Source organism: Carassius auratus, chromosome 43 (genome assembly GCF_003368295.1).
Source record: "Carassius auratus strain Wakin chromosome 43, ASM336829v1, whole genome shotgun sequence".
NCBI lineage: Eukaryota > Metazoa > Chordata > Actinopteri > Cypriniformes > Cyprinidae > Carassius > Carassius auratus.
The window spans coordinates 16,956,189-17,100,367 of record NC_039285.1 but is presented as its reverse complement, the minus strand read 5'-3'; the positions used below and the strand labels follow the sequence as shown (position 1 = coordinate 17,100,367).

The 144,179-nt window shown below is 38.6% G+C and overlaps 1 protein-coding gene and 4 long non-coding RNA genes across 14 annotated transcripts; 2 read left to right on the top strand and 3 right to left on the bottom strand.

Annotated features, from left to right (window-relative positions):
* The first annotated feature begins 37,219 nt into the window (after positions 1-37,219).
* On the top strand, positions 37,220-79,855 carry LOC113061811 (synaptotagmin-9-like). Its single transcript, XM_026231253.1, has 7 exons — positions 37,220-37,790; positions 46,633-47,095; positions 48,128-48,680; positions 72,128-72,248; positions 73,928-74,099; positions 75,308-75,437; positions 79,220-79,855. The coding sequence occupies exons 1-7, from the start codon at positions 37,643-37,645 to the stop codon at positions 79,286-79,288; spliced, it is 1,656 nt and encodes a 551-aa protein (XP_026087038.1). The 5' UTR covers positions 37,220-37,642; the 3' UTR covers positions 79,289-79,855.
* A 12,821-nt stretch (positions 79,856-92,676) lies between these two features.
* On the bottom strand, positions 92,677-98,631 carry LOC113061812 (uncharacterized). 3 transcript variants are annotated; one of them, XR_003278441.1, is made up of 4 exons: positions 98,577-98,631; positions 96,577-96,670; positions 94,186-94,266; positions 92,677-92,922 (listed from the first exon to the last, which is right to left on the bottom strand). It is a non-coding gene; the product is annotated as an uncharacterized LOC113061812 (long non-coding RNA). The 3 variants fall into 3 exon arrangements; XR_003278443.1 differs by having other exon boundaries at positions 96,577-96,635; positions 98,577-98,626; XR_003278442.1 differs by having other exon boundaries at positions 96,588-96,670; positions 98,577-98,621.
* Positions 98,632-98,966: 335 nt separating this feature from the next.
* LOC113061813 (uncharacterized) lies at positions 98,967-100,802 on the bottom strand. Of its 2 annotated transcripts, XR_003278445.1 has the most exons (5): positions 100,346-100,802; positions 100,011-100,275; positions 99,669-99,699; positions 99,423-99,571; positions 98,967-99,016 (listed from the first exon to the last, which is right to left on the bottom strand). It is a non-coding gene; the product is annotated as an uncharacterized LOC113061813 (long non-coding RNA). The 2 variants fall into 2 exon arrangements; XR_003278444.1 differs by having other exon boundaries at positions 99,423-99,699.
* Positions 100,803-100,951: 149 nt separating this feature from the next.
* Positions 100,952-104,068, bottom strand: LOC113061810 (uncharacterized). Of its 7 annotated transcripts, none has more exons than XR_003278438.1 (7): positions 103,984-104,068; positions 103,762-103,814; positions 102,481-102,767; positions 102,043-102,281; positions 101,768-101,950; positions 101,557-101,657; positions 100,952-101,063 (listed from the first exon to the last, which is right to left on the bottom strand). It is a non-coding gene; the product is annotated as an uncharacterized LOC113061810 (long non-coding RNA). The 7 variants fall into 7 exon arrangements; XR_003278440.1 differs by having other exon boundaries at positions 102,043-102,124; positions 102,459-102,767; positions 103,984-104,060; XR_003278436.1 differs by having other exon boundaries at positions 102,043-102,124; positions 103,984-104,057.
* A 21,438-nt stretch (positions 104,069-125,506) lies between these two features.
* On the top strand, positions 125,507-133,209 carry LOC113061280 (uncharacterized). The gene is made up of 6 exons (XR_003278340.1): positions 125,507-125,651; positions 129,738-130,528; positions 130,679-130,833; positions 131,138-131,299; positions 131,382-131,768; positions 132,327-133,209. It is a non-coding gene; the product is annotated as an uncharacterized LOC113061280 (long non-coding RNA).
* The last annotated feature ends 10,970 nt before the right edge of the window (positions 133,210-144,179 follow it).

Here is a 144,179-nt window from a genome sequence, read left to right as displayed (position 1 = left end):
GAAGGAAATGTAACAAAGTGCATAAGTCATTTTCTGATAAGTTGTGCAAATGGTATCATCATATAACTCCACATACAGTATTGTTCAAAATAATAGCAGTACAATGTGACTAACCAGAATAATCAAGGTTTTTAGTATATTTTTTATTGCTACGTGGCAAACAAGTTACCAGTAGGTTCAGTAGATTGTCAGAAAACAAACAAGACCCAGCATTCATGATATGCACGCTCTTAAGGCTGTGCAATTGGGCAATTAGTTGAAAGGGGTGTGTTCAAAAAAATAGCAGTGTCTACCTTTGACTGTACAAACTCAAAACTATTTTGTACAAACATTTTTTTTTTCTGGGATTTAGCAATCCTGTGAATCACTAAACTAATATTTAGTTGTATGACCACAGTTTTTTAAAACTGCTTGACATCTGTGTGGCATGGAGTCAAACAACTTGTGGCACCTCTCAGCTGTTATTCCACTCCATGATTCTTTAACAACATTCCACAATTCATTCACATTTCTTGGTTTTGCTTCAGAAACAGCATTTTTGATATCACCCCACAAGTTCTCAATTGGATTAAGGTCTGGAGATTGGGCTGGCCACTCCATAACATTAATTTTGTTGGTTTGGAACCAAGACTTTGCCCGTTTACTAGTGTGTTTTGGGTCATTGTCTTGTTGAAACAACCATTTCAAGGGCATGTCCTCTTCAGCATAGGGCAACATGACCTCTTCAAGTATTTTAACATATGCAAACTGATCCATGATCCCTGGTATGCGATAAATAGGCCCAACACCATAGTAGGAGAAACATGCCCATATCATGATGCTTGCACCTCCATGCTTCACTGTCTTCACTGTGTACTGTGGCTTGAATTCAGAGTTTGGGGGTCGTCTCACAAACTGCCTGTGGCCCTTGGACCCAAAAAGAACAATTTTACTCTCATCAGTCCACAAAATGTTCCTCCATTTCTCTTTAGGCCAGTTGATGTGTTCTTTGGCAAATTTTAACCTCTTCTGCACATGCCTTTTTTTTTTAACAGAGGGAATTTGCGGGGGATTCTTGAAAATAGATTAGCTTCACACAGACGTCTTCTAACTGTCACAGTACTTACAGGTAACTCCAGACTGTCTTTGATCATCCTGGAGGTGATCATTGGCTGAGCCTTTGCCATTCTGGTTATTCTTCTATCCATTTTGATGGTTGTCTTCCGTTTTCTTCCACGTCTCTCTGGTTTTGCTCTCCATTTTAAGGCATTGGAGATCATTTTAGCTGAACAGCCTATCATTTTTTGCACCTCTTTATAGGTTTTCCCCTCTCTAATCAACTTTTTAATCAAAGTACGCTGTTCTTCTGAACAATGTCTTGAACGACCCATTTTCCTCAGCTTTCAAATGCATGTTCAACAAGTGTTGGCTTCATCCTTAAATAGGGGCCACCTGATTCACACCTGTTTCTTCACAAAATTTATGACCTCAGTGATTGAATGCCACACTGCTATTTTTTTGAACACACCCCTTTCAACTAATTCAACTAATTGCCCAATTGCACAGCCTTAAGAGCATGCATATCATGAATGCTGGGTCTCATTTGTTTTCTGAGAATCTACTGAACCTACTGGTAACTTGTTTGCCACGTAGCAATAAAAAAATATACGAAAAACCTTGATTATTCTGGTTAGTCACATTGTACTGCTATTATTTTGAACAATACTGTATGATAACATTACAAATGCATGCAAATTAGTTACTGCTAAGACTACACACTTTTTGATGCCCATTTTGTGTGTGTGCAATATTTATACATCAGTTAGCAAACACATTATTACTATTAATTATTATTATTAATAATTAAATATTATAATTATAAAAGTTTATACAAGTCTTGCAATGTTCTTTTTTTTTTTTTTAGATTATAGGATGCTGTTTTGGTTACTGCTTTGAAATGACTACTGAAACTAAGATCTGTCTCCAGAATCACACCAAGATTCCTGACTTGATTTTTAGTTGTTAGACCCCTAGAGTCAAGGTTTGCATTCACCTTGAGAACTTCATCTTTGTTTCCAAATTCAATGATTTTCCTTGTTTCCTTGTTTAACTGAAGAAAGTTCTGGCACATCCATTATTAACAATATTTAATGATAATAATAATAATAATAATAATAATAATAATAATAATAATAATAATAATAATAATAATAATAATAATAATAATAATACAATCCTAAATTCAGTTGTTTTTCCTATAAACACAGCTGTGTCTCTTGTGTTTGGCCACTAGAGGGAGGTATCAATAAATGAAAAGTTAACTGTTTGGCCCAAATACATTTTGGGAAGGTACACATCTGTTTCTCTGTTTATGCATGCACTCTGTATATAATTTAAGCTCTCTGTTTGAGCTCTGTATTAACCTTAACCACACTGATTGTGATTAACTCTCTGATCCAGCTCTGCCCATCTGATATAACGGGACGTGCTATAATGTTCATGTAAAATTTCATGCTCAGACATGCATGCAAGCTATGTGTGATTTTGCAATTGCTTAGATTCAATTTGCTAATTCCATACTTCTTTTCAGACTGAGAAACAGCGTTCATGAGAAGTTTATATAGGTAATGTGTGTGACACCGAGTATGGATGGGCCTCAAACCTGCAAAATGTGTGAAAAGCAATTCTGACTGAGTGAATTGGTTGTAGTCACACTTCAAAATTAGCAAGTCACTAGAATTTTGGGTGTGGAATAACTGAAGTCGCAAAATATGGGTACATGGAGAAACATAGGGGGTATTTTAAGTTTAACATTTAGAATGATTTATCAAATTTAGTTATCATTAACAAATTTACCTATCATTGAACGTGTTAATTTTGTTATATTTCCTTGCTGCATTTATATATGCTTCAATTTCTAACAACGTTTTCAGGATTTCTCAGAAGGCAGGCTTCAAGTATACCTTGTTTGAAGTAGTGGTGCTTCATATAAACATTATCCAGAGAAACAAATGTTAATGATAAATCCCCTGTTATGTTTGTACTGGCTACTTTATACAGGCCACCGGGGCACCATACAGACTTTATTAAAGAGTTTGATGATTTTACATCTGAGTTATTTCTGGCTGCAGATAAAGTTTTAATAGTTGGTGATTTTAAAATCCATGTTGATAATGAAAAAGATTAATTGGGATCAGCATTTGTAGACATTCTGAACTCTATTGAGGTTAGACAACACCTTTCGGGACCTACTCATAGTCGAAATCATACTCTAGATGTAATACTGTCACATGGAATTGGTGTTGACAGTGTTGAAATTATGCAGCCAAGTGATGATATCTCAGATCATTATTTAGTTTTGTGCAAACTTCATATAGACAAAATTGTTAATTCTACTTCTTGTTACAAGTCTGGTAGAACCATCCCTTCTACCACAAAAGAAACTTTAACTTTTTTTAAGTTATCTTCCTGATGTATCCGAATTCCTTAGCATATCCAAAACTTCGTAACAACTTGGTGATGTAACAGAAACTATGGACTCTCTCTTTTCTAGCATTTTAAATACAGTTGCTCCTTTACACTTAAGGAGGGTTAAGGAAACCAGTATGACACCATGGTACAATAAGCACATTCGCATCCCTAAAGAGAGCAGCACAAAAAATGTAGCACAGCTGGAGGAAAACAAAACTAGAGGTATTTCGTATTGCTTAGCAGGAAAATAACCTATCCTACAGAAAAGCATTAAAAACTGCTAGATCTAATTACTTTTCTTCTCTTTTAGAAGAAAACAAACATAACCCCAGGTATTTATTCAATACAGTGGCTAAATTAACGAAAAACAAAGCCTCAACAAGTGCTGACATTTCCTAACATCACAGCAGTAATGACTTTATGAGCTACTTTTTACTTCTAAAATTGATACTATTAGAGATAAAATTGTAACCATTCAGCTGTCAGCTACAGTATCACATCAGACAGTGCACTATACTGAGACCCACTGAGGAACAGTTCCACTCATTCTCTACTATATGAGAGGAAAAATTGTATAAGCATGTTAAATCATCTAAACCAACAACATGTATGTTAGACCCTATACCATCTAAGCTCCTAAAAGAGGTGCTTTCAGAAGTCATAAATCCTCTTCTGACTATTATTAATTCCTCCTTGTCATTAGGGTATGTCCAAAAAACCTTTAAACTGGCTGTTATTAAGCCGCTCATAAGAAAAAAAAACAAAAAAAAAAAACACACAACTTGACCCCAAAGAACTAGTTAACTATAGACCAATCTCAAATCTCCCTTTTCTGTCAAAGATACTAGAAAAGGTGGTATCCTTACAATTATATTCCTTCTTAGAGAAAAAAAATGGCATATGTGAGGATTTTCAGTCAGGATTTAGACAGCTTTCCTTAGAGTTACAATTGACCTGCTCTTATCATCTGATTGTGGTTGTATCTCTCTATTAGTTTAGTATCTTAGTGCTGCATTTGACACAGTTGACCACAACATTCTTTTGCATAGACTTGAACACTTTGTTGGCATTAATGGAAGTGCATTAGCATGGTTTAAACAGTATATGACCGCCATCAATTCGTAGCAATGAATGAAGAGGTATGCAATATGAAGAAGTGCAGTATGGAGTACCTCAAGGCTCAGTACTAGGGCCGCTACTCTTAACTCTTTATATGTTACCCTTGGGAGATATCATCAGGAAACATAGTGTTAGCTTTCACTGTTATGCTGATGATACTCAGATCTATATTTCTTTGCGCCCCGGTGAAACACGCCAATTTGAAAAACGAATGGAATGCATAGTCGATATAAAAAACTGGATGAAGAGTAATTTCTTAATGCTAAATTCTGAAAAAAAAAAAAAAAAAAAAAAAAAAAAACAGAGGTGTTAATTATAGGACCTAAAAACTCTGCATGTAATAACCTAGAACACTGTCTGAGACTTGATGGCTGCTCTGTCAATTCTTTGTCATCATTTAGGAACCTAGGTGTGCTATTTGATCGCAACGTCACGTTTCTAGCATTTGTAAAACTGCATTTTTACATCTCAAAAACATATCTAAATTACGGCCTATGCTCTCAATGTCAAATGCAGAAATGTTAATCCATGCATTTATGACCTCAAGGTTAGATTATTGTAATGCTTTATTGGGTGGTTATTCTGCACGCTCAGTAAACATACTACAGCTAGTCCAAAATGCAGCAGCAAGATTTCTTACTAGAACCAGGAAGTATGACCATATTAGACCAGTCCTGTCAACACTGCACTGGCTCCCTATCAAACATTGTATAGATTACTTATAAAGCCCTGAATAGTTTAGCACCTTTAGTATTTGAATGAGCTCCTTTTATATTATAATCCTCTATGTCCGCTACATTTTCAAAACTCAGGCAATTTAATAATACCTAGAATTTCAAAATCAACTGCGGGCGGCAGATCCTTTTCTTATTTGGCACCTAAATCTAGATTAAAGACCCATCTCTTTAACCTGGCTTACACATAACATACTAATATGCTTTTAATATCCAAATCCGTTAAAGAATTTTTTGCCTGCTCGGAACCGGGAACACTTCCCATAACAACTAATGTACTTGCTACATCATTTGAAGAATGGCATCTACGCTAATATTAGTCTGTTTCTCTCTCATTCCGAGGTCACCATAGCCACCAGATCCAGTCTGTATCCAGATCAGAGGGTCACTGCAGTCACCGATGTCACCGATGGAGTTTCAGTTCTTTGCCGCTGTTGCCTCTGGCTTGCTTAGTTGGGGTCACTTCATCTTCAGCATTATCGTTGACTTGATTGCAAATAAATGCGCAGACATTATTTAAATTGAACAGATATGACATCACCGAATTCAATTATGAACTGCCTTTAACTGTCATTTTGCATTATTGACACACTATTTTCCTAATGAATGATGTTCAGATGCTTTAAATAAATCAACTTTTTGATGATATTCTAATTATATGACCAGCACCTGTATATCAAGTCAAGTCACCTTTATTCATATAGCGCTTTAAACAAAATACATTGTGTCAATTAATTCCAATCAAAAAGTGAAACTTGTATATTATATTCATTCATTAAACACAGACTGATAAATTTCAAATGTTTATTTCTTTTAATTTTTATGATTATAACTGACATCTAAGGAAAATCCCAAATTTAGTATCTCAGAAAAGGTTCAATACTGAAGACACCGAGTGCCACACTCTAATCAGCTAATTAACTCAAAACACCTGCAAAGGCCTTTAAATTGTCTCTCAGTCTTTTTCTGTAGGCTACACAATCATGGGGAAGACTACTGACTTGACAGTTGTCCAAAAGACGACCATTGACACCTTCACAAGGAGGGCAAGACTTCCACAGTCAGTGATGGTTTGGGGTGCCATGTTGTCTGCTGGTGTTGGTCCACTGTGTTTTCTGAGGTCCAAGGTCAACGCAGCAGTATACCAGGAAGTTTTAGAGCACTTCATGCTTCCTGCTGCTGACCAGCTTTATGGAGATGCAGATTTAATTTTCCAACATATATATATATATATATATATATATATTAGGGGTGTAACGGTTCACAAAATTCACGGTTCGGTTCGATACGATACACTGATGTCACGGTTCGGTTCGGTTCGATACGTTTTAGATACAGCAAAATGTAAAAACATCTCAACTTTTCAGAATGCCGCAAGCGCACCGCGGGTCATGTGACAAGAACCAACCAATCAGCTTCATCCTTTCCCGTAACAACGTTGAGAGCTCAGCCAAGATGAAGGATCAGCTGATCATAGTTGTATATGGATTGCAATTTTGAAATAAATTCAGTAGCAGAGCTACTGCAAGCGATTTTTAGAGCTGCAAATCCATTTATCCTTCGCTGAAATTTCCGCGTCTCATGGAGAGAGCACGTCATTGTTGCTTAGCAAAGACAGATGCCTCATGAGCGCTTCTGCCCGAGCGCTTTGGAAAGGAGGAGAAAGACGCGCTTAGCGTTTTCCACGCGTTTTTAGGAGCGATATGTGAACGGCCCCTAAGGCGCTCGCTCACTCAGCACGCGCTGAAGGCTCGTTGCAAAATGTCTAATGCATTTAACAGACCAGAAATATAAGATCCTAAAATAACCAACAGGTCTGGTGTTTGGGTTGGATTCCCTGTAAGCTATAGTTTCTAAATGCTGCAGGGATAGTTTGCTGCGTGCATGTTTCTCCTTTTTTTCGTCTTTTCCCAGATAGTACTGACGCATATATCCCAGATATTCCCGCTGTTTTTTTTTTGTTTTTTTTTTTTGTAATCCCGCTGGTGTACCCTGTCATGTTGCAGATGCGACATACCGTTGTTTTTTTATCCACCACTCTCTTGCCATCACCATTATAGCTTAAAGGGAATCCAAAGTGCACCCAAACACCAGACCTGTTGGTTATTGGAGGATCTTCTCATTTCTAGTCTGTTAAACGCATTGGCTATTTTGCAACGAGCCTTCAGCGCGTACTGAGTGAGCGAGCGCCTGCTGAGCCTAACATAAACATATAAGATGGTGTTTTTTTCTTCTTCGGGAGTGTCAGGTGCGTTGCCTGTTACGTTGTTTGGGTTATTGGGCTACCTTGTTGAACGCATATCATTATATTTCTTTCTCTCTCTTTTTTTTTTTTTTTTTCAAATATAATTAATTACTCCAACGAACCGTTCGGTATACATAATGCATACCGCGTACCGAACCGAAAGCGTCGTACCGAACGGTTCAATACGAATACGCGTATCGTTACACCCCTAATATATATATATATATATATATATATATATATATATAGTAAGACTTTATAATAACGTTCTGTTATAAATCATTTATAAGTTATTAGTTAATGATGAACTACATTTTAGTAATGTTTTATTAATTCAGTTATAAGTCACTTATAATAATTATAATAACTCATTACATTTATATAGCGCTTTTCTAGGCACTCAAAGTGCTTTACATAGTCAGGGAGTATCTCCTCATCCACCACCAGTGTGCAGCATCCACCTGGATGATGCGACAGCAGCCATAGTGCGCCAGAACACCCACCATACACCAGCCTACTGGTGGAGAGGAGACAGAGTGATGAAGCCAATCGGCGGATATGGGGATTGTTAGGAGGCCATGATGGTCAGAGGCCAATGGGCGAATTTAGCCAGGATGCCGAGGTCACACCTCTACCCTTTTATGAAAGACATGGGAATTTTGATGACCACAGAGAGTCAGGACCTCGGTTTAATGTCTCATCCGAAGGACGGTGCTTGTTGACAGTATAGTGTCCCCATCACTATACTACACTACACTACACAATTATAATTTATTAGTTAATGATGAATGAATCATTTACAAAACATGACTATGTTCATAAATGATTGAGTATGCTAACAATTTACAAATGTAAGTTATATTAAAAAAGTTCAAATCATGAAATAAATCAAACTGATCATTAGTAGATATTAGTTGATACATAATTTATCACTTATAAATCATTTTAGTATTTATGTCAAAAGTGTTTTGTATAATTGTCTCAATAAACAATTGTAAATCATGAACAAATGATGAATGAACCATTAGTAAATGATCAGTATATTATTTATTGTCGAATATGTTAGCTGGTCCGTGTTAAAAAGCACAAACATACAGGTATGCTAAAGCACTATTTTTAAGAAGAGTAATTCATTTGTTTTGAAGTGGATAAACATTTATAAATGCCTTAGTCAGGTGATTCCAGTGAGTTGTGTTAAATCCTTTCACTCATCAGCACAGACTTGTGTTCTGTCTGGAGTGTGTGGACCTAGTGATGAAGTGAACCTCTCAACCGCTTTTATCTTCCACTGGAGCTCACTCAGGTGCACAGAGTTAGAGGATCCATGTGTGTCAGAGAAGACAGCTGTCTATACCCTCACCAGTCAGTACTTAGTACACACTACAAAGTGTTCAACACCTGTTATAGATGATGTGTAAACGCATGAATAAATCATTTACAAAGCTTTCTGCATCCCCTAATCTAACAAAGTAAGATATTGGAAACTCTAAAGTTGGAGACGGTTCCATCAAGATGAGTTATTAAGGTGACTGAACCTCGATATGCCCTAAGAGATATTTTCTTGGCTGACATTTCCAACTACTACTACAGATCGATTGGTCATCTATAAAGAGTAAGTATCTGGGCTGCTAGTTGGTGTTCCTCTTCTATAATACAGCACATGGGTGTCACCATTGTTGGCTCGTAAGGCTCACAATGATGGTCATGAAGGAGTGGCTGTGACTAATGAAGATGAGGAAGAAAGTGGGGGTCATCACAGGAGGAAGAATTGACCAAAAAGTTGTTGATAACTGCACATTGCGCAAGAAAGCAAGAGCCAGAAGATGTCAGCAAGTAATGGACAACTTACCTCCAGAGAGAACTAGACCTGCTGCCCCATTTGAGTTCACAGCTGTTGACCTGTTTGGACCATATCAAGTCAAAGATGTTGAAGAAACGGGTTGCAGTGAAAGTGTGGGGAGTCATATTCTGCTGCATTGCAAGTAGGGCTATCTACACAAAGTTGACCAACACAATGTCAATTGAAAGCATCGACATGGTGCTGCGGAATCTGCTGCTAGTATTGTGAAGATGGTATTTCAGAGTCTGGGGAAAGAAAATCAGGGCTCAGTGAGCTCGTGCTACAGTGAACTCTAGACAACCCTTCAGATTGCTGCCAACCTTGCCAACAAACGTGCAATAGATGCCAGGGTGCAGAGCCATGAAGACAGCGTTCAGTACATCACACCCAATATGCTTTTACTGGGATTAGCATCTTCAAGTGGTGACTTTAAAACAATTTGACTTTACGATCTACTCCTACAAGAGACCCTGGGAAAAGCAGTGCCAGGTCAAAAGGTTCTGGAGGTCTTGGAGCCAGCTTGCCAGTCCCAACCTGTTTGTTAGAAGCAAATGACATGGTTTACAAAGGAACTTTGCTGTTGAAGATATTGTTTGGTTGTGTGACCAGAATGCATTGAGGGGCCAGTTTAAGTTTGGAAGAGTTGTAAATGTTAATCAAGGCTCCAGAGGTGTTGCGTGGAATGTGAATGTCAAGATTATTCCAAGCTACTTTGTCTCTGTGATAAAACCTGTGACAAAACCTGAGGTGAGACCTGTGAAATCTGCAGCATCCAAGCATCCAACCTCTAAGGTCCAGAAGGACTTTCAGCGTGTCCACCAGTGCCACAATATAAACATAGTCCCTGGGTTAGCTTGGGTAAGCCAAGTCACTCTGCCTGCATGATGTTCCTCCATGCAATTCTTTATCTGCTGGACGATTTGAATAGATAGCTGGATGAATCACTGAGATTCACTCACAAAGCCAATTCCAACCACTGGCAGTAGGTGGTGAGGAGTGAATACTCATAACATCCACTTGATGCTGCTAGGGTTTAATACTTCAGACTGGAGGCACAACAAAGTGAGTTGATGAATGTATCGGGCCTATTAGTTTCATGGTGGTGCTGGTCTGGCCTTCTGTCAGGGAATACCAGACTCTGAGACAGAGATATTTGAACCCACACAGACAGTTTTCTAACACAGATAATGGAAATGCAGGTAAGTAATGCAAAGTCAGATACTACAGTGCAGCTTATGATTATAAATAATTGGATGTTTGCTTGATGAGATGTAGAAAGTAGGATGATGGAGTTGGACAATTTATTATATCATGTTATAATAAAATGAAGTGACAACAAATTACAGTATTTGCTTAAATATCATTCTAATATTGAAATGCAATTTTCAAAAATATGAAATTTTAAAGAATATAATGGGATCACAGAAATGTAGACTGTCACTAAATCTTTCAAGAAATTGAATTGTTATCTATATAGTGTATCTCTTGGTCTACTTTATTTAAAATGCTAGCAAGACAGTGTCAGATGAAACCCAATGTGAATACTAATAACAAATCACCAATAAATTGCAGAACAAAAGTTACAATCTACATATTATACAGTATGCAACCTCTCTGGGAATGTGAATAATCTTTATATTTATAATCATTTGCATTATCCATTAAAACTCAAAAGGACATAGAGACACATGTACCCTTAAAGTCACTGTGAGGATAAACAGTGTCAAAGTCCAGTTAACATTGAAATTAGCACATGCAGGTGGTCACTAATATGTGCATGTCTTATCAGATAATCTCATTTTAAATCAGTGAGCCACAAGTAAAAACTATTTTTCATTTATTTTTGTAACAATTTTCACCAAACAGCATCAAGCATTAAAAGATTAGTTCGCCATAGAATGACTCATTTACTCATCCTTTTGTCCTTCCAAACTTGAATGATACTTTCTTCATTGCAATACAAACAATGTCATGACAAAAAGGGTCTGACAAAGCTTGATCCACAAAAAAAGTCAGACAAAATTGAATTGACTGACAGTTTTCATTTTTAAGTGAGTAGTCTCTTTAAAAAATAAACCAAGTCAAGTCAAATCTGCTTTATTGTCAAATTCTTCGACATGTACAGCACATACATACAGATAATTTAAATCGTGTTACTCTCAAACCCTTGGTGCATACAGATAACATACACTAACAGTAGAACATAAAAATACAGATGGATACAAATTAAAGAAAAAACTACTATATAAATATATACTTAAAAATAAAAACAGTTAAAGCAGCAAAAGTCACATGGCAGATAGCGTGCAAACCAGTGAAGTAAACAAACTACGAAGATTGTAGTGCAAAAGAGATTACTTGGATTGAAGGGACAAAAAAAAGCTCAAAAGAGGCAAAAGAGGCGAGGGGGTTCAGAGTTCAATGGTGCCTGGGGCAAAAGAGAGGAATTGGGGCAAGGTCGGGAGGGAGTTCAGTTTCCTGTCAGCCTTTGTCATCTCCACATTCAGAGAGAGATTGTTCTCACTGCAACACCCGGCCAGACGGTTCACCTCTCTCCTGTAGTTTGTCTCATCTCTGTTGCTAATGAGACCCACTACAGTTGTGTCATCCGCAAGCTTAAAGAAAATTTTGGAGTTGTGTGATGGTGTGCAGTCGAGTGTCAGCAGTGGAGAGGAGGGGGCCCAGCACATATCCTTCGGGGTCCCCAGTGTTCAGTGTGATGGTGCTGGATGTGTTGCTGTCGACCTGTACTGCCTTAGGTCTTCCAGTCAGAAAGTCCAACAGCCAGTTGCACAGCGACTTGATATGGCGCATGACTAGCCACTCAAATCATTTCATGAGAATAGGTGTAAGTGCAACTGGACGGTAGTCACTGAAGGAGTATGGAGACAGCTTCTTCGGGTATGATAGTGGTAACTTTGAAGCCTGTGGGGACAAAAGCCTGACTTCTTGAGATGTTGAAAATAGTGGGATGTTGAAAATGCATACAGTAGTGCTTCTGTACATTACAGAAATGTGCCATGTCAGACAGTGAATTAAAAATATATTGCCTGACCTGTGGAAGTAGTAACAGCAATATGATAAAATAGCCTAATGCCTGTTTCACACTGCAAATGTCAGAGGCACACAACAGTGCATATTTTCTTAGCACCCATGTTAACAGGTGCATAAGCATTGCATCAAGCACAATCTGCTTGTTAAGTCTGACATCACACATTATCGTTTTGGGGTCCAAATGCTTTATCAAATCCCAGTGTTATTTGCACTCATGGTGTGTTGTAGTACTAATGAAAAGTCATGATTCTAACTTAAGTCTCCATACTGAAATCTCAGAAGGGAAGACAGTAATTAGCCTTTCCTACATTGTTCAAATATTGGTGTCTGGGAACGTAGAGGCGTGTATATATATATATATATATATATATATATATATATATATACACACACACACACACACACACACATATACACACACACACACACACAAACCTATTCCTTATTAGTTGCTGTTTCTATGGGCCAATACACGTAAGACGTCCGCCATATTGGATGGGCCAAAGCCAGACTGTAGATCCCAGGCTTGTGAATCAGTGTACACAAATTCGGACACTGGTAAGTTCCCTGGCTCATTGCACATTGGGACATTGATTACCTAATTTCCGGTGACATGACACATGGTAAAATGTTAACGGACAACATTATAGAACATAACTGCTGTTAATCAACAACAAGCAGGACAAATCTATTTTGGCAGAATATGAATTATAAATTCTAACTAGATCTGATCATTACTCGTCTAGCGATGTGTGTTCATGTTGAAATATACAAAAAAATATATATTTTTGTCTTTTTAAATCTTCTATCGCGTATCATTTTTATCGAGTTGGCTCATGTTTATGTTTCACACTTCAGAAATGTGACTTAATTTCCAGTAAGTGAGCATAGTGAGCACGGATGTTCTCTAGATTTTACGGTGCATTGGGGGATTTTTCAGGGAGCGAACGTTCTAGATGGCAAATGCATGGACATGTCTGGAGACGTTGACTGTGGATCTATATCTATGTGTACACATATCTATGTCTGGGATACCATGAGCCCAAAAAATGCAATGTGCACTGTAAGTTTTTAAAAAGCTTAGATTGAATGTTTCTTATAAATTAAAAATGCTGATAAATAGTGCTTGAAATAGTTTTCTCAACTAAAATGTTGTGGAGGCTTGAACCCAGAAATGGTATTTGATATGTCTTGACTGAACAAGCAGAAGTTGCAGTTTTGCTGCCTTACAGTTCAAACTGTGTTCCGCTTTCAGGGTAAATCAGACATATTATTCAATAAATAATTACATTTATTAATTAAAACTGTTCCTCCGGCAAGTTTTATAGTTACCTACCAATTTTATGCTAACATGAAGATAAAACGAAATTTTTTTTAGATGTATGTACATGTACAGATAATGTGTAGATTGTGTGAAAATGTACAAATAAGATTGTACAAATTCATATGTATCAGCCACCAGTTTCTTAAAATGTAAAATAGTAATGAATTGCTATGAGAGTGTATTTTTATCTGGTGTTTTATTTATTTATATATATATATTTTTTATGTTATTTTAAATTCACATTTTTATATTTAGTTAAATAAGCCAGTTTTAAGCCAGTTAAAAAGTTCTGCATTGCATTATTTCAGACCACATAACTGCTAGGGCTCCATCTCCCACCCCTACAATCTACATCACCCACATTGAATTCCCAAACACAGGCATGCCGACAGCACTACATATCACCCATAATGCCCATATTACTGATCAGTGTTCCCAGTTCCAATATAAACTACCATCCTCCACTTTTGTCAAAATATGGATCTATGTGTTACTCCTTCATGCCTATGTATGAGCTTTTGCCAACATCTTACAGCTGATAACTGTGATGTGTGTGACATTCTAAGCATGTAAAGTACCACAAAAAGATCCAAAAAAGTTTGACTCATTGCTAGACAACACTATTCAATATATCAATGATTCCTTTGCAATTTTACATCTGCCTTGTTTTGACAATATTCTGATGAAGTCAAAATGAGTAAAAATAAGACACATTCAAAGCACATTGAAAATGACACTCTTCCTGCTGCCAGTTGGTGGCGCTATAACTGACGCCTAAGAGTCACATCTATGCCATCAGACTTTATACAACAAACAAACAGCTGAGGTTTGATCAAAATCAAACGAGATAAAAATCCAATGAGATATCAAAAATCCCTTTGCAATTTTGGATCCTAAATGTCTTTAGATTATGTTGACCGCACTGAACGCTCTTTGTCAGGTCAAGTCAAGCCTGCTTTTTTGTCAATTCTTCCACATGTACAGTACATACTGTACATACAGAGAATTGAAATTGCGTTACTCTCAGACCCCCGGTGCATACAGATAACATTAGAGCTTAAAAATCTAGATCAAATATAAAATGCAGATACAACTATACAATAAGGGAATGTAAAAAAGACATATAATAAAATAAAAAAAATAAAGTTAAATAAAGCAGCACAAGGCACATGGCAGATAGAGTGCAAATCAATGAAGCGAACAACAGTGCAGATAATTGTTTACATGCTACCATTTTGAATAGATTAAATGAAAAGGGACAAAATTAATCTTGACAAACTATATATCATTCTTGAGATTTTAGCCTCAAGCATCAATGATAGATCACATTTTTTTCAATTGAAATCTTATAAGGAATGTATTTGCTAAATTTGTGTAAGCAGCACACATTAAAGCATGCATAATAAAAATGCAGTACAGTTCGTACGAGATTCATCATAACAAGTCAGAAACACGTCCATTGCTGTAAATACCGGTTTTGTCAGAAAGGTAAGGGTCCACTGAACAACATCCCATAGAACACTTTTAGTGCAATGAAACAATAACATTGTAATATGGATGGATGTACCTTTGTTTACGTCTCATTTCTTCGGTGAGTTATTATTTGTATCCATTATGGAATAAATTGTGCTCAAAAAACTGCATCTTGGTAGTAAAAAACTGTTTCACAAACAAATGAGAGCATCCACAAAAAGTCAAAAGATATGCAGAATCTTGTTTATTTTAATTCTGGCACTCTCTTGTGATGACTTGTGATGCATGCTGTGACTCACCTGTCATCTGTTGGGGGCAATCAGCTTACCATTGTTCTAGGTTTGTGACAGCTCTGCTCCATTCAGTGCAGCACTGTACAGCAGGAACGGCACTGTTTCTTAGTTCTGAATAGTGTGCTGTCTGGTACAGTGCTGCTGCAACAGTATGGATGGGAGTCCTTTGAATCTATATGTAAAGATAATTACATTGGGTTACATATTGAATTGATCTTAGATGTGTAGCACCCTCTGCCCTCTTAGGCTGGCCTGACCTAAGCTCTGTAGGTTGGAGCAATGGCCCAGCCAACATTCTATCATGGGGCCCATGTGGGCCCCATATGGGCTGTAAATATGGGGCCTACATGGGTTTGTCCATGGGTTCCATGTGGGCCCTATCTGAATGAACCCATATGAATCCCATATGGGGCCAGACTGGGGTTTATGTGGGGCCCAAATGGGCAACACATATAAGACCCATATTGGTCCCACTTATGACCCATACAACAAATTAAAGGTGGGGCCTGACTGGGGCTAATGTGGGGCCCAAATGGGCAACACATATAAGACCCATATTGGTCCCACTTATGACCCATACAACAAAATAAAGGTGGGGCCTGACTGGGGCTAATGTGGGGCCCAAATGGGAAACACATATAAGACCCATATTTGTCCCACATATGACCCAGCCAACACAACAACTGTGGGGCCAATGTGAGCCCCATATGACTTTAAACATGGGACCTAGATGGGTTTTTCCATGGGCTCCATGTGGGCCCTGTATGAATTAGCCCATTTAAACGTCATATAGAACCTAAGTGGGGCCCAACTGGGCAACATTCATAATCATACATCTGATTGACTATTCCACTGGTCATTCATCTACAAAAAATAAATAAAATAATTATATGAAAGCAGCAATTTAAAAGTTCAGTATATCAAGTACTTTATTATAATTCAGACATTTTCAATAAGTTTTTGTAAAGTGTTAAACACCATTACCAGTTTATTTTAAACAGGATGATACTATCCCAACCGCTGGTTTTACATAACCAAACGTATGTAACATTTAAAAAAAAAAAAAATATATATATATATATATATATATATATATATATATATATATATATATATATATATATATATATACATACACACAGTATAGACCAAAGGTTTGGACACACCTTCTCATTCAAAGAGTTTTCTTTATTTTCATGACTATGAAAATTGTAGAGTCACACTGAAGGCATCAAGGGCTATTTGACCAAGAAGGAGAGTGATGGGGTGCTGCGCCAGATGACCTGGCCTCCACAGTCACCGGACCTGAACCCAGTCCAGATGGTTTAGGGGTGAGCTGGACCACAGACAGAAGGCAAAAGGGCCAACAAGTGCTAGCATCTCTCGGGGAACTCCTTCAAGACTGTTGGAAGACCATTTCAGGTGACTACCTCTTGAAGCTCATCAAGAGAATGCCAAGAGTGTGCAAAGCAGGAATCAAAGCAAAAGGTGGCTACTTCGAAGAACCTAGAATATGACATATTTTCAGTTGTTTCACACTTTTTTTTTATGTATATAATTCCATATATAATTCCACATGTGTTAATTCATAGTTTTTATGCCTTCAGTGTGAATCTACAATTTTCATAGTCATGGAAATAAAGAAAACTCTTTGAATGAGAAGGTGTGTCCAAACTTTTGGTCTATACTGTATATATATATATATATATATATATATATATATATATATATATATATTTTTTTTTTTTTTTTTTTTTTTTTTTAAGTCTGTTCACCCAAACTTCTGATTCTTCCAAACAGTAATAACATTTAAAAAGAGAGATTTTTCTGAAAATTCATGAATAGACTCTATATGGAGAGACAGAAATATCTTAATTTCATTAATAACATCACTTGTGTTTCAAAAATCAAAGAAAGTCTTATGGGGTTTAAAGCAGTGGTTTCAACCCCCTGGAGGGCCACAGCCCTGCGTATTTTAGTTACAACCCTGTTCCAACACACATTACATCTAGTTTTAAAATAATCCTGAAGGGTTTGTTTAGCTGGATCAGGTACTTTTAATTAGGGTTGGAGCCAAGTTCTGCAGGGCTGTAAGCCCTCCAGAATCAGAGTTTGACACCGCTGGTTTAAATCAATAGAAGAGAGAGAAAATATTTTTATATTTTGGGTGAACAATCCCTTTAAACACTTAATACCTCAACGACAACATAAACCACAAAAACTGTTACTTAACTTAAAATACAGTATTAAAATACTTGGTCTCAACAATTTGTATGGATGGACACAAAACTGATCACAGTGTTGTGACCTGATTGCTCTCTTTACGCCCGTGTCTAGCCCCCTTAAAACCATTTTGAGAGTCCCTTTTTTGAGAGTCTTTCTGGTTCACAGTCTGGGTCACTGCGCTCTTCTTCAGTCCACCTATAAAAACAAAAGTTTACACATTTAATCATATGAAATGTCCAGCTTCAAACTTGGTTGACATTTTATTTTATAGTGTCCTTGTCACAGTATAGGTGTACATATAACTACTTAGTAATGTTAATTAACAACATTTTACTTACTACAGCATTAAAATGTTAGTTCTCTCCTAAATGAAAATTTTAATTTACTCTCTCTCATGTTGCCCCAAACCCATAAAACTTGTTTGTCTTCTAAACCATATTGATTCATCTTCCGTCCCTCCACTGAAATTCATTTTTTGTAGGTTTGCACTGACAGGAGGCTAAGTATATGATGAATTAACTAAATGAACTAAATTAATGTGCAGTTTATTTCAAAAATATGTCAAATGTAACAAACACTGTAAAATAGTGTTACCCATATGTTACTATTTACTGCTGTAGATAAGAGAATGACTAAGCCAAATAGTAAAAAACTCATGCTTTACATACATTACAAGCTTTATCAAGATATAACTTTGATGATCCAATCAAGATTTTTAGACATGTATAGAGGGCCTGAAATTAATTACTCTCTTAGGTGACTCTTGTGAGAGGTATGAGGGGGCATTTTATTTTTTTGACATTTTAAAATATATACATTTATCTCACCTAAATGTTTAATCATGCACTGCATTTTTGTTTTGACATTCATGAAATTGTTGCACAATAGCTTACAGACAGCATAAGCCTGATTTCATAAGCTGTATGTGAGGCAGTATTACACCAGGTTCACACATACTCCATTTGCAGTGTGTACGCAGACTATGTGCAGTATGTAATTGTGCAGAAGCAGCACAGAATCTCCTTGTGATTTCGCACAGGAGTCTGCAACTGATCCGTGGCTGTTATTACAGACAGTACATTTATCCATTACCTTGATTTCAAATCCAAACATTGTTCCTGAAAATGCTTTTTCAGCTTTGTGATTTTTTATTATTATTATTTGTACAGTACAGCAATACAATCTTTCATAGATGTGTTTAAATGAAATAAAAGAAACACATTATTGAATGCTTTTTACTTTTGCATTTACTTCTAGATTGATATATTAAAGGGATAGTTCACCCAAAAATGAAAATTATGTCATTCAATTACATTAAATAACATTAAAAACACATTTACCACATATGACGTCAAAGAGGCATAGATCTCGAAATCTCCTCTTTTGCTTAGACGGCCAAAGAGATTGTACTGGATCGCCAATTCATTTGAAATCAGGAATCTCATCCTCCTCGTAGCATCATCCAGTGAAGAACCACCAATATCTGCTACATTTGTAGATGACATGCATAAATCAGTTCATCTGCAGAGTAATCTCAGAACATGAAGTTCATTTTAGATTTTCTCTTTTTTATAGTGTTGGAAATAGTACCTATTTCGGTACTGATATTCTTTTAAATAATAGTAATCATTTTAATAATTATAATTTTTATTTATATAGCGCATTTCCAATACCCAAAATGTGGCGATACCAGCATTTCCAGCACTTGAGTTCATGCATTTAACAGATATGTCTGATTAACTACATTCATCGCTTCACCCTCCTCACTGAGCACTTACACCGATATACACAGGAGAATTTGAAAGCCGCATCTCAGAGCATCTGTCTATGAGCAGATATATTTGGGGTCCGCTGACAGATCTGCTGATAGATGTGGCTTTCATATGCTCCCGTGTGTCTGTGTAAGTGCTCAGTGAATAACATTAATCGGTGATCATTGTACCCAATCACAGAGCACATGAAAACAATGGCCAATCACAAATGCTTTAATCTGCTCAAAAGTGCACAAAATGCTTGCAGGATATTGCTGGTATAGTAATATTTTTTTATATTTCTATAACAACTGATACCGAAGTCCCTCGCCATTGTAAGCATGAGCACATTACTGCGCAGTAGCAGTAGGGGGCCATCAACATGGCGGCCACGCTACGTAAGACGTCACGACGCCCAAGCTACACCTGAATCTGGCAACAAGGAGGCTGCACAGCGCGCACAGAAAAGCCTAAAGAATGGTGGTCTCAAAACTGTTTGAAATCCACCCTACCTGCCGTTTTTAGGAGCAAGTTACTTCAAATGTATTTAAAAACTAAGTATTTTGTCATTCAAACGCGGTTAATACTATAAATTGTGTGGAAATTCAGTTTCCACTCAGGTGGAAAATGGCGGCAAGACGACCACAAAATGCACAGGTGAAGCATAAATGAACAACAACCGAGAATCCTACTTCATTAATGGAAGGCAAGAACAAAACTACACCTTTAAGTAAACAAAAACGACATGCTTAAAGCCTTTATAGACATTTTTAACAATAACGTACGCGGTCAGAAAAAAAATACATCACAATTTTAAAGGCTACATTATGTTAACGGTAATTTAATCGTTCAAAACAATGTTCCCAATACTTGAAACCGTGGATAATTAATCAATTTCTTGAAAATATGGATTTTACCTACTTATTTCCGATCCGTGTCGACCGCTGATGCTGACTGTTAAAAGTAACTCCTGCCCTCTGTGCTGCCGCACCACTGCGCTTAGAAGAGACTGTAACCGCGCGCAGCGAGGGAATTCCTTTTATTCTAATATCAAAATCTTTACCGCTATAAATTTAAACGTACGCTTATTTTCAGCCAAGATCATTGACATATGATATTATATGATATAATATTATGTGAAATAAAAACGAACTCAAATTTTAATACAACAGGACTACTTTGTCAAGCGGAAGGTTGTGAGAACATTTGAGAGTGTAGAGGAAAGTCCCATGTGAGACCGATGTAATTCTACTCTAGACTCTAGAGTTAAAATAAAAATACAAATAATTTCAAAAGGGTTGTCCCTGTTAACATGTGTGCAGTAAAAGGAAAATGTACTTTTGCATAGGCAGGGTAACATTTTAATATTGATAATTTTAAAATACATTTTTAAAAACATTCTCTTTATTCTTTTTTTTTTTACTTTGGCACAAAAACAAAAAACATTACAATACAATTTTTTTACACTTTCATACAAATCCTGATTTAGCACTAGATTTAATATCATAATATACCGGTATGGAAAAAGAAAAGGAAAAAGAAAATAAGTGTTTGGGGGGTACTTGTATTAGAATTCAACTACTGCTTTCTAATTAAAACAATTGATAAAAGGCTTGGATGCTGCATTTTTTTTTTTTTTGCTTTATTTTATCACTGACACCAAAAACAGCTAAAATTGTGTCTGGATCCAACTGCTTTCCCAACACTTCTGACAGCAACTGAAAAACTGAAATCCAATAATTACCAATCTTAGGACAACTCCAAAATATATGATGCTGGTGTTTGACCACACCCATCACATAGTGGGTCTACAGAGGAAAATATATTAGAGAGCTTTAGTTTAGACAGGTGGAGTCGATGTAGGTTTTATACACATGGAAGAAGAATTAACTTGTTCTTGTGCTTCATCCCATTGCCAATCTATATTTATTCCTAAAAAGTGGCTTTTAACCAATAAAGTTTAAAGGTGTAAAGATGTATTTAAGTCTAAAAAAAATTGCCCACAAAGGTCTCATATCTATATGGGACCCACGTAAATTGCCCATCTTCAGTCCATGCCCACATAAATGCCATGAAGGTCCCGTATGTTCAAACCTAAATGGGACCCACATTGTGAATCACACATGGGACCCACTTAAATTGCCCATCTTCAGCCCATGCCCACATCTATCCCGTGAAGGTCCCATATGTTCAAACCTAAATGGGACCCACATTGTGAATCACACATGAGACCCACATAAATTGCCCATCTTCAGCCTATGCCCACATCTATCCCGTGAAGGTCCCATATGTTCAGACCTAAATGGGACCCACATTGTGAAACACACATGGGACCCACATAAATTGCCCAATTGCAGCCCATGCCCACATAGATCCCATGAAGGTCCCATATGGTAAAACCTGTATGGGACCCACATTGTGAAAAACACATAGGACCCACAAAAATTGCCCGTCTCCATCCCATGCCCACATAGAACCCATGCTGCCCAGGTATAACCCATATGGGGCCCACATATCAATGTTGGCTGGGGAGTTCCTTTAATTAGTGTCTCTCGACTAGGTCTGGGCAATATATCTAACCATATGATCATGCGCACCTAGTCAGTAAATCCAGTTCTGCGATTACTGCTAAATCGCTATCACCTGCTTTTAAATGGAGAGGCATTAAATAGACAGAGCTGCAGATGACTGCAGATCCAAGATCTTCGATAATGAATGCAATATTGCGTTCATTATCGCAGATGAATCGCCTTCGATAATGAACGCAATATTGCGTAGCTTGGCAAAGCAGCGTTTTTTTTAAGCAGTCCCAATACTCTCCCGTGTCCGGCTACACAATCTTCCCCAAACACCCAACAGTTCCCCGAGGTCGGAGGAACACCAAACACTCCTGGTAGCTGGCTGGGTGCAGGGCCGTGCAGAGATCTTTGGAGGGGCAGGTGCTCAAATTATAAAAGGGGCACATGGAACAAGGTTTAAATAGCGTGGTTCAAAATATCAATACAGCAATATATTGTGATGCATTCCTTGTCGATTCACGTGTCGATATGGATGATTATGTATTGATACGGCAGCAAATGCTGTGATGCAGTTTTGAAAAAGAAACAGATTAGAAGAGACAATTTTAAGTTTAAGAGTAAAAAAAAAATAATAATAATAATTCTTTCCACCTAATAATAACTCTGGGATTAGAAACTGAAATGTATTAAATTGTCCCAACCTGATACCTTTTTCTTCTCTGTTCCACAGAATAATTAAGAAAAACGGTTATAGTAAAAACTATAAAAAACACTTGTGCCTCTACATTTTCCTCTTTCTCACCAGCCTCTGTCTCCTGGCTTTTTGTTACCTGATCTCTTTCTGGCACTTGTGCCTCTACATTTCCCTCTTTTTCTTCCTCCAACTCCATATCCACATTTGATCTATTACTTTCCACTCTCTGTCAATCTAGGAACAAGGCTCAATTTACTATTTCAGCATTAATCTATTATTTTAACCATCACTACTACTCTTGCACCTAATCAATAAGTCCACCTTAAATATTGATACAAAACATTAAACAACTGATACACTGGAATATAGTGATTCATATTTTTATTACTGTTGTAGTTCTTGTTGTCTAAAATGTAACACCTTTGCAATGTTAACAAATGACAGGCTACATGTGTTATTCATCTACTTGACACTGCACTTTGATGGCAGGTCAGGTATATTATTCATTTTATATTGACATTGATATTTGTAAATTTATTTCCAGTAATGTAATGCATTCATGATTTTTGAGGGGGCACATTGGGGGGTATAAGTCATGCTACGAAAGCACTGTATAACTGATATAGGATTATGTTTTATTTATTTTTTCTTTTTATTCAAAACAATTCTAAACATGCTTAATATATCAGGAAATATCTCGATTCTCAAATGTGTAAGTAAACCCGTTTTGCACCTTTATAGATTGTTATTTAATCAATATATGGAAAAGTAGTGTAATCTATTAACTACACATAACACCCCGACTTTTTACTTAAGTGCCATATAATATTTTCAATATGACTGAATTTGCATTTAATGTAAATTTTAATAACAATATTGTAAGTTACTTATTTTAACACTTTCATTTTACAGAGAGTAAAGAAAATTTATATTATCAAAGAACATTTTCATTCAGTCTAGCCAGAGTTCAGGCACTCTCAAAAACTCTCATTAAAATCACTGAAGCACTTTACATTACATTATGCACATCTGCAATTTTGTTGTTTCTTATGAGAGAATTCGCTAAATAATTTAGTCAGCGAGCAAGTGAACAAAACACCGCGTTTCAGTGACGACTCTTCTGCACGTCTCTGATTGGCCATTGCATTTATAAGCGCAACATAATCGTTTCTGATTGGTTATCATGAAGCGTTATATGAACGCGTCTGTCCCTGGCTCAGCGCCAGCCAGCGAGCACAGATTTGAATTTAGCATTGAATTTGGAAGCTTCATTTAAAATCCACTTTGCTCACAAATCTTTGAATGGGCATGACGCCTCTGCCCTCGATGCCTGTGAAACGATTCTCCCTCAAACAGCACGCTAACGTTACTTCTACACTACAGCTACACATTGCAGTTTAAACAACATATCTGCATGTTCTCACATCTCATCGTTCTTGTAAAATAATAATAAGTAAATAAATATCAAAATCACTTCGCTGAGAATGAAACACCACTTACCAGCTTCCGCGGTGTTGTAAATATACTAATTAATTAAAAAATGATGAATCTTCCCGGTCGTCGTCAGGTGAAAGGTCATCATGTGGGTCATCTTATTGATGGCTAAATTATTATTCAGAAATTTTACTAATATTTAGACTGGGCATTGGCAGGCATTCACAAAAGGGTACGCTATGACAAAAAAAAAAAAAAAATGGAGAAAATTTTGCTTTGACAAAAGGGCACTTTGGGCACCAAGGGGCAAAGGGGCAGGTGCTCAAGCACCCATCGCCAAAAATTATTCAACCCCCTTGACTTGCAAGACAATTTGCTGTGGAGGATAACATTTTATGAAATCAATTTAACAAAGGTCTCAGTAAAGTATTATAGAAAGTTTGTCAATACACTTTTGAGTGATTCTGAGAATGTAACATTGATGAATCATGATAAAATTTGAATTCGCTCTAAACATTCATGCTCAAAAATATTCAACCTTCTTTGTGGAGAATCTCTTATTCTTTAAACTCACCAATAAATGCTGTCTGTAAGTGTTTAGAAGCTTCTGTCACCTCTCTACTACAGCTTTGACCCATTCCACACCTGAAAAAGCTTCCAGATCACTGATAATCTTTGGTTTTCACAAATTCCACTGCTTTCTTCAAATTCAACCAGATATTTGAAATGAGAATTAAGCCTGGAGACTGAACAGGTCACTCAAGTACATTCTGTGACTGATCCCTGAACCAAGCAGTAGTATATTTGGATGTGTACTTTGGTATGACTGGCCTGCAGGAAAGTCCATTGATCATCAGCTTCAGTCTTTGCACCAAAGGCATCACAATTCTTGTCAAAATGGCCTGAAACCTCAAAGAATCCATGATGTCCTTCATACAGTCATGATATCCACTTTCTTCTACAGTAAAGAAACCCCATAACAGGACTGATCCACCTCCAAGGTTGAGGATGGAGATGGTGTTCTTCTGCTTATGAGCTTTGGCTTTTTTGCAGCAGACATACTGCTGATCCATGGGTCCAAAAAGTTCCAGTTTGGTCACATCACTCCATATAACATTCCTCCAGAGCTCCACAAGTCTACACAAGTGAATTTTATCAAGTTCAAGTTGTCCTTTGTTCTTCTTGATCAAGAGTGGTATTCTACAAGATGTCTCAACATAAAGGCAATAGTTGTCTAGTGATCTTCTTACACACTGCTTTGAAATGGTTTTCCTCCTTTCATCGGGTCATCTTGCAAGTCTTTGGCTTAACATTGCAGATTTTTCTGATTAAACATTTTATGATATTGTGATTTTTCTTCCACAACCTCAAAGATTTTCTGGTAAAACACACTTTAAGCTAAGGAATAAGGCTGAGAGCTGTGTCTCTAGGAACTTTCAATGTCTTGGAAATCTTCATATAGCCTTAGCCTTTCTAAAGTACTACGATATTTATTCTCTTTAGCTTTTGTGAGATCTCTGTTGATATTTTTGCTACTCAACTTCAACACATGCATGGGCTAACTGTATGTGTAACGGCTCAAGCTTATTCTGTTTTTAATAGAGTTTCTAAAAGCTTAATTGTGTTTTGAGATTGTTTTATTCCCCACCATGCAAATAAGTGATTTAAAAACAGCAATGTTGAATAGGGGTTGAATAATTATGACATAGCAGTATTATTAAAAAATCTTATAACTCAAAAGTATTACATTATATATTGACAATATCAATTTTAATATGCCAGCGAACTGTTATAGATAAAAAATTTATTTTATCCTGGATCTTCAGAAAAGCTTGTATTTGTAAAGTACTGCAGTCTCTAGGGGGTTGAGTAATTTCGATTGCAACTGTAAATGTTAGATTTTATCAGAACTGAACTCTTTAGCCACCCATATCTATTGCCTGCTGCTTGTCTTCTCTTTCCCTGAACTCTACACCTATGAGAGGGTGGGTCTAAACGAATATACATGCAATCAGTTAAAATAAATTAAACTTGATAGCAAAAACCATGTTCCCTTTGATAGGTCACTTCGATGCTGTGGTGACGTCACCGTATGGGAACACCTTTCGGTGTGTCGAATGTCTGAAGCCCTATACCATCTCGCCAATCCTATTGGCCAAATAGCGCTTGGCACCGCCCTACACATGCGTACGCATAGTATACCTGAGTGCCGCACGCTATTTTGCTCAGATTTCAATTCCTTCAGGAAAGCAAATCATCTGTGCCCTAGGAAACCATCTTGCATTCTCTGCAGTTTTTCTTCGAGCAGTGTTAACTCCTCTTCTATGGGTGTTACGTATAATTGTTAAGGATACGCCATTCAGTTCAAAAAGGCCCGCCTCCTTGCCGCGGAAATCTCCCATGGTTGTTAAACCAAGGAAATCGCGGTGCTGCAGCAGATGTCATCTCTGAGATGGAGTCAGGTTTTTACAATCGCTATTTTGTTGTTAAAAAAAAGTGGCTGTTTACCACCGATATGGACAATTGGCTGGATTTAGCACAATCGCAGACTCAAGCATACTCACATCGGGATCTTGTGCTGAATCATCTAAACAGCCTGAGCATATGCACAAATTTCCAGAAAGGGGTTTAATACCCTCTAAACCTTTCTGGGAATAGTCTTGGACTCTCAAGCGATGACAGCTACACTATCTCTCCCGCGTGTTCGGTCTCTCACGTCATGCCTGGGTCATTTCAAAGCAGGTCGTGCAGTGATGGTTAGTTTGTGCCTCAGACTTTTGGTCTAATGGCAGGGGCACCCCCTGTAATCCGTCTGGGCTTACTTCACATGCGCCCACTTCTGTGGTGGAGGGAAAGCCAAACATTTCACCCTGTTGTTTTCTACATCTATCAATTTCGGTGACACGGAGTTGTGTTATGTCAATAAAAACCGTGGATGTCGGCCAAATTCCTTTAACTGTAGTTCAGCTGGGGTTTTGTGTTTCCAGTGAGATTGTCATGACAGACGTTTCTTTGACCAGTTGGGGAGCTGTTGTCAAGGATGCCCAGCCCATGGAGTATGGATGGCGACACAACGCGGCTGGTATATTATAAAATTGGAATTGCTAACAGTTTTTCTAGCTCTCTGATATTTCTCGAATCTGCTGATCGGCCGTCATGTACTAGTCAGGTCAGACAACATTGTGGTTGTGTCGTATTTGATTTATCAATGAAGATTACGCTCTCGCCCCCTGTGTAGGCTGGCGACGAATATTCTTCTTTGGTCTCAGAACAGATTCTGTCGATCCGAGTGGTTCATGTCCTTGGACATTTGAACTTCAGAGCAGATTTGCTCTCAGAACCTAGAGCAAGGGGAATGGAGGTGACACCCCCAAACGGTGAGCCTTATGTGGCGAGCATTTGGAGAAGGGAAGTGGGAAAGCATGACTGTAGTTCTCCCTGTACCCTCCATCGCCCCTAGGCTTGGATGCGTTAACTCACGATTGGCCCATGACCAGCTATATGCTTTTCCTCCAATTCGACTAATTCCAGCAGTGCTATCCAGGATACGGCTGGACAGAGTGGAGCAGCTGCTGTTGGTGACTCCATGGTGGCCCACACAGCCGTGGTTTGCAGATCTGGTCAATCTGCTCATTACATAAAAACAAGTTAATATAGTAGATCACTATCTGTCTGGCTACACACTCTACATGTCACTCTACATAAAGATTAAATTAACATATGGGTCAAAAATAAAGTTCCTGCATGTGATCCTTAAATTGTGAAAATTAAACTAGTATCCCTGAAACTAAGAATAGAATAGATGAAAATAAAGCCACATTTACAGGTGTGACTACCAGTGAATCGTAGCTAAATATGTGAATGTTCATGCATGTTTAGCTGAACACTATTAGAAAGAAGTGGCTGTCTGAGAGGAAAATATGCTTCATCATTTTATAATGAATTGGAGCTCATGGAATGAAGACAGAGAGAGACATACTAGGTTCTTTCGCAATAAACAAATTAAAAATAAGAGCTCACAATTGCGCTGCCATTCATCAAGCCTTACATCACCATGACAACAACACTCAGCTCCAGCGGCTCATGTGTGTTCCACAGAGACATGGAAAAGGTACCAATTTTGTATATTAGAGTGAAATCAGAAATGCACCACCTTTGACAGCTTGGCAATGCTACCTGTAATGTGTCATGAATGGAATAACAAATTACATGCAGGAGATCAAAACCAATCCAAAAATTAGCAGTTAGGTGAAATTGCTCCTCCAAGATGACAGTAGAATTCGCCACACATATCAAGACTCTGGAAATCTATTTCTGGCTGTATAAAGAGTGGGCAAGCATCAGTTTTCCAGACTTCGGCTGCATTGTTGCTTCGCAGGATAAAACATTCTCGCCTGTGGCTCGCATCAGCATGTGTTTCTGTGGCAACAGCTTCCCTCAAAATGTAAAAGTGTTTGTTGGTCTGTTATAAATGTGTGTGTATTAAGCATGAAGTTGAAATCCCACACACAAGAGGAGGAGGCGACCATCGATCTATTCTTCCAGAGCTGAGCTTAGAGCTGGGAGGTGCAGTGGGGATTTCTCAGCATAGCTAACATCCCATCAGGTGACTCCCTTACGCTTATCAGGATTTGAATAGCATCTCAGCTCCCTAACAAGCCTCTACGGTCTCTGCTGCATATGTTAAGAGAACTGAATGTAATAGTTCTGCTCTACTGGAGAGTCACCCAGGCTGCCCTATAAATATGTTGGAGTGCATTGCGTCCACATAATCATTTTATGCACTATTATGCTACTATGCTATTATATCATATTACCATACAGCTTGTTCTTAAAAAGCATAAGGACTTTTCATAATTTTCATAATTAAGTTGCACTGTAAAACACAAGGAAAGAAACAAATAAAACCAAATTCTTTACCCATAGGAAAGAAAAAATAATAATAACCAAAGATCTCTTAAATACTCCCCATAGAAAACAATGAGATTAAATGGAAAACAAAAGAGTGATGTTTGCCTCTTTCCTCTCATACTGCATGTGTTATCTAATCTCACATTTCTCTTCTGGAGTTACAGACAAGATCTCAAGATTTCAATGAGAAATGTTTCCTTAAACAGTATTTAAATTACTTTAAATAAATATAGGTTGTGTACTGTATGTACGGTATGTACTCTGTATGTCGGCATGCATTTTGGTCCATATTTTATTTAATTTTTTTTTAATAAATCTAATTAGGTATATCATGATATGAGTTTGTTGCTTGAATGTCATAGATTTTTTTTTTTTTTTTTTCTTGGAGTGTAGTTTTGCCACAGTCCTTAGGACATTTGTCCCATGTTAGTCATTGTGTTGCTGAATAAATGTAGATATGTGCGTTTTGGTCTCTCACATATTAACAGATTCTTACTGGTCATTTAGAGATGAAATATTCATGAGTTGAAATGGAAGCGAGTTTTTACTGTCCTTCATCCTTAATTCCATTCAGTTTTTTTCTGTTCAGGCAGTGTACTTAAGCTCCCCCGGAATGAGCAGCCGATGAGAAGAGGCGGTCAAACAGAGGAGTGTGGGAATGATAAATTGACCCAGGTTAATTGCTGCCTTCTGCTGTTCAAAGCCACCTAATGGGTTTACTAGTGCTCACTTGGCAGAACACACACACACACACACACACATATACATACACACAAACATTGCATCATTGCAAGCTTATTCAGTAAACAAAAGAAGAACAGTTTACTGTTATCTACTGTTATTGTATATGTTAAATTATTAATTTCTAAAGATAAGGTTGTACAAATTTCTGCTCATTTTATGTTTTATTATTGTTTTTGTCACTCTGAGAGTGCAGGGAGACTCAGAGGGTGTTTTAGTGAATTCATTATTTTACAACCTCTTCCTCAGGACATTTGGGGCCTACATCATAAGGGCTAGTTTATGTATAGTTCACTACATCTGCCAAGGAAATGAAAATTATTATAACACCACAGTCAGGATGTTCAGCATGCTATTGCCTTTAATATATTCACAATAAAGTTGATACCTTTCTCATTTGTTTATCTTGAATTAAACTTTAGCATTTTAGCATTATATATATATATATATATATATATATATATATATATATATATATATATATATATATATATATATATATATATATTAATATTGAACACTGTTTCACTCATCTGCCATAAATAACTACTTACATGCCCTTGAACACATTTATCTACTGTGTATTTATACAGGTATGTGTTGTGTTTTTAAGTTAATTTGAAGTCCACAAGGCCAAAAGTGGCCATAAAAAACTTAAGTAAAAAAATATTTTGAAAAATTTGCACATCAATTTGTTCTGGTGGCATTTCATTAATGGGCCTGATATGTGAAATAGGCCTAATATAAAGATACACATGAATACTAATGGAAATATGATCGATCTTGTTTCAGAACAAGGTTTTTGGATACTGCACATAGAGTATGAGGGAAATAAAGCAGCTCACTCTCACTGTGAGCAGTCAATCATCTGTTCAGCATGGCCCTTTAGATATGAAAGTTTAACACAACATTAATTGAAGATAATAAAGACTGCTGATGTCACGGCACATTGTATGTGACCTGCATCCCCTTAATATTCACAGACAAAACTGTTTTATTCATCAAGGTGCCCTGATACAGCTGCAAGCTAATATATAAAACAAACTCAATTAAAGACCTTTACATGCATATCAGTCCTGTACAGTGTTTAATAAATACATAAATAAATAAAGCAGAAAATACCTCTGCAAAAAATAATATGGCTTTCTATATTGCTGTGTACAGAAACTAAGGAAGTTTTCTTGCCCAGTGATTCAATGATGTTACTTAACGTTAGATTCATACATTCCTTGTTGCCTTCCTACCTACATAGCCTGTCTATGAAAATATAAATTTTCATCTCTCTGGACTCTGCAGTAAAACATAAGTGTGACAGTCAAGGACTGTAGTCATTTCTGAATACAAGTTCAGTCATTACATGTATACATATATACTTAGCATACAACATGACACAATAGCAGTTCTGCACTGAAAACCTACAGCATTTCAGCCATTTTTCTTTCTTTCTTTCTTTCATTTTATAAGCATCCATCCTGCCATGTCATGGGTACAACAGTGAGTACAACAAGAGTTTTTAATAAGTGATGAACTATTTATGAATTATTAATTTGGAAACATGGATCTCCCTTCCACACTGTTTGCACTTTCAGTTTTCAGGATATCAGCTCAAAGAATAGAGACAATCTAGGTTGTTTGGAATGTTGGTCGTTTCAATATGGTATTGTCCAGTACTTCAGTTTCACTTTGTACTGACTCACCTATGGCATCTAAATGATCTAAATTGTTAGTTAAAGAAAACTATTATGTCCTCTGAAATCAAATTCTATATACAATATTCTATAAATAATCTACATACATTTTTGCAAAACTCAAAAAAAATAAAAAAATAAATTGCCTACACACAAATCACTGCAGTTTCCAGCTTAAAAGAATGCCGGTGGCAGTAAAACACCAACTGCTTTTATTCATATTTACATAAATATTGACTACTGGGGCATATCAGTGATGAATTATGTAGTTTTATTTATTTATTTATTTATTTTTACAGTTCTTTGCACAATGCTGAGTCATTAACTCAAAACATTTTCCCATAGTACATGATTTGTAAACGAGTATGTTTTCACATTCGCATCACATTACTAGCAACATATATATGGCTTGAAGCAGGAAATATACTCAGTAGCTCACCTGGTAAATTATTTTGTCTGTGTTTGGGTATGAGTCACTCATGAATCACAAGTCAAAAAATGAAAAATAAAAACCCTAATAAAACCATGCCAGATTCACATCTGTTTCGGATAAAACTGAAATCACTTTTAACATCGCTCACTGGACATCTCCCTTTGAAATTGTTGCAAAATGTACAAGAAGAATGTCCACACTGGCAAGTTTGAAAAATGAGCCTGAAATTTTGAATATATGTAAATGCATATATAAATAAATGCATAAAATCATAATACAGCAATAATACAATATCATCCCTTTTTTGTCAGTTTTTGAGCACAGCAGCCCATTTACCAATGCAAGTATGGAAAAGAGCAACTTAGACACTCTGCAGTTGTCTTTGTTCATATTCCACCAAAGAAATAATGACACAAGAATAAATAAATGGTGATAATATGTGGATGAAATGTCTTTAATGACATAAATCTCTTCTGCATATTATTTGGTCAGTGAACACTATGTCTGCAGAACTGCCACAGGACAGACTCGTCTTTTTCCCCATACATCACCATGCTACGAGTCCTTGCAGGGTCCTTTGAGGGCTTTTATCAGTGGCTGGATTTAGTTTTTATCTGATTCAGTACATATATTTACTTAGACACTTACACGAAAATGCTCAATAAATTATATCAGTGACCAACAGAGTGCTCAAGTATTTGAATGAAATCCATTTCAGTGGTTCAATAGAGGCTGGTAGCTCTTCCTTATGTTTTTCTTTAGGACTTTGTCGAGACTATCTTTGCTTGGCTGAATAGCTCCAGACAGATCTTATACTTTTGAGCATAATGTTTTTGTGAAAAAAAGGACAAACTGCAATTCAGTAAACGTAATGATGTGGCATTTTGTGACTCTTGAGAGCTGCTTGCATCATGAAAGACAGCATTGCACAAACAGATTTGATGTAACAAGCTATATGTCAAGGCTAGGGATATCTGTATAGAAAAAAGCCTATGCAAGTATTCATCAAGGCTGCAGTGATTGTTGCTATGAAACAAGCTGTCAGAGCCACTGACACTGTCACATCACACACACACAACCAGATGTGTGAACATTATCCCCAAAGAGTGAGCAGCAAGGTTAACAGGTGCAGTAACCTACAACACTCATGAGGAACCTACCACTGACAGGGTTGGCAGCTTCACTTCTGTCAGCCCTCAGCTGGGGGTCTGATCATGGTGTTGACAGGCCTTGGGGAGGGTTAGGCTGCACTCCACTGAAGAGAAAGCAGCAATTTTCAAGAAAGGGTCCATTTTCAAAATGTGTTTAATAGGCAGATACGTATAGCCAGATTCTTAAATAAATACTTAACTATACAGTGATCTGCCATAATTATAATAATTATAAAAATTGAGCACCGAACACTAGATAACCTTAAGACTAACATATTGATACTAACACCCAAAAAACTTTAAATTTTTATTAAATGGGGACTTATATTTATTATATTTATATATTTATTGATTTCACAATGTAAAAATGTTCTCTTATTCATTTTTTTTTTCAAAGCAACACTCTAATTTAGATAAATCTTGATATGAATTTGGGTTATTTTAATGTATGGTTTTATATTGTGAAATATTAGTCCATTCTATTGTCTCGGCCATAGACAGGGAAGCACAGTGGACACATAACTAGTCCATTGTGTATGATTCATTATTTGAGTTGACTGACATTCCTGAATATCTCTCAAGGTTTATACACTACACCTTATGAATGAGACTACAATCCTTCATCAGGGAAATGTGTTCTCTGCAATCTTGCTTTTATTGTGCATCTGAGTCTCAGTGTTTATTAAACATCTCTTTAAAATCTCTTACATATTAAACAACATCTAGACAACATCACCATACCAATTAAGAATATATTAAATTCTATACATAGTCATAAGATACAGTAACCTGGGATTTATCCCGGAGTGACATTCTGTGAAGCAATATTACACTGTTAAAATACCTTTGGTTTCTTTAGTAGTAGTAGCCTGAATAGATAGATGGTGGGAGTATATTATATCCTATGGCATTAATGCTGTTTATGAACCAAATAAACAAATAATAGTTGCAATACTAATTACCATAATATATTGTTGATATTTGTAAAATAATAATAATAATAATAATAATAATAATAATAATAATAATAATAATAATAATAATAATAATAAATACAAATCTATTTATAATCAGTTTAGTTTGCAATACTGTTTTTATGAATACAATGATTTATTAAAGCTAAACTGTCTTCTTTATTGAACGCATATGGTATTTTCTTGCCATTAACATGGGTTATTGGGTTCCTTCACTGAGATTCTCAGCTTTCCATTTGTGTAATTTTTAACCAACCATTTCAAAGCTAAATGCTTTGACAAACAAAGATGTCCTCTATTTCATATTTTATCATATCCTATGTGTACAGTATATCAACTAACTTGAATTATATATTATGGAAATATAGTGGGGTGTAATTAAATAAAAGACCACTTGACAATCGCCATTATGGATTTTGGTGTTCACTTGTACGGTGGCTCTGAACTGTCAAAACTGTATTTGACCCAGTGTCATCGGTGCTGTTTATGAATGGGATAAATAGTTGCAATACTCATAAGAATAATATCTGATATTAAAACCTGAAGTATGCATCAGGTGATTGCAATTAATAGTAAAAACAGCATTTACTTTAAAGTATATTATTTTGTTTCAAAGGTTAGTCCAAACATTCACAGGCTTTTGGCTAGTTTTGAATTTTCAAATGAGGCTTGCGTTCACTTGTATTTATAACATATTCCTCACACAAAGCTATCGTATGACACTGGAGTCAGCAACATACAATTTATAATTTGTTCTCTTGTAGGTTTATTGTTTTTTATTCCAAAATTTGCATCTGTAAAGATGACCTCAGTATAACTATATATTATGTATTCTCTTTTAAATGGAGCATGTAATGAAGGCTCAGACGTTACTCTCCAACAAGGTACATGTATCTTCATTATTGGTCCTGGACAAGATCTGTGCACTTCTGTACATACTGGGCTTATACAACCCACTGTCACTTCAAGAAAGTATTTTGGAAAATGCAGACTGCGGGTGACAAGAAGAAAAAGAGGTTTGACTTTGGCACAGTATTTTAATCGATGTTGTCTTAAATATACTGGGACTGAGAATTTTATAGTTTTCTTTGTTTCTACACATAAATCAAAAGCTAGCTGAATGTTAAATCTATAAACTGAAACACACACACACACACACACACACACACACACACATGCACACAAACACACAATTATATCAAACTTGTTTAAATATTTAAAAAGCCCAGCTTCTAGAGTTTAAGTGGTTAGTTCATAATTTGCATTGCCTTATACGATTCTAGAAAATGCTGATAAACTATATCTGTGTCAATTATCTGCAAAATTAATCCGTTAAATAAGTGAAATGTTTAATTTATTTTACATTGTTTTACATCCGTGTGGCCACTCATATTGATATTTAATACATTCCCAGACCGTCAACCAAGAGTTTCTCATTAATTAATGCAAATCACCACAACATCCTGCCAGATGAAGGCAAACACCACCAAGATAGAACATATTGCCAAGCAGGGGCGATTCTAAGATTTTGATTTTAGGGGGGCTCAGCCCCCAATAAGGGTATGATTAAAAAATATTATTTGACTATTAGGGTAGGGTTGTATACTACTAACCTTATTGCAATCCACTATTCCATTGTATTTCCTGTATTTCATATATGGGAGTAGGAGTACTGACTGAGCCATATATAACACTGTAAAAAAAAACTAATACAGTTTTTTACATGTGACCAGTCACTGGAAAATTTTGAATTGGGAATGTAGATTTATTTATTTTTTTTACAATAAAGACTAACTGATTCAGTATTAGGACATTCATGTTTATCCTTTGATGATACCACTGCTTTTTCTTATGAAATGTACGTGGAAATCGGCAGAATATTAAAACAACATAAGGGTTCAATGACTGCAATGAATCTTGGGAACACAGTGGTATTGTGTGTGTGTGTGTGAGGCTGTCTGTTCTATTCTCACCTGACTGTTGCTCATTTGCAGACCTACTCCCGCACAACAAAAAAATGTTGTATATCCATCTACAATGAAATATAAAATTATATTTTATTATTATTATTATTATTATTATAAATTTTTAGCTTTTTAGCCTTTATAATCAACAATATGGTTGGTTATACTGTACATCAAGTCAGCCCCTGAAAATGTATTTCATTTCAAATCATTTAACTAACCAGCTAATATTCATTAAGAATATAGACAAAACATGTATTAATGTAATTGTCTATTGGCAATATGTTTAATCTGTTCTATATTTATTTCAATTTATTAAAAATAACACCATTATCAATTTGCCACTTCTATAAATCAATTACTTAAAAAAAAAAAAAATCACAGATCCCTTTACTCTTACTCTAATATATGTATCATGATACACTAATGATTCATTATTACCTAATACAAAATTATGTTTAATAATAGAAAACAAAATATCTCCACATGATGTTTCTCTCTTTGTGCCATTCAGTACTTTCAGACAATGATGTGTGTCGTTAATAATTTCTTTTGCATGGCTGCATAATGTAATGCCGAAATACACAATAATATGTTTTCAATTTTAAAAAGTAAATTAAAATAAATCATGATCGTTTTCTAAAGTATGTTTTCATGGGTGTTAATCGCTTCATTTTTGTTGGAAGAAAAAACAACTGTCACACTGTGATAAAGGCTGAAGGTGAAAGCAGCGAAGACGTATTGGTATTGGATGCGAGAACACACACACGCACACACACACACACACACACACACACACACACACACCTTGTACTCTCTGATGTTCGCTCTGCTCGGCGCCCCTGTGGATTGAAAAACGCGCTGAATCCGTGCAGACTCAGATCAGGGGAGGAGCCGGAACTTGATGCAGCTTGCCACCGTTTCAAATGAGTTTTTAAAGGGGACTGAAGCGATCACTAATTAATTAATCAAATAATTTTTTAGGGGGGCTGAAGCCCCCCTAAAAAGGGCCTAGCGACGCCCCTGTTGCCAAGCTTTTCACTAGCTTTGAGAAAATGTTCTATAAATAAACAAACATGACAGCCACGCTCTATGTACTTCACACCTCATAGTACCTCCAGTAATTATTACTACTGTAAAAAAAATAAAATAAATAATAATAATAATAATAAATACAAAATTGGTTACACCACAGATTTATGTGTGAAAACTGTAGTTCCTGGCTTCGTTATATAAATTGATTCTTAACCGTTGTTTAAATAAGTAAGCGTGATCAGTAATTACGTGACTTTAAGGCTGTGAGCATGCGCACTTTCTTCAGCACCACGTCGAGCGTGGACAGCGACACACTTTAGTTCACGCGTGTGTGTGAAGACTCAACCGGTGGCTTTTGATTGCTGACTCCACTCGCGTCGCGACTTGGCTTGCCATCACGCAAGAACTTCACCGTGTCCAAACTGCGAATAATAATAATACCACTAATTATAAAAAAAGACGGAGGCATCTCCACGTTAAATAAAGTCAGATTTGTCCGTGAGAGTGGGATACTGTCCGCGAGATGATGTTTCTCTGTGGGGGAATTGCGCTTTAGAAGCTCCACAATCCAGAAGGATGCTGGTGGGAAATGCCTGTCGACAGAGAGGACGAGATTTGTCAAAAAGCGCTAGAACTCTTATCGGATCTTTGTTCTAAGGGGGAGGTTCAGAATGAAAACTGTTTGGATTTCATTTATTATTTCCGAGACCTTGCAAGGCCGAGGAATTCGGACTCAGGTAGGCGACACTCCTGCACGAAACGGTTGCATGCGCTTTTTTCCCCATCAGGATCAGGAACTATGTGAAAATAATAAAGTACTATCGCAACTTCGTTTGTATTTTTACATAGTCGATTCTTTTTAATTTGATTCAGTATTGACTTGTTGCTCAACAATGTATTCAATTTTATCCTCAAGATGTGAGGAATGTCGATTGCATTCACTGTGATATACTTTACTTGTGATATTTGGTGTTGATTCAGTTTGGTGTATAGACTCAAATACTGTTATATATATATCATGTGACTAATTAAATTAACAAAAATATAATAAGATTAATAAATAAACCGTTTGTAATAGGCCTATTTATTTATTTATTAACAGTTGCAATATACTGTATGCATCAGAACCATATTTCATTCTTGCATGATCCTTAGAGGAACTCTGTGATATGGAAATTCCAGATTTTCTGACGAATATATGTCATCATTAGTCTGGATTTCCAAACCTTCTTAACTGCATTGCCCTCTGCATAGGACAATACTACTATTTTGAAACATGTCTTAACTGTATGACGGGGTAAGTTAGATCAGATCTAACAGTCATCAAGCTAATATGTAAGCCAAAATGGAATCCCCTCCCCCAATAGAAGCACACCAGCTCAAGATTAGAAGCTATATCGGCATCTCACTTGCACTTTCACAACCCATGCCTCCATGGCTGCATTGACAGCTATTCTTTTCTTTGTTTTTGTTTTTTTTTACTATTTTTCTTTTTTTTCATACATTCATGCACACATTTGCAATTTGTTTGGTGGTTGAACAGTTGGTCAATATATTATCACACCCAATGACACAGTACTGTACAACCTCTGCCACATGTAGATATGATGTAACCAGCCAAATGGCAAGTTTCTTCAGTATTTATTTATTTTTCACTTTTGTTTATAGGTCAGCATAGTGCAGAGAGGAAAGTAGGATAGAGAAAGGAGGATTGGGCATCATTATCTTGGCTAGACAACAGCTTTTATATGCCCTGAGTATGTTCATGTGCCACAGCTCTGGCAAGATGCTAAGGTTATCTGACAAACAATTATTTTTCAGTTTTAGATGGTTCCCTTCATATTTTCAGCAGAAATTCAACAGTAATGTATTTTATGCTTCTCAAATACCTTGGATGTGATTAAATAAGCAAATAGATGCACTTGACCAGTTATACGCCAATATGGGAGCTCCATGGGAAATCAAGACATTCAGACCAAGTGGCTGTGTAAACTATAATTAGAAAATCGGCCGGAGTGAAAAAAAAAGAAGCAAAACAATCATTATCCAGTGTCTCACTGTGCCGAAATGGTCACCTTTCTTTGAATGCCATGAAAACGTTTTTTTTTTTTTTGGAGGAGAGATGATCAACTTATTATAATTTATTTTTTTTTAAGAGTGGGCTTGATTACACAAGGGAAAATATTGAGTAACAAGAGCAGTGCTTCTAAAAAAAAAAAATAGAATTACATATACATACATAAATACATATTTCAGGTCTTTTATTGTTTTAATACTGATGATTTTGGCATACAACTCATGAAAACCCAAAATTCCTATCTCAAAAAATTAGCATATTTCATCCGACCAATAAAACAAAAGCGTTTTTAATACAAAAAAAGTCAACCTTCAAATAATTATGTTCAGTTATGCACTCAATACTTGGTCGGGAATCCTTTTGCAGAAATGACTGCTTCAATGCAGCGTGGCATGGAGGCAATCAGCCTGTGGCACTGCTGAGGTGTTATGGAGGCCCAGGATGCTTCGATGTGTGAAAAAGGGTGAAGCAGACATTGGGTCTCATTCATGAAACATTCGTAAATATACGAGTAAATATCTGAGTGATTTGCGCGTAAAGAGAACTTCCCGAAAACTCTTCTCCTGATTCACAAAAACTTCGTAAACGTCAGATGTGATAGTGAAATGTGTGTGTGTGTTAATGAATTCCAATCAGTCGTAAATGGGACGCGCGTGCACGCTCACTCTCAATTGCCATAAATCACGCCCATTAAATCCGACTGACAACTATATATGAGCATCATATTATGACACCAAACGAAGGATTTCAACATGTCTTCTCAAAAGCGACTGAAAAAGAAACATTTCTCAGCTGCAAAAATTGAAGTTTTATTATCAGAAGTTCATTCAAAACGCCACATTTAATTTTCAAGCGGCGTATGAGGTCCTAAAAAAGGAAGTTTGGAAGCATATTACAGATCCTATTACTGGCTCTCATAATAAAAGTTAAAAGAAAAACCGTATGTAATTAATATATATAGCCTAATATTTTTTTTCAAAATGCTGTGTAAATATGTACCCGATTAAGGTGAATTAAAATGCAGCCGTATTAATGAGCAAAACATTCAGAAGTTAAACGCACTATTTACGCGTGGCTGGGAGCAGGTGTAGATTTCTTTCGTACCAACTAACATTTGGAAAATACGAACGTTTTAATGAATCCGAAAATTTACGCCAAAACCACTTTACACGCGATTTACACAAAAATTCGTTCTGCTCGTGTTTCATGAATGAGACCCATTGTGTGTAATGTTGTGCAAATCTGTGGAGGTGTTTTGCTCATTGGAGTAGAATTTTGCAAATGGTGAGGAAATTTTTATTTTAGTGTATAAACAATCGTACAGCCTTATGACAGAGCCCCAATCCAATCCCCCACATTCCCATTCTGTTGTTGGATTTGGGTCATGAGATCCCATTGAATGAGTGCTACAGAGACTTGAAAGGACATAATGGCCTCAGGATTAGCAGGGGTTAAATCCTCCTCAAACTGTTGGTATTCTTTTAACCAGGATGATAGGTGACAGTGAAGGTGAAGCAAGTGAAGAAGAGTGACCATCTTGCCTGTCTGGGATTGAGTCTCTTTGCTGTGCGAAGATATTCGAGGTTCTTGTGATCAGTTAGTACTGTAAAGGGGTAGTTTGCACCCTCAAGCCAATGTCTTCTATCCTCAAATGCAGCTTTCATCGCCAACAATTCTCTGTCCCCAACATCATAGTTACGTTCAGCAGCATTCAGTTTTCTGGAATAGAAAGCACATGGGTACAAATTAGACATTGTACCCTGGCACTGTGATAGAATCGCACCCAACCTGGTACCAGCACCTGTGTATATATATATATATATATATATATATATATATATATATATATATATATATATACATACAGGTGCTAGTCATATAATTAGAATATCATCAAAAAGTTGATGTATTTCTCTAATACCATTCAAATAGTGCAACTTGTATATTTTATTCAACTATTACAAACCGACTGATACATTTCAAATGTTTATATATTTTAATGTTGATGGTTAAAACTGACAACTAAGAAAAATCCCAAATTTAGTATCTTTCAAAATTAAAATATAACTTAAGACCAATACAAAGAAATATTTTTTTTAAATATTGGCCAACTGAAAAGTATGAAAATGAAAAGTATGAGCATGTACAGCCCTCAATACTTAGTTGGGGCTCCATTTACCTAAATTACTGCAGCAATGTGGCGTGGCCATGGAGGCAATCAGTATGTGGCACTGCTCAGGTGTTATGAGAGCCCAGGTTGCTCTGACACTGGCCTTTAGCTCTGCTTGTACACTTTTTTTCTACCACATCTTTTCCTTCCCTTCACCTCTCTATTAATGTGCTTGGACAAAGAGCTCTGTGAACAGCAAGCCTCTTTTGCAATAACATTGTTTGTTCGAGATAATGAATTTGGGATTTTCCTTAGATTTAAGTTATAAACATCAAAATTAAAGAAATAAACATTTGAAATATATCAGTCTGTGTGTAATGTATGAATATAATATATAAGTTTCACTTTATATATATATATTCTTTCTTACTGTGTAATTCATCAGTTGTGTACTGTGAATAAATTGATATATTTTTTTATTATTATTCATAACTCTACTTTTATTAAAATGGGGTAAAAAAAAAAAAAAAAAAAAAAAAAAAACAATAAGGGTGTTTGGACTGATCCCTGACTTCCTGAGAAAATTATTAAAGGGGCTTGCATGTCATGGTTATGTCGTGGTTGCATGGACTACCCATTTTGTCCATCCTAAGTGAACATATCACCTGCTTTGAGTGAACTGTGTGAGGGTTCCCTTTATACTGCTTACTCATACTGTAATTAACTTAAATTCCTGGTTTTAATTAAAGATCAGCGATTTCATTAGAGTGACTGGTGGTTAAGGCCAATCATTACAGGGACAATAGCAGTGTTTCTAACTGCAGTGGCTTAGAATATGCATTCAGTTAGGGGTCAGTGCAATACAGTGTGCTCAATAGGGGCTGTATTAATGAAGGAAGCAAGGCAGATGATATCTGGAAATCGGAACAGGACACTTTATAAATGGAAAGGAAGTGGTTATCAAAGTAAAACAGGTGAAGATACTACTATAATGTCTATATGAGAGATTTGAGTAAAAGGTAGTATTTGACAGGAGATTTATAGCCTCTTTCTTCATTCAAGAACATTAAATGACTCTTTAATTTTTGAGTGGCTGCTCAAACATGTTCATACTAAATGGCTGTGAATGAATGGAGTGAATATACCATTCTTGTGATGAAAGTCTTAAGCAATATTTTCGTGATCAGCTTACTAGGAAACTCCTGGACATCAGAAATAGCACACCAAAAAAAAAAAAAAAAAAAAAAAAAAAAAAACTTTCTGCCGACATTTGAGCATTTTGATTTTTTCATTGGACATTTTTACAGATTTTAACAGTTTTAAACAAGATGGGTTGCCCAAATTTGGAAGCTCTCTTCATTAACTGTAAACCTTTTAAAGACACCGACAGCAGAGCTAGTAAATTAGGCGCGGTCACTTTAAGAGACAATGCATCCATTATAATGATACACATCCGATTTCTTTCCAACTCTTTACTTTCACTTAAGACATAACCACAGACTTTTCGAACACACTTTCCAAAACGGTATTTTGACATATTTAGTATGTAGGCCTATTTGTTGGTACAAAATCAAGAAGACTTTGAGACGTGTCTCTGAATGCACCTTGAACACTGTAGTGCTGAATTAAGCTCTTTCCCATCCTTTTCTGTTTGTTTAAACTTGTTTAAGAGCGCGCGAGTAACCAGCTTACTCAGTTCAGTTTTCCCGCATCGCGGGGCTGAAGCCAACTTGATGTGTTGAATGCTCAGAGTACGTTATAAAACGTATTTTTAAAATACACATTTCTGTTTTAATAAATGCTCATAGTAAATCATAGCATATTGCCTAAAACATAAGATAGGTACAAAAATTATCAGTGATACATTTGCGACCTCATAAAAATTAAGGTTGCAATGTAACTTCAACAGGTCGCAGTGTAGTTCCCTGTCTAAGAGTATCGTTATTTGCAAGACTTTGAAGATTTTGGCAGTCACAAAATTTCAACAGATCATTTTGAGTTCTGGATGACAAGAATGCTAGCAGTGTGTTGGAGAAGGTAAGTTCAAGCCATGGTGAAAAATCAAGCAACCTGAATTTGTTCAGACAAGAGCTGAGTTGGTCCATCCCACAATTTTCTAATGGGATGCTTTTGCGAAGCTTAGACACGCTCCTTACTCTTTCTCTTTGTTCATTGATTAAACATCATGCAACATTGTCATTTTGCCTGATTGAATCGAACTATCCAAAATAACTACTGGTGATCCGAAAACCGATGAGTCAATCTTTTGTTCATTATCTTGCTTGGCTCGGTGTTCATCTTCAGTTCTCTCTTCACAGCAGTTCAGTCAGTGTTTGAGTAAATAAATTACTCCGGGATATTGGTTTATTGGTTTATTTTAACTCAGAGGGAGTTTCAGCCACATTATTAAAATTTAACAGCTTAAGTCATTTGTGGATTAATGCATATTGGAGACGCGAACCGTTTAAAACGATTCAGTTCAATTTGGTGGTGGGGCGTTGGCTGAAGGTGCAGTTGTGTGGCTGGTTAAAGTTGAACGGTCAGGCGTTGGAGGCTCGACGTTACAAAACTTAACTCAGAACACGAAACTCTCAAACGGAAAAGAAAAGAAATAAAGTTTGATGAGACAAGGTTGTGTTCCTTCTCATCGTGGCTAAGTAGCAGCAGGCATGCAGTCTGAAGCACGCTGCAACCGCGCTCAAAGAATAGTGATGACAAAAAACATGGCTAATAGCAGAAACACAGCTAGAGACTAAAAGCAAAGATTTAATGGTGTCCTAAGTATATAAACTCAGTTTTCCTCATGTATTCTGGTGAGTCTGTACATTCCTCCTGATGTGTGAGAGAGCACCACACTAGAACTGTTGGCCGATCAGATCACACACACATAACAACAAAGCCAATCTCACCTGTGAACTGCTTAAATGTAGACAGAACATCACATGCCCCACCATTTACAGCAATATACTGGACCACTACACTGTTTTAAAGGCTGCATACCACATGGCACTAGCCTACTGGCAGAAACTCAAATCTGCTAAGCCTGTAGTAAAAACTATAAAGAGATGGACTGCTGAAGCAGAGCAAGATTTACAAGCCTGCTTTGGACTTACTGATTGGAGTGTTTTTTGAGGCTGCAGCTACTGACCTGGATGAGCTTACTGACACTGTGACATCCTACATCATTTTCTGTGAGGACATGTGTGTTCCCACCAAAATTCAAACAGCTTCGCCAGGCCAAAGAGGACACCTACAGGAGTGGGAACAAAGACTTGTACAAACAGGCCAAAAACACACTGAATAGGGAGATACGAGTGGGAAAGTTAATCTACTCTGAAAATCTAAATAGCTTTCAAGTAATGACTCTACATCAGTGTAGTCAGTGACCCCATCCTCCAGCACTGAGGCCAGTCAACAACTGGATGAATTTTTTTATTGCTGTTTTAAAAGCAAAAGCCTGGTCTGTCAACCCACACCTGCTCTGACCATCTCACAGCACAACCATCAACACCATCCCCCTCCCTCCCCCTACTGTTTCTCAGCCTGTACTCAAGATCTATGAAGAAGATGTGTGCAAAGTCTTCAGGAAGCAGAAGATAAGGAAAGCCAAAGGCCCAGATGGTGTCTCTCCAGCTTAAAAAGCCTTTACTGTCCAGCTATCATCCATCTTCTCATTGATCTGCAACAGATCCATGGAGCTGTGTGAAGTCCCCTCCTGCTTCAAATGTTCCACTATTATCCCTGCACCAAATAACCCAAAAATAATAGGACTTAATGACTAGAGACCTGTTGCTTTAACATGCATGGTCATGACGTCATTTAAGAGATGTTGGCACTACTTGAAAGACAAACCTGCAGTTTGCTTACAGAATAAACTCACACAACTCTCTGTGCCCACCTCCATCTCTCAGTGGATCATCAGCTTCCTGACATACAGGCAGCAGCTAGTGAGGCTGGGGAAACTCACATCCAACACACACACTATCAGCACTAGAGCTGATCAGGTTCAGGTTCCTGGGCACAACCATCTCTCAGTACCTGAAGTGGGATATTCACATTGACTCTATTGTGAAAAAGGCCCAACAGAGGTTGAACTTCCTTCATCAGCTGTAAATGTTTCATCAGCTTGCCACAGGCACAGAGGCACAGAGGATACAGTTTTAAGTAGGGATGCACCGGTACCACTTTTTCCAGTACTCACTCGATTATGATACATTAATTTTGGTTCCTGATTCCCCTGTTAAGCCCAGGGAGGGCTCCAGTCCCCGAGTTCAGCCCCATAATTGTCCCCAAATATTCGGGTAGGGGGATGAAGGTGTTCCAGCTGTAGGGACGGGGGATGGGGCCACGGCCTCAGAGGCTGCTTTGCCTTGGCCTCCTGAACTACCTGCTCCGGCTTGGCAACCTGGGTTGCCAGATCCGCCATTGCTCTTCGAGCCTCCTGATCCGCCATGGCCTCCCAAGTCTCCTGATCCTCCATGGCTCCCGAATGGCCAAATCCACCATGGCGCACCAAACTGCCAGATCTGCCATGGTCTCCTGGGTGTCTTGATCTACCATAGCACCGTGAACGGGTATCGCTCTGGAAACCTGCCATACCATGTATGTCTTGGGAGACCTCAAGAGCACACACCCACCCTTCCCGTTGGATGTTGTGTGGCACGAGGATGCACCTTCTGGGAGGGGGGAGTAATGTCTGACTTTGTTCCATGTTTTGTGTGTGTTTTGCTCCCCATGTGTCTTCCTTCTCTATTTGATAAGTTTCCTGATCCTGTCTTAATTTTGTTGATTTTTTTTTCCAGGTGTTCCCCATTTATTTTCCATTGATCCCAGCTGTGTCTCATAATTTCCTGATCCTGTCACAATTTTATATAGAGTTCCCTGTAATTCAGTTCGGCATCCAGTATTGTTATGTCTACATGTGCTCTGTGAGTTTTCCTTGTTCCTTGTGATCATTAAACTTCTGTGGATTGATGTACTCCTCGTCTACCTCCATTCCTGGCTCCTCACTCCACAGTAGTGGACCCGTGGCACTGTGTGATATTATATACAGTTTTATTTATAAGAAAATTTAAACGTACCTAACGTCATATGTATTATGTATAGTATAGATAGCTCGATAGATTACTTGTAAGGCATTGTTACATTTATTTATTTATTTATTTATTTTTTACTTGTCACTTTGAAACAAAATGCATATGTTCCATTGTGTACACACAGACTTGTTTATGACAGGAACAACTGCATTTTTACAAACAATTCTTCCTTTTTTTTTTTTTTTTCTTGGTAGTGACAACCAGATATTCATCAAATCTGAATAGTTTGTACAGGACTGAAAGGCCTATATTTTTGTCTCACTCTCTTTTTGTATGCACTCAATCCTTTCTCTTAGAAATATCCATTAGTCTGCTGTCATTGGTGGTGACTGCTTGTGGCCTGGCCCTGTTTGGTGTCTCTATCTTCGTTTCATGGAAACTGTGCTGGATCCCATGGCGCGAGCAAGGCCTCTCTCCAGGCACCAAGGAGGGTCATGCCGACTCCCCTCATCAACATCCTCATCCTCCTCCTCCGCCCCTTCTACCCCGTCCCATCTATACCAAGGTGGACGCCACCCTCGACCGCCGGAGTATTACTCAAAGTTCAGTGATAAAAGAGACTACTTTGCTGGCCACTCCAGTCTCGCCGGAAGTTCCAGGATCTCCTCCTGCAATGCCAGTGCCCGAGGCAGCTCTCAAAATAAGCCACACTTCACCTGATATTCCGCTGGAGGTGGAGTCTAAGACTCAAGAAAATGGTGTCCATGGCAACTTACGAACGCAGAGGCAAATCACAGAACTCTCCTCGACATGTGTCAGGTAAGTCAACCTTCTATAATTTAGTATGTTCTGGTAAAATGTTAGTCTCTCAACAGTAGGACTGGCTGAGAGGTCAGTTTGATGTCTAATCAGAGTTTATCACAAAGTGCATCTGCAGTACAGGACAATGATCTCATGAAGCAACTTTTTCATTTTAATGTTGGGCAATTTTAATTCCATAGACTTGCAGCGTTTTCTTGCACATTTTAAAATTACAACATAAAATGTCAAGAACATTCCTGGATAAGGAAGATATCCATTCTTTTGAAACAACCTACAGCTGTTTATATGAACCTTTTTATAAAAAAAAATTGTTACTAGTTCCATTTTTGTCTTTTATATTATTGCTTTTGAAAGTGGAAGTGAAGTGAAAGTGACGTGACATTCAGTCAGGTATGGTGATCCATACTCAGAATTCGTGCTCTGCATTTAAACCATCCAAAGTGCACACACACACACACTGTGAACACACTCGGAGCAGTGGGCGGCCATTTATGTTGCGGCGCCCAGAGAGCAGTTGGGGGTTCAGTGCCTTGTTCAAGGGCACCTAAGTCGTGGTATTGAAGGTGGAGAGAGAACTGTACATGCACTCCCCCCACCTATAATTCCTGCCAGCCCGAGACTCAAACTCACAACCCTTCGATTGTGAGTCCGAATTTCTAACCATTGGGCCATGACTTCCCATGCCATCTTGTTAACGAATTAAAGGGGCAGTTCACCTAAAATGCAAATTCTGTCATAATTTACTCACCCTTCACTTGATCCAAACCTGGATGAGTTTATTTATTATGAAACACAAAATAAGATGATAATTAATACCTTTTACATTGGCAAAGTGTCACTATAAAACAGATTTCAATTCTGGTTCTGATCTGTTAGAGGATTATTTTATTCCTTTATCCTTAATTTGGCTTTTTTATGATGGTGTATCAAAGGTTTGCCTGAAAGGATTTATTTGGTAAGAGATTGTTTTTAATTTTATTTTACTCATATCCAGTATTATTGTCTTTAACTCCCACTATATGTCAACAGGCAAAGTTCCATTCGTCGTCAGATGAATCAGTCAAACCCTGACTTCACAGTAACCCAGTTCCAGAGGCAGGACTCTTTGACTGGCACGAGTCTGGGCCAGCTAAAACCAGAACTCTACAAACAACGATCTCTAGATGATGAGGACAACCGAAGCAGTCATGTGGGCAGCTGTGGACGCCTCCACTTTATTCTTAAATATGACTGTGACCTAGAGCAGCTCATTGTCAAAATGCACCGAGCACAAGACCTCCCTGCCAAGGACTTTTCCGGAACCTCTGACCCATATGTAAAAATCTACCTTCTCCCAGACCGCAAAACAAAGCACCAGACCAAGGTGCATCGTAAGACTTTAAACCCTGTATTTGATGAGGTCTTCCTCTTCCCTGTGGCGTATGCAGACCTGCCAACAAGGAAGTTGCACTTCAGCGTCTATGACTTTGATCGTTTTTCACGGCACGATATTATTGGGCAGGTGGTGGTTGACAATTTTCTGGATCTAGTAGACTTTCCTAGGGAGACAAAACTCTGCAGGGATATCCAGTATGTGTCTTCGGTGAGTAGATTTTTTATATTTCTGTTTAAAGGTAAATTCTATAATAAGAATAAGATCAGAATGAGTCTGAATGCAAATAGACCTCAAAACATTTAAGAGTCAATTGAGAGATTCAAAACTGTAATGTCATCATCCAGGCCAGATCAGGTCTTATCTTAATGGTGTCAGTGCAGTCCAGTCAGTAATATTGCTGAATATTAAGTCTCCCCAACCAAGCAAGCCAAAGGTAGCAATGGCAAGGAATGTCTCAGGTTGCACATGTAACCATGGTTCACTGAGAATAGGGAAAGAGAAACTGCTTCCTCTAGAGGCCGCTATGGGAATGGTGTCAGTGTGGCTGGTGTCTGAAGCATGAATTAAATAACGACAATGAACTTGACATTGGCAGATGGAAGCCTATGACATAAGCAAATGAGTGACTGCGGATATAAAAGGTAACATGTAGAACACATCATCCTCTTTTTTTTTAAGAGACACAGTAATGGTACCGAAGCATGGCACAGAGATGCAGCGTCTCGTACCCTATTCTCAGGGAACCATGGTTACATGCGTAACCTTACACGCTCCCTTTCAAAAGAAAACTCCACGTTGTGTCCTCTAGAGGTCGCTTTGGGAACGATATACCAATGCCACCATGCTTTTCGGTGGGCTCAAGCTTCAATCATCAAAGACTAAATCACCCCCAGAGTCTGGAGCTCTAAGAGTGGAGTTCTCAGCATAGCGACTCTCTGGGCGGTAAACCACTTCATACTGAATACCGGTGTATTTTTTCATTACAATATAATTTTTTATATACTGCTATACTGATGTATTTGATTACTCGACGTTCGGAACGAACATTATGCTGTGCCTCTGCCTCGCGACACTGTTTCAAAAATTAACATGGATTGACATGGATATGCAGTCATTTCACAATAAATGTATACTAATTAAAGCCTACTGTGTTTCACATGCGACACATGCGTTTTTGGCTAGGTTTAAAACAAAAAAAGTGCACTTTTAGATAAACAAGGATAACAATATATATATATATATATATATATATATATATATATATATATATATATATATATATATATATATATATATATATACAGGGGCGATTCTAAGATTTTGATTTTAGGGGGGCTCAGCCCCCAATAAGGGTATGATTAAAAAATATTATTTGACTATTAGGGTAGGGTTGTATACTACTAACCTTATTGCAATCCACTATTCCATTGTATTTCCTGTATTTCATATATGGGAGTAGGAGTACTGACTGAGCCATATATAACACTGTAAAAAAAAACTAATACAGTTTTTTACATGTGACCAGTCACTGGAAAATTTTGAATTGGGAATGTAGATTTATTTATTTTTTTTACAATAAAGACTAACTGATTCAGTATTAGGACATTCATGTTTATCCTTTGATGATACCACTGCTTTTTCTTATGAAATGTACGTGGAAATCGGCAGAATATTAAAACAACATAAGGGTTCAATGACTGCAATGAATCTTGGGAACACAGTGGTATTGTGTGTGTGTGTGTGTGAGGCTGTCTGTTCTATTCTCACCTGACTGTTGCTCATTTGCAGACCTACTCCCGCACAACAAAAAAATGTTGTATATCCATCTACAATGAAATATAAAATTATCTTTTATTATTATTATTATTATTATAAATTTTTAGCTTTTTAGCCTTTATAATCAACAATATGGTTGGTTATACTGTACATCAAGTCAGCCCCTGAAAATGTATTTAATTTCAAATCATTTAACTAACCAGCTAATATTCATTAAGAATATAGACAAAACATGTATTAATGTAATTGTCTATTGGCAATATGTTTAATCTGTTCTATATTTATTTCAATTTATTAAAAATAACACCATTATCAATTTGCCACTTCTATAAATCAATTACTTAAAAAAAAAAAAAATCACAGATCCCTTTACTCTTACTCTAATATATGTATCATGATACACTAATGATTCATTATTACTTAATACAAAATTATGTTTAATAATAGAAAACAAAATATCTCCACATGATGTTTCTCTCTTTGTGCCATTCAGTACTTTCAGACAATGATGTGTGTCGTTTATAATTTCTTTTGCATGGCTGCATAATGTAATGCCGAAATACACAATAATATGTTTTCAATTTTAAAAAGTAAATTAAAATAAATCATGATCGTTTTCTAAAGTTTGTTTTCATGGGTGTTAATCGCTTCATTTTTGTTGGAAGAAAAAACAACTGTCACACTGTGATAAAGGCTGAAGGTGAAAGCAGCGAAGACGTATTGGTATTGGATGCGAGAACACACACACGCACACACACACACACACACACACACACACACACACACACCTTGTACTCTCTGATGTTCGCTCTGCTCGGCGCCCCTGTGGACAGTGTTGCCAACTTCTTTCAATGGAAAGTAGCTAAACCCTGCCTAAAAAAAGTCGCTAAATGTCGCTAGATGACGTCATATGCTAATTAGCATATTCATGACGTAAGTGCGTCATATTATCTCGCCCTTTCTATGCTCATGTACTACGTTTTAAGGCAGCCAAAATTCTCAATAAAAGTTTTTTATTATTATATTTTAATGTTTTTGTTGTCCGACAACGGAATTAATATTATAATGACTGAAACGCGGTCCATTAAGAATACATAACCAGCTCTCAAAGATGTTAATCTCTGCACTAAAATCCTATTCACGACATTGTCTAATTAAATCACATACACATAAGATTAAGATAATGATTGTACTGTGATTTCGGCTATACTTGTATGTAAAATAGAGTTAGAAGCAACAGAATATATTTTTTTAACAGAAAGTGCTGCTCCTTTCTGCCCGCTGAACATAGCAGAAGCAATTGCAGAGAGAGAGGGGCGTGTGCGCACGCTGGGAGAGAGAGAGAGAGAGAGAGAGATTTCATACACCTTTATTATACATAGATATTAAAAAAAACATTACAAAACAACTTGACCAAAACAAATCAAACCATATACCCCAAGCTCAAATTAACAACATATCAAAAATTAATACTCCATCAACTACAACACAAATAATATTACTAAAACACCACTGTAATTCAAAAGACTCCAAATCATTCATTAGTTGGTAATACTTAAATTCAACACCCACTCGAGCCCTTAAAAAAACTTTAAAAAGAGTTACAGCATCTTGATTTGATCTGTTTTCAATTCTGTTTCTCCTTGTGACATATATTGCAAATTTTGCTTGTCCAACAATAAAGTTGATCAGCTGCCACTTTATTCTCTGCTTCTGACAATATCTCAATCCTAAAATAAAGGCATTAGGAGAGAAGTTTTCCTGAAATCTTAAAAATAAGCCCTTTAACAAGGCAAAGATCGGTCCCAATCGAAAACATTCTGTAAAGCAATGAAAAACAGTCTCTCTTATCCCACAAAACACACATTTATCAACAACATCTGAGTTAATAACAGAGACAAAGGTGTTCACCGCTATAGCCCCATGTAAGATACGCCACTGCAGGTCACCAGACTGCTTATTCAATGGTGGTTTGTATAGCACCCTCCAAACCGGCTTGTCTTCCTCTCGTAAACCAATTTTTTCTCGCCAAATAGTGTCTTTTTTCTGGTTTAATGCCACTTTATTCAAAATTTTAACAAAACACCTATAAAGCTCTTTTCCTCCAGCAAAACTCAGATCCAGATCTTTTAGACCTTCTATATCTAGCAGTATGCTAGACATACCTCTCATATCAGGAGATATGGCAACTTTGGGAAAAGGATCTTTTATATCTGGAACCAAACTTCCATCAGCAAAGCTTTGTAACATAGTTAATTCTTCCTCTGTTAATCTTTTTTTCCAGAGTTTTAAAATAAATTCAGTTTGGCGTACGGATCTCTGACCTAAAATGGCGGCCAGTGCAAAAGCATCGCTTAAATGAGGCCCACCCACATCAATTAAGTTCCTTAACTTTACTAAACCAGAGCCACAAAGTCTTAATGATAGACCTGGCAAACACTCATTTGACAAGTCAAAACGAGATCCTTTAACCAAAGGCTCCTCAAGTAACCAAAACAATGACTCTGTTTTACAAACCCTGATAATACTGAAAAGTCCCCACATTTTAAATAGTCCATGATAAAATGAAGGAAGTCCTTTGAAATTCAGTTGTTTGTGATCCGTAAATACCAGAGTACTGTCAAGTCCAAGTCCATCAATCCTCTGTAATATGTTCTGAGCCACTTTCCTCCAGACGAGATCTTCAGGCCCAGTTAGCAGTCTCTGGATAAACTGCAGGCGAAAAGTTGCAAGTCTACTGAACAGATGCACCAGACCTTGACCTCCTTCATCCAAAGGCAGGAAAAGTATGCTTTGAGGGACCCAGTGAAGCCGATCCCAAAAAAAGTCTACCAGCATTGCTTGTAATCTTGAAAGCAGACCGGAAGGAGGGTCTACACATACCAGTCTGTGCCACAATGTTGAAGCAGCCAAGTTGTTAGTTATTAAAACACGTCCTCTAAAAGAAAGTTGTGGATGAATCCACTTCCATGTTTTTAACCTACCCTCTATTTTTTTGATCACCCCAAACCAGTTCTTTTCTTGTGTGACAGCATCTCCAATAAACACACCTAGATATTTAAGACCTCCTTTTTTCCAAGTTAACCCACCCGGTAATAAAGGTGGCCCCTTCTCCCATTTTCCAACAATTAAGGCATCACTCTTACTCCAATTTATTTTAGCAGCAGATACATTCCCAAACTCTTGAATTATTTTTACCAGAGTATTTATGTCATTCTGCCCATTGACCATTATCATCACGTCGTCAGCATAAGCTGATATCTGGTGTTGCAGATTAACGTTAGGTAACAGTAAACCTTCTATATTAGACCGTAATTTGTTTAATAATGGTTCAATTGCTAAGGAGTACAGCATTCCAGAGAGTGCACAACCTTGTCTGATGCCCCTGTTAACATTAAAAGGGGCGGACAAACCACCATTGATTTTTAGCATACTTTCAATGTCTTTATATAACACTTTGATTACTCCAATAAAACCTGGACCAAACCCAAAAACATCAAGGGTGTTCCAAAGATACTGGTGCTCAACCCTATCGAAAGCTTTTTCTTGATCAATGGAGATGAGTCCTAAATTAATGCCCAAAAGGCCTGCAACCTCCATTACATCTCGAACAAGAAAAATGTTATCAGAAATACACCTACCCGGCACACAATATGTCTGGTCAGGATGTATAATGTCCCCCATCACTTCTCTTAATCTATTTGCCAGAGTTTTAGAAAAAATTTTCAAATCGGAGCACAACAAGCTCACTGGTCTCCAGTTCTTAATTTCCTGAAGGTCACCTTTCTTGGGTAGGAGAGTGATCACAGCTCTCCTACAGCTCACTGGTAAGAGACCTTCAGCTATGCTCTCATTGAGAACATCCAAAAAATCCTCACCCAACACCTCCCAAAAAGCTTTATAAAACTCAATCGGGAGCCCATCAATTCCTGGAGCTTTTCCACTCTCCATAGTCTGCAGTGCTTTCCAAAGCTCTTGTGCACACAAAGGCTTCTCTAGTGCCTCCTTTGACTTTTTTGGGAGCTTCGGTAAACCTTGATAAAAACTGGAAGACATTTCTTCATCATGTTTATATTCACTCCCATACAGATCCTTATAGAACCTTACAGCCCTTTGTCTTATTTCAGACAGCACTGTAAGCTCTTGCCCGTTCTCCGATCGCAAGGAGTGAATGTATCTACTCTGGCCATTCTTTCTTTCCAAATTAAAAAAGAATTTGGATGGGGCATCCATTTGTGTTAAATTTTGGTAGCGTGACCTAACCAATGCACCTTTTGCTTTCACGCCTAGCAGGTTTGCAAGAACCATCCTTTTGGACTTGAGAACATCAACACCATTTTGTCCTCCAGTGGACTCCAATATTGTTTGCACCTCTACAATTTCCTCTTCAAGTTCTTTCATTTTTTGTGTGATATTTTTAGAGACATTGAAAGTATACTGTTGACATAATAACTTGGTTTCAACTTTTCCAACATCCCACCATTGTTTTAAACTGATAAAACATTTTTTCTTTAATTTAAATTCCTTCCAAAAAAAGCGAAAAACCTCTTTAAATTTTGCATCACTCAACAAAGATACATTAAAATGCCAGTAGGCACTCTTTGACCTTATATTTGATATAAACACTTTACAAATAACAATAGCATGATCAGAAAACCCAGAAGGACTAATTACACAGCTTTTGACAATATTGAAATGATGTTTAAAACAGTAGAGTCTATCTAATCTGGCCAAAGAAATAAAATTCTCCCGAGTATGCAACCATGTATATTGTTTATCATTTCCGTTTAAACGTCTCCATATGTCACACAGTTTATGGGTTTCAATCAAGGTGCGCATGGTACGACTGGAAGCTGTATGGGGTTCAGCATGATTTCGGTCTAGTACACAATTCTCAGTACAATTAAAATCCCCACCTAAAAACACATATTCATCTGAATTACAGCTCTGCAAAATTTCATTAAGATTATTAAGAAAACAAACTCTCTCATTACCACTATTAGGGGCATATACATTAATAAACACCACATTAAATTTTTCAAACTGTGCACGTACAAAAATTAGTCTACCAGCAATTTCTTGCTTCACTTCAAAAGAAACAGGAGTGAAATGTGTAGCAAAAAGCACAGCTACCCCTCCTCTAGAAGAACTCATGTGAGAGCACACCGCCACCCCTTCCCATTCTCTCCTCCAATCAGTTTCATTTAACACATCACTGTGTGTCTCCTGAATAAACATCACATCAATTTTATTTTGTCTTATTAATTCAAATAACAATGCCCTTTTATAAGCATCTCGTGCACCATTAATATTAAGAGAGCCTATTCTCACCACACTCATCAAGAAGAATGAGAGAAGGATTATACACAAAGCAGCTTTCAGCATGTAAAGACAGAGAGAACTACATTGTTTCAAACCCATCCTCTGCCTGAAGTTCTGATCTTAGTTTAGCAATAATTTTCCTTAATCTATATATTTCTTGAACAGTGAACTTTTCTTCACCCTCACTCCTCATCAACATCACAACATAATCAACAAACATTTTACGATCAGGAAAAAAGTCTGTAACCTGCACATTTTTCACATTTTTTGATCTTTGTAGAAAAGATTTGACTTTATCAAAAGAATAGTCACTACTTGTATTCCTTCTACTCTTAATTTCCTGAGTTTCACTGTCAGAATCTTCAACAGGACTACTTTCAACATCATCACATTCATCAACCTGTGTTTCAGACCATTGTTTTGACTTTTCATTCCTCATCTTTGCTTTGTTTCTTTTTCTCTTAACAGGAGGTGTCTTAAACAGTGCGTCATCGCCCACATAATCTGTAATAATTTCTTCTCCAGTCACCCGTTTAGCTGCTTTAACAGTATCTATCACCTCGGGTTCTCCCTCCACAGCAGTACTCGCTCCTGCCGCTGGTGCAGCAGACGCACCTTCAGCCTGATCAGCTTCAGCCGAACCACTGACAACCGCATCTACAACCTCTTCATCAGCCTCGACATGAGCGCTGTCATCCGCGCTCTGTACCCGGCACGAACTACGAATGTGGCTCTCTGATCCACACTTAAAGCATTTCATAGTCTCTGAACTTGCATAAACAACATAGTCAAAGCCATCAATTTTGAATTTGAACGCCACACTTAGATCCTCGACTTCACTTTTAAGAACCATAAAGATTTGTCGTCTAAAAGAGACTACGTGTTTAAGTAAAGGGGACTTACAGCCTAACGGAACTTTCCTCATTTGTGAAACAATTTTTCCATGTCTAGACAATTCCGCTATCAACAAGTCATCTTTTATAAACGGGGGAACATTGGACAAAATTATCTTTTTTGCCGGTGTTCTGTCGATTTGTCCTACGCTGTCAGATTTTCCTACCTCCCACTAAAACAGTGGGTAGTACAATTCCACAACGAAAAATGCTACTGTAAAGTTATGGTTTATTAACGTCTGCACCTACCACTACCCTAATCATACCCTTACAGTACTGCAAATACAGTAATTATGTGTTATATTCGCGGTTGTAGCTAGAAGGGATACAGCTACAGGAAACCAACATTAAATATTACTTTCTACCAATTAGATTGCGTTTTTATTAAAGTCTACACCTACCCCAACCCTTAACCTACCCTTACAGTAATGCAGATACATTAAATATCATTGTTTAGCATGAGACAGAGGACGCGATATTGATGTGCGCGTGCGCAGTAAACCCGGGTAGGAAAATCTGACAGGTTAGGATAAAATGTCAGGACACCGGTTGAACTAGAGGAATTACTGGCGTAAACGTATCCTGAATAGAAATTCCATTTTCCACCACCCTGTTTACTTTCTCAACGTTATCCAAAAAGATCACCACAGCACTATTCATTCGAGATGCTGACATAATACTGTCCGTGCAGACTCAGATCAGGGGAGGAGCCGGAACTTGATGCAGCTTGCCACCGTTTCAAATGAGTTTTTAAAGGGGACTGAAGCGATCACTAATTAATTAATCAAATAATTTTTTAGGGGGGCTGGGGGGGCCTAAAAAGGGCCTAGCGACGCCCCTGTATATATATATATATATATATATATATATATATATATATATATATATATATATATATATATATATATATATATTGGCTTGTGATAAAGATTCAAATGCAAAAGCACGAGATTGTTTCTGTCTGTGGTGTTTTAATTTTAAATATTTTAACAAGAAAAGTAGGCTAATTATTGTGTTCAAATGTTTTGCAGCTTGCTTGAGCAGCTTATTATACAAACCTAGAAGTGAAATGCATGAATAATGTGTTGTGTATATTTATTGAATTTAAACTAATGTCTATAACTATGAAAGATTGTTACTGTTCTGTGATAAAAGACTCACAATGCTGAAAAAAAAAAGTATATATATATATATTTTTTTTAAATGTTATGAAATCAAAACAATTAACAAATGTTATGTGTGTGGACTAAACAGATGTGGATCAGTAGCGGACTGGTATAAATTTTTGGTCAAACCGCCCAGCACTAAGTGGAGACCTGACTACACTCAGCGCTAAAGACAGTTATCGAGGCTCACAAAAAGAAGAGGAGCCTACCTACCAATAGTACTGTCCAAGCGGGGCTATGGAGAGCAGAGGCTTCAGCAGAATGACTCTCTTAAATGAGAGGAAACCTACACACTCAATCCTAGTTTGAGCTCTTAAGAGTGGAGGCCTCAGCATAACGACCATCTAAAATGAGAGGAGACCTAGCCCCACTCAGTGTCAAAGGCAGTTATTGTGGCTGAAAATAGAAGAGCCTACACACCTATTACTGCCTAGCTGGAGCTCCGGGGAGCGGAGGCTTTAGCAGGATGACTCTCTGAAACGAGAGGAAGCCTAACATGCTTGCCCTGGTAGGGGAGCTCTTTAGAGGAGAGGCCTCAGCATAAAGACTCTCTAAACCGAGAGGAGGCCTGACAACACTCAGTGCTAAAGACAGTCAGCAAGGCTCATAAAAAAGAAGCCTACATTCTTCAGTACTGTTTAGCGGAGCTCTGTAAAGCAGAGGCTTCAGCAGAATGAGGAAGTCAACAGGAGCATCCAGCTCACCATAACCCCCCTTGCCGAGGGGAGCGATGCTTCAAAGTGTGTTGGTAGAGACACACTGGTTGAGTGGAGCCCAAGGTACCAGGGTCTTACCAACTCAGAGAAAGGGAACAAGGCTAATACGCCTAACCCTTACCATACAGGATTTCAGATAGTGTGCAGAGTTTTGCCACTTATGTGGAATTAAAAAATTATGCAAAGGTGCTAGTGTGCACACTTACCACCTATGTGGATTTTGGAAAGTGTGCAAAGTGTTCACGTGCGCACTTACCACTATGTGGATTTCAGGAAGTACACAGATGCTCAGCGTGTGTACTTTACTTCCTAAGCATCGGTCTGGGGAGTGGAGGCTTAAACAGGATGACTCTTAAAATGAGAGGAAACCTACCCTGCTCAACCTTGGTAGGGTAGCTCTTAATAGTGGGGGTCTCAGCATAACATCTCTAAAACCAGAGGAGACCTGACTACACTCAAGGCTAGACACAGTTAGTGAGGCTCACAATAAAGTTTACATATTAATAGTTCTGCCTAAGGGTTGCTCTAGGGAGCAGAGTACACTGCATAACGTATCAGAAGATAGAGTACTAAGCTAGGAGTACTAACCAAATGACGTAACAACTCAAACTTGCTACACCAAGTCAGGAGCCTCCTTGACTAATAATGTAGAGAAACCCACAAAAAATGAATTCTGGAAGAAAAAAAGCATTCCTCATCAGATTCCTTCCATGCCCCACCTACAATCCTCGTGTGCGGCCTGATTAACTGCCTCGGCAGCTGCGAGCCCGAAATGCAGGTGAGAGGCACTAAATTCTTAAAGATAATCAGGCATTGTCAATGCAATCACATCTTGCAGCATGGCTATCTCTCCTCCGAGAGCCGTAAACAGTCTGTTCAAACACTTAATTCCCTCAAGAATCAGGCAAGAACAAAAACTGCCACAAATGCATAGCATTAAGCTTGTTCAACTCCCGCAAGAGGCGAATGCGCTCATGCAAACTCTAAAAACAAAAAGTACAGACCTCTTCTCTAGTAGTTCTTTGAATGCTACATGAGCGTATCTTTCTCTCTTGTGAGTCAAACGCATACGAGCTTCATAAACAAGGCTTGAAGACAAAAAAGAGGATGATGTGTTCTACAGGTGCTCTTTTATATCCGCAGTCACTTATTTGGTTATATCATAGGCTTCCGCCTGTCAAGTTCATTGTTGTTATTTAATTTATGCTTCAGACACTGGCCACACGGACAGCGCTCCCATAGCGCCCTCTAGAGGATGCAGCATGAAGTTCCCTTTCGAAAGGGAACCCAAACTCCATCAAAACCAGAATCAGTCAGGAAACCAGTTCTTCTCTGGACAAATGAACAAACATGGTGTGATTATTATACCAATCTGCATCACAAATCAAATTGCATATTGACATCAATATAAGAGTCTGTGAAGAAGACATGTCTGGTACTTGTGGCCTTCGCTAAGAATCTGTGCCACTGGCTGTCGAGGTCTTTGCCAGAAATCCAACACTAGAGTTCATTTAGTTGTCATGATCTCCACTGGCATTCAGGGATGCGTTGTGGTCATTCCTGGGTGCAGGTCGGCCACCTGATCTTGACGCTGACTTAATACAGATGACTATTGTAGACTCAGGATAAGAGTGAGACAGTACCTAAGTACTAATATAACAAATATATGCCATTCTAATCATTCACATAGTTTAATTTGTAAATGAAAACAATACACTTATTTATCATCACACATGGGCATAAATACAATCATGTAAGATAATTGTAAGATAAATGAGAAATCAGTGTGTTGTGTTTTCATTTACAAATGAAACTATGTTAATGTTTTTATTAGTAGACTGGTAGGGTTAGAATAAGATGACATGTACTTGCAAAGTTACTTATAGTCAGTAGAATGTCTGTTGGTAGACCATCACAACAGCAGATATTAAGCATAAAGTCTACTAATACTCTAATGCGAGTTAGTAGGCATGAAGGTGCAATGTTATTTGTTGTTAACAGAATGTTCAAAAGGGACCATCAAAATAGTGTTACCATTAAACCATACAAAATAATACTTTAAAAATCACCCAGCAATGTGACTCTTTTATTGAGTGATACGCAGTGGGTTTAATCAGAGACATAACTAATAGATTTACCACTCTGCGTTTTCTTGTCATCTCCACGACCTGTTTCCCTTGGGGTTTTATACTTAGAAAAGAAAAAAAAAATATTGCATTGTAAGTTATCTCTCAGAAAGATGATCTGAGTTACTATTCTCAAAGCAGCATGAATGACATACAATGGTGCCAGTTTTCACAATCACAACTACTGTTGACTCAAAATACTGCCCTAAACTCAAGAGTGGAAAGACAACATGATCCTTCCAATATGGCAGATAAACATAGCAGTTCATAGAGTTCTTGTTGTGTGATCTACTCAACTGTTTAGAAGCGCTGTTCACTTAACACGGTGAGGTGTTACGGTTTGTGGTCCAGATGGATGTAGGGGTGTGGATGCAGTCTGTCTTGTGAATATCGGTTATGTAAGGATTAAGACTCGAGTTGCTTTTATATGTCTTTTTCCTCGTGTCGAATCAAGTCTGGAGTCATTTCAGGTTGAGTCTGAAGTCTATAAAAATGTGAGTTTGAGTCACTTACTCGAGTGCCCATCTCTGGTAGGTGGTATATTTCCCCATTCGCTTGAGACAGGAGGTCCATGTGTAATGGGTGGGGCCATGGCTGTGTTTACAGAAGAGGAACTATCTATGCCAGCCATTAAGATTTGGGCCACTTGGGTGCTATCAAAATCAGAGTCAGGATCTGTTCTTTCACCCTGACCAGAGTAGGAGATATCAGCCAGAGTGAAGAAAAGGTGTAGATCAGCACATTGGGCCATGGGTGGGCCAGTGTGTCCACAATGAGGGGGTAGTGAATTAACAGAAGTTCAGTGACCAGACTGTGACCAAACTGTTTATTCATTAATTTTTAGAGTTCATAACTGCAATTATTTTGAGAGGATTTTAATACTAGATGATTTTAATTTGCATATTTGTTTTCCCAAAGAGCCTGTGGTAAGGCAGTTTTTACATCTTACTGATTCAGTTTATTTCACAGAGTTTGTCTTAAAGGTCCCGCTTTTTTGAAGCTTTGATTGTGTTTACAGTGTGCAATATAACATGTGTTCATATTTTGCATGTCAAAAAACACATTATTTTTCACACAATTCACCTATCTGTATACCGCTGTTTTCACTGTCATAAAAACGGGCTGATGACTTCCATGCTCATAGAGTCCCTCCTTCAGAAATACGTAACGAGTTCTGATTGTGCCAGCGGTTCCTGTGTTGTGATTTGACAGCAGCTGAGCGCACGCCGCCCTCCTGCAAACGCGATTGGACTAGTTTTGAAAAGCAAGTGGGCAGGAGCATGTGCTGGAGATGTACTTATAATCACAGGAGCGTTTTTACTGATGAGATGCGCATGCAAATCGCATTCGTTTTTTTTTTTTTGCACAGCCCTAGTTAACAAAGCTAAACAGCGTTGCCCTTTGTGTAATAAGTTACAGTAAATAAAATACACTTTCCGGTTGTGGTCCATAAACAACGCCTTCTCCAGACAAAGAGGGAACTGCTCCATCTTTCAAGAATAATTTGTTTGCGAATCCGGCATTAAACTGATTGAGATTGAGGAAGTTGTCCTCAGCAAGCTGTCCTCAGCAAAATGTGCTGCACATAGTTTTACATGTGGATTATAATTTTCGGGAACCGAGTTAAACATAAATTGTAACCATTAATCTCCAAGTGCAGCATCCCTGGGAAGGCCAAACAAAGATGATGATGGACTCCGAGATGAAAATAACAGCGTTTCACCGACATGGTGACAGACACAAATGCAGCTTACTTCTTCTCTGTGAGAGCGCAACAAGACCACACCCCCCTTTTTGTGAATTCATGTGGGCGGAGGTTAGTCAAAAAACTGTTTTAGTGACATCATCTTCACAGAAAAGCACGAAGAGCACACGGGAAGCACCGACCACCAGAAAGCGTAGCATCACCTTTCACCCGGCATCACTGTGTTTAATAAATCCACCCTCCGGGGCTTTTGATTTCACATACCCCTTGTCGAGTGATTCTTCACCCCGTGACAGTGGTGGAGAATGCGGGCAGAACAGTGAGGAATCACCGACAAGATCACCGCGCCAACTCCTAATTTTTTTCCCTTTTTCCCTGTTTCTGTCACCAGCACCACGGAAGGCGGCATGCGTGTCCCTGCGATGGAGGACATCTTACAATGCCTCGCTGAAGTTAGAATCCACCAGCAGCAAATAGCGGAACACCTTGCCACTCGCCTGGGCAGGACGGAGGATGAACTCGCGCTGCCCAGCGCGTTCTGCTACCTGAGCCTCGGGCACAAGCCACCCGTCTGTTACCTAAGATGACAGCCGATGACGATGTGGAAGCCTTCCTTCAGGCCTTCGAAAACACCCCCCACCAAGAGGGATGGCCAGAGGACGAGTGGGCACATGCGCTGGCACCCCTCCTCACCGGTGAACCACAGAGGGCTTACTTCTCGCTCCCCCTAACGAGTGCCGACAGTTATGTCGAAGTTAAGCGAGAGATCCTGGCGAGGCTGGACCTCTCCCCTGTGAGCGCTGCCCAGCAGTTCCACGAGTGGGAATACAAGCCCTGGGTGCCAACCCGTGCCCAGGTGGCCGAACTCAGCCGCATCGCCCAGCACTGGCTGTTGGAAGGAAACCCCACCCCAACACAGGTAGGGGAACGAGTGGTGGTCGATCGCCTCCTGCGCGCACTGCCTCGCGCCCACCGACAGGCTGTCGGCATGAGGAACCCACGTGACGTCCGGGTACTAGTGGAGGCGATCGAGCTGGCAGATGCTGTCCATCCCAGCGGGGCAGGGGACCGGCTGCCGCTATTCCCCCGGAGGGTGGTCCAGGAGTGACGCCCGCTCGAAGGCACCGTGCGACCAGTCAGCAGGCCGACGGTTCCCCCACCGCAAGATTGGCCCATGCCAAGTGCAGAACCACCGTCGCCTCCGCGAGCCTGGCTGGCAGGCTGCATCCTTCACCAACGAGTGCCGGCGGGAGCCCCCGAAGCAGAAGTGAAGGTGGATGGAAGACGGTTCCGGGCCCTGTTGGACTCAGGCTGTGCGCCCCTCGAAGCGGCCGGAAAAACTTCCTACAGATTACCTGTGTGCACGGAGAAACTCGCCAAGTACCGGCCCGTGAGATGGTCATTCCGTCCGCCCAGGGCACCTGGCCGGTGGAGGTAGGCCTGGTGAAGGACCTGCCGTTGGCCGTACTGCTTGGAAGGGATTGGCCCGTCTTCAAGAAAGCTGCTGTCCGCCGCTGCTCAGCCTGCCAGCCCCAAGGGGAACCGTCGAAGGCCCTGCTCGTCTCCGACAGTGGGAGAGAAGGTGAGGCCCCCTCCCAATCTACTAATCTGTTTTATGATGTCTACCAACAGGCCTCTGGAGGGGGCTCTTTCGCCAAGGAACAGCGGGAGGAGGACCGACTCAAGCACTGTTGGAGCCAGGTGCGAGTCGTAGATGGAGAGGACGTCCTCCCCTGGCCCCACCCTCTCCCACATTTTGTTGTAGAGAATGGCCTGCTGTATTGTGCCTCCCAGCATAGGGGGGAGGAGAAAAAGTTACTAGTCGTGTCTCGAGCCAAGACTGAGACCATTCTAGAGCTGGCCCATTCCCACCCCATGGCAGGACACATCGCGGCAGCGAATACCGCTCAACGCATCCGTGACCGCTTCCATTGGCTGGGCCTGGACGCCGAGGTAAAGCGGTTCTGCCAAGCCTGCCCGACCTGTCAGGCAACGTCGCCCAGGACTCCTCCCCCCAGCCCTAGGCTACGGCCCTACCGAGTCCCAGAGGCTCGTCGGCAGGCTATTGAGGGAGAGGTCCAACAAATTCTGAAGTTGGGGGTAATAGAACCATCCCGGAGTCCATGGTCCAGCCCCATTGTGATGGTCCCAAAGCCGGATGGCACCCTCCGCTTTTGCAACGATTTCCGCCGCCTGAACGAAGTCTCCGAATTTGACGGGTACCCATGCCTCGGGTGGACGAACTGCTGGACCGCCTAGGAAGGGCCCGGTACATCAGTACCCTGGACCTCAACAAGGGCTATTGGCAGGTGCCGCTCTCCGAGGCCGCCAAACCGAAGACCGCCTTCTCCACCCCCAGTGGCCATTGGCAGTACCGGACCATTCCCTTCGGCCTACACGGGGCCCCCGCGACGTTCCAGCGGATGATGCACATCCTCCTGCGGCCCCACCAGGCTTACGCGGCCGCCTATCTGGATGACGTCGTGGTCCACTTCGAAGCGTGGGAGGAACATCTGGATCGCCTGAGGAGGGTGCTTTCGGAAACCCGGCGGGCTGGACTTAGCGCCAACCCCCGAAAATGCCACCAAGCCCTCTCTGAGGCCATGTACCTGGGCTACCAAGTCGGCCGAGGACTCATCCGGCCGCAAGAAAAAAAGGTTGAAGCCATCCACGCCACCCCAAGACCACAGACGAAGACCCAGGTACGAGCCTTCTTGGGGTTGGCGGGTTATTACCGTTGTTTTATCCCCAACTTCTCCTCTTTAGCCGCCGCCCTGACAGACCTGACCAGGAAGGGGCAGCCAGAGAAAGTATGCTGGACCCCGTCGGCGGAAGAGGCCTTCTCCCAGGTGAAAGCAGCACTCACGTCCTCACCGGTACTTCACGCCCCAGACTTTAGCTGCCCCTTCCTGCTGCAGACGGATGCCTCCGACACAGGACTGGGAGCGGTCCTCTCCCAAATTCAAGAAGGTGAGGAGCATCCGATCATTTACCTCAGCAGGAAGCTGTCCCCCGCCGAGAGGAAGTACGCCGCCGTGGAGAAGGAAGCCCTGGCCATCAGGTGGGCAGTCCTGGAGCTCCGGTACTACCTCCTGGGCCGCAAGTTCACCCTGGTAACCGACCAAGCGCCCCTACAGTGGATGGCCCGCGCCAAGGACACCAACGCCAGGGTGACTCGCTGGTTTCTAGCGCTCCAGGACTTCCACTTCGAAGTCCGCCATCGAGCTGGGGCCGCCAACGCGAACGCCGATGGCCTCTCCCGGATCTGTACAGCTTATGCAGGTCTGTCATGGGTCTTTCCCCAACCTACCCTAATTTCACCCCTACTTTCTACATGTCTTCACAGGACCAGATAGACGCTTAGGGGAGGGGAATGTGACGAGCACTCCCAGAGGAATCAGCGTCGCCCTGGAAACCAAAGCAAAACACCTGCACATCCTCGTCACCCGCTGATCGGTCACAGCTGCTCCCCATCAGCCAGCACACTCAAAAGGAGCACATGCTGCACTCAGAGAACGGTCTTGAACCGAATGCAACGCTGGTCTAACCCCTCTCTCTTCACTTTTCAGAAAGCAGCGAGTGACCGACAGCCCAGCCACTTTGGAGCACGTTTGGACACCCACTTTCACCTTAACTGGCACAGAAAAGCACGATGAGCACACGGGAAGCACCGGCCACCAGAAAGCGGAGCAGCACCTTTCATCAGGCATCACTGTGTTTAATAAATAGACCCTCCGGGGCTTTTGATTTCACATACCCCTTGTCGAGTGATTCTTCACCCCGTGACAATATATATATAAGGATGCTTGTCTTTCCAATCATAACCCAGTTATTTTTAGTATTTCATTGCCCAGTCCATTTTTTTATTGTAAGCCACCAGGCCGGTATGTCTATTCTTTGAGATCTTAAACGGCCAGTGAGTTTTCAAATGCTTACACTTTATTTCCAGCTCTGCCTCTGTCTTTTGGATCAGGCATAAATTATTCAGTGTCAATATTTAATTCCACCTGTAATGTTATTATGGATTTGTGTGCTCCTTCAAAATCCTAAATCCAAAAGCCTTACCACAGCCATAGCTTAATAATCATACCCATAGCCTCCGACAAATGTGGAGAAAAACAGAGGAAATAGAAGGAAGATAAGCTGAAGGTGTCTTACGATCATATCTCCGATCTCATAAGAAAGGTACCTTATATCCCCAAAGTGTATTCAAAACAATTGATTCAGTTTTAAGCCCTGAGATAGCTACTGGTCTTGAAGTGTGTGTGTGTGTGACACTTCTTTTGTGTTGTGCATTGCTGCAGCGTTCTGTCATCTCATCGTTTGCATTCATCAGGCAATGCTGTAACAATTGAACTTTGAACATTGTAGGTTTGTGAGATCCAAGTATTAATCTGTTTGGTTACCCTCCACTCTTTCAGCAAGAGGATTGCGTATTTGTGAGGTTTGTATGTTATATTTATAGTTGTGTGAGTGAATTTACAAGTTGTTTGAGTCATTTGGTTGTGTGTGGTATTACAGAGTCTTATTTTTATTTTTATTTTTTTTGCATTTAGGGGTTATGGTCCAATGTTTGGGGAATGTGAAATCTGATCACATATGTTATTTTGTTACTTTTTGTATTTTGTATGAGATTATGATGTAATTTGTAAAATGTATTTAGATTATTTGATTTGAACTTTTTTTGTGTGTGACTATTTGATGTTTTACTTGTTTTCTTGAATTTATTAAAGTTTATGTTTGTTTGGTTTTTTTTTTGGTTTTTTTTCTAACTCTTAATATGTCTAGGAAGGAGTGTTACCCACTCTAAGCTAATGGGTATCCTTGTTCACTGAATGATCTAATTGTAGTTTTCTGGTACCTGATTGCACGTTTGTGTGGTGGAGTGAATACAATATTGCATGGTTGATGTGTGTAACAAACCTGTGTCCTTATTCCCAGGGTGGCGTAGTCAGTGTTACAAAGAGTTAGATGTCCAGTGGTTTCTAGAAATCCACCACCTTTGTAACCTTTGTAAACTTGACTAACTGTTTCACTTCATTTTAAGACAAAAATTACTGTTTATTTAAATACTGTTATATCCTGTGACATCCAAAAGAAGTTTGGACTGTTTTGTCATACCCCCTAGTCCTAGAGGATGGCTCAAGCTTTTTCACTGTCGACAGTAAACATTAACTCATACAATTTTTTTATATTTAGCTGTTAAAGGGCTCTATGCAGAATTCAGAATCCATTTTTATTAGTTACACTGGTGTCCATTGTGCTCATGCTCTTGCACACAGCATAGTAATGCAAGCAAGTGACAGCCAGTGTGATTCACCGACATAATGTCGACAGATGAGGTTCATTAAAATGACATTGTTATGATAGTTTCCCTTGGATTTTATGAAAGTATCTATTGGAGTCCTTCACATAAAAATAGTCTATATGCTCTCATTTTTAAAGTTTTGTTACATGCTGTTCACATGGTCGCCGTGATTTTGACAAGTACGACATGTTCCTGGATCAACATTATTATTAAAAATGTGGATTTAACCTAACCTCTACGTCTAAATTAACCCTACCTATAATTTATTCCTAAAATCAGTGGGAAATTATAGCTGATTAACAAGAGTGTAGAAGCACCTAACCCAGCACCTAACAGTGAATTTAAGCCTAAAACAGATATTTCCTGAAAGGTTATATCTGAATTCTGACTGGTTGATTGGAATGTTGTTCCAGGAACAACAAGGATGTTGATCCAGGAACATGAAATCACGCTCACCCTGTTCACACACATACACAAAATAACAATAATAATAAAAAATAATAATAATAATAATAATAATAATAATAATAACAATAAACAAATTATATATATATATATAAATATATATATATATATATATATATAGCAAGTAGCTAACTTTAACTAGCAAGCTAATATCACTAGTCATAGTTCTAGACCAGCACACCTTCTGTCCTGTTATAAGATTCAGTTAGCCATATGATAGCATATATTTTAGTAAATATTTAGCCTGCACTGAGCACCATGCATTGTATTTTCTCCCCCAGTTAGATGATGAAGTTGAGGACTGGTGATAAAACTGTTGGAAAAGTGCATACCAATATCCAAATGCTCCTGTCAGGTGTAAGATGTTAAGGCAAAGCTGTTCAGTGCCAAGATGAGCATGAAAAATAATGCAAAACTGCAAAAACTGGAGAGCAGCTGAGCCTTACAATATGTATGCACAGCTATCTTGGTCAACTAAGAAATTATGTAAATGTACTAGTAAATGATGACGATATGTTGCCTGAAAGTGAGTAATTTACCAGATGGAATTTCTAATAACACTTGTGGTATGCTCTCGCTCTCCATGAAATGTTGATCTTAATTGCATTGAAAAACCTGCTAACGTCTTTAGTAAGCCAGGCAATATGTCTGAAATATCATAATAGAAGAGTAGCAGTTGCCCTTGAACATTAGTTAACCCTTTCTAAATGGCAGGACCACTAGCTTCTAAGATCCTCTACAAAACCCATTACAGCACTAGAATGACCTTTTACTGTCACAGCCAGCATGACCCCAGGTTATCATCAGCATGAGCTTCAGGTCTGGTGTCTGGTATGAACTTATAATATCTCATTACCGGCCAAAACATCATTTTATTTTATTTTTTTGCACCGTGTAAATGCCAATACACACACACACACACACACACACACACACACACACACACATATATATATATATATTTATAAGAATATAGTGTCTGACAGATGCTAGTCTCATCCTTTGATACCCTCAGTTCCAAAATCAAGAGTTAAGAGACTACTACAATGTGGAATTTTTTGAGGAAAAATCAATTCAAAACCAACTCATTATTATGATTTTTTTCACAGATGCACTGATATAAAACATGTTATAAGCAATGTGTGTTGTGTGTAGGGCTGTCGCTTTTAGTTTGTAAATCGATTACACAATCGATGGGACCAACCAAAAAATGTTTCGGAAATTAAAATAGGGAATCGATTTTAACCAAATATGTGCACTATTAATTTTAAAATAATTAAAGGGGGGGGGGGGGAATGCTCGTTTTCACTCAATATCCTGTTAATCTTGAGTACCTATAGAGTAGTACTGCATCCTTCATAACTCCAAAAAGTCTTTAGTTTTATTATATTTATAAGAGAAAGATAGTCTGTACCGTTTTTTTCCCGGGAAAAACCCGAGTGACTGGAGGCGTGACGTGTGGGCGGAGCTAAAGAATCACGAGCGCGAGTAGGCTTTTGCGTTGAGAGCATGTGGAAACTGTGACATTACCATGAGGAAAAAAAACATCATCCAAAACAAACCATGGCTAACAGTCAGATTCAGCCGTATATTTATGATCCAGAATCAGAGTCCAGAGGCTGAAATTTAACAAGAGCAGCAGCAACGACTACAGCAGGACGTCTCTAAGTAGTATGTATTGAAGCTGTATATATTTGCTTAGCGGTTTTGGAAAATGACTAAGTTACACTTTATGTCGTCTTTTTTTTTTTTTTTTTACATGTGGAAAGTGCAGTTTGATGACAACATCGCATGTTGTTAACTTGATGTGCTTACGCGCTGATAGCTAAGTTAACAACACAGAGATATTTGAAGCAGTTTTACTCACCGCCTGCAGTTCCAACACACGATCGTGACCTTTTTCGTTGAAACTGCATTATCCTTAACAAATAAAAGATATGCAAATCCAGCGTCAAACTGGGCCTCGTTTGTAAAACAAGCATCTTCCAAATGCAGGGAACAAACAAAAACACTTGCACAACTCCGTTGATGCTCTGTAAAAATAAACTCCATCCACTGGTCCCTTAATGCTGTTTTTTTTTTTTTGTAATCTGTGCAGGGTTGTCTTGCCCTGGCAACCAAAAACACACTTCTTTTGTGACATTTCGCTCTCGCTCTGATCAGTGAATGTCTCTGCTCTGCCCCACGGGAGCGCACGCTCTTCCTGGAGAAGTGCCCTTAGGACCCATATAAGGAAATTCCGCTCCATCTAATGTCACACAGAGCCATACTCGAAAAAAACTTTCCGAAACTTGTGACAAACCGGAAGGAGTATTTTTGGAACAAAAATACTCCTTCAAACGTACAACTTAATTTTTGAAACTTTGTCCATGTTTAGCATGGGAATCCAACTCTTTAACAGTGTAAAAAACTCAGTATGCATGAAATAGCATTTCACCCCCCCCCCCTTTAAACAATTAAAAAATAAAGATGTAACAAAACTCACAAACAAGCAGAAAAAGAAAATAAAGAATTAGAAAAGTGCAGTGTCTGGCGAGAATGATTTCAATATTAAGTCAATGTAGACGCCTTTATGTGCGTCTGAGGTCTCGCGGTGCGGTAGACGCGAATTCGCCTCATTCGCCTCATTCGCAAATCTAGTTACAGGAGATTCTGAGTTATGAAAAGTACCATTGCAAGCTGACAGCGACCGGCTTTTGGGATGGAAAATTGACATTAATACCCCCACCTTGCGCAGCTGTACCTGAGTATCCCTGGGAGCGCGTCTTCTCAACAGCTGGACATTAGTGAATAAAAAACGCTCTGCTCTGGACCCCGAAAATGTTGATCGACTTGTTTTCCTATCCAATAAATTTGTAATGGCCATAGCCTTTAATTATGCCTGCCTAGTGCCGCCTAGCCTAAGTGTCAGTTACGTTCAATAAAATAAAATAAAAAAACACACATGGCCTGTTCTCAAGCCCATTTAAAGTTTAATTTCTTTGAACAGTTGTTTGAAATGGATTGAATCATTATTCAAAGTAATCTTGGAGATTTTTGAATTGCTTAAATCATAAATGCAGCTGGGTTGAAACCTGCAGTGATGTTTTTCTTTTGTTATGCCAGCCGTCCCCTCTGCATATATATTTTTAAATAAGAAATACTGCTGACTTGTGCGTTTCCAGCGCTCTCGTTACGTTCGTCCGTTATTTGACGTTCAAAAAGGAAACGTTTTTTTTTTTTTTTTTACATGGAAAATCAATTTTACAATAGATTTGATGAACACTTATGTCTTAAAAATCTAAAATGATTTTTTCACAAAAGTGTCCGCCCTAGTTGTGTGTTCTCTATTAAATAATCTGTACTTTCGATTGAATGCAATTCTGATTGCATACATTTTTGTTTTCTGCATGTTTGCTCAACATGGCTTATGCGTTTATTCATTCATTATGTCCATTCATTCATCCATCCATCCATCCATTCATTTATTCTCACAGTGGTCTATTACTGTGGTCTGTTATTGCCTTAAATGGCATGTAAAATGTAACATAATTTTTAACATTCAATTTACCACAGCAATAATACTCACACATTTCAAAATAAAAATCAATTTATCTTTGCTTAATAACCAACTGTCCTTCTTTATATCAGGCAGTTTTGAATTACTTTGATACACCAATCAGCATAACATCTCTTTTCTGCAATTTCTGGGTTCTGTCAATCTAAACTATGTTGGTGAAGTTCATAATGCAGTGAACTGATGGTCAGGTGTAGATGAATCTCATCAGTTAAATCCTCATTTTTTAACAGACTGGAGGTAAGCCATGATTCACTGAAGTTCAAAAGAATAGGTGTTATATAGAGAAGCACATCTCACATTCTCGGCTGAGTTATTTCCAGAGCAAGTGATAATGAGGCTGTTACTTTTTAACGCTGCTGACGTAAGTGTTGTTCTGATATTATGCAAAGTGCCATGAAAAAATGATAAAAACGTGGCGGCTACTTCCTTGGTGAACTCCATGTAATCTATATTTACCATGGTCTGCACGATTTTCAATGAAAATCGAGTAAATGAGTGAATAAATGAACAAATGCATGAATAAATAACTGAATCAAACGGTCATTGATATGAATGAAAGTGTTTATTGTACAGGTAGAATAGTAAATGTGATAAAATGAATCTTGTTTCTGTTGCCAGGACAATGTGGATCTGGGGGATTTGATGTTTTCTCTATGCTATCTGCCCACTGCCGGACGACTGACGATCACCATGATCAAAGCACGAAATCTGAAAGCCATGGACATCACTGGAGCTTCAGGTATTTGCAGATTCAGATTCTATTAAACTACAGTTAGAAATTACATATTACCTTTCTTTCTTTCCTCCTTAACAGAATGTATGAATTTGCAGCTAATGGTATGATATGTAAGAGGCTAGATAAAGTTTTAAGCTGGTGTAATGGAAGCTCTTTTGTATTAATGTAATAATATGTTGTGAGGTACAGTTACCAGCAAGACACTAAAACAGGCAGTAGTAATGGCTATTCTTTACTAAAGTGCATGCCAGAGCATACTTCTTAACTTTAAATTGAGTGAAAAAGTGTCGTCAGTACTTCAACTTTTACCATAGTCTTTTTAAAAATGAGTATTGGTACTTCTGCTTGAGTGAAGGATGTGTGTACATTTGCCATCTCTGGTCATTCCTTGAATTTGTGTTCAATACTACAATAATTGATACAAGGTTATGGTCTTAAATGATCATAATGATGTATTTGGTTATAGGTAATACACAGCGTGCTGATATACAGCCATATTGCACAGCTTAGAGTGTGATATCTAATTTATTTGAACAGTTTGTTGGCACAAGTGTGTAAATATAAAAAAGACAACAATGGAGTGTCCCAAAAACCCTCCTTTGCATGGAACTAATTTCTTTCTGACGTGGATTCAAATCTCAGTTTGTCAGTTTAACAGCTGAGCCCAAGCCTCTGTTACCAATTTGAAAATGTCACTCTAGAACTAATAACGGTGGAACATTGATTTGCTTCATTGAAAGCTTATTGTATTACTGTATTAAAAAATCACTGTGTTATTTAGAATAGAGTATAATGAGAGACAGGTGGACTGAGTGAGTGTGATTAGCTGCATCTGATACAGCATTCATTCTTCAGCTCAATCTCTTATTCAACATAAAACATTACTTTGAATGTGCACTGAGGAAAGTGATATCTTTGTATTTCAATCTGTTAATAGTGATTTCTGATGACAGCACTGCTCAGTTCATTTGTTGGCTGCATCTTACAAGGTGTTGTTGAAAGAAAAAATAACTTCCTTGTTTACAACCCTGTTTCAGTCTCCTTCAATATAGAAGTCTTAACTGCTGACTCACAAATAAAACAGTCGCTTGCAGCCATCTAATGGCAGAATAATGTAACAAATTATCTTTTCTCAACACTAAATGCCACTATTAAATACTACTATTATTTGTATTAAATATTATTTTTTTGAATAATAATATTTAATATACAACAACAACAGCCATCATAAAATTTGCTAGGCAAATCATTCAAAAGTACAAAGGCATAATATATATTGTTATGAGACTTTGCCTTCAGCAAAAACTATTTGCTCTGGAACAAATAACAGATTAATGAGATCAAAGATAGCCCATTAGATTTACCCCGAACACACGCTATCTCATGCCTAACAGCTATTTAGACATAAGGGGCAGCAGTAAATTCCAGAAGAACTGGCTGAGGTACATCTGCTCTCTGCGGTTTCATGAGCACTGAACATCCGCTCACACCCTGGAGTTAATATCTCCACAAATGTTGAAGCAAATTTTCGAATAGATTTTAAGTCTAAACAACAACATTCTCACACAGTTCTACTTTTACTGAATACTGCACACCTGGAAAAGGCATATATATATATATATATATTTTTTTTTAAGGATAACATTACATATTTTCTCTACTCACATGGACTCTTTTCTTAGATCCTTATGTAAAAGTTTCTCTGATGTGTGATGGACGGAGACTGAAGAAAAGAAAAACCTCTACCAAGAGGAACACATTGAACCCTGTGTACAATGAGGCCATAGTGTTTGATGTCCCTCCAGAGAACATTGACCAAATCAGCCTTCTCGTAGCTGTTATGGACTATGACCGGTGAGAGTCTCCTAAATGTCTTTTCTGTCCTATCTGCCCATTACAGACAAATGGTATAAGGCAACTATTGAAATTAAATATGATCGCTTTCTTGGAATGTCTTCTTTTTCTTTCCTTTTTTCTTTCTGATTTTTAAGCAATGTTCCGGTGTCAAAACAAGTTCAGCTCTGTGCAAATCATATGTTAAATCCAGTGGATTACCAGACATTAATTTTGACTCATCCTTCATAATGACATTTACAGAAGACACTTACAATGGAACTCTATGGGACGTGACTTTCTTATATATATATATATATATATATATATACATATATATATATATATTATCACCTTCAAAAAATATTCTAAAGATTATTCCTCTTTAAAGTGTCAAATGTGATTTGTGACATTTAGGAATATCATTTAAAGGCAGAAATTTATTTGCAAATTAGAATATTCTCTTTGTTCCCATTCACTTTTTACATTTATTTATTGGTAAGTGTAGCATTGTTTGGGTTGTTTAATACTGAGACGTTATTCATGGAAATAACTTTACATGGACAAGGTTAGTAAGCAAAGCTAAAACTTACAAAATGTAAGGATGTAGCTTATGCTTGTGAACTTCATTATTTTGTGTATTTGGTGTAAAATAATATTTTGACATGCTTTAATGTTCAAAAACACATAATTTTTCAAATACTGTACATTATTGTCAAGTCAAGTCACCTTTATTTATATAGCGCTTTAAACTAAATACATTGCGTCAAAGCAACTGAACAACATTCATTAGGAGAACAGTGTGTCAATAATGCAAAATGACAGTTAAAGGCAGTTTATCATTGGATTATTTGTTAACTGAGAGATAAGTTAAAATAGTCTTCTGTAGTAACAGCATTCAAAAAATTCCCTTGATCTTTACACTTTACATGGAAGTTGGAGCTACTTTGAAAGTAACTTTTATTTGTTAAAATTAAAACATTTTATATATTAAACAAATAACAGTCTAATGAATTTTTTGAGTTCCTCTTAAAATAATCTAAACTATTTAAAAAAAAAAACACAACATATACACACATTTGTGATTCACACTTAATGAAGACATACAGTATGTGAGCCAAATAGAAGGGGCAGTGGAGATATATAATACAGACAGAATTTTTACAGCAACGATTCGGCAAAAAGTAGTATTATGAAGTAAACACAGTATATTGCTCTCTCTTTCACAGTGTTGGTCACAATGAGGTCATTGGCGTGTGCCGAGTAGGGAATGATGCTGAGGGTTTGGGAAGAGAACACTGGAATGAAATGTTGACATACCCACGAAAACCCATCGCACATTGGCACCCTCTCATAGAGGTAAGAACACATGGACATTCTCTTTCAAAAGTTAATTCAGGACAGATTTAATAGTTTCTCGTGGGCAACAGGTCTAATACATAAGGCATGAAACTTAATGTCCCAAATATAACACTTCAGCTTAAAAAAAGTGATTAAAACAGTGATTTGTTTGACATTCTGTTTGAATCACTTTTGTTTAGTATATATAAGATAATAGAGATCTTTCAAAACCAAGCATGTACTATATGGCCATTCTCTTTCACTGAGTGTATTCTTGTTTGCAGTATTATAGTTTATATGTTTACAGAAATATTTTTTTCAGACTGTCATTTCAACAATTACATCAGCTTATCACTAAACCTTTGTTCATGCTGATTGATCATCATGGCTGAATGTGAAATCTGAAGATTTGCTAACATACTACTTTATAAAAAAAATGAGCATGGTAATAATGTTTTACAGATGTTTCAACCATCCTCATATTTGCAGTTATCTAAAGCTGTCTGTAATCCTTGTGTGTCCGCTTGTCTTTTTCTTTTATTTTTGTCTGTTCGGTGATGTCTTTTTGTTAACAGCAGGTATCTTGACTAATTGTCAATCAGCACTCGTAGAGTGAACTTTCTTTATTATTTATGAAACACTTCTTCAGAATTAATTTTAATCTGCCAACATATAAACCGTGAGTACTGCTGATCTTGAGAAGGAAAATTATAAATATAATTGGTGTTTATTTGCAGTGTTTGGAATAACGGCGTTTAAAAGAACGGCGTTATGTAACAACGTTATTTTTTCAGTAACGGGGTAATCTAACTAATTACTTTTCCCATCGTTACAACGCCGTTACCATTACTGAAAGTTAAATGCGGTACATTACTATGCATTGATTTAATAAACTATGCAATCCGAAGGCAACCCTGGCTCACACAGCGAGTGTGGAGGTGGGTTAAAAACAAGATAATCGATTATGATTCGGTAAGGCCGAGTCATATGTTTCATGGTAGCCAATCAGAGTCAGTGTTTTTACACACATGCCGTCACACGCGCCAGCGGCGCCAAACACACACACACACACACACACAAACACACATGCAACAGCTACACAGATTCGCAGCAGCAGCAGAAATGGCCAGTCAGGATCAATCCGATGAAAATGGCATTTTCAAGGTGGAGATATAAGCGCTACTTCAAATTCATTGTGGTCAAAGGCAAGAATGTGCATGAAATGTGTACATGCAATGTGTGACACACGCATCTACAAAGCTAGTGGCCCACAACACTTTTCTTACAAAGATAATACTTGAAGTTCAGGATAAATCTCTTGCTGTCTTTTGACATGCAATAAATATCGAAAGTTGTGTACGAACACCTGTCTGTTCTACTCATTTCAACCGACTTGTGAAAACTGCAAAAAAAAAAAATATATATATATTTGACATATAGCAACTTTTTTTTTTTTTTTTTTTTTTTTTTTTTTTTTACAGTAACGCAAATAGTTACTTTACCTGGTAACGAGTTACTTTTATTATAGAGTAATTCAGTTACTAGCTCAGTTACTTTTTGGAACAAGTAGTGAGTAACTATAACTAATTAATTTTTTTATTTGTAAGCCTGGAATTTGACTTCAAAAAAAAAAAAAAAAAAAAAAAAAAAAAAAAAAAAAAAAAATAGTTTAGAATTATTTAGAACAAATAATACAGAGATCTCAAACACACATGACATGGCTGGGTTGCTCTGATGGTTTGAAGCAAATCTGACCTATTTTAAAGAACATTTCCCTGGACAGCTGAGTCAAGGTACTACTCCTTCTGCAGGGAAAGAAGAAAAAAAACAAAAAAACATTCACATTATTAAAGACTCTTCATCTGTTATTATTATTATTATTATTATTATTTTCTTTTGAGAAGGAATTCTGATTCACATGAGGAAACGCTTAAACATAACTTACTTTAAAAGGTCCAAATTTCTCTGAAAATCAAAATTCTCTGAAAGCTCACTGTTTAAGGACTTTATTTAAAGAAAACTTCCACTGTATATATATGTAACTCTATCATTTGTGGCAGAAGTATGTGAGCGGAGTGGAGCATCAACAATTTCCCCTCCACACTCTGAACGTTTAATAATCACTCCGCTCTAGCTCCACTCCGGGTTCACCATTTCCTGCTCCTTCCTCCACTGATTAGAAACACCGCTCCACCTTTGCTCAGTGTCTAAAGTATTTCAGTATGTTTAAAATGGCACAGTTTTGTTCATAACGTATATTAATAAAAAAAAAAATATATATATATATAATAATAATAATAATAATAATAATAAACTAAATAACAGGATAGTTTAAAGTGGCTTATTGGAACACTAGTGTGCAAAGTTTTTTCTTACTTCATGACATGGTCATCAGCATTGAAAGGTATAATTACTGATTTTTGCAGTGCAAATTTAGTTTGAGGGAAAAATAACATAACATAGCCTTCACATTATTTCTAATTTGAGTGATCCTTCTCTATCAAGCTAAATAAGTATGTTGTTATATTACGGATCATTGGCATGAATTGCACTCATGATGGAGCAGTGGTGGAGCACTCTTGGAGCGAGAGAAAACCATGATGCTCCGACTTTTAAAAAATCCACTCCTCGTTCCAGTCAAAATCACACTGTGCACATACTCTGTTTGTGGCACTGCAGGGAGCCAGAACAAATAATTTTCTTTCACAGCAGATGGTTTTGAAGGCTGAGGTGAAGAGTACTGAGAGATCCTGTTTTTGTGTATTTGTTGCCTATAGGCTAACTTTTTTTTAACACTCTCCGCCCACCCAAAAAAACGAACAAAACAAACTTCCACTTTATATCTCACATATTAGAACAAAAATAATAAATAAATTAAAAGGTCTGGTTTAGGACCATTGATTTATATCTGTAATAGCTTGTTTGCTATCACATGATTTTTTTATAATGACAAAAGGTAAAAAGCTGAATGGAAGAGACGGAGTAAATTCCATACTGTACTAGTAGACCAAAGCCTTAGCCAGCTATGAGGTCACCAAGGTCTGGACCTCAGAATTGTTTCCTCGTCACCACTCATCAATATCCAAAAATATTTGAGATAACCAATCAATTCAAAGAAGGTAGGCTTTATATTCACAAAAGCTGCATATAGTAGTGATGGGAAGTTCCCATCATTTTACCGAGTAAGACCTTTGTGTCTCGATGAGCAAAATTTACAGAATCTTTTTTTTTTTGAGTCATTTCATTCATTTTATCAAAATATTATTAAAATGTTACATGTTACTACCCTAACACTTCTACTAGCATTTACGCAAACATTTATCACACCACAAACAATACAAAACTATAATGCTATAAGAAACGGAAAAGGTTCATTCATTGTTTACTTGGGTCTTCAGTCTATGATTAGCTCACCCTACCTCTTATATGATAAGTCTTCTGGTTTGAGTCGTTCTTTCATCACGTGACTGCCCCATAAGCTTTAACCATAGACTGTATAAAATACTTTAACCTATAGTTCGTTCTTTTAGCATGTGATGTGACACCATTAGATAGAGAAATTAATTTACAAGCTCCCTTACAAATGGGTGCATAGTTATTATTATTATTATTATTATTATTATAATCATCATTATCATTATTATTTATCACTCTTACAGTTCACATATGACACATGGTCACATATTGTAGCTTTTTACTTCTTAAATGTGTTAATTTCTGCCATGGATTGTTTTCATAATCATAACAAGTTTTGAGTGAGCTAATATGACTCGTGATTTGTTCTCCTCCACTCTCTGCAGTATCACAGTACTGGAGGGGGAAGCCAGGGAGGTTCCTGTAATTCCCTAAAGGCGCCTCCATCACCATAGCCTGAGTTCTCATCTTTAGACCAACAAGAGAAGAAAATACATGCACAAGATTTTCTGTCCTGGGATCCAGAAGCCAGGAGCTCCAGTTGGCTGTTCCTGACAACAAAGGGAATAGTGTGCCATTTTTTTTTCTACCTGTGCACCTGGAAACCCTTCCACTGCATTGGGATACATGATTGTTTCAGCTGCATGTTGAGTGGTCACATACTGCACGATTATTTTGTGCTAATCATGGTGAATTGGAAAAGAAAATGTAGTGGGGAAAAGTGGGAAAGAGTTTTTGTTGTTCTCAATGTTTTAATTCCAAGTAAATGTTTTCTAAATCATTCTCAATGTGTGTTTTTACATGGAATGTCAGTGTGTTAGTGCTCTTGAGGATAGAATGTCAATTTTCCTTTTTTAATTTATACCCTCTCACAGTGCATGAGTGTGTTTTTCGGTGTGGTAAAGATGTTCTCTGTTTCTTGTTTGAAATACTGTGGATCTTGTCATAAAGCGTCATGGTGATGAATTGTTTACAGACTTTGCAAAAGTAAACTGTTATTTCTCATGTTATTAAACATCTATTTTTTACAAAACCAATCTGGTTTAAATGAAGCGTTTCTCAATTATTGATATCACTCTGCATTTTAGGGGTGTAATGGATACATTTTCTCATCTTTAGATTTAGTTTAATACTTCCTTGCACTTACCTTACTTGAATAAGATGTCACATATCATGGATTTAGGCATTTTGGATCTTTTTTTTTTCATATAATATATAATCACTGGCTGACTTAATGCAAAAGATTACCATTTTAAAGATTGTGTATGTATGTGTCTATAAGATTTTGCCCAGTACTTTATATAATGTATTTGAGTTTATTATATGTTATTTTATTTAAGACAATTAGCAAACATCTTCTCTTTATTTATTTTTTCTAAGATTAAAAACAAGGGGGGAAATAATTATATATATATATATATATGTGTGTGTGTGTGTGTGTATGTGTGTGCGTTTGTTTTTTAGTAAAACCACATATAATGTATTGTACACTATATCAGTTTATGAATGTAAATATTTTAACAACATTCATTGACAATGAATTTTGAATTAAGATAAAAAAGACTTTACTTTGAACAACAGTTGTTAAAAAAAAAAAAAAAAAAGAAAAAAAAAAAAAAAGTTTTTGCTGTAATGACTCCAGAGACTAATTTTCCCATTCTGAGTTTGACAGAAATTATTTTGTTCTCATACAGCTCTAAACAAGTATGCTCATTATAAACAAAGCAACAGACGTGTTGAAATTGCTGTGTTAAGTGTCACAGGGATGGTGCAACTCATGTCAGATGGCTCTGATTCATGAAAATTGATTTAGGCATTCACTGATCTGTTTGCTTTGTCGCCAATCACACTCCATTTGTTCCTGTCAGAGTCCAGAGGACTTGCTTTCATGAGATATATCTGGTTCCTGTTCTGGTTCTGGTTCTGGTTCAGACACAAAAAAAGCAGTATAGAACAAAAACCTATGCATCAGCACCTTATCCCTTATGCTGAATTGTTTTCAAAATTGGAGGTCATCCCTACTTACAGTTTTTCTCCATTAGTTTGGCTCATTTCTTGAAACAGAAATTACATTCTCAAAACAACATGGACAAACCTCCAAACCACTTGGCAATTGTTCACAACAGAATGGAATTTCTCATTAATTTCATCAATTTGCAAATGTCTTAGTACATGTCTCAATGTCTCAGTACATCTTTGCAAATGAGGTAGCCTACATTTAGCACAATTTGCAAGTGAATAGATCTTGTTGATCTAAACTGATTGTTGATTCTCAGTCTAATGGTTGTTCGCTCCAAAATGAGTCAGCATCATTTCATTGTGTAAGTCATCACATGCACAATAGTCTGTTCAATTGTCAAAATTAGTCAAGAACATAATACCATGAATACGATATATGAATCCCTTGGAACATTTGATAAATTTATTACAGCAATTGACAGTCAGGTGAAACTAGAACTTGACTAACGAAGGAGGAGTTTCACACGTCTCAGATGACCAATCAAACAGTATGTTTAGGTACCTGACAGGTGCTGTCCATGACTGTGAATGCTGCCAAAAATGTATGTAAAGAGCTTGACCATGCAGGACCAGTACAATGTCTGAACATGGAGGCACCTGGCCAAGTAAATGAACAAGGGCAACTGCCTGCTCGAGGAAGAGGAGGTGGAGGAGTAGGACGAGGAGGAGGAAGAGGAAAAGGAGGAAGAAGAAGAGGAGGAGGAGGAGGAGGAGGAGTATGGGTGCGTGGTGGTGGAATAGGGGGAAAAGTAGGAGGAGAAGGAGTAAGGGTGCGTGGTGGTGGAATAGGGGGAAGAGGCCGAGGAGCACGAAGACACCAGGCTGTCCCGGAAAAAAATCGGGCCACAATTATAGACCATGTCATCAACCATGGCCTCACAATGGCGGAAGCTGGTCACCGAGTGCAGCCTAATTTGCCTCGCTCTACAGTCTCCTCCATCATCCAAACCTTTCGCAGAGAAAACAGGTATGTAGTCAGTCAATGATGGAATTATATGTTGTATAGGACAGGACACTGTGCATAGAGCAAGAAATATATTTATTTACACATTTACCTATTCATTTAGTGTGAGTGTGATAGGCCTGGGATGTTATGATACTAAAAATGACAAGAAAAACATTGGAGAAAATAAACTATGGAACTATTCCATAAACTATGGAATAGTTTATTTTCTACAGTATTGATGATGATACAGTTTACAGTAGTATTCCAGTCACTGTGCAGTGATGCATTAGAATTGTGGTAAAGTTACTTTACAGTTTTTCTCAGTCACTTTGGTGCATTTTTCAAAACAGAAATGAAATTCTCAAAACTACTTGTACAACCTCCACATCTAGTCATTTATACACATCATAAAACCAGTTTCTCATTCTTTTGAACAAGTTGCGATTGCTTTTGTACATTCATGCAATTGATTATGCATGTTTATCGGCAGTTTCCTACATTATCAGTTGCTCATGTCATGTTGCTCAAAACGTATTGCATAGTTTTCTGTGCAACAGTCTTACCCTTCAAAACATCTAGTCTGTAGTTCATCATATAAGTCATTAAATGCAAAATGGTTAATCTAGTTGTCAAAAACTGCCTAGCACACTTTTTATATTTATTTTTACACATTATTATTAGACTTTTTGTACATTTGGCATGAATTGTCCAAGTGAATCTTGACTTATGAAGAGAATGTAGATGATAAACCAATGATAAACCCTTTCTCTGAAATAGCTCAAAGGTTCATCTCATGAATCTTCAGTTGAAAAGCTTATACTGTATAGACAGAGGACAACACAAGAGTTACACATTCTGAAAATGGACTTATTTTCATATTTGTGTCCATATTTGTTTTTCCTTTTCTATATCACAATGACATTGTAAAGGTTTTTTTTTTTTGGTCAGACTTTGTAAAAGTGTAACTGGGAATTCTATCCAGTCTCTTTCAGTCAATATCCCACATACAGTAATGTGTAAATGTGTACGTTTGAAATGGATATGGCATACATAAGCATATGGCATATTGTTCAATACAGTAGTTTACATCAGATCATCCCTCCAGAGTAAACTGTTATATTGACAACATGACTAAGCAATTTGACTGTCTTATCCGTACACTATGACACAAGGACTTGTCATTCTGATGGCACTGATATGTTCATTGACACAGCTATTTACTTTTGAGAGATGAACTAAGGATTTTGAGCAGGAGACTGGCTTTTGCAGGTAATTCATGGTGATTTGCTATTTGTACGGGTTGTTTTGAGAAATGCACTTTATGTTTTGCAAATTGTGAGTTTGATTCAAGAAATGTACCAAAGCGACTGAGAAAAACTGTAAGTAAAACAATACAATTACATATATGTAACTCATTCTGTAAGGAATACACAAGGTATACATTAAGTGTTGTCCTTTGAATTCTATGTCTAGGATTAGACGACAACCTTACACGGGTGGCAGAGGGAAACTTATCAATGAACAACAAGAACAAGAGATCTGTAACATGGTGCTAGCAAATAATGCCATCACAATGAGACCTATCCGCACTGCAATCCTACAAGGCAATGCCATATTCCAAAATGTCAACTCTATAAGCATCTCCACAATAGACCGGATATTGAAGAAGCATCAGATGACAATGAAGCAAATTTACAGGGTACCATTTGAGAGGAACTCTGATAGAGTGAAAGAGCTGCGGTACCAGTATGTACATGTAAGTCAGTTACTGGTTGTCCATCATTAAAACCTTTTTACAATTAAGCAGTGGTTCCCAAACTTTTTTGGCTTCAGTACCCACTTTACCTGATTTGTGTATCCAGGTAATCCAGGTTTGAAAGTATTTGTTTTATCTGACTTCAACATTTTGCCTAAAAACTGCAGCTTACTGTACGATGCAATGATCATTATAATCCTTATTTTGAAGAATATAACATACAATATGAAAAAAGGTGAACTAGCTGCAATTAGTGCCACTCATGTAAATCTATCTAATACTGTGGATTTTACTGTAAAATTTCATTAGTCATTGATGATGTTCCCCCTCTCCTTTCTGTCAAATACCCCCGTAGTACCTCTGCATAGGAGTACATGTACCCCAGGTTTGGAACCACTAGAGTAGTGGCCAGTAGTATATTGAACTTGTGGAGAACATAGAACATTCCTATGTAATTGTCTGTAACTGTAGTATATGACTCGTTTTCTTTTTTTACGCTATTGTAGAGAATGATGGCATTGGAAGGAAATGAGACCCCTCACATCCTCGTGTTTGTGGATGAAGCTGGCTTCAACCTGGCCATGTGCCGAAGACGTGGCTGTAATATTATTGGCCACCGGGCCACGGTGGATGTCCCAGGCCAGTGAGGGGGCAAAAACACATTTAACGATGTGTGCTGCCATATCTGAGAATTGTGTGGCCGCTCACATCCCCAGTCTTGGCCCATACAATACACAGAAGCTCCTCATCTTCTTGGACCGCCTTCATTTTGATTTGATCCCTGAAAATGAGAGAGGTCTTGTAGGGCCTCACCTACCACTATATGTTATGTTACGTTATTGTATAGGACAATGTGAATTTCCACCGTGGCCCGCTCATCAGGGCCTGGTTCACTACTCATTCAAGGATGGTCATAGTGTTCCTAGCACCTTACTCTCCTTTCCTCAATCCTATTGAGGAGTTTTTCTCCGCTTGGAGGTGGAGAGTGTATGAGCATCGGGCTCAAGATCAGAGGTCCCTGCTCCATGCAATGGATGCTGCGTGTGAGGATATTACAGGAGATCAGTCTAGGGGATGGTTGCGACATGCGCGCCGTTTCTTCCCTCGTTGCATCGCAAGGTACAATATACGCTGTGATGTGGACGATCTATGGCCAGACAGACAGCAGCGTGTAGATGGCCAGCAGGGTGAGGACGGTGGCCAGGAGAGGGAGGGTGAGGATAGCGACCAGTGAAGAACTGTTAGTTGTGAAACTCAAGCATTATTTACAGCACTGTAGGCTGCATATCATTTTCATTGTTTTTTTGTTTGTGTTCATATTATAAAGTATATTATGCTGTATACATTTTCTTTTTACTCTGATGTATGAAAGTTACTATGTGTGTGAATGATAATGGTTACAGTTTCCTTGGCAGTATGAGTGCAATGTGTGCTGTTAAACCTAAGAGGCTACTCTTACCCTAAAATCCTTTTTCTTTTTTTTTCAGTTTTATACAAAATTGTATTCTGTTAGCTATACAAAAACTGTACAGTAACCATTGTCAATAAAGGACTGAGCTAAGACTGAAAGGTGGACATGAGGGATATTTCAATGGTCCTCTGCTATAGTGACAAAACATCTAATCATTTTGACTTGCAGTGCTTACACAATGCCAAAGGGACGAAGTATTTTGGGGGCACTGACTGTTTAAATGACAAGGAAATTTAGTTTTGACACATGAGTGAATTGTTTTGGGAGAGATATGAGCTTTTGCAGGTGAACCATGGTGTTGTGCCGAGCCATCCACATTATTTTGGCAAAAGCACCAAGAGTGTTGAGAATGTCCGGTCTGCTTCAAGAAATGAGCCAAAGCAATTGAGAAGGATCTTTGCCATTTTCGTGGCACTGACTCTTTACATGGGAAAGGAATTTAGTTTTGAAGCATGAGTGAACAGTTTTGGGAGATATATTAGATTTTGCAAGTGAGCTATAGTGTTGTGCTGAACTGTAAGACTGTTTTGCCAAATGATCTTAGAATTTTCAGAATGTAATTTCTGTTTCAAGAAATGAGCCAAACCAATGGAGAAAAACTGTAATATCTCAGGCATATTAAGCATTTGTTTGTCCAAAAAAAAGGCATTATTAGCTTTTGTTCCCTTTCAAGTATGTCTCTAGACATTGCGAAGGATACTAGGTGAAATCCCTTTCTCCAAAACTTCCTGAAGCCTCACTGAATTGCGCTAACGTGCTGCAGTAGCCAGTGGTGTTTGAGCACTTGTCAGATTGGCAGGCTTAGCCTCTATAAATGCAGCGCCAAGTGCCATATTACCTCAAAATCTTTTTTCCTACACATAGCTATGAAGCCTCCTAAAAATTGCCATTGAAGGCACGCTCTCCAGTGGATGGTGCCTGGATTGCCGTTCCCTACAGTGTTTAAGTGAGTATGACATATTTTATATTATGAAAGTAAGCTGCCCAATCACTTCTTTTCCTTTCCCAACTGTGTACTGAACACAGTGAGGTCTCAGTCACTTACTTATTCACACAAGAACAGCTGCTTTTTGTCTCAGAGCAACGATAAGGCGTGTACAGGTCTAGGAAGGTTCCAGTAGTTCATTAACTTGCACAATATAAGCAGCCCCCTGCCATGAAGTGGTAGGCTAAGAAAGAAAATCACTCAAAGTTCTTGACTGAATTACTTTGTAGTTTTAACAAGAATTATTTCACAGTCAAACCAAAAATCATTCTGGATCTGCGCCTGCACCGGCGTGCCCACTTTCACCGCAAGTTTGCGGCTGAACACAAATGATCATTATAATTAATGGACAGCTAGCCAGGGCAGACTGAATAATACTGTTTATTTTGTATTACATTATGTATTTTAACAATTTACACTTAAAAAAAGGTTCTTAAATGGTTATTTGGAATGGTGCATGGTTCCATAAAGAACCTTTAATATCCAAAGAAACTTTCCATTGCACAAAAGGTTCTTTGTAGCACAAAAAGGTGCTCTGTAGCACATAAAGGTCTCAGGTTACACATGTAACCATGGTTCCCTGATAAATCCTCTGGAGGGTGCTAGGGGAATGCTGTCTGCGTGACTGGTGTCTGAAGGATGAATGAAAAAATGACAATGAACTTGTCATTGCCAGGCTGAAGCCTATGATGTAAGCAAGTGAGCGCCTGCGGGCATAAAAGGGCACCTGTAGAATAGGTCAACTCTTTTTTGTCTGAAGAGACACAGCCCTGTAACCGAGGCATGGCACAGAGATGCAGCATCTCATTCCCTATTCTCAGGGAACCATGGTTACATGCATAACCTGAGACGTTCCCTTTCAAAATGGAACTCCACGCTGTGTCCTCTGGAGGGCATTAGGGGAATGGTATACCAACACCACCATGCTGAGGGAAGAGTGTCCAGGTAACTGTTTCCCCAAGTCAAGACTTAAGGAACAGCATCCCTGCTAATGAAACCGCTAGGCTTTACAGCAGGCTCAAGCCCCAGTCATCATAGATTAACTCAACCGCAAGTGTCTGTAACTCTAAGAGAGGAGGTCTCATCATAATGACTACCTAAGTGAGAGGAGACCTAGCTACACTCAGTGCCTGAGGCAGGTATTGAGGCTCAAATAGAAAGAGCATACAGCTCACATTACTGCCTAAGCAGAGCTCTGGGGAGCAGAGGCTTCAGCAGGATGAATCTCTTGAACAAGAAGAAACCTAACAATGCTTAACCCTGGTAGGGGAACTCTTAAGAGTGGAGGCCTCAGCATAATGACTCTCTAAACCAAGAGGAGGCCTGACAACATTCAGTGCTAAAGACAGTTAGCGAGCCTCATAAAAAAGGAGCCTGCATTCCTTAGTACTGTGTAAGCGGAGCTCTGGAGAGCAGAGGCTTCAACAGAATGACTCTCCTAACAGACAGGAAGCCAACAGGAGCCCAAAAAGGAAGCAACAGGTGCCCAAAAGGAAGCACCCCACTCACCATAATCCTCAAAGCTGAGTGGAGCAATGCTTCAAAGTGTGTTAGTAGAAACACACTGGTTGAGTGGAGCTCAAGGTACCGGGTTCTAACCAACTCAGAGAAAGGGTACGAAGCTAATATGCGTATCACTTACCGTACAGGATTCCAGAAGGTGTGCAGAGTTTTGTGTGCAAACTGACCACTTATGTGGATTTTAGAAAGTGTGCAAAGGTCCTAGCTTGCACACTTTACAGTTATGTGGATTTCAGAAAGTACACAGAGCTGAGCGTGTATACTTAACTTCCTAAGCATCAGCTCTGGGGAGCGTAGGCTTCAGCAGGATGACTCTCTAAAATGAGAGGAAACCTACCACACTCAACCCTGGTAGGGGAGCTCTCAAGAGTGGAGGTCTCAGCATAACAACTCTCTAGAACGAGAGGAGACCTGGCTACACTCAGCACCAGAGGCAGTTAGCGAGGCTCATAGAAAGAGTCTACAACTCATATCACTGCCCATAGCGGAGCTCTGAAGAGCAGAAACCTCAGCAGGAAGATTCTCTAAAATGAGAGGAAGCCTAACACTCAACCCTATTAGAGAAACTCTTAAGAGTGGAGGCCTCAGCATGACGACTCTCTAGAATGAGAGACCTGACTACACTCAGCACTAAAGACAGTTGGCGTGGCTCACAAAAAGATAGCTACCTACCAATAGTACTGTACAAGCAGACCTATGGAGAGCAGAGTCTTCAGCAGAATGACTCTCTTAAATGAGAGGAAACATAACACGCTCAATCCTAGCTTGAGCTCTTAAGAGTAGAGGCCTCAGCTTAACAACTCTCTAAAATGAGAGGAAACCTAGTGTCAAAGTCAGTAAGTGAGGCTCAAAATAGAAGAGCCTACACTCTCATTACTACCTTGGCGGAGCTCTAGGAAGTGGAGGATTCAGCAGGACAACTCACTAAAACAAGAGGAAACCTAAAAACGCTCAGCCCATACTCCTAAGTGTCATAATCGGTGCGAAGGCCCTCATGTGAGGGGAGTAATCGAAGAGTGATTCATCAATGAGGCCTACAAGAGCCTAACAACCTAACAGCCACAGAGCTCTGTTAAGAGAACACTAGGGACTATGATCTCAGCATAGCGACCCTCAAAGGGAGGGGAGCTACCAGGCTCAAAAATAGCTGATCAAGGAGGCTCACAGAGAGCATCACAACCTGAAAAAACTGTAAACAAAAATACAAAGGAGCAGATTGCTCAGCATAGCAGTAACCATGCTAACCTAAATACACGTACCTGGGCTGAAAGGATGAGGAAGCTCAGATGAGGCTCAAACAAGAGCCTAACAACTCAAAAAACTTGCTACACCAAGTCAGGAGCTCACTGATAATGTAGTTAACTCACATTATACATAGTTCCTATTCTGTAAAACAAATAGAAACAAAAAGGAATTCTGGAAGAGAAAGTACTACTCATCAGATATCTTCCATGCTCTGCCTACAATCCCTGTGATCGGCCTGATTAACTGCCTTGGCACCCACGAGACCCTGAAATGTGGTTAAGATGAGCTAAATTCTCAAAGAGAATCAGGCAATCTCAATGCAGTCACATCTCTCAGCGTGGCTATTTCTCCTCTGAGATCCAAGCACACTCTGTTCAAACACTTAATTCCCTCAAGAGTCAGGCAAGAACAGAAACCGCCGTGAATGCATCGCATTAAGCTTGGCGAACACGCTCATGCAAACTCTGACAAAAACTAGAGACCTCTGCTCTAGTAGTTCCACGAATGCAGAGAGCGTATCATTCTCTCTCGTGAGTCAAAAGCATATGCTTCCGTACACAAGGCTTGAAGACAAAAAACAGGATGACATATTCTACAGGTGCCCTTGTATGCCCGCAGTCACTCATTTGTTTACAGCATTCCCCTAGCGCCCTCCAGAGGACACAGCTTGGAGTTCCCTTTTGTAGCACAGAAAGGTTCTGTAAACCAGTGGTTCGCAACCTTTTTCAGCTTGCGGCCCACACAACCAAACACATATGTTTGCACGGCCCACGGCTGCAAAAAAATTAACTGAGCCCGGTATTGTTGGGTAATAACTTACTCAGAAGCTAGATTGTTAACTGTATTTATTGAATGAAGTAGGGCTGTGCAAAATGGACAAAAAAAAAAAGATAGATTTCTATGATCAATTTTGCGATTTTGATTTTAATCACAATTTTGACACACACATATATGCTTTACAGTCATAAATGCATTCAGGATGAATTTTAAACATATTTCCAAAAAGAAACCAAAACGTTGTAATGTCTCTAGAATAGACATAAGTCAAAATAATCACTACAGTGACAAAATTTCTAGACGTATGGCAAAAAATTGAAATAAATACATTTTTAGCACGTTTTTATTTCTAGCTTTTTACCGTGTGCAGTGTGAATGCTCTGATCCGTAACTTGGGCTCTGGAAAAAGGCACATCACAGACAGTGTGTGAACCTGGAGTAGGCATATGCCCAATCTGTTCTGTTCTCGCGCTAGGTGCGTTGCATTCTGATTGGATCGGACAGCATAGGCTACTGTGGGAGGTCAGGGCCGCAGAAACGTGCACGCTTAAATCGTGATTTTATGACGATTTCGATTAATCACACTGTCCTAAAATGGATTGGAAATGAACAGGAAATAACTCTATATATGAAATGATGTTAATATGTTATGACCGGCGTTAGGTAACTACATTATTTTTTCAGTAACGGGGTAATCTAATTAATTACTTTTCCTGTCGTTACAACGACGATAACATTACTGGATGTTAAATGCGGTGCGTTACTATGCATTGATTGAATAAACTGTATAAACCAAACGCACCCCTGGCTCACACAGTGAGGAGATGGGTTAATAACAAGATAAGCGATTATGATTGGTTAAGGCAGAGTCATGTGTTTCATGGTAGCCAATCAGAGCCACTGTTTTTACACACATGCCAGCACATGCGCCAGCGGCGCCACACACACACAACAGCTAAACAGCGATTCGCATCAGCAGAGATGGCGAGTCAGGAACAATCCGATGAAAAGTTGGCATTTTCAAGGTGGAGAGCACTACTTCAAATTCATTGTGTTCAAAGCCAGGCAAGAACATGCATATAATGTGTACATTATGTCCAGGAGCGAAGATTTTGTCGACATCCGCTGCAAGCAACTCTAATTTAATGAAGCATCTCACAATGACACACTCATCTACAAAGCTAGTGGCCAAAGAAACTTTTCTTACAAAGATAATACTTGAAGTGCAGGATAAAACTCTTGCTGGTTGTTGACGTGCAATAAATGTCGAAAGTTATGTACGAACACCTGTCTGTTCTACTCATTTCAACTTACTTGTTAAAACTACTCAAAAATACAAATTTTTTGATATATAGCAACTTTTTGTTTTTTTACAGTAATGCAAATAGTTACTTTCCCTGGTAACGAGTTACTTTTATTGTAGAGTAATTCAGTTACTAACTCAGTTAGGGCACTTTGGTTTTAGCCCCAGGGTTTGAGAGCACACCTAGAATTAAAATCACATTTATTAGATTGGATCGCACATTAACTAGGCTAGTTTTTAATCACACACTCAAATACTCACGAAGACGAGCTGAGTCAAGTAAGTGGTTAACTGTACTTGCACTGGTGACGTGTCGTTCTTGAACGATTAATACATTTTGAACAAATCTTTAATGGGAGTCCAGAAGAACATGTCATCTCAGGGGGTGATTCGTTCAGTCGCGCATGCACAATATTCTATAGTTTCTGTTCTGCTAGTAGTAATTCACCTGTGTCAGTCAATGCAGTTTTGAGCCGGAAATAGAATTGATTAGTTCATCAATCGGGTCTATCGGGTTTTTGTCTCGTTCCTTAACCCTTTGACACGTACGATCACACCGGTGTGATCAGTCTTGGCTGGTCCCTGGAGCGTACGATCACACCGGTGTGATTAGAACGTTCAGTAAATCACGTGATCAACTGCTAAATTCAAAATTTCAAACTTTAGCTTTCACTGCTTTCCCGCTTTGACTGGCACTGAGCCAGAGACAGACGTGCTCAGCTACAATTATTATCACAACTGTTCAATGTATTTTAATGTTTATTTTATGTTTCATTCACTTTAAAATACACTACACAATAACAGAAATATATGTTGTTATTGCACACTCATATATATATATATATATATATATATATATATATATATATCCCAGACAGCACACATACGTTGTGCCGATGTCGAGCCGACCTACAAAATTCCATCGGGACGATATCGCTCAGGGAGCGTTTGCTAATAGGCAAGATGTCTCGGCGACGTCGGCCTCTGATCGGAAATGCTCTCCGGCCGATGCTGAGACGATACATCCCGGCCGCTCTGCGTGGACGCGGTTCACCGGCGTTTTGCTCATCGTTACGGATCACCCGCGGCTACCGCCGCTGGTTTATAATAAAACAATACACACCACTCTCAAGAACCGATGCAACTTTATTAATATTTTCATTTATTTCATATTACATGTAAAAATACAATAACATTTACCAGATGCTTTGATCAAAAGTGGATAATTCGGGATTATTTGTAGTCTTTTGAACATTAACCATGATTTTACTACAGCTTTTGCAGTAAAACCATAGAAAAAACAAAATCAACCATAGTTTTACTACAATCACCATGATTTTACTACAGCTTTTGCAGTAAACCCATAGTAAAAACAAAAATAACCATTACTACAGTACTTGCATGGTTAAATGTTGTATGAGTATAGCACCTTTTGACAATACTTATTTCAAAGTAGGTTTACAGGAAATGCATGTTTCAAGGTTACAGTTTAAAAAGCCAGAGATGACTGAGACTCACTGGGAAGACCATCTAGTTCATAATAAAAAGTCATGTGTTCAGTGCTGTCAGCAGCGCGGGCTAACTTTATGCCAAGAACTTTTTAAAAAGAGTTACATAAACACAAAATAAAACCAGGCAAACAATACTAATTAAGCAATTAAAATGTTTTAAATTGCATGATAAAAGTTCAAAAATATTTTCTGATAAAATCTTACTAAACAAGTCTCTAGTTTTGTATTCAGTTAACATTAACATTATCTTTCAACATTTTTAAAGTGATGCTTACAAATAAAAGGGGACATGTAGGTCCACATAACTCAGAGAGTAAATATTGTTCATTTACAGATATAAGAGACGTTACAATAAAGTAGTTTGAAAATCATCAAATTTACCCTTATAGGCAAAATAAGGATAATATTTGTTTTGTGTGTCCAATGTTTTGTGTGTTCATGTACAGTTGTCGTCTGTAGTCTTTGTGAGCCTTGGGTGTCATCTGAAGTCTTCAAAAGTGAGTTTGGATTCAGTCTGGAGCTGCTGTAATCTCTAGAAACCTTGGGATGGCCATCCTGAGATAGAAACAGGAAATAAAAAGGAGAAAGTTTAGAATAGCTGCTGCTGTTCATTTTATTTCAGACAAAATATTATTTATTTAATCACATATAACTGGAGTGCATGGTTATTAGATGTGTTGTGTGAATACTAAACTATGTATTTTAATTTAATTTAAACAACAACAAAAAAAAGTGTGTCCGAGCCCCAAATATTATTTGGAAGGCTATTTTCAAAGTAAAATACCAATAGGTTTTGCTTCCTTTAGTGGACTTTGATAAATTCTTGGTGTTAGAATTTAGTGACCTCACTACAGGCCATGCATGCACCATAGATGCTGCTGCCTCAATTTGAGCTTATTTTGCTCTATATATCTGATTTAATCACAAGTAGGTTATAAACACACATCCACTTCCAATTCACCAATCAATAAACAAAAATCGACACACTGCCACTAATGCTCTCAAAAATCAGTTTATTGATGAAGTGTTTCACGCGATCCCTGTAAATGTAATATTTGTGCAACAGGCATCTCTTTAGAATGGAATATACATTTCAGTAGGTGGAACATTATATTTGTAATTTATACTACCGTTAAAAGTTTGGGGTCAGTACGATTTTCTTTTTACGTCTTTGAGAAAAGTCTCTTCTGCTCAACAAGGCTGCCTTTATTTGATCAAAAGCAAGTAAAAAAAAACTGTAATATTGTGAAATATTACAATTTAACAACAGTTTTCTACGTGAATATTGTGAAATGTAATTTATTTCTGTGATCTAAGCTAATTTTTATTACTCCAGTCTTCAGTGTCACATGATCCTTCAGAAATCATTCTGATTTGCTGCTCAATAAACATTTTCAATTATTATCACTGTCTTATCAATTATCAAAAGTTAAAACAGACATTTCTGTTTCAAACACTGTACTGTTTTAAAACTTTATTCATCAAAGAATCCTGAAAAAATGAAGGAACACAGCGGTTTTCAACACTGATAATAGTCAGAAATGTTTCTTCAGACGCAAATCAGAATATAAGAATGATTTCTGAAGATCATGTGACACTGAAGACAGGAGTAATGATGCTGAAAATACAGCTTTACCATCACAGGAATAATTGACTTCTCTAAATATATTCAAATAGAAAACTATTATTTTAAATTGTAGTGAATTGTTTTCATTTAATATATTAAACTGTGGTTGCCATAAAAGACTTTCAAAAACACAAAAAACCATACCTTCCCAAACTTATGAAACAGTTGTGTATGTTCAAGATTATACTTACTGGTCCTGCAGTTTATAGCATCTTTGAGATGTTGTCTGACAGCAGCGGTGGGCCGACAGGGTGAGCAGGGCTCTGCTGGCCCTATAAAAAACAAAATTGTGTGAAAAAAGCTTTTAAAGACTGTTTAGTTATCATTTACATTTGTGTAATGTTCACAAATTGCTTGTGATTAGTTTAGTTGAGGTTGACCTGGAATATCCTACATTACAAAAAGTCTATGGCCAGCACTACAGATTGTGCTCCCCTTTTGATGAAAGAAGTCACATCTGATTTGTTACGAGCATTAGTGACAGAATCATCAGCCAATCAAAATTTGACATTCAATGACAGCACACCCTCTGGGTCTAGAGACGTGCCCAGTGCTACCCCCAGCGTTAGACTGCCCTTTTAGTCAGGGATTTCCAAAGTACGAAAGTTAAATTAAATGAAAAGAAAATACAGCCTACAGACCTGGTTGCCAATCTACTAAAATGCTTTTTTAAGGTGCTATTTTGCACAAAAAAAAAGAGAATAACTGAGAAATGAAGACCTACAACTGAGAAAGGAAGACCTACACCTAAACTGAAGGCCAGCAACATTTTTATGCACCATTTCAAAGATTGCAACTACGAGTGCTATGAGTGGCTAACAGTTAAACCAAGCACAAGTTATTTTGTTGGCCGTGATTACTTTTTAATCTGAGTCAAGGGACATGAAATGAGTTCTTTATTATTTGATGAGTATTGTATCATGCACATTGTTATAACAGAGGTCGACTGATTCATTGGTTTTGCTGGTTAATCGGCACCCGATAGTTGATTTGTAGAACTATCGGTTATCTGCAAAATCCATGAAGATATTTTTCCGTGTTGCGTTTGTTTTGCCATGTGACACTGTGCGCTGCACAGAGTGGGAAACTTCAGACGCGAGTTTAAATGCAGCCGTTCACATAGTTTTCTATTAAATAACATTATATTAATCTCAAATCATTGTAAATTTACATAATGACTTCACCCTAGGCTATAAATTATGTATTGTGCATTTTACAGCAAAAATGTTGGTCTTTCTGTGGCTCTAATACAGTCTGTATGCTTCATATAGAAAGCTGTAATACAGATTGCGCGTTTTCTTTCCGTTTGCTCTTTTTTTTTTAACACTGAACTTTAAACACATATGCCACATAGTTCATTCCTGAAGCAAACGTATGTCCGTTTGGTGATTAAATAAACAGTTTTAGACCGCTGCTTGAATTGAATGTGACGCATCCGGTGTGTGTGATAACTGTGACTTCTCAAAGACGCTGCACATGATTAGATAATCATGCACTGTTCTAAAATAGCAGCAAATGAAATGTGATGCGTTCGGTGTGTAGGGTTGGGTATCGTTTGAATTTTATCGATTCCAATTCCGATTCTGCTTATCGATTCCTAGTTTTGATTCCAATAAGATAAAAAAATCCAATATAAAAAAATTAAGTCAAACATTTAGATGTCAAACATGTTTCTGTCTTTTTACAAAGCATTCTGTTGCAGCTGAATAACATGAGCAAAAATCAGCAGCTTACAAAACACTGCAAGAGGAATTTTGCCTGTGCTTAAAAAAAAAAAAAATACCATAGCAAAAACAATTAATTAATAAAAATATTAAAGTGTTAAAGACAAGTAACCAGTCAGTAGTAAGATATGAACAAACAAAACAATTAGCAATATCCTAAATACAACTAAACAAAATTTCAGGTACAGAAACTGTAACTAAAAGTTTAAAAACACTGCATAGTTTTCTTTTTATAAATAAAATAAAGATTAATCAATTAAAGTTATTAAATATATTCAGTCGAGATCAGTGAATGATTTTCTTTTGTTTCTTTTGTTCTTTGATTAACATTAATGACAGACAGCGCGTTTATTAGGCTGTTGTCTCTTTAAACAAAAATACTGTACGTGTGTGTTTTCTTTCTCATCTGTTTACATTCATGTAAGACAAAAACGTTTGTGTTTATGATGATATACTGATGTAGTTTTCTGTATATTGGTCGACAAATATGAAAGAAGTTAGTTTCGGCTCGGAACAACCTTTTCTACAGTTGAAATACATGGAATGGTCCGAGAATGGACACAAACCCAGGAACCCGCAGTGCGACCGCAGACCGCTGCTCTCATTCAGTATAAATTTTGTTCAGTATTCATTTTAAAAACTATTGGTTTATAAATTGGTATCGGCCAGTGTGGTCCAAACTAGCTATCAGTATTGGAAAAATCCACTATCGGTTGATCTCTAGTTGATAATACTGTGGTGCTGTGTGGATGTCCAGAAAAAAAAAAAGACCAAATCAATACCGGTGGCTACTGGTGATACACTGAGGTCTAATGAAGCGAAATGATCGGTATTTAGGAGAAAATGAACACTACTTACAACAGTATTACCTTTAATCCATAGCCTGGGCAACCAGCTGTCAGCACGTTCACAACTGTCTATAGAAACGATGACATCGTCAATCAGGCCAACCCTAACCAGGATGACATAATTAAACAATTGTACACAACTGTTGTACACAGTTTTTATAATTTATTAGCTAAACAAATGCACAGCTTCCACCAATAAAAAAAAAATTGTTAAAGCAAGAGTACAGCACCAACTACTGTTACCCGGATGAGCTCTGTTATTACATTTTACAGGTTTTTATCCAGGGATAACATGCATCGGAATGTCGCAACTGACCAATCAGAATCAAGTACCCACAGAGCCATGTAATAAAAGTAATAAGCTAATGGTAAACTAATCATTTACAAAACATGACTATGTGTTCATAGATGATTAATAAGTGATGTTAATATTTTTATCTATGTTCTGTAGATTAAGTTATAAATAACTTACAAAGCTTTCTGCACCCACAATCTAAAGTGTAAACTACTCATCAGTTGTAAACGTAAACTTTCCGGTTACAGGTTGGTTGATTTTGTGTGTGTGTGTGTGTGTTGGTGTGTGTGTATATATATATATATATATATATATATATATATATATATATATATATATATATATATATATATACATATGCACACACAACTGAAAACCACAAAGTTTGTAAAACATTTACAACTGATGAGTAGTTTACACCTTAGATTGGGGGGTGCAGAAAGCTTTGTAAATGATTTATACTGTTTATTGAGATAATAGTACAATGTTGACATTTCAATGATTTATAAGTGATTCATAATATATTAACTAGTAACTATTAAAAATTAAGGATCTGTTTGATTTTTTTCGTGATTTTATTTTTTTTAAGATTGCTTATGAAAGATGTGTAAATCATATCATATTACTTAATCATTAGTGAATGTATATTCATGTCACTTGTAAATTATTTATAACTTAATCTACAGAACATAGATAAAAATATTAACATCATTTATTTCTATGAACACAGTCATGTTTTGTAAATAATTAGTTAATCATAATCTAATTACTTGTAAATGACTTTTAAAATGAATTTACAAAAAGTACACAAATTATTCGTATATCACTTATTAGGCGCTTATGAATGTTTTGTAAATGATTAGTTCATCATTAACTACTCACTTAAAAGTGACTTACAACTGAACTTTATTATAAATTGTTACCAAAAAGTCACCCACACCTTGGAAGACCTGAGGGAAAGTAAATTAACAGCAAATTTTCATTTTGGGGTGAACTATCCCTTTAACCCACACTAATCTAGCCTACTGCTGAAGTTGTTGATCAGCCCCGTCATTGTTGTTGAGAGCCTGTGTGGGGCATAATATGTGCATTAAGGGGCGGTCACACTAAACTTTTCGTTCCACTGACTTCCATTCATACGCATGCGAATGCAAAGTTTGGTGAACTTTGACCTGCGAATTCGCATCACGTGAAGTCGTGGGACCAGTAGATGAATGATACGTCACTGCGTGACCTCTCTGTACAGAAATTAAAAAATGAAGTGCTAATTTTAGCCGTAGCGCAGCATCCTATTTTATATAATACATATTTAAAAGATAATTAAAAAAGAAGCTGCATGGTTCGCAGTGTCAATGGAAACAGGAACAGATGGCACATTTGAATGAGGACACGTTCTATATTTTTTTTATTGTTTAGTGTGTATATTTATAGAGAGAGAGAGAGACAGAGTGCAATATAATAAGACGCTTTCGACGCCATCGCCAAAGACACAGTAAAAGCACAGATTAACCCATGTTGTGATAAGGGGAAACCGTTATATCTTGCTCCCGCCCATATTCGCAGCGGCGTCCGAAATAATTTTGCACGTTCAAAGGCTAGTGTGACCGCACTTTTACACATACGGCTGCGTTAGCTGTAACAGAGATGTGTAAGATGTGTACAGGTATCTAACAGTTGTTTACTGAAGGCCCTGACTGAAACCCCACGGTACTTACTGTCTGACAGCAGGTTCACTCAGACTCTGCTCATCATCACTGAAGAATCCAGGAACAAAACAAGCAATCTGACACAGAGTCAACAATATTTACTCTGCAGTTCCAGGTTCATTAGAAGGAAACAAGCTAGAGTAGAGGTGAAATGGAGATAAAAGACAGAATAATATATAACAATTATAATAACATGTAATATACATATTCTACTACTAAAAATATAATCTTAAAATAACACAATCTATATTTTAAGTTTTAGGTTGAGTGTGACTTACGTTATGATGTCAGGGACTTCTTAAAATTGGTGAAATGTATTCTGAAAAAGGCATATTCATGTTTTTCATGAGCTTCTTCAGGTCACCTGTATTTCTAAGTCAGAATCTCCCTTCAGAAATGTTGAAATCTCGGAGCTTCACTTCTGTTCTGTAGAGTTTCTTTCTGTCCTCCTGAAATCACATAACAATTTGTATTAATATCTGTTTATCATGAAATATCGAAACTAATGTGAACTTGATTTCAGCCGATTACACTCTCACTGTAAGTGACGTCATCGATTCAGTAAATCAGCCTTTTCCAATAACATACGGACAAATCACCAGCAAAACATTCAAAGTGCCATCAAAATATCTCATACACACACGAAGATTTGATTAAAAGCCCAGAGTTTCATCAACAAGAGCTCAATCTATATAGTTAGCCTACCTGAAAACTGCTAAGATGCTAACGGACTTTTTCGAAGAAACTAAACCGTTTCTATAAAATAAATTTAATTGAAACATGTCAATAACAAGCAAGAAACGTGTCAGGAACATTTGTATGTAATATTTGTGTGATTTTAGCGACTAAACTTACCCAAAACAGTGTAAACTGCAGCGAGAGACGGAGATTACTGCTTGCCAGTAACGGTTTTTGTGTTGATGCCCCGTTTCCATGGCAACTCTGCTCCCCGCTCGCGCAGCCTGGCGCAGGACTCAACGCACACACAGCATTTACACAAACATCTAGAGTTAAAGCATTACATTTATAATGTACAGTCTCATTCAATAATAAATTTAAAAATCATTTTGTAGTTCAGAAGCAACAGCAACAATAGCTCACCATATTATTTCACCGGATTATTTCTGAAAGCCTGTAAAAGAGTGAAAAACACGGTGAAAAAGCAGTCAGGACTTCTCTTTAATAACCCGCTTTTACATTTTCTCTCCGAGAAACTTCTGAAAACGCATTAAGGCGTTAACATTAATGTTAAAAAAAAATCGCTACCGTGACCGTTGGCTCAAAAAGTTAACGGTAACATTATTTGAAAATGAGCCAGACTCTTCAGCTGCCCATAGACTGTATAAAACACACCGTGTGCCTTACTAGTACTTTTTCAGTGTCACAGAATTAACAAAGTAGTATTTTTTGTCTAATTGAGCTGAAGTGAAATCGTAACGTTACCTGAGAGCCACAGATGTCGCTGGGATTATCCTCTTCTCTCTCTCTGGGTGGCTAAAAGAGACGAATACTGGGCACGCGCACACAGAGAAGCGCGGCATCGGCCCGCGGTCGTGAACCAACTCAGGGCCGACGATTGATGAGCTGGAGAACAGAGCACTGACCAAATTATATCGGCCTCCGCCAGGCCGATGTTTTATAGATGTTTTAGGTATAGAGACCGACGTTTCGATATTGGGCCGACGTCGGCCAGACGTACATGTGCTGTCTGGGATATATACCAGTAAAAGAACATTTTAAACATGTAATATTAATATTTATTCAAGTCAAACACATACCTTGTAGATAACAGCTGTTTCACAACGCAAGTGTCAGCGACGCGTGAACAGCGGGTATTTTTTCAGACGTGCGTGCATGTTAATCAATGAGTGCATTCACTCCAGAAGCAGCGTGTGAGCGTCAAGCAGGAGCGTCGCGTGAGATGCAGTGAAGCGGGGGTTACAGTCATATATTTCGGGAAACATGGATGATCTTGCATGTTGTAAATCCAGCAGGCTCTAAGTCCAACTCTCCATCAGTGTTGTAAACAAATAATGGCGGCGCCCATAGCCCGTCGTGATAACTTACCGATCAACAAACATGTTTTTTTTTCTTAAATTAATACCACATTAGGAGTTAACTTACATATATTTAACGATGTTAATAACTACAAGTTTGTAAATATTTTGTATAAAAAAATAAAAATATTTTAACTGTCATGGATTGCGAGTCTTTTTTTCCCGCTGACAACTGATGTAAAGCTGACGTCACCGTTACCTCACAATCGCTTTTGTTGTAATTTAAAGAGACAACTTTAATCCAGCTCACCAACATAAGAGAAAATGACAGATAATACATTCAAAAGAAGAAAACTGACAAATGAGGAAATTGAAGAAATTTTTTTTAATTCTGATGAGGAGATGTTTGACAGCGAGGCAGAGAGTGACAGTGATGAGGATCTTCCCCCAAATCTTGAAGCTCTGGACAACTTTGAAGACGAAGAGATGACACCAGTTCCTAATGAGGCAGAAGAGGTAACATTAAACTCATTGTTGTGGAAGGCAACCAATCTTTTTTATCCTCCTGGCCCAGGCAATTTTAACAACCAGCACTGTGGTGTGCAAAATCCACCAGAATCACCCAGTGAGGTAAATTGTTTTAAATTGTTTCTAACGGAAGATGTCATGGGAGAAATTGTGGAGGAAACAAACCGCTATGCCTCTGACTTGCAAGAGAAGGAAATGAAAGGGAAGCTGGTTAAATGGGTTCCAACAAATATCCCTGAAATGTACACATTTTTAGTGTCAGTTCTCTTAATGGGTGTGATCAAAAAACCATCACTTCGTGATTACTGGAGCACAGACCCCATGCTCTTGATCCCATTTTTTGGGTCTTTGTTCTCACAGGATCGCTTCCTTCTGCTCCTCCGCTGTCTTCACTTTGCAAACAATGCGACAGCAGTTTCCAATGACCCGCTGAAAAAAATCAGACACATATTCACTGCGCTCACCTCCTCTTTTCGTCGCATTTTTGTGCCATACAGGGATCTGTGTGTGGATGAGTCTCTGATGAAGTGGAAAGGCAGGCTGGCATTTCGTCAGTTCATTCCATCTAAATGGCACAGATTTGGGATCAAGTTTTTTGTTTTGTGTGAGGTGCTAACTGGTTATGTGGAGGACATGATCATTTACACCGGATCCTCCACTGACATCCAACATTACCCAGGACTTGGGATTTCTGGGTCCGTTGTGATGACACTCTTAGCACCCTTACTTAAGCAAATGTCATGTTCTATATGTTGACAACTGGTACAGTAGTCCCATACTTTTCCAGCACCTCTTGTCACTTGGCACTGGAGCTTGTGGGACCGTGCACGGACACAGAAAAGGGATGCCAAAGTTCACCTGCAAGATGAAAAAAGGTGAGGTGGAATTCAAAGAGAATGGGTCACAGTTGGCAGTAAATGGCATGACAAGAGGGATGTTCATGTCCTTACCACAGTCCATCCAACTGGTATGGCAGCCACAGGCAAGCTGGATCACCTCACTGGGCAACCAATGATGAAGCCAGTCTGTGTGCTGGAGTACAACAAAAAGATGGGTGCAGTTGACAAAGCTGATATGATGACTGGTTTTCATGAATGCACCAGAAAGTCTACCAAGTGGTACAAGAAAGTATTTTTTCATGTACTCGACACGGTTTTACTCAACAGCCACATCGTCTACCGGCAAATTACTGGTGAGAAATGGATACAAATAAATATAAACGAGATAAAAAGTGCTAACATTTTTAATTAATGTAATTTAAAGTGTTAACAAATTCACAATAATAAACAGACCACACTGTCACATACTAATATTTTCTCCTCACTTCCTATTGATGTGCTCTACTATGAGTAGGAAAGGAAATCACCTCCCTACAATTCAGGACGAACCTGATGAGAGGGCTGCTGGAGGAGTACAGCACATTGCGAGGTCCAACCAAAGGCGGGCGTCCTGCCTTGGACACTCCTCTGCGCCTTACAGCCAGGCATTTCCCATCTGAAGTCCCTCAGACCACTTCCCAGGGCAGCAAGACCAGGCGGCACTGCAAGGTCTGCCTCTCCAGCACACGCAAGGGCAAGCAGAGGCGCCTCACCAAGCACATGTGTGTGCCATGCAACACTCCCTTGTGTGCTGTCCCGTGTTTTGAGGAGTACCACACACTGAAGCATTATTAAGCCTGTAAAAAGTCAAAGTATATTAATTCAAGATGATACATTGTTAATTATTATTTATTGTAATCATATTAAGTGTGTATAATAGTTTGCTTTAAACAAAACCATTTATTAAAAGTCAGTATATTTATAGTTTTTTGTTTAATATTTATTGTACATATTTGTTTTTATATTTGTTTACAAAGCGGATATGATGACTGGTTTTCATGAAGCATTATTAAGCCTGTAAAAAGTCAGAGTAGCCTATATTAATGAATTTATGATGATACTTTATAATTTATTGTAATTATATTATTAAATATAAAAGGTACCAGTATGTATAATATAGTTTATTTTAAACAAAAACATTTACCAAAAGTCAGAGTATTTTTACAGATTTTGTGTTTGTTTATGATACTATTTTAATTGTTAGTCATTGTAAATATATTTGTTTTCTGTTTTGTAATAGTGATAATAAACGTTTTTGTTTAATACAAACTGGTATACATTTATATTTTTTTCTATTTTTACATTAATAAAACATACATGAAACCCAAAACATACATTCTTTTTGGGCTATATGCACAGCTGCACTACTTCTACAAAAAAAGTAAAATCTACATTGTATGACATCATCAAATTATATTTCCCTATACAAACATTTGAGCAAGCTGATAAGTGAGGTGTGACCATATATTAATATAATAATTGTATAGACTCACACTTCACTTATTAGCTTGCTCAAATGTTTTGTAGGCTAGGAAAATATAATTTAACAATGTCATACCATGTAGCTTTACTCTGCTTAAACATGGCATCTTTTGATTTGCTTTGCAATTGAGAGATATAAAACTCGGTGAGCAATATACTAAAACAAACAAGAAAATTGATTTAACGTCAAATATGTGCTTTGGTATATTCACGTTATGTATAACGTATCAATTCAACTGAACCCTGACTTTACCTCCTGAATGCACGGATTATGAAACATAAAATTAACAACTAAATACTAATACTTACCGATTGTCACGCGGCGTTTCTGGGGGAGATGCACGGATTGTCACGCGGCTGTTCTGGGGGAGATGCAAAGTACCATGTGCAAGCGAAGTTCACAGCAGTGGAGGGGAGGGGGTGGGGGCAGCAAACAGAACCATTTCAACCATAGTCGGTACACGCTAACAAATTATTTGAGAGGTTTTGAATAAAAAAAATTAAATAAAGCGAAATATTAAAGCTACTCACCTGCAGACGGTTATCCATCGTGTGCGCGCCATTTTGACTGAAATGTCACATGACAAGGTTCATGCGTCTCCATGGAAATTAGAACGCAACTGATTGCAAAATAACGGTCGCAGAAAAAAACTCACGCCAGACTGCTGGTCTGACTATTTTAGAACTTACGTGCGAAAAGGTTAATCACGTGACAACCCAATACTTTAAACCTGTGCTAAACCAATGCAGTCTGAGCCGGAAAGAGAACTGATTAGTTCATAGTTCGGGTGTTACAGCCACTGCTATAACACAAAAGAGGGATGACACAAAGGCTCGATCAAAAGGGGAATTTATTAATTAAACGGAATATAACAACAAGTGGGAGAAATTAGACAGGAAAAATAAGAAGGATAAACACAGAAGAGAGCTCAGCTACGACTCGGGACGGCCGCTCAAGTTCCGCCCCCGAAGTATGGGAACTTGACTTCCTTTAAGCTCACGTAAATAGTCCACACGTGTAGAGGATCTGCTAAATCAGAACAATGGTAAATCACGCTTTACCTGCCCCTAGAGGGCAGGCAAATACATAAATATACATGCATGTAACACCTTCATCCCCCAAAAGTGAACCGTCACCACAAGAAAGTACATCTACTAAGAGACACCTTTCTCAAAAACATACGTTACCACAGGCCTATCCAATCCGGGATAGGGCGTCAGCGACCACGTTGTCCCGACCTCTGACATGTTTAATGTCAAGGTCGTATGGCTGCAATTATAAACTCCAGCGCATAAGACGCTGATTAAAATTGCGCATGGAGTTCAAAAAGATAAGCGGATTATGATCACAATACACAAGGATCGAATAACAGCTGGACAAATACACCTCGAAATGTTGAATCGCAAGAACTAATGCTAATGCCTCCTTTTCAATAGTAGAATACTTTAACTGTGCTATCACCAGTCGAAACAGTAGGCTTACCATTAAACGATTTGCGAGGCAACACAACAGGTGGATCAACAGGAATATTATCTCGTGATTTTTGAACATCCTTGAAAGTGACTTTATGTGTTAAAAAGAAGTCATCGGCCAGAGTAGCAGCTTTGTAGAGCGTGTCTACTTTTTGTTCGTTTACATAAGTAGCAAGGGCGACAGGTACACAACTCTTAAATTCCTCTATAAGGATTAACTGTCTAACCTGCTCTCTACTCTCGGCTTTTTGAGACGCGCACCAACGATAAAACAAAATTTCCTTTTCACGCGCAAACTCAACAGAAGTCTGATTCGAAAGTTTCGTGTATTGTCTAAATCGCTGTCTATATGCTTCCGGGACTAACTCGTAGGCTTTTAATATAGCAGCCTTAACAATCGTATAATCAGCAGAATCTTCAATGGACAACGAAGCATAAACCTCCTGCGCCTTACCGGTTATCACGCATTGCAAAAGCAAAGACCAAACATTTTCAGGCCACTTTAATGAAGCTGCAACCCTCTCGAAATGACAAAAATACTTCTCAACGTCCTTCTCACAAAAAGGAGGAACCATCCTCCGATTTCGGCCGACATCAAAATCATCAGAGGCAGCATGAGCAGCCTTAGAGCCCATCTCTAACTCCATTCGTTTCAAAGCAAACTGATGATCAAGTTCACGCTTTCGCAGCTCTAATTTGGCATTCTCTAACTCCAATTCTTTTTCTTTAACTGCCAACTCTCTCAATCGAATAACATTCTCACTTACCGAAGGATCAGCCACTTCCTCCACAACACTAACGTTTTCTAATGGCATTTGTAAAACGCCTAACTCCACCAGACAGCCTTTAAGGACGTTTCGCAAAGTTTCCTTCAAAGTCTTATACCTAGGAGCGATTTCGACTTTATAAGACTCTGCAATTTACAATAACTGCTCTTTTGTGTACGATAAAAGCAGTTCTTCAGAAGGAGACTCCCGAAATACATCAACTACCGAAGTCATTTCGACACAGGCTATTCACCAAAAATAACGAAAATAATGGTTTCAACACAATTCAGAAAAATACTCATAAATGAAACCACTAAATCGTTTTCACAAATCCTAATTTTTACCTGTCAAAACTAAAGAAAACAAAGTGATTTTGGCCGCTACACGAAATTATCACGCATGATACGAATTAATAAACTTCACTTACCGATTTAAATTTACAAAGTGAATAACCAAAAGCGATCTCACAACACACGCGTATTTACCCCATTTAACATTAAATTAATTCCCTAGTCTTCAGTGGCGTTAGGGGCTCGAGGCCACTTTAAACGCTAAAATCATGAACACCTGCACACCGATCCCATTAACAAGATCAGCTGCCGGTGAACTGAAGCGTGCCTCCACTCCGAATAACCACTAAAAATAAAAAAGGCAAAATAACAAAGTGGCAGGTTCAAACCTACCCGACGACTACTGACTAAATAGGGCAAACACTCACCTGGGACGCTCGTAGTTACTCACAACCGAAAAGTAAATCGAACAAACACGACGAAAACACGGCCATACACATTTTCTTCCCTCCCACACGAAACAGCTGAGAAAAAAAAGAAAAACGACGGACGAGCCCCCAATTATGTTACAGCCACTGCTATAACACAAAAGAGGGATGACACAAAGGCTCGATCAAAAGGGGAATTTATTAATTAAACGGAATATAACAACAAGTGGGAGAAATTAGACAGGAAAAATAAGAAGGATAAACACAGAAGAGAGCTCAGCTACGACTCGGGACGGCCGCTCAAGTTCCGCCCCCGAAGTATGGGAACTTGACTTCCTTTAAGCTCACGTAAATAGTCCACACGTGTAGAGGATCTGCTAAATCAGAACAATGGTAAATCACGCTTTACCTGCCCCTAGAGGGCAGGCAAATACATAAATATACATGCATGTAACATCGGGTCTATCTGGTTTTTGACTAAACCCTTTATCACGTCATAGCCCCATGCGAAAGATGAACTAAGAAATTCTCTTTCCGGCTCATACTGCATTGGTTTTAGTGCATGGGTCTGTCACATGATTAAGGAACGACTCAACCCGAAGACCCGAAAGATGAATTAATCAATTCTCTTTTCGGCTCAGACTGCATTGCTTTAGCGTATGGATCTCTCACATGATTAAGGAACAACTCGACCCGAAAGATGAACTACTGTATTTTTCGGACTATAAGTCACACCAAGTATAAGTCGCATCAGTCCAAAAATACGCCATGATGTGTAAAAAAAAACATATATAAGTCGCACTGGAATATAAGTCACATTTATTTAGAACCAAGAACCAAGAGAAAACATTACCATCTACAGCCGCCAGAGGGCGCCCTATGCTGCTCAGGGTAGACTACAGGAGAACTAAACAGCATCTCTGGCAGCATAGAGCGCCCTCTCGCGGCTGTAGACGGTAATGTTTTCTCTTGGTTCACTCTCTTAGTTCATTTCTCTTGGTTCATGTCAAATTAATTTTGATAAATAAGTCACACCTGACTATAAGTCGCAGGACCAGCCAAACTATAAAAAAAAGTGTGACTTATAGTCCGTAAAATACGGTAATCAATTCTCTTTCCAGCTCAGACTGCATTGGTTTAGCATATGGGTCTGTCACGTGAACCCGAAGTCTTGTCAGACAAGAGGTGAGGTGAGCTAATCACAGACTGAAGACCCAAGTAAAGAATTAATTAATCTTTTCTGTATCTTTTAGCATTTTAGTTTTGTATTGTTTTCTAGTGTGATTAACATTTGCGTAAGTACTAGATGTGTTGGGTAAGTAACACGTAACATATAACATTTTGCTAAAATGAATGAAATGACTCGAAAAAAGATTTGTTCATTTTGCTGAATGAGACTCAAAAGTCAGAGTTGGTTAAATGATCCGAACTTCCCATCACTAACTTGTACCCAGTCCTTTATGCTGTTATGACATGAGGTTAATGTAAACACATGCTTTTATGACATGAGATTAACGTAAACACAGCCCACTGTGAACATTCTTGTAATTTGCTTCAACCTTTTTGAACTTTATAAATGATTATTTTAGGTTTAAGTGGTGTCTCTGTGTGTTTGTGTGTGTGTGTGTGTGTGTGTGTAAGCATCATGAAACAGGCAGAGTACAGCCACTTCCAAAGAACACAGTGCCAGCTGGTTAAAGCTAATCTCAGAATTGTTTCAAGAGAATCGTTATGTATTTGGAAAATAGTAGAATCGTTCCACAGATCAGTTGGCAATAACAATATACATGTCACTAAGACCCATCTTATCTGACGTGAGGAAAGAGTAACTAACTGGGCTATCTCAGCTGCTGAACTATCAGGTCAGGCTACATGATATGAGACATATAACTAGATTTCTATTCAACTTATTTTCCCTGATTGTGTGCCTTTTTTAGTGTCATCTTGCCATTTTTAATCTGTTGTGTAAAATATTCTTCAAGCTGTCAAAACCTGAGTTTGAATGACAGGTAGTGCGAGTGAATTAGAGTGCGCCTGTTTCGAGCCTAAACCAATCAGGTTCCTAGTGCACTTTCAGGAGGCCTCTCTACTAGGAAGTGCATACTAAATAAACACACAGGAAGCCCTTAGGAAACAAAAATATATTGCAGTATATTGGAAAATATCATGTAATATTAGGCATATATTCTTATATATATTTATTTTTTCCAATATATTGCAATATATTGAAAGCGGCATTTGTATATTTTGCAGTATATTATATAATATATGTATCATCAATATATTATTAAATGTATTCAAATATATAAAATATTATATTACAAGGGAAATAATATATTACAACATATCACAATATATTTTAAGAAATATATTGGTAAATATATTTTCCTTTCGTAAGGGAGGCCATGGAACATTACAGCAGAGATGATAACGGAAGATGATTTTCATTATTATTTGAGATGTCGATCCCAATCCAATTTATTTATATAATCATAAATATCTCCATGTTACATTTCACTGAAACAAGGAGGAGTAATGTTTTTATCACTGCCATGCCACCATTAGAAGGAGCCAGAGTTAAATCACATGTGTTTAATTTTTAAAATATTCTTTTAATGTAACATCCGTAAAGTCACATCCATAACACAAAATTAAAGTTAGTACAAGTAGCAAGTATGTGAAGTGTTCATCACATGATACCTTTTTATGAGTTAACATTGCACAGACACACTGAATATGTTTGCATTGACACTGGGAATTTAAATAGACCGCAAGTGATAGGTGTCAAGACTGGATTGGTACATGTCAGGAACAACTGACTGTCAGCTGATGCAAGCGTGCTAACGTGGCCTGACTGAACTTACGCAATGATTGATTTCAATCAGGACCAATTCCGTCAAGTATATTTATGACAATTATAATTGCATACAGTTAGTGTTGGCAGTATGGTTATGTTCTGGTCAACACTCCACATGCCTGTCCATGCAGCCATGCTTGGACAGAGCGGGGAAGGCAACAAGACAAACCTCCAAAACAACCATATGCCAAAACTCCCCAACACAACTGATGCAACTTGAAATGGCCAGCAATGATAAATGTTGCTTGATACTATATTTATGGGGGAAGCATCACCCAACTCGGAAAGAAAGCATACAACAAGCATGTTGCTTTAGCTGCTTATGCAAAATATTTGAATGAACTGTATGGGGGGAGCATACACCCCTAGCAGCAGCAGCAGCCTAATGCAATGGCAGTTTGTATATCATACAATTTAAGTGTCTAACATGCTGAACAATCACATTAAGGAGAAATCATACACCCCTAGCAGCAGCAGAATACGACAACAGTTTGTATATTATCCAATTTTAAGTGTCTAACATGCTGAAAAAAAGGTTAAGAAATAGAGGATGTGTAAAAAGCATTTTCTTAAAATGCTTAAAGCAACTGTGATTGTAAAGAGAGAAGCATACACCCCTAGCAGCAGCAGCAGTCTAATACGATGGCAGTTGTATATTATCCAATTTAAAGCTGCAGTAGGTAACTTTTGTAAAAATATAATTTTTACATCTTTGTTAAACCTGTCATTATGTCCTGACAGCAGAATATGAGACAGATAATCTGGGAAAACAAATCAAGCTCCTCTGGCTCCTCCCAGTGGTCCTATTGCCATTTGCAGAAAGTCATCCACTCCCGGTAAGAAACAGCCAATAGGAGATGCGGTCCATAACTTTGTTTGTGTTCAAAATGTAGAAAAATGTATATAATAAGCGAGTACACCATGAATTCATTTTCCAAACCGTGTTTTTAGCTTGTCCTGAATCACAAGGGGTGCACCTATAATTAGGGATGGGTACCGAGACCCGGTATTAAAATGGCCCCGGTGCTAAATTATGAAAGACCGTAGTATCAGTAAGATCTGACGGTATCGGTTCTGCTTTCGGTACTGGACGGAAAAAATTTATGTACTTTGTATCTTTGCTTAATAATGTTATCGTGCACATTTTATCTAACCAAATATTTCTAATGTGCAATCATATTAAGACGTTTGTCTGTGAGATCTGCGTGAACTCTCATGCGCGCCGCGGACGCTGTCAGTCACACACACACACACAAACACACACACACCACAACAAGCGCGGCGTGCACAGGACGCGCACAACAGTACGAAAACTCCCGCTTAATAACAAAGAGTGACGATGGCGAAGAGATTTGCTTAAAGGCCATGTTGCAGGTTGAACACCACTTTCGATTAATGGTTACATAAATCACTCGATATGTATATCATTTTTTAAAATGTCTCAAAAATGGGCTCAAATACCTATTTTTTTAGTTTTTGTTATAAAGATTTTTTTACGCAACTCGGTGATGACGTCATGTTGGGGAGAAGTCGAGGAAAGGTACCCTCAGTCTAGTATGATGCAGCGTTCCAGGCAACCCGTAACCCTTGTTTTTCCAACCTTAAACCCTTGAAAGTGCACTGGAACAGCAATCAAATCCGTGACTTCCCACCTGTGAACTCGTGTCTCATACTAGATCGATGCACTCCGAGTTCCGAGGTCACACAGCAGGCGAAACAAGGATGACAGCCCCTACGAATAATAATGCCTGCTAATGCAGTGTTTATGTAAGTAGTACACGTTGAAAAAAACGATTTTAGGTCAATACAACGTTGCAATAAAATAAATAATCTAGTTACAATTCCTTGCGCTCAGAAAGTTTGGCGTAACTTGCCTGGAACGGTACAAAGTCGTCAGTAGTGATATGAAATAGTGATTACGAGCTCAAAAACCTGCCTGGAACGCAGCATCAGAACTAACGTTATAGCGACTGACTGGGATGAGGAAGAGGTGGTGAGAGCAAACATGTATGATGGCCCGCAGCCGTGAAATTTCGATCGAGCCAGCCGTGAGAGGGCAAATGAGGAATTGCCAAGAACTGATGTCCGTCAAAGCCTATAATGCATGGTCCGAGGAGAATGAGTGTAGAGTTGGTGAAGTGTTCTGGTGAGTTGCTATCATTTAGCATCGCAGCAATGAGCACTGGAGCTAGTCTACAAGCAGCAGTGCATAATAACGACACACACACACACACACACACACACACACACACACATTATATATATATAATTTATTTTTTACTGTCATTGAATAGCACCGAGTGAAAAAAATCATTATTTTCTTTATATCTAGTGGCAATGATCATGATGTTAGTTCAGAGAAGTACCGGTAACCTTTGTCATAGTGTCGTAGAACTGGTAAACTTTGTATTTGTCATCTAGAAATAAAAGGCATCATGTTAGCTATATGGACATTTCTAAGCATTTATCTCGTCCTCCGGTGAAAATGTTGTTGCAAACGTAGCCGTGTGTCTGTCGCTGTGTTTAACAGGAACTTGTGTGGGTGGCGTCCCATGTAAACTGCGTTAGAAAGCTTGTGCTGTAGGGAAGTGAGTGCGTTTGGGTCGCTATCTCTCTATCTATCTGTCTGTCTATCTATCTATATATATGTATTTATCTATTTATCTATAATCTGCGTTCTGCGCTACCTGAATACTCTCGTCTCTCTAGTCACTCTCAATGCTCTCAAGGCGGGTTTGGTAAATTCTCTCCCCAACTTGATGTGATGCAATGCATTGTGGGGGAAAGCAGACCGCTGTAAGATAGTACCTACTTTTTCGTATTATATTCCGTTTTGTGATACCCAACAACATAAAATACAATGGATAACAGTTTAAATGTAAAAAAAAAAAAAAAAAATTAACCTTGCAACACGGCCTTTAATAATGTTATCGTGAACATTTTACCTTACAAAACATTTCTAATTTGCAATATTATTAAGACGTTTGTCTGTGAGATCTGCGAGATCTCTCATGCTGCTGCAGAGGCTGTCTGTCTGTCAGTCACACACACACACACAGAACAAGAACGAGCGCGGTACACGCATAACAGTACGAAAACTCAAAGAGTGACGAAGGCGGAGAGAGCAAAACGTTCCAAAGTGTGGTTATACTTCACTAGAGTTGATGCAGACAACGCTCGTTGTCATAAATGCAACAAAATTTTTGCATTTAAGGGCGGAAACACAAGCAATATGTCAAAGCATCTTTCAAAAGTGTATTATATGCAGACAGAGAAATACAGAGTTTTCAACTGCCTAGCTAGATCGTCTCTGGTTGTTGCCCAATCTACGTCAGGTACGTTATGTATGCTAAAATCATGTTGAAACAACGTTGTTCACGTCATTTAAAATAAATGTAAAATCTCCCTCGTTTGCTAACCTTTCGTAGAAGTTCTGTTTATAAATATATAGTTTATTTCAAATGTTTTACAATCATTGTTTTTTTTTTTTTTTTTTTTGTATAATAGCTATTTTTTCAAACATGGCTGTTTCTTGCGCTACAAATAATTTTTATTATTTTACATAAAAAGAAATGTTAATTCTGTTCTCAACTTGTTCTTAAAAAAACACACACACACATACACACACAACACAAAGTACCGATAAGAATACCGTTAAAGTACTGGACCGTTAAGCAGTATCGGTAAGAGTAGTAATACCGTTAAAACCTTAACGATACCCATCCCTACCTATAATAAGAGTTTATATTCGGACTATTTTAGATTGCTCCGGGAGTACCGCGGCGGAGTAACCCAGTACCTTTGTGATTCTTCATAGACATAAACAGAGAGAAGTAGTTCCGGCTACGATGTTCTTCCGCAAGATGCAAGCAGTTCTGTTTATTAATCGCTAGAGCGTCAAAAGTTACCTACCCCAGCTTTAATGTATCTACCATGCTATAAAAATCACAAAGGGGGAAGCATCACCCCAAGTTAAGCAATTGAGGATGTGCAACAAACATGTTTCTTAAAATGCTTAAATCTCATGCCAATCCCGAGTACCCACAGAATCCCCATCTCCAAAGGTCTCCAGCCTTGTCATACCTGCAAGAGAAAAATACAGCTTCCAATTCTCTCTGGAATACAAAGCTCCTGTAGGCATGCTGTGGGCGGAGCTATAATACTAATGTTTCGTGTTGTTTTAATTTACATATATTCAATCTGATGCAGTTGTACTTACCTGAATGGGGTCTTTTACCATGTTTTTATAGCAAACGATGTGCAAATCCAGCATCAATCTGGTCTTGTTTATAAAACATTTGTCACTGAGATGACAAGAACACAAACACACTTGCTAAACTCCATTGCTGCCCAGAAAAGCAAACTGCATCCACGGTTCATGTAATGCTAGGTTATTTGAGAAGCTGAACATGGCAAACTTTCCCTCACATCCAAAACACATTTATCTGGAGACATTCTCGAACAAATCCTATGCAGCGCTGCCAACAAATTCCTGATGAATTGCATTAATGGTGAGGTCTCGCTCTCCTCTCGTCAACATGTGCGCAGGCGTGCATTCCCGAGATAAATGCTCATAAGGAGTTCCACCATCATCTACGTCATTAGATCCATGATCAAAAAACTGCCGAAACTTGTACAACCCAGAAGTGAGATTTTCGGCACAGAAAACTCTATTCATCCAAATTGGCCATGTTTAGCACAAAAATCCATCTCTTTAACGCTGAACAACTCTGAATCCATGAAACACCATTTTAGCCCCCCTTTAAGCAAAAGGCACGAGGAGCATGTAATATGCATTGATGCTGTAAGTTGCATAATGGAGGGTGGTAGTCCAGCAGGGGAAGCATACACCCTTTGGAAACTTAAGATGACATCCAGTCTTAATGAAAATGCTCCATATAAACACCTCAGTCAAAATAAAATTGCCAAAACCGAAATGGTAATCTGTTGAAAGGGGTGGGATACCTTCTATAACCAAACTAAATTAAAATTCTGCTATGTAAACGTGTTAAACCGATTACTTGTATCTATGTAACCACATCAATAGTCGTAGTCATCAGAATGGGAACGTGATGTCCGCAACGCTGTGGATTCAGTGATTAGTAGACACTGACATTTCAGTAGAGACTGGGAAATAGTGGACGAATAAGATAAAATTCCAATTATACAATATCACACATTAGAATGGAATCTGGAATCCCATGACCAGAGCAGAAACTGATGTAATAGTGAGCAAAATTTACTACTTTTCAGATTATAAGCAAGACTATGATAGTGAATAGCTCAATGAAAACACTTTTGGTCATTGTATGAATTATACAGATTCATAAACCCATTGTAAATGTTGTGCGATAACTTGTTGCAAGCACTATCTGCGTTCATAAGCCGCCCCCTCATCATTGTTTAACGAAACCTGGTGAGAAATCGTGTATATCTCCATCAAAGTACAGAATTATTATTATTATTATTTTTTTTATTATTATTATTATTATTATTTTTTTTTTTTTTATATCAGAATACAATTCATTTTAAACCTGCATTACAGAAGGTCTTAGGCTGCGGCTAGTTCCCCTTGCTGAATTGACATGCCTTGTTGGCGTTTTCTAGTTTACCTCTTCATGCAGTTAACATTGTGGGTGTTTTCTGCCAGCATCACTACAGAACCTTAATGTTCTCATGCATCACACGACACGACAGGATCAATAATTATGTGTCACATCTGAATGGATGAAGCGAATTATCACTTTACATTGTAACGCAAACACAGTGCTGTGCTGGAGACTCTGCTCTTGCATGCAGCTGGCGGATGCAGTGTGTAGCGCTACTTCACACTTTTTTGTAAGTTTGGTGTAATTAGAAACAGTGCCTAATATGGGGGAGGTTTCCCTTGCTTTCGGCGATCAGCTCTCAACTCAACTGGTCCAGAAATGTCCCAGTGCTCCCGATGGCATTTGAGCGGAGTTCTCTCACTGCAGTGGACACGCGCACTCAGTAGATGATGGGCGGGGAAATGTGAAATGACAGAACTGATAATGCACCAATTACAAAAAGAATCACTAGTTTCACAACTGTTTGGTACACCATTAAAGGGAAACGATTCATTATAGTACATTACAGACTTGTGAGGTATACAGACAAGTGGGTATACTTGCGTATGGCCCTGACTACACCACTGGTGTGGTACTATAGAAGACGACCTGTGTGTATGTGATCATGTTCGAGCCACATGACTGAGGGCACAAATGAACACGAGGTTCAGATATTTTCTGTTCATTCCAAGCAAGTGCCAGCAGTTATTAACATAATAAGGTTTAAAACTCTCTTTTCTATGACATAAGGGCCGCTGTAACGTGCCTGAAGGCTGGACCCAGTAATGGCCAAATACAACGAAACTTTATTCGCAGGCTTAAACTGTCTGACCACTGTCTTTTTATCAAACCAGCCTTCCATCTTAGACTGAGCAGCAGACAAGTGTTGTGTAGCCAATTCACAAGCACGATTTAACTTTAAATGAAAGGAGCTGACATAATCAAGCAGATTTTTCAGTTGAGACTCATTCAACCAATTCTCCCGAAGCAGTCTTACAGGACGATGTACATTATGAGCAAACACTAAATCTGCTGGACTAAAACCAGTTAATTACTGCACAGCTTCCTGAGCCACAATAGCAGAAGATGTACACCATCATCCCATTATTTTTCATTTTGAAGGCAATAGGCACGAAGCATAGATTTAAGAGTTTGATGAAACCTTTCAAGTGTACCCTGACTTTCCGGATTGGAAGTGCTTGAAAAACAATGGGTGATGTTCGGCTAATCGACCACCTGTGCAAACACATGAGAAAAAGTTTGTCCAATGGTCTTTCTGAATAACCTTAGGGAGTCCAAACAATGAGAAAAACTTAACGAGTCCCTTTACAACTGCAGGTGCAGTGATTTTTCACATAGGTAAAGCTTCAGGAAACCGTGTTGAAGCACACTTAATGGTCAATAAGAACTGGTTACCAGATTTAGTACGGGGCAACGGACCAACACAATCAACATTAACGTGATCAATGGTGAATCAACAGCTGGAATATGGTATAAAGGGTATGGTGGGACTTTCCAAAGGTTTGACAAGTAAAAATTGCCGCAAGATACGCCTGTAGGTTTTGGTAATACCTAGATGTCCAGATAAAGGATTGTGCCAGACTGAGTATTTCGTTTCGAAAATGGTTTGGAACAACAACCTGTGTGACAACTCTCCAGTTGTCCTGTGTGGAAGCATAAGATGGTGTCCACTTACGCAGCAGGACATCATTTTTAAAAAATAGCCAGAAGCCATATCTGCAAACTCATCCTCATAAACAACTAATTCAAATAAAGAGGAGAGAGACGGACCATGCTTCTGTTCTAAAATCAAATGTTTCCGAGACATCTGTGCGCCACCAAAGCTATCCAATTGCTCCTTTGGCTCTTGCATGACACCATGGTATTAGAGGTTGTAGGAGGAAGACACATGATGTGGCTAATCTCGGGTGATAACTTGGACTCCATTTCAGGATCTAGAAGCAGCAGTAATCACACAAAATTGTTACTGGGACCTTTATGCAGCTCTCAGGTATGTTCAGATTGAGGGGCCTGTGGTAATGTAGATTTTTTGACTAACAACTGCTTTAGGCTTCTTTTTATTCAACAGAAAACAGCTGTTTATTAGATGGCCATGCTTTTTACAGTAAGCACACGCAGGCCTTGCCTTAGTTGTACTGTCTTTAGGACTGACATGCTCACTAAATTGAGGGTGTGTAACAGGACCTTGCTGCAACAAAGGAAAAGCTCGATTTGTGTATCATAACATATTCAGCAGCTAATATAGCAGCAGCAGACATATTAGTGACTTTTTGTTCATTTAAGTATGTTGCAATTTAGTCTGGTAGACAATTTTTTAATTCCTCCATGAGAATTAAATCGCAAAGCTGCTTAAAGTTCTTTGCACCTTTTGTGCAGAACACCAACGAACAAACAATATGATTTTCTCACGACCAAATTCAGCATAACTTTGGCCCTCGGCTTTCTTATAATGTTGAAACTTCTGCCTAAAAGCCTCAGGAACCAACTCATAAGACCTTAAAACTGCAAACTTCCCCTGGTCATAATCTAAACTTGCCTCAGGCAAAAGAGAAGCATATGCTTCCTGGGTTTTACCCATAAATACACTGCAGAAGGAGAGGCCAAACCATTGTAGGCCCCTTTAAGCTCATTGCTATTTGCTCAAACAGTACAAAATATTTGTCAACATCTCTGTCTGAAAAAGGTGGGATTAAACGAATGCATTTATTAACATCAAAATGTATGTCCATAGCAGAATCCCTGCTCAACTGTCTAGCTCGGATTGATTCACGTCTTCCTGTCTCCTCCATTTCAAATTTGAGCAGCTCAAACTCATGCTGGAGCTCTTTTTCCTTAAGATCTAAATGTCAGATTTCCACCTATAACTCAGTTTACAAAAGTTTATGCAGCTCAGGATCGGTGTGCGTAACAGCATGTGAAGGGACAGTGCTGATAGGAGGGAGAAACTTTCTTTCAGCTAAGGCAGTGTGAAATTGATGCTTAATATCTTGTTTTTATCTTGTTTTGAAATAGGAACTTTAAAATGAGCAGCAATGGAGATCATTTTATTTTCAGTGCATTGTTCAAATTCTTCTAAATTTGGGTGAGCCACAAAGTCCTCTAGACTAAACTCCATAACGAGAGCAAAAAAACATGCAGTCAAAATAAAAAAGAAAACACTTAAGCACAAAAGACTGTGTCCAGCCAAATCCAGCCAACAGCAAAATGCAAAATAATCACAGAAGCCAAAATACGCAATAAATGAAATGTTCTTTGGGAAATGCACTGTGAAGTAGAGATGTTCCGATACCCTTTTTCTCTTCCTGATACCCATTCCGATACCTGGGCTCAGGGTATCGTCCGATACCAAGTACTGATCCGATACCTGGGTGTGTATCTGTATATACAGCTGTATATACTACTAGCCCTGTGTAAATTGCTAGAATTATTTTATGGTGTGATTCAGACTTACCCCTTTATAAAACATGAACAAATACATGGTGAACTACTGTATTTATTACAGTATTTTTATTATCTGACTATGAATTTTATGAATTTGACAGTAATATTATTTATTAACACTGCAAACTAAAAAAGGTATTTCAGTTTTACAATATAACTGTATAAAAAAAACTGCAACAAATAATTTGCAACAAAAAATTATATAGATAATCTCTTTACAACAAAACAAGTAAAAAACAAGAAACCTTCTAGGCATAATTATTATTATTATTAATAGAGACATAGCTAAATCTACTGTAGTCTACAACAGTAGCTTAATATATTGTCAATTTACTCACGTTAACATTTATTTTGATGGGTTGCCATGAAGATCTTTGAGTGTCTGTGTTTATGATATGACAGTTCTCTCAAATTAAATGGTAAATTCTCATGAAGTGACGGTTTATGCGTTTGTGTCCTCATAAAGTGTCACAAGGCAGAGACTACAAAACAGCGAGCTCCCACGCATCTATGCCCGTCACCCACAGAGATGTAGAATTTGCAGGAGTAATATTTAAATAGTATTTTGCAGTTTAATATTCACAGACACTAGTATATATATCGGCTACAGTCCGGAGCCCTGCGCTTAGACTAACACGGAAGCGACTGATCACAGCTGCGGGTACCGAATATACTCGGGAGTCGGTAACTTACTACCGGTACTAAAGAGATGCTGGTATCAACACATTTTTAAATTTTCAGCACTGACTTGGTAGTGAAGTGCCAGTACTTGTGGCATCCCTAGTCGCCGTTTTACTGTCTGGTTGGTCCAGTCTGAAATACTGCTAAACAGCGTATATACTGCTAACCTCTGATCTACAATATAGAAGCGGCTTCACTGTCTGTTGGCAGTTTAGAATGTGATGAGTGCTCCAGTCATATATAGATCAGTGCTGTTAATGCGTTTTCATTTCTTCGCCACCCTAAACAGGGGTTTCTTGTGGCAACACAGCACAACTTCCTGTGTTTGCAATGCATTCTGAGCAGCGTAGAACAACCGTACAGCGGTTAAGCAAAGCTAGCGGTCATAACTAGGTCTTGTTTAAGAAAATGGTATCGGATCGGTATATGGGTTCATGTACTCGCCGATGCCGATGCCAGAATTTGTTGTGGTATAACTATAACTGTAAAGTGAAGTGATTCAAAATAGTGCACATCATAAACATGAAGCAAACCAATGCACACCTCTACATTTACCTGCCTTACAAAACCTCACCTGTCTCACTAAAACTCTGGTGTTCATGCAGGTTCTGCGGTGGGTTCTTATACACTGAAAACCAGTAGGTTTGTGAGGCCAAATAGACGACCACCCAATGTCCTAGGGACATGCTCCCGAGATAACTGCTTTCGCAGCTAACACTAACCGCTCCCCCATGACAATATCAATGAAAAAATAGGCCCAATGGGCCCACTTCAGCCTAACAGGAGAATAGGCCGCTACACTCAAAAAAATTAAAACATTAGGTCAACAAAAAAAAGTGTTAAAGTTTTCCAATATAATTTTTATTTTAAGACTACTGGCAAAATAACATTCATTCAAAGCGATGTTTTGAGAATGGTGAATTACTTTTTAGGCTACAATAAAACGCATTGCTAAGTAACATGAACTTAATAATTTTCAACATGAATGTTAGTAATTACGTTGATCCAACATAATGTTTTAAGTAAGGTGAATAAGTCTTTAGGCCACAGTAAAATGCATTTCTAAGTAACATGAACTTAATAATTAAGTTGAGCCCTGACCTTTAATAAAGACACTTTCCTGTGTTTTCCAGGAGGGAATTTTTTGAATATCTGAGGAAGATAAGGATGGTGTGTGTGTTTGTTTGTTTGAGGGTGCCTTAGAAGATGATGAACACATTCTGAAAGGTTAATAGATTTATTTTAGATTTATTTGTTTAGCACTAAATCCTTAGTGCAAACAGCATCATTTGTAGGCTACATTCTCCTAAGACACAAAACGTATCCAGAAGCTTTGAGGAGGAACAGTGTTATAAAATTAAGTAAAACCCTGTGCATGAATCACCATCCTTTGACTTCTACACATAAAAATTATCAAAAAATTATAGGTGGCTGTACATTCAAGGCACTAATTTCAACATCAAATGAGCAAAGCTTCTTTCAATAAACTTTGGCAGTACTTACATCATTATCTCTTCTCTCATCAATATAAGACTGCTCATACTCCTGACTAACTCCAGGAAAAATATCCAGCCAAAGAAAGCATCGATGATGGCAATCTTCATCACATGTATCGCAAAGTCTGCGACGAGCTCCTCCACATCCTTGCAGAATAGATTAAAAGATGTTAGGATGTATAAAATACATGGCTCAAGCTCTTCAGGGTGACGTGCATAAGGGAATGAAGGGTGACTATGTACTTCAAAGCCTAACCCACAGGAGGCTGGTGCACGGGATTGAAATGGCCATATCTCCACATGGAAAGCCTACAGAGACATCCAGTTCAAACAAAAGTAAACTCAATTACTTATGCGGTACTGTTTGAAAAGGCCCTCCTCCTGCTCGCCAAGATAGACTATAAGGCAGCGAATGGGAATTTCTCTCCACCTTTCAACTGTGTTGTCCTGATTCATGGAAAAAATAGATCAGGTGTTCAATAAAAATCAAATGCAAGTGTAAACCAAATCATGACAATTTGAAAAAAAAAGAGTGTTAGTTAGGCACCTAAGTAGGGAGATAAATTAAGTAAAATATAAGGTCAAATATAAGTGAGGTCAAAATATAAATATAATGTAGGATCTAGAAAAAATCTTATCGTAATTAAACCAGAAAAATGTAAAGTAAATGAACAAAAACAATTGTTAAAGTTTGGGCTCATAAATATTAGATCACTCGCACCAAAAGCAGTTATTGTAAATGAAATGATCACAGATAATAGTTTTGATTTACTCTGCTTGACTGAAACCTGGCTAAAACCAAATGATTATTTTGGTCTAAATGAGTCTACTCCACCAAACTACTGTTATAAGCATGAGCCCCGTCAGACTGGTCGTGGCGGGGGTGTTGCAACAATATATAGTGATATTCTCAATGTTACCCAGAAAACAGGATACAGGTTTAACTCTTTTGAAATACTTCTGCTAAATGTTACTCTGTCAGACATGCAAAAGAAATCTAATGTATCTCTTGCTCTGGCTACTGTGTATAGACCACCAGGGCCGTATACAGAATTCCTGAAAGAATTTGCAGATTTCCTCTCAGACCTTCTAGTTACAGTTGATAAGGCGCTAATCATGGGAGATTTTAATGTTCACGTTGATAATGCAAATGATACATTAGGACTTGCGTTTACTGACCTAATAAACTCCTTTGGAGTCAAGCGAAATGTCACCGGGCCCACTCATCGTTTTAATCATACACTAGATTTAATTATATCGCATGGAATCGATCTTACTACTATAGATATTGTACCTCAAAGTGATGATATTACAGACCATTTCCTTGTATCGTGCATGCTGCGTATAACTGATATTAACTATATGTCGCAGCGTTACCGTCTGGGCAGAACTATTGTTCCAGCCACCAAAGAAAGATTCGCAAATAACCTGCCTGATCTATCTCAACTGCTAATTGTACCCAAAAATACACACGAATTAGACGAAATTACTGACAACATGGGCACTATTTTCTCTAATACATTAGAAGCTGTTGCCCCAATCAAATTGAAAAAAGTTAGAGAAAAACGTACTGTACCATGGTATAACAGTAATACTCACTCTCTCAAGAAATTAACTCGTAGTCTTGAACGCAAATGGAGAAAAACTAACTTAGAAGTTTTTAGAATTGCATGGAAAAACAGTATGTCCAGCTATAGACAGGCTCTAAAAACTGCTAGGGCAGAGCATATACACAAACTCATTGAAAATAACCAAAACAATCCTAGGTTTTTATTTAGCACAGTGGCTAAGTTAACAAATTACCAGATGCCACCTGATTCAAATATTCCACCAACGTTAAATAGTAATGACTTTATGAATTTCTTCACTGATAAAATAGATAACATTAGAAATACAATAGCGAATGTAGATTCTACAGCGTCTAACACTTCAGTTTCATCCATCGCACCCAAAGATAAACTGCAGCGCTTTACAACCATAGGACAGGAAGAGCTAAATAAACTTATCACTGTATCTAAACCAACAACATGTTTATTAGATCCTGTACCCACTAAATTACTGAAAGAGCTGTTACCTGTAGCAGAAGAAACGCTTCTCAATATCATAAACTCGTCGTTAACTTTAGGACACGTCCCAAAACCATTCAAGCTGGCGGTTATCAAGCCTCTTATTAAGAAACCAAAACTAGATCCTAGTGTACTGGCAAATTATAGGCCTATTTCAAATCTTCCATTTATGTCTAAAATTTTAGAGAAAGTTGTGTCTGCTCAATTGAGCACCTTCCTGCATAAAAATGATATGTATGAAGAATTTCAGTCAGGTTTTAGGCCCCACCATAGCACAGAAACTGCACTTGTTAAAATTACAAATGACCTGCTCCTTGCGTCAGACCAAGGCTGCATCTCATTTCTAGTCTTACTTGATCTTAGTGCTGCGTTCGACACCATAGATCATGACATACTCATAGATCGATTACAAAACTATACAGGTATTCAAGGGCAGGCTCTAAGATGGTTTAGATCCTACCTGTCCGATCGCTACCATTTTGTTTACTTAAATGGGGAGTCATCTCATTTATCATCAGTAAAATATGGAGTGCCACAAGGATCCGTCCTAGGTCCCCTTCTATTTTCAATATATATGTTGCCCCTTGGTAATATTATTAGAAAATACGGAATTAGCTTCCACTGTTATGCTGATGATACTCAGCTATATATCTCAACGAGACCAGATGAAACTTCCCAATTATCTAAGCTAACAGAGTGTGTTAAAAATGTAAAAGATTGGATGACACACAATTTTCTCCAATTAAATTCGGATAAGACAGAGATATTAATTATTGGACCAAAAAACACTACACAGAATCTTGTAGATTACAATCTGCAACTAGACGGATGTACGGGGAAGTCGTGGCCTAATGGTTAGAGGGTTGGACTCCCAATCGAAGGGTTGTGAGTTCTAGTCTCGGGCCGGACGGAATTGTGGGTGGGGGGAGTGCATGAACAGCTCTCTCTCCACCTTCAATACCACGACTTAGGTGCCCTTGAGCAAGGCATCGAACCCCCAACTGCTCCCCGGGCGCCGCAGCATAAATGGCTGCCCACTGCTCTGGGTGTGTGCTCACAGTGTGTGTGTGTGTTCACTGCTCTGTGTGTGTGCATTTCGGATGGGTTAAATGCAGAGCACAAATTCTGAGTATGGGTCACCATACTTGGCTGAATGTCACTTCACTTTCACTTTCACTTTACTGTTACTTCCTCTACAGTCAGAAATCTGGGTGTTATATTAGACAGCAATTTGTCTTTTGAAAATCATATTTCCAATGTTACAAAAACTGCATTCTTCCATCTTAGAAACATTGCCAAGCTACGAAACATGTTATCTGTTTCTGATGCAGAAAAGCTAGTTCATGCATTCATGACCTCTAGACTGGACTATTGTAATGCACTACTAGGTGGTTGTCCTGCTTCTTCAATAAACAAGCTACAGGTCGTCCAAAATGCAGCAGCTAGAGTCCTTATGAGGTCAAGAAAATATGATCATATTACCCCAATTTTACAGTCTCTGCACTGGCTACCTATTAAGTTCCGTATCAGTTACAAATTATCATTACTATACTATACTATAAGGCCCTAAATGGTTTAGCTCCAGCGTACCTAACTAGCCTTCTACCACGCTACAACCCATCACGCACCCTAAGGTCACAAAACGCTGGACTTTTGGTCGTTCCTAGGATAGCAAAGTCCACTAAAGGAGGTAGAGCTTTCTCACATTTGGCTCCCAAACTCTGGAATAGCCTTCCTGATAATGTTCGGGGTTCAGACACACTCTCTCTGTTTAAATCTAGATTAAAAACACATCTCTTTCGCCAAGCATTCGAATAATGTTTCTTTTTAATTGTGAGTGTAGTTGCATCTGTTCAAAGTTGCATTTTTATTCATTAGCTTGGGTTAAACTAATTTTACTTTGTTGGATCAGCAGCTATGCTAATGATGTCTGTATTTTGTTTCTATGTTTCGCCACGGGATTTACATCCCGTGGTAACTAGGATTTAAACAAGCTCCAGTCTGGATCCAGAACACCTGAGAAGAGATGATGCTGACCCTCAGAGGACCCCAGATGATGCTAACCTTGAATCAACAAACAGAACTAACAATTATTGCTAAATGTGTGACTGAATCATATAATAACTTAATAATATTGATAGTTCATCGTCTAGCTGACTACGTCTTGTATTATTATTATTATTTTTTCTAAAAATCCTGTCAAATGTGCACAAACTACTAGCTACTGCTAAATATTGTAGAAACATAATTTTCTGTAAAGTTGCTTTGTAACGATTTATTTTGTAAAAAGCGCTATACAAATAAACTTGAATTGAATTGAATTAAAATGATTCAAGGAGGTGTGTGTGTGAGCACAACTGATTTATTCACTATGGATCTGAATTACAAAAGTTAAGTGTTAATGTTTCTGTCTCACCCCGTACTTCTTCACGTTTTCTTTAGGACTGGATCACGGCAGAAAGCCACGCCTACACACACAACCGTATTTTCAATTTCACTTGTGAGTCTTCAATACAGTAACTAAATAAGTTTCACCTGTGTCATCGTCACTAACTGTAGATGGACTCTGACCGCTCCTCACCTCAGGGGAAGGAGAAGGTGATGTCTAGTTTGTCCTGAGAGGCTGACCAAGTCTCAACTTGAACCCCTTGGGACATGACACCAGGATACAAGGAGAAGATGAAGGCGAGTTTTTTGTCCTTGCAAGGCACACGGCAAAGTGACTGAAGACATGCACTGTAAAAAAATATCTGATCAAAAAGATATGATAACTTATATATGTCATTAAATCAGACATTTAGAAATTTCAACTCAAATGTTTGAGTTTTCAATCTTTCAATTTAGGTTCATAAGTTACTTCAATGAATCACACATTCCAGGTGCTTGAATGAACTTGCCATTTTAAAAATGAGTGGGGTACAAGTTTTTGGCATGTTGCAGATTGATTGGAGGACAGCTCTTTGCGCATGTGCGGGGAACTACCGACGAAGCCAGGCCTCGAGACGAACAAGTTTACCCGCCAGCAAGTAGTCAAACTTCAGTCATCCGGGTGCCTCATTTTTCCGAGTTGGTGTGAACAAGTTCGCTATTGGTAAGTGTTCGTGTTTTGTAGATATTAAGAAAGTGCGTTGATACAACTGTTAATGTTAGCTAGAACACGTTTGCTAGCAGTTCAGTCTTTTAGTTCAGTCAGAGACGGTTGATAAAGCTTTATCTGAGACGATACCAGTTTTCATTGTAGAAAACACCATTTCTGATAGACCATATGTCAAGGCCAAATACACTAACATTAAAAATTTTGGGATCAGTCTGATTTTTTTATGTTTTTAAAAGAAGTAATAATGTTATCTCCTGCTCACCAAGCCTGCATTTAGTAGATTAAAAATACAAACAAAAACAGTTATATTGTGAAATATTATTCCAATTTAAAACAGCTGTTTTTAATATATTTTAAACTGTAAATTAGTCTTGTGATCAAAACTGAATTTTCAGCATCATTAGTCCAGTCTTCAGTGTCACATGACCCTTCAGAAATTATTTATGACTGATCAATGTTTAAAACAGTTGTGTGTTTGATGAATAAAAAGTTTCAAAAGAACAGCATTTATCTGAAATCTAAAGCTTTTGTATCATTAAACACTACTGTTTAAAAGTTTTGGGCCAGTAAGAATTTGTATTTTATTTTGGGGGGAAAATTGCAATTCCTGCAATCGTGGTCACCGCCGTGCCTCAGCAGCAGTGCGCCGCACCAGCAAGATTGCATGCGCATTCACACACTCCTCGGAGCGTACCCGGCGAGATAGCATGCAGCAGCAGCATGCTCTGTATCAGAGGGCGAAGAAACCACAGCGTGGGCTTCCAAGCCTCGGGAATGAGCTCTAGATCTAGTGAACATGGGTGGAGATAGGATTACCTGTCTCCAACCCTTCACCAGTTCATGTGCGATTCCCAAGAATGAATGCCATGCCTTAGCAGCAGCGCGACTGCAATAGCAAGATTGCATGCACGGACACACTCCTAGGAGCGTGCCTGGCTGGAGTGCTTAACAGCGAAAAAAACACAATCAGCCCCCCTGAGAGCCAATTGCACGAGATCCACTCTTCATTAATGCTGCTTATTATAATATTAGGTATAATATGCTTGTGTAGCTGGTGCTTGTGCGACTGGTGAGCTCATCGACGCCTTCAACATCAATCTCCTCAGAGAAAGACAGGAGCGCGTCGCGCCCTCTCATCGGGGAGGAAGTACCGCAAAAGGCTTCCACACCCCCGAGAGCGGGCGCCAGATCTGGTGGTTAAGGAAGAAGATAGGGGCTTGTCCGTCTTACATTCCTTCCAGCAGATCCGAAAGCGAAACCCGTGAGCACAAACACCACTCCGCCACGGCGAAAGCGGGGCTGGCACCGCGAGAAATGCAAGTGAAGGCTCCCTCCTCAAAGAGAGCCTTCTGAGAGTGAAGCAAAACGCACACATCGCAGCCGTCAACTCCCTCGAGAGCTGACATTGTGCGCTTCACTCTCAAGCAGACTACAAACAAGCTGCGTGTGTCTCTAACTTTTTTTTCTATGGCAGGGAAAACACACAGCCCGAACGCTGCCTGCTCTCGCCATAAACTTCTTTTGATTGAAGCTTTGACAGTGGAGTTTATCAGTGGACAAAAGACTCTAAATAAGACACACAAACAGCGACTGACACACACACAGAGCACTTGCTGAAAACAGAAGGCTGATTGCCGACTTCGCGCTACATCTAGATTAGCCTCGACCTTTTCTGCTCACAGAAGCCGATATCATCAGTCTTCTACATAAAATAATTTCAAACCTGAACTTATTATTCATTGTCAAAGTCAAGTTTCTGTCAATGATGAACAGAATAGCTTTGATTTAGAGTCGCCAGATTTCAGTGACTGAACCTGACTCTCAGCCTACACAAAAGTCAGAATTGCTTCCCTTTTCCTTCAATTGCAAGCTGTCCTTCATGTGTCAAAGTCTGCAATTCAAGAAATTGTGGATGATTTGTCTGATATTGGAAAATGTGCTGGACAAATAACTAGGGAGTCAATTGAGAATGTTTTGGAGAAGCATAACTGCGAATCTGAGGAATGTTTGACATCCTTGACCGAACTATTTCAAAGTGCTAACCTCCCTAATTTACTTTCAAGAGAAGGATCTTTAGGCACAGACTACAAAAGACAGTTAAATTACAAAAATAACTTGTCATTGAACCTGTCGAAAATCTTTTGAACAGACAAGTTTCATACTGTTATCTATATCCCTATTCTAAAGTTACTTTCAGATCTTCTTAAAAAAGAAGAGGTACTGCAAGCCCTTGGGAAAAATAAACCTGTTGAACAGTCTGGCTACTACAAGTCTTTTCTAAATGGTGAATTATATAAATCGAATGGAATCCTCTCAGGTCAAGAACTAAGTGTAGCTATTACTTTGTATATTGATGACTTTGAAATCTGCAATCCCTTGGGCACATCAAAAAAAGTCTGTGGTGTGTATTGGGTTATTGGCAATTTACACACTAGATACAAGTCAGCATTGTCATCAATCTACCTTGCTTTACTGTGCAAGGCTGAGCATTTTGTGGTTATGATCGTGTTTTGAAGCCACTGATTTAAGATATTAAAATGTCTTGAAACAGTAGGTGTGTTCGTAGAGAAACTAGGGTGTAATGTTAAAGGCAACATCTTGTTCGTTGCTGCTGACAACTTGGCAGCACATTCCTTAAGTGGACTCCAAGAGTCTTTAAGTGTTAAGAAGTTTTGTAGGTTTGTCTAGCTAGTCGTCAAGACATACAAACGTGTGATGTTAGAACTGGGAACTTTGTTTTGAGGTCACCAGAATCATTTGATGAAGCTGCAAGTGTCTTGAAGCAGAGGGACCTTGCATCTGTTGATGGTGTGTTATGAGACTGCCCTCTCAACAGCCTGACAGGTTTTCACACATAGACAGGCTTTCCACCTGATTTTTACACAATGTGCTGGAAGGGATTGTGCCTGTAGAACTAAGCCAGTGCCTTGCAGATATGATTTCAAAGAAGTATTTCACATTAGAAGAGCTTAATAGTGAAATACAGAGCTTTCCTTTTAAATTCTCAGAAAATACAAATTGTCCTCAGAAAATTCCTTTAATTATTCAAAAGAGTGGAACTGTAGGTGGCAACGGCCACGAAAATTGGAATCTTATGCGTTTCCTTACCCTCATCATCAGCCACCGTGTTCCAGAAGGGTATCAAACATGGGAAGTAATCCTTGAGCTGAAAGATTTGGTTGAGCTCTTAGTGACTCCATATCACACTAAAGACTCACTGTGTTATTTGCAGACCAAAATATTGGATCATAGACAGTTACTACTGACAGTTTTCCCGGATTACAAATTGTGCCCCAAACATCACTTTATTGAACATTATCCTTGCCTTATTAAAAGATATGGATGCTTAATAGAGTGTTAGACAATCACATTTGAGACTAAGCATTCTTTCTTTAAGAACGTAGTGTGTGATGCCAATAACTTAAAAAAAATTCTGCTTACCCTTGCCTCAAGACACCAATTTATGTTGGCATATTATCTTGAAATGCCCAGCATTTTCAAGCCTGAGATTGAGACAGCAAAAGTGACTGATGTTTGCCTGGGAGTCTTAGATGGTGGTCTTAGACAAGCAATCTTGAATAGATTCAGTGATGCCAGTTGGACCGACCCCTAAAGTCTTCTTAAATGGAACACAGTATTCAAAGGGAATGATACTTTCTGTTGGAAGTACAAGTGGACTACCCAACTTTGGAAATATGCATTGTGCTGGCTGGTCATGAGTTACCATCTTGTGTAGAAAAGTCCTGCTGAGTGTCTCTTGGTGAAACCCGCGTATCTCAATGACTACATGCCACTTGTGTCATACCTTGTCCAGGGTCACCTGTTAACCACTCCTAGAATATTCTTGCTGAATAAAGGCTGTTGTAAGTTTGTGTTTTTCTACCCTGATGTAGAATAATTAAACATCTTGCAATGTTTCCTAAATCTCTTGGAGCAACCCAGGTGTTGGCTGTCCTGCAAATTAAAATTTAACAGCCTGATCCAAAAGAATTAACCCTCTTGAAGTGTTTTCCAAATATTTTCAGTAGTAACCATTTTTGTATGTATATGAATTAAACCGTTTTTCTTTTCAAATTTCAGGCAGAATCCACGATGCTGCTGCGAGTTATCCTCTCTGAGACGGGAAATCAGGCGCATTTCCATCTAAATCACCCCCCGAAGTGTTGATGCACTGTGCCAGGTATTGCGTGCAAACCTTGGCCTGAGAGGTGGATTTATTTTACAATTTGAGGACCCTGCGTTCAAGGATCAGCTGACCAATTTGACGACATCCGAGACCTTCCTGAGGAGAGAGCAACATTGAAAGTTTTGTTCACAGCTGATGCAGCTTGCTCTGATTCCACATTGGATACAGCCAGCCTACCATCTCTCAGTAGTGGGGAATCTGACTCCCAGCACTGGCCTGAGCCCTTCCCGATTCCAGAGTTCTCACATGATGTTGAACTCACGCTGCAAGAAGCAAATGGAATATATGCAAAAGATGTATTTGTACTGGCGATTCCCAAAGGTATGAAAACTGATATACTGGATATAACTGATATACTGGACACACTTGCAGATTAGTCCTTATCCTGAGAGGCAACACTATAAGATTTGCCAAAGCACTTGTAGAGAAGCATCCCAGTCTAAAAGAGCCAAGGTCTGGAAATGGTTGGAATGGCTGGTTCCACAGCCTGAAGTTTAAGCTTGGAAACTATCGACAGAAGTTAAGTGCAGCTGGATCCCCAGAGGTAAGGATCAACAAAGGAAAAGGAGAAGAAGCCAAGGGACCACGTTTGAAGAAGTCAAAGAAGGGCAAGGTCCACTACTGCCCAGGTCCCCCTGAAGGACTAAGTGATGAAGACATGGAAGAAAATCGGAGGATGATGGATGTATATCACACATACACATCATACCTGTCTAATATTACTGCATGCATACCTGCTTATATTATACTAACTACCTACACTTTGCTTTTGTGTCTGTAAAGCTTAATATTTTGTCTTAGTATATGTCATTTGTGCTTGTGCTGTCCAATTCAGGTGGAAGTGCTGAAAAAAGACCCAGATCACCACCAGATACAGTAGATGAGCTGATGTCTGCCACGTTCTCCAAGTGCAGAAATGAGATCGTAGGGGATCAACCTCTCATTGGGGATGTCATAGCTAGATGGCCGGCCATGTTCTGTGAAAGACAAGTATTACAATAGACAACACTCAGCCTAAGATTAATCACTTAATCCAGTGAATGGATATCAATGTATGAGCTTCTGTCCTGGAAGTACTAGAGAGATGTCTGATACTGTACTGTGGTCCATTCAGAGATTATTTTTTAGTCTGAATTGTGACGTGAATGTGCATGCAGATAAGTGAGAGAATTGTGTTTAGTATTACTGAGTGGATTAAAGCCTTTGACAACAGACAACCATAGTTTATTAAATTGTGACACTATGCTTTGAAAATCTTTTCTCTAATTTCTTAACCTTTTTTTTTTTGTCTCAGGTTTGGGCAGAGTTCTAAAGAGTCGTAAGCACAAACCTTCTCGAGTCGTTCCTCAACGGACTTGATGACCTGGCACCAAGGCTGCTGGAAGTGTATGAAGCTGCGACCAAGTTGGAAAAGAAACCTGCTCTGAAAGCCATTTTGGACTTTCTGAAGGAAGACGTGAGTAGACGAGCTGAGAATTGTAAAATTGGGCACCAGATGTTTGCAATAAAACTCTACACTGCTTATTTTTGTTTTGTAGTTCACAAACGAAAGGAGAAGGACTGCTGCTCAGCTGGGTCTGCCACACTACCTAAAAGAAGAGCCATCAGACATCATCAGGATGTGTGACATAAGACATGTTCCTCGACGGACTTGATGGCCTGTCACCAAGGCTGCTGGAAGTGTACAAAGCTGCGACAAAGTTGGCAAAGGAGCCTGCACTGAAAGCCATTTTGGACTTTCTGAAGAAAGACGCGAGTAGACGAGCTGAGAATTGTACAATTGGGCACCAGATGTTTGCAAAAAAATCTCTACACTGCTTATTTTTGTTTTGTAGGACACAAACGAAAGGAGAAGGACTGCTGCTCTGCTGGGTCTGCCACACTACCTAAAAGAAGAGCCATCAGACATCATCAGGATGTGTGACGTAAGACATTTTTCTGTCATGCATAACAGCCCATATACGAACGCACCCACCCACATATACACTTTAGCACGCACACACACACACACACACACACACACACACACAACCTTTAACACAGAGATTGGTTTAGACTCATGGGTGTTGATAAAGTCCTGTGGCAGCAAAATAGTTATGATGCAGGGAGGAGTGAGGGGCAGAATAGTGATGGGGAGGACTAGGGTTGAGTGGAATAGTGGTGATGGGAGGAGGGACAAGGAGGAGGAGATAGGAGGAGGAGGTAAAATGATGTTGGTGGAGGAGAAAGGAGGGGTACAATAGTAATGGGGAGAGGACCCAGTGAAACATACATTTGCCCAGATCTGAGAAAACACTAAGTTTTCACCCTCACAGTAACCTTCCAACATTGCACCTACAAACAAGTAAAGACACAGCTGAAAGCCCAAGAAGAATATTTTATTAGCCTGAAAAAAAGGTTTATGATCAATGAGACTTAAGTAGCTTTGCAGAGCATGTACTTCTTGACCCAAACATTCACACAATTTTTTTCTGCTTTTTAAGGCCCATGGTGAGACTCTGGCTGCAGCCATGGAAGGGATGCAACTTGGCCTGTTGATAGGCTATGAAGGTGACAACCAGGATGCCTTTCCACATGAGGTCTTCAATGTTCAATGTGGCAGTTGTGGTTGAGTTCACTGTTGTGCTTCACAACTTCAAGGATGTGCCATCCAGCTTTGCCATGCTTTTGGGGATCATCTACTGCATTAACCTTGAGTATCCACAAGCCATGAAGTATTCCTTTGAGTTCCATCAGAGGGTAGTGATGAAGATCAAACCAGATCAAGCCTCTACAATAGTCCACGTTATCGGAAACAAGCTCCTGAGGTATAATTTGTAAACCATGTCCATGCCCCACCCGAGAATCGTATTGGAATTCTTTTTTTTTTTTTTTTTCTGTTGACATGCAAACCAAATTTGATACATTTACTTTTGTTGGACTGAATACATTTAATGCTGAATATTGTTCAAATAATGGGGTCAACGTATACTGTATTAAAGTTTCAAATATTTGAAAACAACCAGCTGCAGTCTGAAGTTTTAGTTTGTGTATTGGGTTCAGCATAGCTTTTTGTATAAGTCAGCTGGATCTGTGCTATTAATGTTAAAAGGTTTTTAAATGTTTATTTTTAAAAACTGTTCAGTATTTCAGTGTTGTGTAAGGAAAAAAGCTAATGCTTTTAAGGGAATGTATTTTCTATTGGGTGAATATGCAGGGCCGTTTGAAGGAATTTGGGGGCCCCAAGCAAAATGGACATAGAGGCCCCCCGCACGCATGCAAAGCCTACAGTAACCACAGCATAGCCATACAGTTTAAGTTCACCCACAGTTTATATAAATAAAAAAAGGTTTACAGTACAAATATTGCTTGAAAAAAATAGTTTGGTGGGAATTCAATAGTGATTTGCACTGTTTTTTTCTAATAATATGACAGCACACACTTATCAGTTTAAACTCTGGGCTGTGCAGGATATCAGCTATAATTATAGAGCTTGTGGTACCTTGGCTATATAGAGGAAACATCAGCACTGAGAACTGATGCATCTGTTGATGTTGAGGATTAAGTTTATGGTTTAGCTGAAAAAAAAAAAAAAAAAAAAATCAGAAATTACCTGTGAAGTACATTTTACCATTTTACTGTTAGCATATTGAAAGAGGTCACTATTAACAGCTCAGGGGTGCGTTTCCCAAAACCATAGTTGCTAACTAAGTTAGAGGGTAGACACTTTATAATAACAATCATTAATAGATGGTAAATTGATAGTTAATTAATATTTAGTTAATTGTCATATAACTGTTAGCAAACAGTATTTTTACTTATTATAAAGTTTACCGAAAACTTAAAGATATGTTAGCATTTCCATATTTTGATATTAGAAGGGAAGGGATGCAGGCAGCTGCTTTCACTACCAATGCTTAAAAACATCCCAAGCTAATGTTTGATGCACATAATTTATTGTGTGGTTGTCCTAACCACCATTTGGTAAATAGATTATTAGTAATCGGATAAAATGTGTTTTTGCTTAATTAAAGTGCAATATTAATTATGCAAGAGAACATAAGACTTCTGTGTCTCTTAAAATGAACAACTAAGTTTCGATTTTTAGAAAAAAAAATATTTGTATTTTTTAAATGAATAGAATGCAATACATACATCAAAAATAAGCATTTAATTATTACCCATTGTTTCTCTGTCTGTACTTGTACTGTGAACAATGAAAATAAAGTTGACAGATGAATTAAGTGCATATAAGTCCCATTCAGCTGGGGTTTTAAATAAAGCATTTACTGAGATGCACATTAAGCATTAAACACCAAACATTAATTTATCTTTTAATTATTGAAAATTAAGCAAACGTAACTTTTTGGGAAACTATTTAAAAATAAAACATGGAAGAAATTTTGTGTGATTAAACCTTTTTTTTTTTTTGTAGTAGTAGGCTATGTACATTCTGCAGAACAATAGTAATACATCTCTGGCAAATACTTGTCTAAAACAGGACTTTTATTTTGACGGGTTGACGTACCTTTACAGCTCTGTGTATGTGATCTGACGCTAATTATACTCAAATCAAACGGTCAAATGCTCAAGAAGTGACTGTCAGACAAGTTCTGGACATGTTGTTCATGTGTTCTCGTCTTATTTAGTGAGACCGCAGAAGGCGAAATCACCGGAGCATCACGCGCGCTTCACTGTGTTAATAAAGGAAGACGCGCTTCTGCTCCATTCATTAGCACAGACACGCAGAACACACATGATTCATATTTAAACAGACTGTTTCGGCTTAATATTTACAGATATTAGTCCATATCGTGATTTGATGTAAGTGCAATGGCATATTTTTAATTAATTCATTCAAAATTGAATTACAGTGTGAGTAATAAAAAAGTGTAAGGGAAATTTTAAAGGTTGCTCATGGAGGATGAATATTTCAGTGCAAACAAAACAATTATTCATCGTGAATTCACAATCTATATTTTAAATAACACAAATTCAATTACTTTACTTTTTTTTTCAATTATTTATTACTTTAAAAAGGAATTATGTATATTTTTAAACAGCTTTCCAAACACTATTTATCTTTTTAGCATCATTTTTAAATTGTAATACATTTATCTTTTAAACATACATGTAACAGTCTTATCTTATTTCCCTTTCAAAACATTTAAATTAACTATATTACCATTCACATACTTTCTAATATAACGTAAATCATAGGTTTTCTTAGAAATTAAAGGGATAGTTCACCCAAATAGCAAAATTATGTAATTAATAACTGACCCTCATGTTGTTTCAAACCCCTTGAGACCTCCGTTTATCTTTGGAACAAAGTTTAAGATATTTTAGATTTAGTCCAAACAAACCAATATCACGGAGTAATTCATGTACTCAAACAGTACACTGACTGAACTGCTGTGAAGAGAGAACTGAAGATGAACACTGAGCCAAGCCAGATAATGACCTTTTCATGAGTCAAGAACCGTTTCTGTCAGACGTGTCCGACTCGAGAACCGAGGAGCTGATGATACTGCGAATGTGTGATTCAGTGTGAAGCAGACTGACACACAGAGCATCAGAACCAAACTGATTATTTTGGTGATTGATTCTGAACGGATTCTGTGCTAGTGTTATGAGCGCGGGTAAACCGAAGGCTTGAATCAAGGACAATCATCGCCTATGACGCCATTACGTAGAGCGCAAAAGGACCAGTGAACCATTTCCTTCAACCGTTTTATTGAATCGAACTGTCCAAAAAAAGTACTGGTGATCCGAAAACCGATGCAACCGGTTCTTGACTTGTGAACGAGTCAGTCTATTGTCCGTTATCTGGCTCTGCTTGGTGTTCATCTTAAGTTCTCTCTTCACAGCATTTCAGTCAGTGTACTGTTTGAGTACATGAATTACTCCGGGATATTGGTTTGTTTGAACTCAGAGGGAGTGTCAACCACATAAAAAAAGTTAACAGCTTAAGTAATTTGTGACTTAATGCGTATTGGAGACGCGAACTGTTTAAAATTATTCAGTTCGATTTGGTGAAATGATTAAAAAAGATCCGGTTACATCGAATGATTCGTTCGCAAACCGGATATCACAAACTGCTTTGTTTTGAACTCTCTCTCACAACAGACACGGAAGAGAAGACAATGCTGAATAAAGTAATAGTTTTTGCTATTTTTGGACCAAAATGTATGTCCGATGCTTCAAAAAATTCTGACCCGCTGATGTCACATGGACTACTTTGATGATGTTTTTCTTACCATTTGGGACATGGACAGTATACCGTTCATACAGCTTCAATGAAGGGACTGACAGCTCTCGGACTAAATCTAAAATATCTTAAACTGCGTTCCAAAGATAAACAGCGGTCTTACGGGTTTGGAAAACATGAGAGTAAGTTATTAATTACATAATTTTGCTATTTGGGTGAACTATCCCTTTAACTTGCTGTAGTCACTGTATTACACATTTTTGTCAGTTTTTCATTTCAAGTAATGGTGGTTTTGATTTTGTTAACACTTACAGGTCAAAGCTCAGGAACCAACCAAAACAATGCCATAACCAATCAGAAAAAAGATAAGTATAGAAAATCAGGTTATCATTAAGTACTCAGACTTGACAGCGATGATTGATCATGAAACTAATGATTGCAGTGACTTTAAAAAATGATCAATTGTTGCTGTCAAATCTGAGTACTCTACTACTTGTACACATTCATATTAAACACATATACATGATCTTGAGGTATGATGTATACTGAATTGATGTGTACTGTAAATGCAATAAAACAATTTAATCATACATCTTGTCACATCTTGTTTTGTTTTTTTTTTTACTTTATGAATGATCCTACTAAAGGAAATGTATATTATGATACATGTAAGGATATTGATCTGAAAGAAATGGGGCCATAAAGAACCTATTCATCAGTGGTTCTTTGAAGAACCTTTAAAAAGGGTTCTTTGTAGTACCAGAAAAGGTGGTTTATGGCACCTTTCACGAAATGGTTCTTCAGGGAAACAAAAGTGGTTCCTCTATGGCATTGCAACCCTTACCAAAATTAACCATGGTTTTATCATAGTAAAACTGCTTTATTTTATTTTATGTGATTTCTGAATGCTTGAGACTATAAAATCAATCAGACAACTGTATTAATAAAATCATAACCATAGTTTTAATGTGATAAAAAGCATTTTGATTGGTGGCGAATCAGACAAGTACATGACTAAGGAGGAATTTTATTTTTTGATACAAACTCACCCAGCACGACCAGTATTTTAAACCTTGCCGAAAATCCATAAGAAATCTGAAGGAATTATTCCAGGCTGTCCCATCGTGGCCAGTTGCCAATCTCTAACTGAACCCATTTCTCAGTATGTAGACTGGTACATTAAGCCTATTGTCTGGAGTCTGGAAATTACCCTCATGTTTAAGGGACATTACTGATTTTCTGAGTAAACTGATGAATGTCCATATATCAGATGATGATTTGTTATGTACTATGGATGTAACTAGCCTGTATACTAATATTCCACACAATTTAGGTTTATGTGCTCCTGGAACATTATCTAACATCTAGCGATGTTGATAAGCCTCCGACAAAGTTTTTGTGGCATTTGGCACATACAGTACTGACTATGAATTATTAATGCGTTGATTATTGGTTATTTATTTTTTCATATCCACAGACTGGCAAGATATTCTCTGTGAGAGGGATAATTACTTGCCGTTCGTCCTTTGTGGTGTACTTACTCAATTGCCCATGTGGGCTTTGTTATGTTGTTAAAACTAAAAGAGAATTAAGAATAAGATTACATGAACACAAAAGAAACATATGCAATCATGATATTAAAGCTGCTGTAGGGAACTTTTGACGCTCTAGCGGTTAATAAACAGAACTGCTTGCGTTTTGCGGAAGAACATCATAGTTGTCTCTGTTTATGTCTATGAAGAATCACAAAGGTACTGGTTTACTCCGCCGCAGTATCCCCGAAGCAATCTAAAACAGTCCGAATATAAACACTTATTATAGGTGCACCCTAGTGATTCAGGACAAGCTAAAAACACAGTTTGGAAAATGGATTCATGGTGTACTCGTTTATTATATACATTTTTCTACATTTTGAACACAAACAAAGTTACGGACCGCATCTCTGATTGGTTGATTTCTTACTGGGAGCGGTCCGTAACTGCAAATTGCAATAGGACCACTGTGAGGAGCCAGAGGAGCTTGATTTTTTTTCACAGATTATCTGTCTCATATTCTACTGTCAGGACATAATGACAGGTTTAACAAATATGTAAAAAATATATATTTACAAAAGTTACCCACTGCAGCTTTAAGTCAACTGTGGCCAGACGTTTTAATGAATTTGGGCATGATATTTGTACTTTGAAATTTCTAGGCATTGAGTTAGTCAAACCTCTTCAACAGGGAGGTGATAGGGAGCACTATCTTCTTCAATGAGAAGTTTTTTTGGATTTACGCACTTCAACAGTATACCCCAATGGTTTAAATGAAGAATTACCTTTTAATTGTTTTTTTTGTGAAACCATTTGGGTTGTAATCAATCCTTTTTTGATAATTGTTCATAAGGGTCACATGTGGGCATTATCTATGGTCTTCTTGTGTTATTTTTTGTGTGCTTCCATAATGTTCGTAACTTGATGCACCTGATGGTGCTGATGATTTGAGGAATGGGGTTCACCTGTGATGTCTTTGTTTTAAAATATCCTTTTTTGTGTGTTTCACGGTACACACTGATGATGGCTTAGACCGAAACGCGTCTGTGTAAGACATGGTATGAATACATTTATGAAAGGATATCTTGAGAGTGTGGTTTTTCCTCTTTTACTTTGGATAACTTCTTTATTACTCACACCCATTAAACGACTAGGGAGTTGAGCACGCCTTCTCCACTATAGTATTATTTACCATGATACTTAATAATCATATTTATGAATCATTCTTTTTTTCAAATCACCATGGTATCAAATGTACATATGTAAAAGATAATGAAATTTAGCAAACTGCAGTCTCAAACTTTCTAATACAGTTCAAACATGTAATTTCTTTTGAAGCATGTGGTCTAGAAACATAATTATGTTGGCTTGTGTGTTGGCTTGGCAACAAGCCAACATACTGTTATGCTATTTAAACTTATTTTTATTTTTATTAGTATTATTCTTCTGAGACCGAATTCCAAACGTATCTCCTCCTAGGGCTTTTAAGCCACAAGCCCCAAACTCGGCAGACACCTGCTGGTTGTTATATCTTTTCAGAGTGCTCAGCCTTAAAGTTTTTTTTTTATTATTATTATTAATTTTTAAATGTAAAAATACATTACCCATAACCTTCCATTGTCTGAGAAAAATTGTGCCCCTACAGTTGCAATGAGATTTAGGGGAGGAGTCGGGTTTTGTTTCACTTTTAAACCGGTTAAAAATACAAGTAAATAATACAATTTCCCTCAAACTGACAAGCTAAACCAACATATCTGATTATTACAGGGGTCAGGGCTCTAATTTATTTCTGGGCAGAGAGCACAGTCAGAAAGACGAGAGAAGAATCAGCTGCTGCTCAGCTCAGGCATTGTCTACACGAGCTCACAACGAGCGAATTCATTCTTATTTAAGACCTTTTAAAAAGGCGATTGCACGCAATCCACACGTTAGAACACACAAAGAGCTAAATTCAGAATTTTCTGAACTGTTTAAAGTAATAACAGGATATATTCGCGGCAGCCAAATGTCCGCGAGCTCGCGATGTATTTCTCTGAACACTTGAAGTCCACATGACAGCCGCGTTTCGGGGCGAGATCGGACAAATAAATAGGCTACACATTTCACTCACACTGACAAGCTAAACCAACATATGTTATTATTACCGGGTCAGATCTCATTCATATGTCTCTGGCCAAAGAACACAGAGAAATGAGCTTTTCATCAGCATTTTTTAAGAGCTTCCAAAAATAATATCACAGCAAATAATCCACGCATTAGAACACAACAAAAGCAGAATTCAGGTGTTTTTGAGCGTTATGTGTGCAAAATGAAAAATAATTTGACCGCGTGATACAGCTTATGAATACTGGAAGGAAAAAAAAGTCACGACAGCCTTTTAACCCTGGAGTCGATTAACGTATACGCGTTTTCTCCTGATAACCCCGAAATTCACTTAAATTACACTTTCAGTTTAAATCGTACAGATAAGAGCAATACATCATTCGAATCTGTAAAGGGTCTACTTTTTTGGATACAAACATAATAACAACAAAACTTTGTGCACTTATAAAATAAAGATAACAAACAAGGTGTGCTGTCTGCAGCCTTGGTCTGCGCTGATCTTCATTTACAAACACGTCATTAAAATGAACTGTAACTCCATGAATACTCAACGAAGAGACATGAGAGATATATCTATAGAAAGCTTGACATGTCTACTTTTAAACTAAACAAGTGCTCCCGAACAAATATTCTGTGATAAAGTAATCCATATCAAAACAACGCGATGTCCTTTTTTCATGTCTCTCTTCATTATATCTAATGTGTATGGAAGGCCAAGAGGGTCAAATACACGTGAATTTTAACGCGTCAACAAAACGTTCAATGGGTCTCATTCATGAAACATTCGTCTATCATTTGAGCGCCCCCTCAGACACTCTGCACTATCCAGCCTTCAGAGTCTGAGGGACGCCACAAGAGGCTGGCAAATATGGCCAGTTTATGACGGCTCACACAGCTGCCGCGTTCTCGCTAGCGGCGTGGCCTAATGTTATTTTGTTGGATTAAATCCTGCCGTGGACACGCTTCAGGATTATACACAACGAAACGTGAGTTTGACGCATGCACTTTCCTTCTATGTTTGCCAGGGTCTGTGCCCTCCACTAGAGAGTGCTGTTGGACTGCTAATGCACATCCAACCCTCTCACTGCAGTCCCCATGCTCTAACATTGACTGTCTCGCAGCAAAGCCACCTCGAGCATCATTGGATTGAGCTATCATTTGAGCGCCCCCTCAGACACTCTGCACAATTCAGTCTTCAGAGTTTGAGGATCGGCATAGAGACTGGCGAATATGGCCAGTTATGACGGCTCACACAGCTGCCGCGTTCTCGCTAGCGGCGTGGCCCTATGTTTATCTTGTTGGATTAAATCCTGCCGTGGACACGCTTCAGGATTATACACAACGAAACGCAGCGAGTTTGACGCATGCATTTTCCTTCAATGTTTGCCGGGGTCTGTGCCCTCCACTAAAGAGTGCTGTTGGACTGCTAATGCACATCCAACCCTCTCACTGGAGAGTCCCCACGCTCTAACATTGACTGTCTCGCAGCAAAGGCACCTCGAGCATCATTGGATTGAGCTATCATTTGAGCGCCCCCTCAGACACTCCGCACTATCCAGCCTTCAGAGTCTGAGGGACGCCACAAGAGGCTGGCAAATATGGCCAGTTTATGACGGCTCACACAGCTGCCGCGTTCTCGCTAGCGGCGTGGCCTAATGTTATTTTGTTGGATTAAATCCTGCCGTGGACACGCTTCAGGATTATACACAACGAAACGCGAGTTTGACACATGCGCTTTCCTTCTATGTTTGCCAGGGTCTGTGCCCTCCACTAGAGAGTGCTGTTGGACTGCTAATGCACATCCAACCCTCTCACTGCAGTCCCCATGCACTAACATTGACTGTCTCGCAGCAAAGCCACCTCGAGCATCATTGGATTGAGCTATCATTTGAGCCCCCACCCAACCCCCCCCACCCCACCCAGACACTCTGCACAATCCAGCCTTCAGAGTTTGAGGGACGGCACAAAAGGCTGGCAAAGATGGCCAGTTATGACTGCTCATACAGCTGCCACGTTCTCGCAATAGCGACGTGGCCCGATTTTAATCTTGGTGAATTAAATCCTGCCGTGGATACGCTTCAGGATTATACACAACGAAACGCAGCGAGTTTACGCATGCGCTTTCCTTCATGTTTGCCAGGGACTGTGCCCTCCACTATAGAGTGCTGTTGGACCGCTAATGCGCATCCAACACTCTCACTGCCGTCCCTACGCTCTAACATTGACTGTCTCGCAGCAAACAGCGCTTCGAGCAGCATTGGATCGGGCTGTAACGCCAGGCGTAAATAAATAAATAAATAATAATCCCTCAGACACTCTGCGCAATCCAGCTTTCAGATTTCGAGGGGCGATTCAAGGGTCTTACACAGACGACCCGTTTATGACGGCTCGCACAGCCGCCGTTTTAGTTAGCGGCAGAGCCTGATGTTCAATTCGTTGGATTTAATTCCTGCCGTGGACACGTTTCAGGATTATACACAACGGGACACAATAGCTCTTATGCATACACTTCCCCTGTGCACGAATGCCGCAGGCTTTTCCGTGCACGGACATTTATGTGTATGACAGCGTTGCAGAAAGCGGAAATTTGAGACCGCTAGTATTGTTTTGGGTCGCGTGGAACGCTTGCCCGGCATTTCTCAATGGGTGTTACGCACAATTGTCACGGATACACCAATTCGTTTTTTAGAGGCCCGCCTCTTTTCCGCTGAATTCTTTCCACGGTGGTAAACTGATGGTAATAGCAGTGTTGTGACAGGAGATGTCAACTCTGCTGAGCAAAGGGGCTATAGAAGACGTACACCCCTCTCAGATGGAGGCAGGGTCTTACAGCTGTTGTTTGTTAAAAAAAAAAAAAAAAAAAAAGAGATGGCGGATTGTGACCCCGTACTTCTCAAAATGCATGGATGTAGCTCTGGCCCCGTTGCGGCTCCAGGGCGTCCGTCTGTGAACCACTTAGACGATTGGCAGCGGCATTCCCCGTAATTTGTCTGGGGTTACTTCACATGCGCCCTTTTCAGTGGAAAAATGGGCGGAAAGACGAAATATTTCACCCCGTTGTCTTCCGCATCGGACGATTTCGGTGACACGGAGTTGTGTGATGTCGTTAAAACTATGGATGCCAACCGAATTTCGGCTGGGGATTTGAGCTTTTCCAGAGACCGTCACGACGGATGCGTCTTTGACCGGTTGGGGAGCTGTTTGTCAAGGGCTACCAGCCCATGGAGTGTGGACAGCTGCACAACGCAGTTGGTATATAAACCGGTTGGAATTACTGGCAGTTTTATGGCTCTCCAGTAATTCGCGAATCTGCTGATCGGCCGTCTTGTGCTGCTCAGATCAGACAACACAGCGTTTGTCTCATACCTGAATCATTAGGAAGGATTACGCTCTCGCCCCCTGTGCATGCTGGCGAGACATGTTCTTCTTTGGTCTCAGAACAAATTTCTGTCGATCCGAGTTGTTGCTGGACGTTGAACTTCGGAGCGGATATGCTATCCAGACAGGCTCTGGAACAGGGAGAATGGAGATTACACCCCCAGACGGTGAATCTTTTATGACGGATATTCGGCAAAGCGAAAGTGGATTTATTCGCGTTGAACATGACTACGCATTGCCCGCTATGGTTCACCCTATGCCCCCCATCGCCCCTGGGCATGGGTGCATTAGCTCACAGCTGGCCCAGGACCAGTGTGTGTGCTTTTCCTCCGATTCGTTTGATCCCAGCGGTATTATGCAGAATACGGCGGGACAGAGTGGAACAGCTGCTGCTGGTGGCTCCGCGATGGCACACGCAGCTGTGGTTTGCGGATGTGATCAGTCTGCTTGCGGGCTCTCCCTGGGAGATTCCCCTCAGACAGGATTTATTATCACAAGCACAGGGACTGATTTGGCACCCGAGGCCAGATCTGTGGGCTGATTTGGCACCCGAGGCCAGATCTGTGGAAACTGTGGGCGTGGCCACTGAGCGGAGTGCATTCCCAGACAGCAAACTGACTACGAAACGCATCCGCCGCGGAGGTACAGTGAACTCCGGAACGGATCCAGAAAGCGGATCCGAAACTGCGTCCACTTGCACACGCCGCGGTGGCGGCTCGCGGATCCGGTCCGACACCGCTGCGGTCCCTTTGCGTATCTGTACATAAATGGGTACATCCGCCCCGGCTTCGCTTTGGATCCGCGAATGAGCCGCATATCCGCTCCGGGTCCGTTTTGGACCCGGTCATATGAGCATCGTATCCGGCCCGGGTCCGTTTTGGACCCGTTCATAAAATTCCGTCTGCAATGCCACTTTTTTCCACCACACTGCCTGGTAACATCCTCTTCATCCAAAATTCATGCTGTGAATCCAGTGTGTGAACGTGATTGAACTGTGCCTTGTTAAAGATGCCAGGAGAAGAAATAGCTGTGAAATCCGAGGCTTGAAGTGTCTCTGGGTTTTGGTATGTGATACATTAGGCTGCATTACATTTTGCTGACGCATTTTTAACCAAAGCGACTAACATGCTAGC

What these genes read in the sequence shown, in the direction of transcription:
- LOC113061811 (XM_026231253.1), top strand. Translation starts at nt 37,643, where the DNA reads ATGCCTGTCGACAGAGAGGACGAGATTTGTCAAAAAGCGCTAGAACTC. An exon ending in GCCGAGGAATTCGGACTCAG is followed by an intron (nt 37,791 to 46,632) that starts GTAGGCGACACT and finishes CCTTTCTCTTAG; the next exon opens with AAATATCCATTAGTCTGCTG. An exon ending in ATTGGCACCCTCTCATAGAG is followed by an intron (nt 75,438 to 79,219) that starts GTAAGAACACAT and finishes CACTCTCTGCAG; the next exon opens with TATCACAGTACTGGAGGGGG.